Raw genomic sequence first — 109,287 nt, 5'->3', positions numbered from 1 at the left:
TAATTTTTATTTCGTGAGTAATTGTTTAGTCTAAAGCAACCCAAGGTGAGACCTTGTTGTTTTCTTCTTTCCGACCAGCAGTCAAAAATCATCCATTAAAGGATAAATTACATCACCTGACCTCTCTGTCGTGGCCTCACCTCACGCGTCAATCATCCACGAAACTGATTTTCCCACAGTTCCTCTGTGCTGGAGCTCTCCAGTGACAATAGAGGGAACAATAGAAGGGTTCAGCCGTAATGGCCGACTCCTCTTGTGCTTTCTGCTTTGTAAACACTGGTTTTATGACGGTTCATGGTTTGAACACATGATAATCCACATTGTTATTGTCTTCAGTTTTTGTTGTTAAAATATAACTTTTACGGTAACTGTATCCAAAAAAAAAGGCTTTCCATCCACAGGAGACAGGTGGAGAAGAGAGCAGAGGGTTGCAAACAGATAAAGAAACATGGTCTTGAATAGGGTGATAACAAAAAGAAAAGAAAAAGGGTGGAGGTCAGGAAAGACAGTCAGTGGGCGAGGAGAACAAATGCCAAGCTTCAGTTTCAGTGAGGGCTGTGTGTGGATGGGATTGAGATCTTTTGGAGCTACAGTAATATAATATAAGATATGAAACATAATCATAAAATGAAATGTGATAAAACTGTTTTTTTTAGACTGAAATTAGTTTTAAGAGTTGCTTTCAACAGTATCACCTATGTAGCAATTAGAATACTTTAATGGAGGCTTTTGAGTTGTATCACTAGTTTAGTAACCGCCTCTGGCCCCATCATGGAGGTCCAGTGGAGAGTTGTGCAAATGATGAGTTAGTACACCTAATAATCAATGAAAAGGGCGTGCCCATAATGTGTCCATACTTAACAGTTGATAGATTAAATACTTGATATTTATTTAATCTTGCACCTTTAATCTTTGTCCCCACACAAGTCTGTGTACACAAGAAATCCATGCTGATATTATCTACGTTCGTAGTGTGATCCATTAATGTTGGTGGTCAAGTGGTGAAATCAGTTTCCAATTAACTTCAAACAAAAGTTAACTATGCTTATTGGATTCATTTGAAGACACACATTTAGAAACACAATTAGCTGTTGTTGCCAAAAGAACTGAGGATCTCCAATATGGCAGCCCGAGGGGGGAACCCCTGTAATATGTGTACATAAGGAAGATGGTAAAAATATTCCGGGAGCCCTCTCGTTTAAAATTAGCCAGGAAACTACATTAACACCAGTGACCTTTTTATAACCTTCATGGCGTGTGAATGTTTTCTGAGATAAAAAGACAGGAGGAGTGTACATGTGAAGAAGAGAGAGATTTAATGAAATACGGTACAATAAGTGTCTTGTGAAGGCTGTATTTGAAATTTATAAAATTCCTAATAAGTATTAAAACCCATTTTCCCACAATTCATCATGTATGAAGTGAGTATTTTAAAAGGTGACACATTTTTACCCAGTTTGTACAGCACACTTAAGCACACATTTTACTCCAGCAAAGTTTATTTTCTTAGTTTGAGGATTGTGAGCCTGGCTATTAGACTCCACTTATGGTGTTTTCTTTAAAAATATTGTCTCTGATGTGTATCTAAACTGAAAGAAAATGACAGAGCGACAGGAAGATGGTATGCATGAAACAAAGAGACAGCTGGTAGGGTAAAAAGAGTAACAGAATTAGTAGATTTATCTTGAAAATAACCCTCCTCAAAAGTTTCTTTTCTCATAAGATTGTCACTTAATTTGATATTTTATCTTGTCATGTTTTTTGTGGAAACAGTTTGTCTGGTCTGCTCTGATTTATGAAGATGATAAAGTAATATTTTTTTGTTGTGGTGGTATCATTCTGCTTCTGTAAGCCCACATCATGAACCTGAATTACTGTCATCAGAAAATTAAGAACTGTGTTTAAGATATAACATTTGTAACTATGATTGTAAACTTACAGTGTGTAAAAATGTCTAAAAGTTTCCATTTTACAGCAACTGTCAAAATGGAACCGACAAAATAAATGCTGACACTTGTTTTGCTGGATAATGATTACATTAGTAAATTTTAGTTACTGGGGAAAAATGTGGCATTACTGATTAAATGTCAGTTATATTTGCATGTTCACACATTGTAAAGCCTTGAAATGCAGTGTAGTTGTTGTACAGTTGTACAAAGTGTGTTGTGGTATTGCATCTCACATTTTTATTTTTACCTTACTCTTAAGCTAGTTCAGTGCAGTTTGTCAAAACTTTTTAAATTTTATCAAAAACGTTGAATTTGCAGCACTTAACCTGCCTTAATGTCCAACTGTAGTGTTTTACAGTATTTAGTAAAACACTTGGATTTATCATTTGACAAACACTCATCAATGTGATCAGATATATTGTGTTAACTTTTGTAAAACTGGAGCAGCGTTTCGCTCCAGTCAAACTCCACCAGGTGATTTCACTGATCAGTTGCTCCTCCTGCACTGATTATTACTGAATGTCTGCACCTGCTCTGACCTCCACAGCTCCTCTAAATCAAGCAGACGAGGAAGCAAACGCGAGGTTCAGTCAGCTGCAGACTGTGAGCGTAGAGATGCTGCAGTAAAAACATTCATCAAAGCTATCTACTCAGGACTATGACATCCATGACATTGAATGGTCTGCAGTCCAACAAACACATTGTAGCCATCATGAACTTGAATAGTTCAACAAGCATGGTTTCCCTGCAAAAAACACTTCCAACTGAATATACAAGCAACAACAATCTCAGTGTAGAAGTTAGGCTAAAAATTGCAAGGATTAAAATTGAACATTATTTTGGTGACCTGTCCCTTTATTGTACTGTAAAGTTGTGCTGGTTGTGGGGTCTCTGACAGCCTAATTTAAATGCATATTTATGTTTTATTTAAGTGTCTTCCTACCATGCATGCTATGTACTTGTATGCTATTTAACAGCATTAAAGGTTGATTTTCTAACATAAAGGAGGTGATCCCTGACTGGCTGTTTTAAAGAATTTGACTTAAAGCCGTTTCTCACCACTACAATGCAAAAATGTGGTGCGGGAAAACGGACAATGCACTTGAACATTTTCCACATGACAACTATGCACACTGATTCTGGTGGCTGGCTAGCCCCATTCCATGACCAACACACATTAGCAAGGGCCTATCAGCTACATTACCATCTTCATCGTATCCCAGCTGCTGGGCGATCTCAGCCATATATTGGCCTTTTTTAGGGTTGTTGAAGTAGTTTTGTTTGTCGTACATTATTGAGTGTTGAGAAGAGGACAGCCCATTGTCATTCCGAAACACCAATAGTCTGAAAAATGTCCCATTGGACCAAAAAAAAAAGATTTTTCCGACCATTACCCCAAAAACAAACGCCCATTGCTGCGAAAATACACACTCCGTGCAACAAAAACAAAGCACATGGATAATAATTATACAGAATGACAGCAATCGGTTGAAACAAAGGATTTCTTTGGTCAAACATATATTTTAGCAAGCGGAAATCTGCTGAAATCGAAGTCCATCCAAATATTTTTCCCCCCACACGAATATTCCACAGGGGCGTGCAAACATTCATAAGAACCCACAAAATCAGTTTCTATAAATTTCCGTGCACATTCTTCTGACGAAAATCCATGCTTGGGGTGAAATAGCTTTCAAAGTTTGTGGGGTAAGGGGAGTACATTTAGTGTTTTGGTAGGTCAGGACTAATGGCGCCAGTGACATAAACAGAGACAAACAGCAGTGCCCCGAAATGAGTCACTTTTATCAACTATAGCTTTTACTGCACTGAAACCAAAATATGCTCTATTTAATACTGAATCAACAATACACAGACTGCACACCTGCTACATGGCTGTTTGGCATTTAATGTCAGGGATAAATAGTCTGGCTGCATTTCCCATGTCTGCTTTCATTTATTATTTCTATGTGTGTGTGTGTGTGTGTGTGTGTGTGTTTCTTTCTATACATATGAGGGCCAAAACCCAAGACTTGGGTTAGGATTGCTACTTACTTTCTGTGTGCACTCTCCAAAGTGTCATTAGTCAGGAGGACCCATGTGTGCGTGATTGCAGATTTCCAGACCCAGAGTTGGCCCATTACGTTACCCAGTGACTGGGTCTGGCCATGCATGTGATTGGAGAGTAATTGGGCAGTAAACATCTGTGGAAATGTGCAGCAACAATGGCCGCTTGTCGCTTCAGCAAACAGACCATCTCATAAAACCCAAACCTGCAACTGAACGACCCACTAAACGACTTCACACCCTGACAATTACCGCAGCCACATAAACACACAACTGCAGGATGAACGTACGCACATGGTTTGCACACACAGAAGTCAAGACGTGTGTGCATAACGACCCACAAACGCACATAGGTTCACACACACTGCCCTGTTTTAAAGGTCTGAATGCCAATTCAGTCTCCATTGTATAAAAAGAGTTAAAAGAGGCCCCAGTGTTTATGTTGTCCACAGTATGGGTCAAGCCTAAAGAAACAAATTATAACTTTAAAGTTATATTCTAAAATAAGAATTTATGGGTCACAGTCTACTTTTCCCACTGTTTCACAACTGTTAAGTTATATAGGAAATAGTCTCACAAAGCAAGGCCTATCTCCACCGCACTGTGTCAAAAGGTCTGGCTGGTTATCATTCTGCTATAGGGGGAAAAACACTCTGGCTTGTTTGTATTTCTTAAACCAATCACAATCAAGCACAGGATGCAGCAACAGTGCCCTGGCAAAATACGCAGATAGCGGAAGGGGAAGAGAATGCTGTGTGAAATACACGGCCAATGGCGGCTTATACCCAGTCTGCATCCGGTGAGTCAGACTACATTGGAAATGAATGAAATTCTTACACTGGAAAAAGTAATCTCTTTTAAAATCCGGGTAAAGCAAAAATAAATGTGTTCTGAGTTTGTCACACCACAGAAAAATTTGATTTTAACCTCCAAGCCAAATTTAAATGATTAAAAACATAGCCAGGTATATGCAATTTTTAAAAATGTCAAAATCTTGAAAAAATAAGCAGAATTCGCTGCTCTGAAATGCTGGGGGCGTGTCCGCTGAAGGCCCTGAAGCCACATCTTATTCTAGACTTTCAAAATGTTATCGGACTGAATCGATTCCTATAGTGAAACGAGTCATTTTGTGGGGGTTGTGACGCTTAAAACTATTTATTCACAGTTTAACGGTCTAACTCCACAACTTAGTACTACATACTGTAGTTCAGTCTTTTCACATGTTCAGCACTTATTTTCTAACATGTAAAATGGGTTTAGAAATAAATCTCAGATTTTATTTATTTTTTATTTTTTTCAGATTTATTGAAGCTACTGATAAATCAATAAAAGCACACAAAGTAAAACAGACACAAACCAATGGGAGGAGAAACATGCTGAGTGCTTCATGAGGTCTATTACTATGGACACTGGCTTCCAGCCAGTGGAGACAGACAGGTGTTGGAGGTTTGGTTGATTGGACTGCACACCTTCAAACTATCCAGCTCACACAGGTGTGTTGTGTTTCACTTATGAGACTCCTCTTGTGCAAACTGTTTGCCTGCTATGGTGGATCAGTGGTTAGTGTTGAGGCCTTGTTTCATCCCAACCACAGCCAACTGTCTTTTTGGTTGATAAAAATGCTCCTGCTATCATCCCGGCAAGTGAAGTTAGAAACATCTGAAATGTATTTAATGGCCATCTTTCAGTTCAGACTCTTTTCCTCCATATGCCACCGCGTTATTACCGCGTTGCCACTACATTATTACCGCGTTGCCACTACGTTATTACCGCGTTGCCAGCACGCGCTATAACCGCTTTGCCACCACGTCGGGGGTGGGTGTCCAGTTGGTCTGGGGAGTGATCATCGGGTGGTATGGGGACCTGGGATGGAGCATGGGGGTGGGTGGAGCGAGTGGGAGCGAGAGAGGCCAAGGTGCTGTTTTTGATTGTGCGTAGGAAGCGTTTTGAATATCCTCTCTGCCCAAGGCTATTGAAAAGTGTGGTGGTGGATTGTGGAAGTCTGAGGGTTTGGATGAAATGCGATGGAACCGGATTATTTGCGATTTGATGATGCCTTTGAATGTATGTTTGGGGTGGTAACTGGATTTATGGAGTATAGTGCGTGGGTGTCTGTGGCTTTGAAGTAAACTGTGTTGAATTGTGTGGCTGAAAAAAGACTGTTGTATCCAGAAAGTTGACCTGTTGTGTGTCTATGGTGTACTTAACTTTGATAGATGGATGGTGGTTGTTGAGGGTGTTGATGAAACCTGGGAAGAGTGCTGGGGCTTGTGTCCAAATGCCAAATATGTCGTCAAGATAACAGAGGTATGTTAAGGGTTTGTGGGTGCACTTGGCCAGGGCTTCTCGCTCCCACTCGCTCATGTATATGTTTGCATATGAAGGAGCGAATCGCTGACCCATTGGTGGAGGATATTGTAAATTTTATGACAAATGTTCATTTTTGGAAACTTCCTTGTATTTTTAGTGACCTCTTGACCTTTAGGAGCAGCAATAAGCACTTTTATTCTGTAAGATATTTACCAATACACTACAGGTAATACAGAAGTGCAGGTCATATTTCAAGACTGGAATCGTTTCATGTTATATTATCCAGTGTTTTATTTGCCACCTCATTTTTGATACCACATCACTAAACCCCATCAGAACACTGAACATACTGTGTTCAGACTCATTCTTTACATCAATACAGAGAGACACATCACATGCATTAGTACCAACTGTATAGACGCATATATCTTCAGTGTTTATGAGGAGCACTTAAACAACCACAGCTAACACAGCCTCCAGCTGGCAGGCAGAGAATACAGAGCTATCCCACAATCCTCCACTCTGTGAAATGTTTTATATACACACACAAACGCATGTGTACAACCACAGACACATACAAAAAAAAAACGTGTGCACAGAATTACTTCTAACCAATTTATAGACAAACACACCCTACAGTTAAGTTGCTTTTCCTTGTGCACTCAGTACAAACTTTACGTTTAAGAATCTGGATGATAAAACACTTATTCATAAAGCCCAAGACTACAGATCTGTGTAAATAATTTAAATAATAATGTAACGCACCTTTGATGGATTACATTGAAGCTGCTTCAGAGATTGATTGGAGCCCAGTTTGGGTTAAGAGGGGGTTTCCTTTCTGCAATACTGAGGTTCCCTCTAAGGATATTTCACTTTTTAAAAAGAAATATTCATCACAACTCTAATTGTCTGCGGAAAAAAAACATGAATTCCCTCAAGTAGAGTTTTCTCTTAATGCTGGACTGTCTTGTTTGAAATATGAGCATTTGACCCCTGAAATATCAGCAAAAGCTGCTGACAATTTATCACCGCTGCGCTTTGATAAGAGGTTTGATAAAGTGTTGCTGGTGTAATATTAATATATATGAGAAATTGCTCAATATACTTTGCAACACAGCACACAGTTGAGTTGATTACTCAATGCGTATCAGAGATATTTCAGTCTTCCTTGGCTTATTACAGCTGGACAGCAAACCCATTATTTCTACATAGAAGAATGTGACATGTGATATGAAACAAAACCACAACAGCATTATGGTTATAAATATACGTTTGAGATGTTGGTTTGGGACTAGAAAGATTGGATCCTCTGCTTCTTACAGATTGTGGTCTTCCACATAATATATCATAACACAGTGATTTATGGATAATATGTTACAGGCTAAATTATTTATTGCTGCACTTTGATGTACTTCTTTTGGGATTTCACCTCTTGGGGAACATTTAGTTTTCAGAAGGTTAAAGAGGTTAATAAAACTACATTAGCCTACAAAGAGTAACGACACACTGGAATCACAGTTCCCTTTGATTTTATTAGAAACATTTGAACCGACTATAAGTCTTCCTCGGGCTGGTCAAGGCTATTAAATGACGCCTGGGACATGCTCTTTGACCCCATGGGAGCTATGGGGGATGACACATGCACAGAGTAACTAGAGCTGTGATGTTGGAGAAAATGCCCTAGAAATGAATTGTGGTGTCCACTCAGGTGCTTTTTGGGTACGCTCGGCCTGACAAAACTTTTTCGGGTACGCTCAAATGGATGGCGGCCGATATACACCAGAACATTTTCAAATAGAAAGCATTTGTTTATGGTTTTTTATTAAAGATCTTTTCAATAATTGTAATTCTCACCCATAAAGCAGGCTACTACGCCTATTTCAGACGGAATTCTCCTCCCCTTCCGCTATCTATTTTGCAAGGGCACCGTCGCTGCATCCTGGGCTTAGTGCCGCCCAAGATGATTGTTAATCCAGAGCGTTTTTTTCCCCCTTAGTGTGGAATTATGATAGGTTCAGCAAGACCTTTCTCCAGCGTTGGTACAGCACTAAAATAAAGTGTGGAGATAGGTCTGGCTATGTGAGACTATCCTCAGGCAAATGAAGCAAACGTGCGTACGTCCCATTCTTGCAAACGTTATATATCAGGAACCCCTTTGGCACAAACATCCACTTAGGCTCAAGGATGAACTGATTAGATTTTGGAGGTCAAAGGTCACTTTGACCTCACTAAACAGGTTTTGGGCTACAGCCTAACTCACAAATTCATATGCCAACTATTGCTGACAATTTCACACTAATGTCTAAGTGAGGACATTTTGGACAGACATGCATCAAAGCTGCAACTTCACTGGTTGGCGGAGGCATACAACCGCCAGGTGGTAATTCTAGTTTTGTGCATGTGCACATGTTTACTCTAATTTATGTTCAGATTTAACAGAATACAGCTTGTCTCCAGACTGAATCCAGAATACTAAACAAACTTGGCTGACTGATCTACTTGTTTGGACTTTAAAGGAAAGACCAAGCCCTACTAAGGCTATATATCCAGGTCTTATTTGAAACCTTAATGCACTTTCCTCTTGTGGCTGTTTAAACTGGAAGAAACCATAAGGAAACACACTTGAACTGTTTACAGTCGCATGTAAACACAGCCAAAATAAGTCTCATTTATGGGTTTAATGGTATTAAATGAGTCTTAAATACATACATTAAAGACACAAATTAGATACATAATGGCCTGAACTGAATGGACTTAAATTACTTTAATGATGCCCGATTCATTGTTTAGCAGTGAGTGGGACTTTTGCCAAAAAAAAGCCTGATAAGAGAAAAGAGAAATTGTTTATAGAATAATACTTGACAGCAATAGTAAAACCATATAATGGTGTTTAATATCCACTGAAAAAACAGTTGCTGAAAGCTGGATTTTCCCAGGATAATAAACCCCTTTTGAACGTTGTAAAAGTGACAAAACATGCAATTCCAAGTGTTGCATGTATATATTAACTCAGCAGTGGTTCACCCTGCTTCTTTTCGCCTCCGCCGTCTCCTCTGCTTAGACCAAAAATATGTTGCGTTCCTGTCTCTGTTGCGTTCCCAAGACACATGAGGCCCCAGTCCGATGTCCAAGTGTCAGTTTAAATGCATTCAAATACGTTTTACATTCAAAGTTGTGGGACAAAGCAGCTTTATAACCTCTGATTTTGCTTTATTATAGCACCTCACAGCAGTGTTATTGCCTTTTCCCAGTCGGCCCGTTGACCTCCGATGGTCTACTTTATTTCTGGTCGACTACAAACAAGTTTCCTCTTGTGCAGCTTTTTTTTTTTTTTGTTCTGGTTGTGATCGTATACCCACTGGAGCAGTCTGTTGAACTCATTGATCCTGATTGGAGGCATGAGGTTTTCCTTTTATGCCTGTGTGCTGGAAAGAATCAGTCTCACATTGACTGACTGCAGACCATGCCTTGTCTTGTAGAGTTAGGATTTCCACAACATGTGTTTTAATTTTTTCACATGGATTGTATTTTAGCTGCTCAGTTTTTGGCATGTGATATGACAATTGTCAGTTTTGTTTCACCTCTTAGCTTTGTCTCTAAAATCTGGCAATCTACACACCTTCTGATGTGTTTTAAGTCAAATTCTGTCAAAGATTGGGACAGAAAATGGATACTTACACACAGGATTCAATTCAAAACCTCCCTGGACATTTTGTCTTCTTGTTTACTGGGAATTATTGTTAGTTGTAATGTTCAACATTTCCATATTAACTAATGTACTGCTGCTCTCAGTGCAGTGATTGATGCTTCAGGAAATCTTTAACATTTGCTGTTTTAAATATTCCACCATGCACATTGACGGACATGATTTAACTGATCCTTTCTTCATTTTCTTTGTTGTGGATTGCCACTTCCTCAAACTATCAATGAAACAATTTTGAATTGATCTAATAGATCAGGGAAAGACTGTGGGGAACATGATGTACAGTTAAATTAAAGAGCAATGTTTCTACATGAAGTGTTCTCATGTCAAACACTGATGTAATAACAATGTGTCTGAGAAGTTTGATATCTGAAAATCACATGTAAGGCTGAACTGGATGACATTATTTCATTCTGTCTTTACCCTGAATCATATTTTCCCCTGCGATTGCCTAAATGTCTGTGTGTTGGTAGGAACCGGGGATTTCCAAGGCATCCATCAACGGTCTCAGAAGCTTTTTGTTTCATTTTTGCTTGCTGATCTTCAGTTCATTCTGTAATTCATATATCTCTTTTTTTTCATTTTGATTAGACCTTATTAAGAGTCATGAGTTTTTCTTGATACAACTTGAAACAAACTACGCAAAATACAAGCAGATTGAATTAAATTTTCTGAAAGTTTCCAAACAGACTTCCACATAGCACAGATGAGACTTTTGGTGCTCTGTCTACAAAAGCATGGTGACACGTTATACTTACAAAATGTCATATGGGTTGGGCTGCACACAATGTTACTTTACAGTAACCTCCCAAAGAGAAAAATGTTTTCACTTTACATACAAAGAGAAAGAATAAAGGGTAATGAATAATAAAAGTGCAGCATATAGCATATATATTTCATCACTAAATCATCACTATTTACTGTAAATTGATAACCAAGAACATTTGAAGCCTACCATCATCTAAACTCTTTAAAATCTGCAAAAAAAACAAATTACAGCACAAACAAAAACATACTCTGCCGCTTTTTCAACACGAACGCAACTAAAAGTGTCAGAGTTTATTAGTGGACATGTAAAGAGTGTTAAACAGATGGAAAAATGATCCCCAAGTTGTTTACCATCGAATTATACCAAAGCAAAAATGTTTGCCTCCACATGCAAACATTGTTTTTCATTTAGGGGTTTGTAGCAGATGTGGTCCAGATATTCTAAGCACTAAAAAACCCACTATGGTTAAGATGACTAATAGCATCTATATGTGTTTATGGTAATTATACCAAGGCATATGTATTTTCACAATAATAAATTGATGCTTAAAAATGCTATATATACTGTAGCACCAGTGTGAGAAACAAATGAGGACAAGCACAGGGAGGGAGGAGCAAGAAAAGAGGATAAAAATACTGAAGTGGTGGATGATGGTAAAGTGAGAGGTAAGCATTGGTACAGGAGGTAAATAAAGGAGAAGGAGATGAAGGGGGAGAAAGAAAGGAGGAGTAATGGGAGATAAAAACCTTTAATAGAGATGTAGACGGAACGTGGTGATAAACGGAGAGAAAAGGGAAGTTGAAGGGAAATGAAGCTTGAGATGCAGGGACGCCTCATGGGGGAGAGAAGGAGAGTTAGGTCATTAATCTCTCTGTTCGGTCCAACTCATCCTCTGGGAGAACAAAATGAACAATTTCTCGGTGTGTCACAACCTGTTAAGGCATGTATTCCAGTCTCAATAATACAACTCATTACTCATTAGACAGATAGTGTCATTACACCACGATCTCACAGGACCCACAGTCACATGCTCAAGCTCAAACATTATACGACCCACTTTAAGAAAGACTTTATTATATTATTTATCTTTCAGTATTCAGACCGGCGTCATTCATCACTCGCTGACCCCTTGATGTTCCACAACAGCCACAGAAACCTCACTCTCCTTCATGTTGAAGGTCTGAATGTGCTTCGTCTTCCAGGCCTCTTTCACACAAACCACAGAAGAATTCCTCGCTGCAGCTTGAAACGAGGCTTAATTCAAATTGTGTGGATTTTTTTTTTTAAATCCATCATGATTTATCCAATTTTTTCATACTCTTCAGAGGAGACAAACTATCTGTTGATGTGTTTACAAGAGAGTACCATAAAAATAAAGGATTACAAGATTTTCTAAGAGTTCATTCCAGAAAAATAGTCTAGCTTTGTTCCAAAGTCACTAAAACATGTCCTACATGAACGAGAAATGTTAACAAAAAGGTGGAAAGAAATACTTGGTTCCTGAAAAACACACTATTGAATGATTTTCTACTTGGTAATTAATGTACTTCAGTAAAATTGTCAACTTAATCCCAAGTGATGGTGCAGAAAATGGGAAAACACTCTAAATTTTACATGAAAAACAATATATTGATATCAACTTCCCTCATCTAATAAGATTAATCTGTCAACAGTTGTTCCCAAATGTTAACTTCTATTAGAACTGATGAATAACAAACATAAATTGCCTCTCAATCTATCCTTACAGCAACATACTTTCGATCGAATGCTTCCCCTCAATTCAAAAACATTTCCATTAATGGAAGTAGACTGATAAACTTTTAATGAAAGAAAAACGCATCTTAGCAGGCAAAATGTTTCCTGTTTTGACAGACTTTTGTATCTCTAAAGTTGCAACAGCTTCACAGTGACAACAAAATCTCCATTATGATACATGATTTGTACATAAAATCCAACCACAAAGCCAGGCACTCAACTGTTTTGCATTGTTGAGCTCTCTTGAGGCTTCTTATTTACGACCACAAGAAATGATCTTAGTCATAATATATAGAGACAGCGTTCCATAGTAATCAGACTTGGTATGCACTTTTCTAGTACTTTAAATATTAATATAGACTTCTCAATATATAAATATGCCGTTACAATAATACCTAATTTACATAAATGAAATGATTTCATTAAGTATGAACATTCATATCTACATTTGCATTCTAAAAAGTTAGCCATTACAGTATATGCATAGGCCTTTAATGTACCACAATACTTTGTATGTTGTATACTATTATATCGTAGTAGAAACATGCAGACATCTGTGGTAATAGAAGTGCAACAGTTGATCTCAACCTTGTTTAATAGAGCAAATACAAAAGTGGCACTTCCATTTTAACATGTATTTACCATTCTGATCATGACCTGTCACAAGACTAAGAAGTCAAGTCTGATTTACTTTTTGTTGGCTTACATTCATGGTGAACTTACTCAGAAATGGGAAAGGGAAGAAAGTTTTTTTTTCTCCATAAATCCTTTTGTTGTTTTCTTTCTTTAATCTGGTGACGCAAAAACCTCAATGAACCTCTCTTGACTGTAAATCATCAAACTGAAAGAACGGACTCCAGGTCTTAAATCTTTTCCCAAACCCTTTGGGCTGACTCAAAGTGAAACTTCTTTTAGGATATAGTCACACATTTCCTTGAAAATCCTTCTTTTCTTTCACAGTTGTTCATGATTGCAGGTTGTCGATGATTGCAGGTGTTTAGTAAATGTAGTGGAGCAACCATGTAGCTTTGAAATGCAGTGGATGAACACCGTTAACACCCCTCAGATGGAAAGAAGCCCAGGTAAACTTCTTGAAAAATCAGAGCCATTTTTGCTTTTACAACTTCATTGTAAGACATTACTGTATACACATAGTATATACAGTACCAGTTTCATTCCAAGTCCACTCCACAATATCAGAAGAACATTCAGGGACAGGTTGCTAAAATTAAAGAACAAGCTTTAGATTAAACAGAAAGGTCTGGAGGTCATTGATAGGTTTGCGGTCGGGTTAATGACATACAAGATCATATCATCAGCATAAATAATACTTATTGCCCAATTTAGCACTGTAGTGCCCATTTTTATGTAATGGCAGGGGCCTAATACTGACCCTTTAGGGACACCTTTATAAAGCATTTGGGGACTTGACTGGAAACATTTGGCAATAATAGTTTGAACGTTACCAGAGAGATAAGATTTGAACCAGCTGTAAGCAGAATCATCCAAACTCACTGAAAGCAACTTATTTAACAAAATGTTGTTGTCAACAGTATCAAAAGCCTTGGAAAGATCTACAAAGAGTGCAACACAGTGTTGCTTTTTATCAACACTGTGATCCACAACAGCAGTTATTGTACTATGGCCAGGTTTAAAGGCTGACTGTGTTGAGGCTGAAGGACGTTATTATCCTCAAGGAAGCCACGTAGTTAAGTAGTTGTGCTGGAATGAGGACGCTGGCTGTCATATGCTGTACAGATTGTAAAGCCCCTTCCGACTGTGAAAAATTGACTTGACTTGACATATCAATATTATATATGTACCTATGTAACTGGTTCCTTTATAATGGAGAAAATAAGAAGCAAACATTAAGAGATCTGTGCTTGTCCCACTTAATTAAAGTTACTGTGAGGAACTTTTTATCGGCTGTGAAACTGTCTTAATGTAATACTGATACCTCTATATGACCTACCTCTAACGAGACCATCAGCGAGAATATTTGCGATTTCTATATAGTCTTAATGTTTGTCGTCAGTGCCACCGGGTCGCAAAATTAGACAAAATCATGTAGGATCACCAGAAACTCCTTCAGCTCAGACTCCAGTGGGGCCCTCCGGCAGCAACAAGCCCACTATGGCCAGACCCAGATCTGCCTTTGCTGCCGCCTTTGACTGCGGTCGGAGCTCTAGCGGAAGGTGGAGAGCTCCACAACCAGCAGCAGCGGCTCCTCCTCCAGCCAGGAGCAGAGTTTCTCCTCGCTGCTCTGCCGGTCCCCGCTGGGAGACAACACTGACACCACGCTGCTGGAGGCCCAGGCTGTATAGCAGGGCCCCCTGGAGGGAAAGGATTCACAGGAGAACCAGAACCGGGACTGCTCGGGTGTCAGACTGTCAGACCCTGCTGCAGTAAAATGAAAGGTTTTCAAAAACGACTCTGGTGCTCGGAAATACTACCGCTTTTGTCCACAGGGACCGCCAAAATCAACACAAAATTGAAGTTCCTGTAGTAGCTTTAATGGTTACCAACTTTAAACTTGATATGAACTTTCTCTCTAGTTGCTTTTGCTTGTAAAATCACATACACTAGAGGACATATTGAGGTTTGTAGGTTGATGCTTTAAAGCAATACAGATGGTTGTTGTTGACTATTATTTATATAGCGATGACTCACCACTGGCGTCAGCTCATTTGCACTTGCGTCTACCTCCAGACAATCCACTTGCTGTTGCTCTGTTGTCATCGTAATAGAACGCAGCCTGTCATCAGGAACCGCCACTGATGATGTTTTGGCCTGTAATTTCCTGGCATTAGCGAGATCCTTTTCAACAAATACAAGAGCATTATTTAAGCCGTACGCAGATGTTTGTTGCAAGGCAGAGGAGAACATGTGTTTTCATGCTGAAGGAGTCATCCTTTAGGTATTAGGAACTGATGGAGAGAGAGACAAAGAGGTGCTGTTTTTACCCACAGCGGAATAAACAACTGAGAGGAGGACAAAACACCTGGTTTAGAGGTGGATGTAAACCCTACACCAACGCACAATTACATGCTAAAAGTCGGGTAAATAACTTGCATACCACCGGTTGTTTATCATCACATACACTTATGGTTCACTTCCTTTTCCTGTTTAGGAGCAAGCTGGATTTGATCCTTTTCCAGATTGCCTTGATTATGTCAGAGGTAATGGCCTGTGTGTGTGTGTATGTATGTATGTGTGTGTGTGATCGCTGCAACAGCTGTACTGGGTAACAGAGCAGGCACCTCTGGAACAACCCACCTGAGACCAAACCTTTTCATACACTCTTGCCAATATAACTTATGTTGTAAAAATGTCTCCCTCTCATATACAATTCAATGAATCTTTAATGACATTTTAATCAACAACATGTTGCCAAAGCATATACATAAAATACGCAGAAAAAGACGAAACAAAACCAACTGAAATATGACTGAAATAAGAAGAAACAACAACTTGAGTTAATTGGGTATGTCTTTCACACAGTTTGTTTACCAAACTTCTGTCTTTCCTCTCATCTTTTTCCATCTTGTTGCCTCTTGTGCTGTTTCTATTACACACATATTGATTCAATCAACTTATTATTCTCCCCTCTCTGTCTTTCTCTCTGCAGCCACACACACAACACACAGCACACGCCACTGCATTGAAGAAGTATCTTTATATTCCAGTGAAGTGAATGATTAGTCCTACTGTGTGTTTATTAAAGATTAACCTTCACTTACTTTGTGTAAACAGGGTTAATTGATTCTCCAGGTAAGAGGGGAGAGATGTGTGTGTGCGTGTGTGTGTGTGTCACAGGAAGTATCCCGTGGTCACTCAGCTACTTCCTTCCTAAAGGTGTGGTCACACCTTGCAGGAAGTCAGGCTCACATGTGGTCTGGCTGAGGCATTGTCAACAGATGGCCCACCTTCCTACTATACATCTGTGTGTGTTGCTATTATTATTTGTTGACTTACGCAGCTCATTGTTACTTGAGCTTTTTTACATGAATTTGACTGAATATAATCTTTATTTTATATCCAGATCAAGAGCTGCAAGCTCTCCACAACTTTGTTTTACGACTTGTGAGATGCAAGTACGAGCATCGTATCTGTTTTATTGGCCTAATAAAGAAAAGGGTATAAAAACAGTTGAAGTTCTGGTACAGATTACTGTCCACTCGCTTTGTTGCTTCTGTTCCTGCTCGGTTTCATGTACAGTGTCTGTACTTCACACTGAGCAGTTTATGTATACATCCTGTGCATGTGTATGTGTATATTTAAGTCTGCAAATCATCCCGTCATTCGTTCAAAACATCTCTTGATTGCGGTAGGTTTTGTTAATTGATGTTCATAATCTTTTGCACTTTTTGGAATATTGGATTAAAATCAAATTATTTTGTTTTGCTTTTAGAGCCATGCTAGCTGCAACCATGACTATGATCTTTTCCCGAACCTTAACCAGATAGTTTTAGTTGCTTAACCATCCACTTAACCATAAGGGTGGCACAAAACACTCATATGAGTAATTTTTGGAACCGATTTGGGCAGCACTGACGAACACCCTATAGTATTTTGTCATTAGCTATGAGGTATGAACTTAACTTCTCTGTGTGAAGAGGTGATTAAATGAGGTGTGATTCAGGGACACAGCAGCCACTTCACTTGCACAGATGATTAAATAACCAGATTTTGCTCAGGAGACACTTCACTTTGGCAGAGACCATGTATATTACTAATCCACGTACCTTTTATTGAACAGAGCTCAATAACAGTCGGATATTCACGTCTCTACTTGCCGACACCTGACATAACAGAGACAGGGAGGCACTGCCAATTAATTACACTCTCTTTGTCTTTGAAGTACATCGCTATAGAAACTCTAATGAAATGACTTGGCTGGTGGTAATTGGAGATCTTTTAAGGTATGTTTATGTCTGAGTGGGATAAACTATCCCATACAGTTGACTAACTGTCTCAGCACTTCAGGTCAAATAAGCCCTTTAAACCCTTTTCTTAAAATACTTTTTTCATTAAAGATATCTGTCAAGTTTGTTCTGTTTTTCTTTACTTTACTGTTGTTTTTTTTTCTTTTCTTACTTGTTTCTATTTGTTCTCTAAAGAAACAATTTGCTGGGGGAGTGTTTGGGTTTTCAAGCTGCTGGGTTTCCATCACCGCAAATCAAGCTGTGGTCAAAAGTCTGAAGTGCGTGTGAATGTGTGTGTGTGTGTGTGCGTGTGTGTGTGTGTGTGTGTGTGTATGTGTGTGTATGACTAGTTAGTGGGAGCCCTGTCTCCTTTGTATCAACAGGCTTTCTGACTTGCTGAGGCTAATCACCGCGGTAATTACTGTTAATTAGGTTCATTAATCATTAGAGCTGTCAGTCTGTTTCACTGCCTGGTGGAGAGCTGGAGGGTGTGTATGTATGTGTTGTATTGGTGGGTAAAAGACGAGGTGATGGGGTTAATCTATAGTTAAAATACACTATTTTGTTTTAAAAGTGTAAAAAAGACTTCTAATTGAAGGCTGTCCCATGCATGGCTCAGCATTATATAATATTTCACCACCTCACTGTAACTAAGTCAGAAAATAAGACTACACACAAGTGTATTGGCAATGCAGATACACGTTTACATGCAGCACATCAGAATTTTGTGTCTGCATTCATATAGAAGCAGGGTGAGATATATTAAAACAATAGCCATACATGTCTTTGCAGTAACTACTCTGAGAATAACATAAAGTTTGCCCTTGAATCCAACATTTTCACATAAATGAGGCACATTAAGACAGATAAGAAGCAGGATTATGTATATTTCAAACCATCCAGTAATATCAAATTCATTAGCAAATAAGATGATGATGACATTTATTGATATATTTATATATCTTTTAGGTTCGGGTTCCGTCAGTACACAGAAATGCCCAATACGTGATGTTTATGTTATTGAAAGAGTCGGTTAAATCACTGTGTGTAGTTGTGTAACTGTACAGAGTCGCTTGAATGAAATAGTTTGGTTTGAAAGCAGCTTTAATGTGACTTTATTTCTCCGACATGTAACACAAGAAGTCGACTGGAGGAATATAATCCCTCCGTTTATTCAGAGATGATCTACATACGCTACATCTCAATGAGTTAAATCACTTTCATGGGAGCAGTTATGTATTCCAATGGTTCATTGAAACCGTTTTACATTCACCATATGACGTGTTTATTGTACGAGACAGTGATGCAATCACGGGGATACACATTCTCCTGTTTCTCATTAAAAACCCAACGTAAACAATCCGGCATGTAGTGGAAGAATAGTGTTTATTCATTCAGCAAATGCAGTTGAAGCCTCTGTGCAGCTTTGACTCTAAACACGCTCTCATGTTATATTGAACTAGTGGGTGATGAATGGTCACGATGTGAATTCAGAATCTCTGCTGGATATCATCGCTTCCTTTCTGCATCATTTACTGACGCTGTCATGCCATAACAATAATCTTATTTTGAAGTAAACTTTTATTGGAGGTTTTACTTAGAAAAGAGAAGAAGAACACAATATCATCATGTTGTAGCGGTCCAAAATAAATTGAGCTAAGATTTTTTTGTTGTTGTTGTATTTTCGTAAATACAGAAGGAATGTAAATCTAATTATGAACAATTATAATAAACTAAACCATGGTTTCTTTCCTGGTGGTGGAAGTGGCAGTCTTTAGATGTGTCCGTCAACAAGAGTTACTTTGTGAGAGCAGGTGTTTTAAATTAAGTTGATGAAATCTTGTCTCTAGAAGCCCCTCCCCTTCCCCTTTAAAACAGGAGTGAGTTGACTGTCCAGCTGTCATTCCCAAACTTCCCCCTCACCTTGAGCAGACACACGGCCACAGCTCTGAGATTAGCTCATCAGAAATTACTCTACAAGGTGGTGTGTCAGGCCCTTTGTGTCTAACTCACCTGTCTTGGGTGTGTTGTGGTCACTGCATACGCTCTGCAAGCATTTGTCATAGTGACCACGCGCTACCTGTGTGAGTTGTTGTTCGTTGTGTGTAATTATTTTTTCCCCTTCACCCAGTGAATTCTGGCCATTCCCCATACCTGCCCACATGCCACCTTATCATTTTCTACTTCAGTTTACTTGAGATTTTATTTGTTCATTTAAATAAGGGAGGCATTTGTTTGTTAAAGTTGAAGAGGCATTTGTTAATTAAGAGTTAAGAGGCATTTATTTATTAAAACTGAGGATCTTTTTTTCCATTAAGAAATGTTTCAATTACAAACGGATTGAGTTAATTTAATTTGTTTTGTGTGGTTGGAAAAAAAAGCCAATCTGTCACCCCTTCCTGGTTGGGGTCATAGCTCCAGTACCACCACATTGTAATATGTGTAGACTCTTTTGTGGCATTGTGATAATTTTCAAAAGCTTTGGTGTAGAGTTATAGAATTGTATTCCATGATAGTTGAGATGATGACCAAGCTATATCAAAGTTTTTAGAGGACTTATGGCTAATTCACCGCTTTCCAAAAGATTTTTTTTTTTTTTTTTAAAAGAGCAGAAAAAACATCTGTATCTTAAAGTGCGTGTTGTGCCAGCTGGATCTTACTACATCTAGAAAAAGTGTCATTTATAAAACTACAGTTTACTAAGTTGCCCACTCTAAAGGGGTTAAAGAGTTAAGATTTTTACTTGTAGCAGAGAAGCCTTTTATTTGTAAGTGTTCACTCTTTTAGTCAGTAAACTTTATTTAACATGAAAGACATAAAAAAAACTCACAAGAACACATATGTAATTCGGCGGGGGAAAAAACAAGAATACAAAAAAGAAGAACTTTCATGGCAAACCTAATTCTTTCAAGGTGGAAAGCACCATTTCAGATAATGCTGAATATTGTGGGTGCTTTAGATGTTTTCCAAAACCAGAGTAAAAATTGTCTTTATTTTTATAAGGCTCTATTAATTGTATGATGTGCCAGACATGTTCCAGGGTCTGAGTGCACAACAGTACCTACCACTTAAGAAAAAAAAATCTAAAATATTCAATCAGAAAACAAAGCTGTCTTTATGTTTTAGGTCAAAATGGCATCTTTATATTCTAAATTGTGTTATGAGCTCACTGAGGACTGTAGCAGTCGACCGGCTCCATATATGTCTGTGTTTAACATTGTATTGAATGGCATGGAAATGACTGGAATAAGCCTTCTCTATTCTCATTAACTGGTGCAACAAATTGAACGTAAACATGCTGGTGTATATAAAGGGCATTAGTGTGTGTGTGTGTGTGTGTGTGTGTGTATGCGTGTGTTGGGGTCTCAGTGATATCATGTTTCATACAGAGGCCACTGTGTGCCAAAGTTACATTCACCCTCTTATGATACATTCTACTATATATGGAAATATGTTCACTTTAGTGAGCCGGAGAGAGAGACACCTGCATCACACACACACACATACACACACAAATACGTACACACACATGCTTGTACTTGTATACTTGTAAGGACCATCACTCTTGTAAATGGCCCCGACTACAGGACTTTCAGAATACAGCAAATTAAACTGTTGTCATGCTATTAAAACAGTGTTATCAGTCGCTATAAGCACCATAGATGTGGGTAAAGAGGGGCCTGCTACGCCCAATAGCAGCTTTTCTCATCTATTCACATGGACTGTCAAGTTGATGTTCACAAATATACGCATTTCCCAATGTTTCCAAATGTGCTCCGACTGCAGGCATATTTCTTTTGGCCTAAGTCTATTCTAACTTTAATTCTAACGCCTTAAAAACATGTTTATTTGAAATGTCCTCATTTTTCATAAAAGTTCAGTCCTCACAAATATAGAAGTACAAGAACACACACACACACACACACACAGAATTGTGAAGTGGTACCCAGTAAAACCAGCATACGGAAATGAGACCTCAATTTGGACCCCACGGACCATTTGCAGACCCATTTTAACACACACACACACACACACACACACACACACACATTCACAGAAAACTGAGGGCCACTGAAAATACTGGGGGACAACATGTAATGGGTTGCCAGTTTGAATAATGTGGACCCAATTTAATTTTGTATTTACGACTGGTGACCACATGCTGCATTAACGTGTGTGTATGTGTGTGTGAGCGTCACTGAATGCTTAAACATATGTGAATGTTTTTCATGTGTAAAGGAATGCAAATGGTCTCACTCATGTATAAATGTGTGTGTGTGTGTGTGTGTGTGTGTGTGTGTGTGCGTGTGTCTGTGTTGTATGTTTCCCCAGCGCTGACAGGCAGGTCCTGATGATATTAGTATGAAGAATGTGGGTCGTAATGTCAGAGATGGAGACACTGATATACAGATGGAACAAGGAGAGGGAGAGAGAGAGAGATCACCTTGTACGGTGTGCTTTGGCAATACTGTGTTTCAACAAGGTCATGCCAATAAAGCCTCATTGAATTGAATTGAGAGAGAGAGAGAGATTTGGATTTGTTTTTCTTTCTTAAAACACGTGTTTCTAACATTCATGTAACAGTACCTCTGTAAGACTTTGTGCACTCTAGGAGGAGACAAGAGAAAATTCATATACCTCTGTTGTGCAGACTTACTATCGTCTTTCAAATGTTGGCCACACCAAATGAATGAGCGTTTACATTTGACATGATTGTGTGAATATCGCAGTAGTAATGAACGGAAACAAAAAGACACTGATTCAGTAAAAAATGAGACCTGGATGTGCAAAGACAATCAAATATACAAAATGAGATTAAAATGCTACACAAGTTAGTAGAACTCCTGTGTGTGTCTCAGAGAACATTTTTAATGTAATGACGCACTTACTAGAAAAATATTTTTGCTTTGTTTGTTAGTGTGTATTCTATGAATGTTTTGAACCTGTCTAGCTCACCCTATACGTACTGTACCACCTGGTGGGTTCCAGAGATGACGGAAGGTCAGTCGCTGGCCTCTGTAGTAGTCGGAGAGTAATCAGCATTTGTTGAGCTGTCTTGTTCAGCTTTAAGGAGCTTCCTGGGGTCTGGTTTTTGCTTCGGTTTTATTGAGATTAATAAACTCCACCTTTTGTGGATTAACTTCCTACAGTGGATATATACCATTGTGAAATGGAGAACATTCATTAAAAAAGTACTTCATTGAGATTTCTCATGTAATAAATAATACATAAGAAATCTCAATGAAGTACAGCAATGCTACGATGCCTTATATCGTAGCGTGACTGCCACCATGTGGGCAATACACAGATGACATCATTTAGAATCCAGATCTGGGACAAAGTACATTAAACATTTATTCAAACTAAACTAAATTGAGTTAAATCAGGATCTGAATGAATCAACCTCTGTTACATCATTCTGCTTATTGTTTCCCCAGTCATTCATTCATTCATTCATTCATGAAAAATCATGCTGGCATACATTAAAAACAGAATTGCAGCACATCCACACAATATGCTGGATTTTTTTTTCACAGGTCCCGTTCCCCTCTTATGCAATATTATAAAACAGATGAGGGATTTCATTTTTAAGTAACTGCATATTTTTATTGTGTTAATCAAAAACAATCTGACATGACATTTCACAAAGACCTCTGGGAGTATTACAGTGCACCACGTTAACTTTGGCCTTCGACCTTTGAACTTTCACCTACAAACCGCTCTACGCTCACACACACACCACTGTTCCTTTGCCATTATATACAGAGCTCTGCTTTCCCCCAAAACTTTCACACACACACACAAACCACAAGCACACATTCATCTCTCGCTCACACACACACACACACACACACACAAGCCTCTCGTTGCAAGCTATCGTACAGGGGTGCGTCACATGGCATGGGATACAACAGGAGTGTTGATTGGAGGGCTGTGTGAACAACAAAGACTCTAATTGGACACTGTTCGGGAGGAGTTTTTTTTTTTTATCCATTGGCTGTAATGTCCAAAAAAATGTTGAGGATGAGTCCTTTTCAGCAGAACATGAACAATACAGATGTAAATCTACATTTATAAGAAAAATAAAAATCCACCACAACATATCAGCTTATCTTTGCACATAAATACATAGGAATAATAATAATATTCAACATTGTGCTTCCTTTCTTTCTCTCGCTCTTTCTCGCCACCGCACCATTGTCAAACGCGTCAGCCACTAACATCGGTCATGCAATTTCAAAAGAGCACAAAACAACAGCTGGCTTAAAAAGAGAGACTCGAGCAAATTTGACATCACTACCAATGTGAATACTCTCTCATTAAGGAAAAAGAAGTACAATACTACTAATCTCCATTTAGTGAATTAGTAGTCTAAATTTAGTTCTGCAGTTTAAATGCAGACAGGTGGCATCTTCTTACATTTAAACTCGTTTTTTTAATGTGTTTAACATCCTGGATGTGGTGTCAAAATGCAGAGTGTCCCTTTTACAGGAGTCAGTCCGTTCAGTTCGGTTTAAAGAGTTAATTACATCTCTATAAAGAAGGTATATAAATAACAACGACAATGATTCCATACATCTAAAATCCACTCGCAGACCTAGTTTGTGCTGCCTCCTGTTATCGCGGCCTTTCTGTGTGAATTCATGAACACACCAAAAGCCAAATCTAGCCAATTTCCGTACACTGAAAATCTTGAAAGCAATGATACTAATGCAAAATGTGTGACAGCAACACAAATTAGACCATAATTTCATCATAAAAATGCATGATCGCAAAACATAAAAGCAGGTTTTATGTTACATGGCCATTTGCTTTCTTTCATGTGGATAGACTATGATATAATACAGTATGGTACCACAGGAAGGCTCCTCATCCGAGCCCGTACACACAATGGACACTACGGGGGGGCAGGCTAAACACACCATGTTAGCACAGACGACCAACAAACTTTACAGATAATACACACACAGAGAGAGAGAGACACAGAGAAGGAAGACCTTATCGTACTAATTGTCCATTAGGAAGAGATGACATCATTAAGCAGCAAAAGTCAATGATATTAATGACTATAACACGACGTTGAGAAGTGATTCCAACAGTGTGTGAAGTCATATGGAAGTTTTTTTTTTCTTCGCAGACAGTGAAATGCATTGTGGGTAGCGCAAAAGAGCAGCTTTCTGTGCATTTTGCCGTGTTGAGCGAGGAGTCGGCGACTCGCTCGTCTTTGCATATATGTATTTATCACAAACAACATATGCAAGAACAGTGTAAAAGAGCAAGGAGTAGAAGTACCGCTAAGAATACAAAAAACAAAATCATAGTTTCACTCATAAATATCATGCTAATATATATATATATGTATATATATATATATATATGTATATATATATATATATATATGTATATGTATATATATATATATATATATATATATATATATATACTGTACTGTAGCCCAGAAACATGGGTTGTCATACTAGAGTCCCTCTTCCTCTTCACCCACACCACATGATTTCTCCTTTATGTTAATGCACAAAACATTAAACACAGCCAAAAGTAAAACCAATAAATAGCAAATTTTAGAGTGAGGTTTTGGATCATCTTCTCCTATATGCACTAAAACTTGTCTTGATGTAATCCAGATCTTATTTGGGCTTTTATTAGCTTTAACAAATTGACTTCTTTGTGCTCCAGCTTTGTCTGTTTACTGTAAACATCTCATCTTTCTCCCACATCATGGAATGCCAGTAGTTTTTCCACCCCTCGTTCTCTAGTGGTTTGGACCAGTAAAGCAATATAATCATATCTTGCCAGATACAACTGCTCTCCAACCAGGACTGCATTGTGTTGTGTGATTTATTTTTGCTGCAACATGCCTCAATGTGCCTAAGGAAACCACTAAAAAAAAACCTACTATATAATATAACCAGTTTGCAACATGCTGATGTGTTCCACAGGCTGCCCCACGCTGCTGGCATCTCCACCTCTTCTGACTGACTGCATTATGGTATATGTGCAACAAAAGCACTACAGGAAGTTGATCAATGTACCTGTAGAAATAATGCTTTAGAAAGTGTTTGTCTGCATGCTTGTGCAATTGCACATAAATAGTTAAATGTGTTTCCAGTTAGAGACCGTTACTTTCCAGTATATTCCAGTTTCTCCATTCCTTCCCCGTTATGCGCAGCACCCAAGTCCACCCTTTTGTCCACATTGGTATGAAATCTTCAGGTAAGAAAAGCCGCGAGGAGAGGTCATCCAAAACTTTGGGGGCTGATTGTGTTCGGAGTGGTGCAGTCCAGAGAGCAGGTGTTCATACTGTGAGCAAGTATCCACATATAACATGTAGTAGGCAAGCTTTAATTACCCAACAAAAGATGTGGTAATCCTGTGTTGTGAACCCCAATCCATATACAGTCAGTGGCAAAGGGAATGACAGGTGAGTTTGAGTTTATAAAGGTGGGTTCACTCCCACGTACCTGCTTATACTAAGCTAGTGGAACAGTGTAAAGGGATCGTGCAGAATCAGTTTGGGCAGTAAGGCAGCACATGCAGGGGCTGGCCAGTGGGACGAGGACTCAGGGAGTGGGGTACCATATAGTGGGAGCATCCATAGATAAAATATACACAATAGAGGAGGTGTGTGTGTGTGTGTGTGTGTGTGTGTCTGCGTGTGTTTTCATGTGGTGTGTCTGTACGTGTGAACACCTCCAGGAGTTCTTGGTCTCTCAGTCTATTATTCGCCTCTTTTCTTTCTTGTATCAGTCATTCTTTTCTCCCTCCATGTCTTTCTCTACGCTGTTACTCCCCTGCGCTGCGAGGCGCCCGAGGGTTCGGTTTCCCGTCGTGGGTCCGGCGGTTTCTCCCCTTCCTTATCTCCTGAAGATGCTTCCACTTCTTGTTAGCTGGGCGGACGGCGGGGCCCAGAGGCGGGACCTCCTTCCCCGGAGCAGGAAAGGTCTTTTCCCCTTGGTCGCCGCCTCCGCCGCCGGCATTCTTTCGCGCCCAAACTTGCTCACAAATCTGGTCGACGGTGCTCAGGTTGGGGTGGTCCACCAGCTGCATGAAATCCCGGTACCAAAGCTTTTGGTTGGTTGGGGGCGCGCCTCCGCTGCGGGGGTCTAATCGGACAGGGGCGTCCGAGGGCAGGTTGGAGACTGAGGTGGATGATGAAGGTACGACTTCCAGGGTGATGCCTAGTAAGGTTTGGGTGAAGCCGTGCTCCATGGCGTGGCACTGGTAGACGCCGACGTCTCTCTTCAGGACTCGGCGAATCAGAAGGCCTCTGTCTGTCTGGAGGATGCGGTCATCTAGACGCACCTGGAAAACAGAAATAATTTCATTGAAATGTTGGAGCTGAACTATGTGCCGTATGCTGCCATTTTGTCCTATTGTACAAGTGCGTGTCTTGGCACCAATGTCATCCAGGAAAGTCCCATGTACATGTGTAAAGACATGGGTGAATTATGAGACAATGGGCCTCTGGGCACAGACATGCAAAAGGCCCCACCACTTCTCCTACATAGGACCAAGACACACAGTGTGTCTCTTTGTAGTCTTTTCGTGGTTTTGTGTCTCTTTGTGGTTGTTTTGTCTTGTTTTGGTCGTCTTTAATCTCTTTGTAGCTGTTTTGTCTGAGTGATCTTGCTTAACAACGATGTCATGTGGGGGAAATTATGAAATCTGGATAAAGAATTTTTTTTCCAGAATCATAATAAATGTTTACACTACTTGCACATTGTGAAATAATAGCTTTCTGATTTCATTATATGCACACTCTTGTAAAACCTTTTTGTGACTTTTGATCTTGTCAGATCTCTTAGTTATAACTCACCTCTTCCCGTGGGTTCTGTGGATGTTTCTGGTAGGTCCAGGTGACTCTGGCCTGAAGGGATTTGGGGATACACTCCAAGAAAGTGCTGCTTCCCTCCACTCCATAGAGCTTCCTCTCTGCAACACGGTGCTTATGATGGTCTGCAGGGGGCAGCAGAGACAAGGACATTATGAGGGTCTACTGTAACCAAAGACTAAGGACTCACTACCATACTAATAACAATCCAGGATGAGATGGGCAGGACAGGACAATGCAAGAAAGGTCAGGAGAGAGAAGGACTAATAAATTGGACAAGGAAGGCAGGGAAGGAAAGACCTGGCCAAAACCAGAACAGACAGGACAGACTCAGGAAAGACTGGATGATATGGGACAGAAACAAATTGAGCTGATAATGCTGATAGGAAACCAAAGCTGACTTTGAAACAGACCTATAAAGACTCAATTATAAAACCAAAGCTGACTTTGAAACAGACCTATAAAGACTCAATTATAATAATAGTCACTGGGTCTTTTTCAGTCTTGTGACTAAATATATTAATACATTGGCATCACAAGAAAAAATATGTAAGCCACATTAGTTCTTAGCACAATAGAGGCGTTATTACAATAGAGTCTTAGTCAACGCTGATTAATGAAAGCCTCTGTTGGCTGCTGATGGGAAAGTCATGCATGTTGTCACTATGAGTGATGAGGTTTAATGATGACAAAGGATCCATTAACCTTAGCCATAAGTGGGAGTACATGTGCTCAACTTTCTACAAGAAAGATTTACAAAAATATATCCAACATGCAAGAACGTGATTGGGTCAGCATAAGATTGTTTCTAGTCACCAGCACAAATGATTGGGGAAACAATGGTGTGTAAACTGACCGCTGATCAGCTCTTTGGGGCAATGCCACTCTCATCAGAGACAATTACTCTGACCTTCATTAGTTTTACACAACACGGCTTGCATGCCACATGATGTAATCGTATTACCCAGGAGCTGCTAAAGTTTGGGCGATTAGCGTGATTCAGTTATGTGGCAGAGAGACAGATAGCGGCAGAATGCTGGTATTGTGGTCTGGGAGGACAGAGGTCACGAGGGGTTGAAGGGTGGAAGGATTTGGGATTTTTTGGCACAGGGACAGTGAGGTGTCAGATGCCAAGAGTCTCTGTGAGTCAGAGCAGGATCAGTGTAAAGCTTTGTTCTTATTTATTGAATATAACCTTGTAGCAGTCAACCTAAAGAACGGGTCACAGCTACAAGAGCTTTCATGTTTTCATATTAACAACCAGACAAAACAATAGTTTTTTAATATTACCTCCAGAGCACAGGGTGTTGGGGTCTCCGTTCCTGACATCCTGGCGACGGAAACGTCTGTAAAATAAGTTTATTACAATTTACTATAAGATTAGGGGAGTATTGATTATACTTCCAAATACAATCATTTTCATTGTGATATCCTGCTCAATGTAATGAATGGTCATCTGGTGTGTGTCGTTAGTATTTGTGTCACAGACCTCTTGGTATTTGGCAGGTAGCGAGTGCATGAGGTTCCATCCCAGGCACAGTACGGGTCTCTGGCCAGGCAGCACTCAGCGCAGGCCTTCCCATACACACTGCAGCGGTGGAGGGGGACCTGGGCTATGCCTGTGTCTGAGCCCAGATACAGCTGTTGCTGTGAGGACACAAATTGGAGGGACAAATTTTAAAAGACAGTTCCAGGACCTAAAAGGAATCAGTTCGTACTTGTATGTGTCTCAAACCGGACCATCCAGCTTTCTGTGTCCGTGACAACTTTTGCAATTTATGATGCCTCCTTGTGACATTGCATTGTTACAAATCTACTGGGTCCCATCACAGGTGATAACCATTCTCTAGCCCTGACCTAACTGACCTTTAAGCTGCCTTTGACTTCTGCTCTTACCAATCAAGCAGCAGATACCCGGCCCCACTGGCTTGACCTCGACCCAGTGCACCTTTTAAAGTGTCTTTGAATCCTATCGTCACGCGAGCAAAAAGCAGAAACTACAGCGGCTGTCCGAACTGGTTCGATAGGCAACTTTATCTGAATTCCATAACTGTGACATGTTGGGTCCTCGCCTATCCATATACTAAGATTTTGGGGAAGATGGAAGCACATTATAAATTGCCCTGCACTTCTCTCCAGCTGAGTTTCTTTTCCCCAACTCATCCATTCACTCTGCTTTGCCTGAGATACTGCTCTTGCACATCTAGCAGCCTTTTCTTGCCTCTGAATCTCCTCTACAATCATCTTCCTCCTGCCAACATCTGCTGCTTTGCCTCGTGTAGGCTGTTTTACTGAATGCTTAGCCTAAATGCTGTACCTGCCCTACAGCATCCCTATCTGTAAGTGCTGCCTGAGCCTGTAATATTGTCTTATATCATAAAGTATAAAACAAACAAACCCGTTTTGAAGAGATCTGCATGTCGATGATAGATGAGGCATCCTGAAGAGCAGAGGACATACAGAAAATGAATCACCATGCTACATATCAAATAAATTTGCATTATTAAAGACAGACTTTTTCAGATGAATTGCCATGAATTGTCACTCAAAATACATTCAGTACTGCTTTTGTCTACAAGAAATGAGCTTTAGCATAGCTTTCTTACTTTGAAGACCTCCAGCTCCTCCAGTAGGAGCTCCTCCATGTTGTTCCAGCTCTCCTTGGGGATGTTGATCACCTTTAGCACTGTCCCTTTGTCTGAAATAAGAGATGCAGTCCATCAAGTCACACATCATAACACTTTCATTATTTCCATGAGTTAGAGCTGGAAACAAGTCATTCACCTGTGCCAATGAACATGACATCATACTGTCCGTCGGCGGCGCTGACTCTGTCCACAGCGATCTGTGTGAAGCTGTAGTCCACGTTGGTCCTGACGAAGACGGGCCGTCGGCTCATAGGGTAGACGGGGTTATACATCAGAGGGTGGTGACGCGCAAACTGGATCACATCGTCTGGGAAACCCTTTGTGGACTCGAAGCTGCCGAATGTCTTGCTGGGACACTAATGGAGGGTAACAAAGGAAAGTTTAACTCATATTCCAGCAGTCAAGCAAACTTGCAGACAATCACAAATGGGATGCAGCACAAAAGTAAGTGTTCCAAATGGCAAATTTACAATTAAAGTCCAATTGCAGTTAGTTTGCAGGTGCATTTTTGTGGTAAACACTTTACTGAACTTCAATGGGGATGCAAAATGGTGCAAGTAAATTGAAACATTAAAAAAACAAACTAAATACTGGAAAAATCATCAAAACTGAAACCATTTCAATAGCAAATATTGTCCTGGGAATGTATGAACATGCATTTTTCCTATTTATAAAAGGATTTAGCCACCACCCAGCCATTCAAAGCACTTTAATAATCCAGCCAATCCACTCCTACTGTGAGGGATTTGTTATAGCTCTGCAGAGCAGGACTGACTCTGTGTACTCTTTGCCATGTTTGGACTCAAACGTTCCACAATGACTCATACTATATTTGATGAGCGAATTTGTTTCGTGTTTACTCTGCATGTAAACTGTTAGAAAATGTCTGAGTTGACAGAGCCGTGGTCCAGCAGGCCACAGTGAGGTGATTATGGTGTGATGGGTCACAGGGATGTGAGAGATTTTCTCCAGGTCAGAGTCCAGCCTCCCTCTCTAATTAACATTCCAGTCTTAGACTTTCATTCCAGATACTGAAACTTTACCAACTTATGCTGTAGCATCATGCAGTTTTCATACTTTTTTTATGGTGTGTAGAGGCGATACAGTTTGCCCATAAAGTCAAAAACCTTTGATCTGGTTCATGCATTTAAAACTGCTTTCTATGCAGTTTTGCATAATTCTCTTGAAAGCGCGATCGGTTTCTTCTAATTTGATTCGTTCCGCTAATTTTACAACCCAGTGAGGTGATAATGGCGTGAGAGAGGGTTTACTGTAGGCCCATTACAATTACTATTCTGCAGTCATACAATGGGGATTGTTCTGCTGTGGCAGTTAACAGCTGAAGCTCCGCATAACAAATCCTGCTGACGCTACGCTTGTGTGCTTAGCAGAATGTAAGAGTCCTAATAAAGCACTTATTGATTGGAAGGACTTTTGGATGAAATTAGGTCTAATGCTGCAAGTGTATGAAGAGCCTTTAAGACTTATATCACAAGGATATTACATGAGATTAATGTATTCATATTAATATGAATTTGTATTTTTAAAGTTCAGTGCACCTGTGGCGATAATATAATGTTAAAGTACTCCATTACGACTAAAGTTCTTGCTTTAATAATTTGATTTAAGTAAATATTATGCATTCAAGAGTTTACTTAAGTAAAAGAAAATGATCTTAAGGATCAGTAGAAGTACAAGTACCTCAGAATTGTATACAGTTCTTCTATTAATGCACTTTTCACCGGGGTTAGAGACTCTTGACACTACTCTATGGATGGGTCTTGACCATAGATATAAGAAGTGTATACGTAGTCAACGTGACATCAGCCATTGGTTTGTGGACTACGGTTTTGAAAGCCTCGACTTCAGCATTTTGGCCATCGCCATCTTGGCTTTTTGCAACCAGAAGGGACACAAGAAGGTGGAGCTAAGTACAACTGAACGCTGAATAAGACATTTTTAGGCGACCAAAATCTTAAAATTAACTTTCATGAACTGAAAACACACTGTGAAAGGGTTAAAGTTATACGACAAAAACACGGACAACTCCCAGACCGGACAACGCCGTGGTAGCGACCTGTCAATCACAAGGTAGCCACGCCCTAAAGCCTCCCCTGCTTTATGGTCTATTTGACTCTAAATGGGACCATAATTTACTAAATGAACATCATGCTGTATTGAAGAAGACTTGAAACTAGTGATTGAGACCATAAACTCATGTTTACAATGTTTACTGAGGTAATAAATCAAGTGAGAAGTAGGCTCATTTTCTCATAGACTTCTATACAATCAGACTTCTTTTTGCAACCAGAGGAGTCACCCCCTACTGGCTGTTAGAAAGAATGCAAGTTTAAAGCACTTAAGTATTGGCTTCACTTTTCAGAACCGGAGGTTTCCCACTGGTGTTGACAGTTATTGACATACCATTCCTGGGCGTGGATAGGGGACTTTTCCCTGGAAGGGGACCCACTGGTAGTTGGGCCCCTCTTTGTGGGCAAAAGGTCCCAGGAAGGCCCTCCGGATGTCATTCATGGAGTAGAGACACACTGCTGAGCCTTTAAATACACTGCTGCTGGGGGACAGGGGGAGCTGGGTTAGAGACATCAAAACACACACACTTGCCTTTCTCTCCTTTCTCTCTCTTTTGCACACACACACTGACACACGCACACACACACACACACACTCACACACACAATATGAATGAACTCTGACCTGGAAGTAGAGAAGACAGTGTAGACCAGAGGGTTCTTTCTGTCCCTCGTCTGCAGCAGGAACACGTCGCCTGAGGACGGACACACACACACACACTTAGGTCAGGTGGTAGTCCAGAGGTCAAAGGTTAAGAGAAAGATAAGCAAAGCCCCATGGCCATGTCTACTTTAAAGAGATGTTTCAGTAACAACTCATTCATGACAAGGAACAAAATCCACTGCAGCTTCGAGCAGTGGTTTTTAAAATCATTTTATTTAGATTGTTGATTGCTGATTAAAACACTCTCTTACACTTGACAGGTTTGTGTGTGCCACAGACAAGATGCATTTCGGAGTCTTGCACCATAATAAATAGAATTCTGCTCCAACTAGTATTAAACTATTAAAAGTAATGTGGTGTAGGTATTTCAGTAGAATAATGTCAACGGGTTCAGATATTTCTACAGGGAGGTCCTTTCTAAAGATTTGGCCTCAGGTGTGGTCAAAAAGCTCTTGGTCGAGAGATAAGGGACTCATTGTTCATATGAGGGAATGTGATGGACAGGTTTTGCCTAAGGTAGGGTTAGGATTTGGACAAATTCTTCCACTTAGTTCACCTTTCACTGCGTCACGAGATAAGCACAAAGAGGGATCATGTTATGGCCCACAGATATGGACAGAGAGATCAATCAAAAACATCTTGAGAGAGAGAGAAACCGCTGCAGCTGCTGTGCAAACCTCATGGCCGGAGGTTTGGTGCTTCTCTTTGTGAGATGTGGTGTTGTCAAGTGTTGTTTGCTTTATCTTTTTTTTATTTGTATTTTTTTGGCCCCTTTTTGCCTTTATGATAGCACAGCTGCAGACAGGACATAGGGAGAGAGAAGGGATGGCATGCAGCAAAGAGCCTCAGGTTGGATTCGAACCCGGGCCGCGAGGGTTGTTTGCTTTAGTCAGAAATTGTGCATTATTTTCATGATTCAATGATTCCTCTAAGCAATGGCATTTGAAGGAAGATGTATTTAAGTCTAATGGGCTTTTATTCGACTTGAATTTGATTTGAAACACATGAACATGCCTCCCAACTCCTAATAATTGCGACAAGCCGCACTTCGTTGAGTATTGCTCTTATGAAACGCGAAATATGGACAAATCCAGAGCTTGATGGGCCTGCCCCGCCTATAACAGTTGCCAAGCTATGTTTGGACAATTGCTTGGAGGAGGGGTTTAGCGAAGGGACAACTGTTGCAGAGAAACAAACATGACTTACATTTTACTTGTCCATTCCTCTTAGACTTATCCACATTATTTTACTGTATGAAGACATATTTTACAAAAGCATACATAATGGTTAAAGCCGTTTTATCTCCTACAGTAGTTGTGGTTATTAATGAGCACAGTGCTCGGGTAAACTGGCACCAGGCGTCTGTGGAGCAATCCGAGTGAGTTTTAGAGTGAAATTATGTCTTCTTTATCATAAAATATTCCCTCTGCCCACAACCCATGCTTTAGAAATGGAGCCCCACTTCTGGATCCTGTCTAATGAAAACACATTATCGCCTTTTTGTCATACGAAGACTCACCAGAGACGAGCCTGCAACTTACTCTGAACTCACAGCGAAAACACTGGCTTTGGATCAGGCCAGAATCTATTACCAATGAATCTCGTACGCATGCTTTCTCCGAGTCTGCAGGAATGTGGGGCTGAATGGTAATCTACAATTGAGGTCAGAAATCCTGGTTAATTTATTATGCTTTCTTCGACTTTCTCTCCCTTTGCACCCACAGAATGTGCCTCTGGGTAAAACGGATACAGCAAGGTTGGAAAATTTCAACACTTTGTTTTGCTTTTTCTAACTTCTGAAAAATAGGATTACTTTATCATACTGCAAAATGTTTAGGATGGATAATTTCAAAACTGGGGACAGAAAATGGAAACCTAGACCGGCTTAGCTGCTTTGTTATTGGAGTTGATTGGAGTTCACTCAACATGAGGACATCTGTTGTGGTCAGAGGTCTGTTGACTCACCTCAACAGAGATCCATTGAAGTCAAGAGTGTGCTTTCACAACATATTCTCATACAACAGTTTGTATGATATCTTATGAAAACATTGTTCCTCCTTTTTGGTTTGTTTTCCTACGAATGTCCAGCAACTCCTGTCAATTTCCGCTCATTAAATCCACACAGACTTTTCAAATAGCTTCCATCTTCGCAGGTAACAACTTCCTTAAGTTTAAGCAAGAAAACTACTTAGTTAGGTTTAAGAAAATCTTGTGGTTTGGCTTAAAATAACTCCGGAAGTGGCTATCCTTAAGCACGTAACTTAAGTGACAAATAAATCAACGTTGACTTCTGGTTTCACACGCCACATGAACGCTGGGTGAAAGTCTGGTGTTTTTTGACCTACCTATACGAATTACAGTGCATTACTTTTTGTAGGTATAGCTACGGACGGTGTATGAGAACAGCCTGGCTTTCATCAAGCTCAAAAAGACACACAGATTACCTTGACATCATGCTTAACATCATTTTAGTCATAAATGAGTTGATGCAGTAAAGAATCTGTGTGCACAGTGAACTTACGCAGCTCATCAAAGTAGGTGTCGCTGCCGTCGGCTCCCGGCACCGAGCAGATCAGACGGGTCTTGAGGAATGTCGTCCACTTGTTCACCAGACTTCGCTGACCGCCCATGTCATTCTGATTCAAGACAAAACAGTCATTTAACAGAAGTGTGACAGACGAGAGTAAGAGCAGTGTTATAAACTGGGCACCAACCACTTTCACCACTTTACCAAATTTAATTCTTTAAACAGAACATGACCTCATTTTGTTATACAATCTGTCAGATAGCCAGGTTGAGTGGGCCTGATCCAGATGGTGATTTCTTTTTTTTTTTTCTTTTTTTATTACACACAATTTAATTAAAACACTAGACTTGAGTGATGAAACCATCTCTCACCCTGCAGAGCTGTCCGATGCGGGAGTAGGTGGACTTCCCCAGCCCCTGGGCCTCAACCGCCGTCTCGCGGAAGAAGAAAAACACCTTGTCATCATCAGGGTTTTCACTCTCCGGGACCCAAAAGGAACCAACAAACTTTGGCTCTAGTAGACACAAACACAGATGAACAACGTCAGTTTCTCAAACAAGTTGTGAGTTTTGTTGTAAACACAACCAGATTGAGGTTAGATGTGATATAAAGTGAGCTAAACTGAAACATAATTGATGCCTAAACTGACATATAAACACAAACACAGACCATTGAGCCAACGTGAGTCGTGCTGTTCGGTGCGGATGGAGGGCCGTTTCCCCAGGCTTCTAAAGATGGTGAAGTCCCGTCCCATTAAGTCTGTGGCCACGCCGGCATATAGCTCATCCCCTAGGAGACAGAATCAATCAACAATTCACTGATTGGTCATGACGTAAGTATGGCATGAAAATTTTCAAAAATGAACACAATATTATAGATAACCAGCTCATATTAACGTGCGTGGGTTTACTTACCGACGAGTACAGATGCAGCATTGTGGCGAGGATCATACGGACTCTTCCCTTTCCCGTCCTCCACCTTAGAGGGGTCAATCCTGAAGATGTGGTCCTGATGGAGAGAGAGGAAATGGATTTAAAGTGTGATCACACATACACTTTGTTTTCTTTTGTCAGTCATTTTTGGGTTGCGATTTCAGGTTTGACATTTTGGCAACGTGAGGGACTCAAAACAAATTTGAAACTGAGAACTTGAGCTAAACATGATAGATTTGTCTGCACTTTGCCATTATTCACCTTTTCTACGGCATCAGTCCAGACTGCAGCTTGTTTGAGTCAATTTTGCTACGCTAAGCTTTCCAGGCAGGAGCAACTGCTGGATATCGGGTGTCAACATTCATCTCTTTATACACATAAATTTGGTGTTTTGAGGTCTTTTCCTGCAGTTTGTTCGGATTATATTCTCTTATGATGAACAGGTTGGCAGAGGACTGAGGCTCGCTGTGTGTGTGTGTGTCTGAGTTTGAATCATTGTTGTAGGTGAGAAAAAGTTTGAAGTAGTGATTTAAATATTCATGATGTAGTATATATAAAAATAAAGAATGGAATACTGCAGTTCGACAGTTTGCATGTTGGTTTAGTTTTGTGTGTTCCTCACCTCCATCCTGTGTCCCACCTCCACGAAGGCACAGGTAGGGTGGAAGGCCCCGGTTCCACAGGCGTACAGGTGGGTGCGGTTATAGTGGTGCACAATCTTCACATAGTTCACACAGTCGGACTGAAAGACAAACAGGAAAACAGTTTATTGAGGGGTAAAAAAACTTGATTTGGATCTTTCTTTCTTTTTCCCTACGTGTATGATGTAAATAAAGTTTCAGAGCAGCACATGTGGGAATAACATTCTGGTGAGGAATTACTGAATCTTACTACTTACATTTATTGGTCTAATATGGTCACATCCAAATATAGTCTAAAAGATATTGGTGGGATTTTGCCTTTATATAAACCTACTTGTACAATGTCACTCCAGGTCACTAAAACCCAAGAAATTCCCAGAAAAAATGCCATGGACATGACCTCAGTGAGCGGCATCTCAGTTTAAAAGTGTAAAAACATGTTAAGCTTACAACACAAGAAGAAAAAAAAACATTGTAAATGCGAGACCATTGACAAACCTTGGACTCTCTCTCTCTGTTTTGTTTTAGTGATGTACATTCCTCACATAACTCCTCACAGCCTGTCTGCCTGTGACAACACTGTGGAGTCCCCAACTCCGCCTCCAACACACTGTTGTGACAGCCTTTGTGTCCTGGCTGCACACACACACATGCCTACAATATGTGTGTCTAATAACGGTCAAATTATCATACGTTTGAAGCTCCATGTGAATTATATAACACATGGACATTTTTCTGCATCGCGGTGGGTGTGAAACACTGAGCAGGAGATTGTCTCAGTTATATCCTCTTAGTGGCTAATGAACCAAACATCATACAAGGTAAACATATCCATCAAAATTTTGATAACAGTTATAATTTTGAATGTGTTTATCAGTGGATAGTTTATGACCGTATCACCTCAGTATTTCATTAAATGAATCTTGATAAGTTGGTTAATAGTCAACAAGTCAAACATAAAATGGGTGCTGTGGGAGTAAAGTTTTTCAGTTCAGTTTAGAAGAAAATGTTTATTTTCCACCCCTGAGTTGTGTATCTTTCTTAACATTTGTTTGACACATTAGTTGGCCCGTTTTATGCCGGCTTAGTTAAAACATTTACACCAGTAACTCTCAGTTTACATCAACTGAACCACACAGAGCAAAAGGCAAAAATAACTCTGAAGAACTTCCTTTTAAAGGAGTAGTTTGCAAAAAAAATGGGTATCTGCCAAAATGTCAGAGTTAGACAATAAAGTGGATACAATATGAGCTAATATAAGCAAGAAGCTACAGCCAGCAACCAGTTAGTTTGGCTTGGAAATAGTCCGGCACATAACCCCAATATGTCATTTTTGTTGTTACGCTGTTTACGTATGTTTATGTTACGTATTATACTTAGTTTATGTACTTATTTGAAGCCCAACAATGGTGTTTTTCCTAAACCTAACTAAATGGTTTTGTTGCCTAAACATAATCGTGACCATTTCACAACGATAAGCCCGTGGCGTATAAATGACACGCAAAAAGCACGAGATCGGGTTGAGTGATGAGATGGATCTTCACATCTAACTATGACAAGAGAGCAAACAAGTGTATTTCCCAAAAAATGTAAAACTATTTATTAATAACAATATACTTGCTTGATGTTTGTCTTATACTAATTGCTTCTATGAGCAAGCTGACGTCAACCAAGAGAAGAGGAGTATAACGAAAAAGAGATCTTGTGCTTTATTATTTCACTTTTTACAGCAGACCAATTTCCATACCATTTGTATTTCCCTCCTTCCTTTCTCCTGCTTCACATCATCATTTATCAGTATCCTTATCCCTTTCTGTCTGTTCCCTCCTCTTATCTAGACAGCAGGTTATTGACCCGCAGTCACATCTGTCCATCTCAGAGTCAGGTTACAGTAAACTGGATCTCAGGAGACAGCTGGAGAGAAAGATTTACTGTACACTATAACGGACTGGATGGTACACATTCCTTTTCTGGACAGAGCACTCATCTTTACACCAGGCTTTGAGAAAATGGGCCTGTTTTTCAACTACCCCTTAAGAGAACATGAATAACATGATAATCATGATTACCATCATGATTATCAGTGGTGTTCAGCCCTATGACTGTAATATATGATGAGCTAATATGATGCTTTCAAATGTCTGTGTTGTCATTACAAAACTAGTCGATTTCCCCCAACACTGAATAAGACCTTGCTGTAAACACACACACTGGCCCCCACATCTAAACCCCCCCCCCTTTCTCTCCTGTCTACATTTCCCAAGACAGGCCGCTGTAACATCTGTCTGTCGATCAAGTTACAGACACTCTTGGACCCCGGGGGCCACTGGAGAAGAGGTTTATAGAGATATGAATCTGACCGTCAATGAACAATCGCCCATGTGTACAAAGTCTGCAGATCCTTCCTAATTTAATTTGTTAATCTTCTTGACTTCATTCCAAGTACATCTGTGCCTAAATGACCTTGTGCAGGACGTTATTTGGCTTCCGATTTTGTCCAAGACGTTAGAACTGTTTTGGCTTCTCTCTCTTAAAATGTGCTTGACAATTGAATGGAAAACACGGCATTGGTGTATTACTGTGATCTGTGTGTTTAATGCCGATCAAATTTCCTTCAAGATAAAGATTTATTTATGAAGGGCTGAATGGAGGTCTATAGTATATTTCTTATTTTTTTCTGTTTCTCCATCTCTCTGTTATCTACACGTTTATTCTTTTATTTAATCAAAACGTCTTTCTCCATCTGTGTATTCTGTCTTTCATCGTCACCCGAGGGTGACAGACAGACAGGCCAGGTTATGAAAGCAGCGACAAGCGGAATTGTGGCTCATTAGGCCTGAAACAAACACACACACACACACACACACACACACAGACACACACACACAGCCTATAGTGCCAACTTCTGAACAAACTACGCTGTACCCAAATCTATTCGCTCCAAACCAACTTCTTTTTTTGTGACATTTCAAAAGTTTGCTTAACATTTGCTAGACAATTGAATGGAAACACGGCAATTGGTGTGTTTCCATGATCTGTGTGTTTAATGCCTACCAAATTTCCAATAAGATAAAGATTTATTTATGAAAGGATGAATGCAGGTCTATAGTATATTTCTTATTTTTTTCTGTTTCTCCATCTCTCTGTTATCTACACGTTTACTCTCTTCTATAATCAAAATGTCTTTCCTTGTCTGTCTGTTCTGTCTTTCAGCGTCACCCGAGGGTGACAGACAGACAGGCCAGGTTATGAAAGCAACGACAAGCGGAATTGTGGCTCATTAGGCCTGAAACACACTTACACACACACACACACACACACCCACACACACACTACCCTCAGTGGTTTAGAACAAAGCTCTGCTTTTCAGCCTTTGAAAACCACTAGGAGGTTAAAGTTGGAGTTGTTGGTGTATGATTGCCTACATGCTTCCGTCTGTGTGTGTATGTGCACATGTGAAGGTGTTCAACCAATCGACAGGCCGATTAAGCTGTTGACAAACACAGGAGACCTCTGTTTCCTATGAAAGAAAGAGGCACACACACTCCAGTTTTACCTCCACCCTCAGGCTGACACACACATTTATACAATGAATGAACAAACAAACACCTCACCAGCTTCCAAACACCAGGTTCCTCCGATAAAATGCACTCGTGCCAAGTTTCAATCAATCCTTTTTCCCAATATTCCCAGTGTGTGTATCTGAAGCAAGACCTCCTCCTACTCAATCTAACTCCCATTGTGTTTTAAGCCTTTAGTGTGTGTGTGTGTCAGAGGGCAGAGGAAGGTGAAGGAGTCAGCAGACCGGTAGTTTGACAAAGTCAATTCTTTGATGTGACAAAAGAGAGAAAGAGCAGGAGGTAAAAGAAAAGGTACGAAGAGAGAAGACACTTGAAAGAGCTTGAAAAGATCAGAAAGGAAGGAGGAGGTGAGTTATGCCAGCCATCACGTTTCCTCAGAGTGGGTGTGTCTGTGTTAAAGGGTTCACCGGCTAACCTTTGACCTTCCACTGACTCATTAGTTGAAACAGTGAGCAAAACGCAGGCTGTGACCTCATTGCGGCCTGAGCTTTAGATGTCTTATAAAGCGGTATTGTTCCTCAGTGGATGTCTTTCTTTCCTTCTCTCACTTCATCGTTTCCATTCTAGAAATAATTAACCCGATCTATCTATTTATTATTTCAGCCATTATCTGCTACTTCTCTCCACCTGTCTGTCTCATACTAACTAGGTTCATTCAAGCAGTATGTATGGAGTTATAAAGTCCGAAGGAGAAGTACAATTTACTCAATATTGCAATGATTTTTCATGATCCTAAAAGTAAAAACAAACTGGACGTCAATGGCATTTTTTTCCACTATATCATAAGTGCTTCTTTAATATAATAGCATCTAGTCATTGGTTATATTGCCAGGTGTATAATCTTTAGACAGCTAATTTGAACAAGAACAACCTCCAAAATGTATCCCATTTATCTGACATCTTTCCAACCTGTCTAAACGCACATTTTCAGCTATTTTGTTGCATTATTATGAAAGTTTAGATAGAAACTGAGCTACTTTTTCCATTTTCCTTCCCTGATTGTGTCTGAGAGCAAAGAGTCTCTGTGGTCCAGCAAACTTTAATAAAGTTAATGGCTGAGAGCCTTTGACTGAACACACACAGTAGACAGCCATTAGATACACAACACAGCACAGTGTAATATCCCAGGAATGCTTTTCATTGCTTCTGCTGAACAGGACAATGTAGCAGCGTTGACATTTGTCTGACATATTTCTCCTTAGGCAGAATGATTTCTGGACTCTGAGCTTCTATTGTACAACTATAATAATATCATTTAGGAACCCATCGAGGCAGAGCAGAATTTCTTTTTTTCAATTACTTGGCTGGAAATTGTTTCAGTAACTGTGTTCACCTTGAATTTACAAATGTAGTACTTTTAAACCAAGCCGTGATGTTTTTTTCCTAAACCTAACTAAGTGGTTTTGTTGCCTCAACCTAAGCAAGTGTTTTTGTTTGAATTCACAACGTTAACCACATCTTTACCACGACCGTAGTGGAATGTAACAGTTTGACACGCTGGGCTACCCAGTACGTTAGAAAGTGACGCCAAGGGGTCCTGACAAAGCGTCAGTATGTCACAAGTTGGGACGAGAATGTGTTGCATATATTCAGGGGCCTTCTGTTGTCAAGAAAAGACTATTTTGTATGACAAAAAAAACTTAAGCATTAGTTAAGTAAAGCCATTCAATGACCAATGCTGGTGTTTTCGCTGTGAGGGCAGTTTCAGGCTTTGAACATTCACAGTCACTCAACCTCAACCTCTTTTTCCACTTATTTCCCAGTGTGTTAAAGGATTTTAACTGGCGATCTTCTTTTAACTGGTGCTAACATGACAGCGTAAACACAATCCATCACTTCTGTAGGTTTAAAAGTGGCTCCAGCTCTCCAGTCAGAGTGCTGAGTCAGACTGAGTGTCTGTCAACTGTTTACTGCTACTGTCTGACTGTGTTTATGTGCATGTGTCTGTGTTTGTGTTGGTGTGTCTGTGTGCATGTTAGGTGGCTTTTCTGTGGTCTATGGGTGTGTGTGTGAGTAAGTGTTTATTACATGTCTTTATGTGGGCAACTTCTTAAGCCCAACAGATACCTTGTGTGTATTTGTTGAGCTACTGTGATACTGCGTACATGCTGGAGAACTTGTTTTTTAACTAGAATTGCAGTTGATTTATTTGTCTCTGTCCACTCATAATTAACAAAAATTAACAAGTTATATTTTGCTTGATTAATCCATGGAAAAACCGAAGTGTAAAAATGGCAAGCTGTAGTTTTATGGGGTCATGCCACGCCGGCATGAGGAAGTTAGCCACACATAAAAATGGACGTTATTCTGACCATCCCTTGGATGTATAGAGAGAACTGGATACAGCGTTGGAGGCGGGGCCCCGTTCATTCGTATGAGAGTTGCTCAGTGGTGCATGAAGCCAAAATGGCTCGACTGCCGAGTGATAAAGTACCCGAATCATCCGGCGATCCTTACGTATTCATTGGGCCCATAGAGTAGGCGCAGTAGTGTTTCCTTTAACCCCGCCTCCCAGCCCTATGTAAGTCTATGAGAAAAGTCTTTTTGGGCCTTATGGCATCACGTGACGGACACGGAAGTTGTAGTACCACCGTTTGGCCACTGCAAAAATTTGCTTTAAAGCCTGGCGCTCTTCCTGGGGGCTTGGACCATCCTGCTACATTGATTTGAGCAGCATATGTGCTAACTAGCAGCATATCTTACAGTGTAAAAGGTGCAAAAAAACACCAATCGAACAGTGAAAAGGTTAATATGAGTGTAACTACGTGAGAAGAAAGAGAAAAGATTCCCAGGAACGAGTACACAGACACGATGGGAGGACTGAGGGGGTCGTAAACATCATGATAAACCTCTGGTTCTCAGAGAACAACCAAATGAGATACAGAAAGAGAGCATGGGAAGAGAGGATGCCAGAAAGAGAGAGAGAGAGAGTGTGAGAGAAGTAAGAGAGATCAGTGGGGGAGAGAGATGTGTTGGCTTCTTCCTATAGAGTAACACAGTTCTCTGTAATTAGGGTCAACGGTGTGAGGTCAGCTCAGCTCTCAGTGTGTGGGTGAATGTTCACAAAGACACTAAAAGTCCAAAGGAATACGAGGGGAGTGAGTGTTTAACAAAGGATAAAAAATAACAATTCAAAGAGCAGAAAGGCAGGAATAACAACTGACCAGGGAAAACTCCTTTCAATGCAACATTTGTCTTTAAAATTCCCCCCAACTTTTTCTCTTTTATTTTCTTATCTCTTTCTCCCTCCTCCTCCCCTTCCCTTCGTTCTTTGGAGCAATTTTACTAATTCACACACATACACATACACACAGAAACCTGATCAGACACACACACAGTCAGACAGACTCCTGGTCAGGTGAAACTGGAGCCTGGGGTTTTCAATGAATGGAGCTCGTTGTCTGTCTGCTACAGCTGTGTAATCACACTGATGAAGGGTTTGTTTTACACACACACAAAGACAGACTCACACACACATTGGATACTTAAACATACATGAACAAACGTATACACACACACACACACTGTTAAACACATGAATAGGTACAGTATATAAAGGCAGATTTGTGGCATGTCAGGACACATTGATGGGAAGTTACTGTTTTACACACTTACGCACACACACGTATATATATATGAGTGAGCTAATTGTGTGTGATGTAATCCTGGGTGGTCTATAGGCTCTTGGTGGCCTCTACGTGTCGGTCAGCGAAGGCGAGCCTGCTCTGCCCAGACTCCATCCACATACATCACATTTAGACACATAATCATCACATCCAGTATTTACTCGACATATTCTGGGAAACTAAAATGTTTCTCTTCTGTAGATCAAAATAGAAAATCTTGATGTTTAAACTTTTTTTTTGAAGTAGCAGGGTGGCCTTTGTTTTAGGAAACTGTCCTGAGAGCATTACAGTACAGTAGGTCATGAGTTCAATCCTGGCAACATGTAGCAGCCGTGCATGTTGTCAATCAGGTCCCATCCTGCACACTCACTGCATTTACAAGCACACGGGAAACCATGTGCCTTTTTAATTATGATTTCATAATTAGCAAGATTCTTATCTTGTGATATTTTGTATGATTCCTTTAATGTAGTTATTCCATCAGTCCGGAAAAAGGACAGTTTTAACCTCAATCATGCCTTCCTTGTTAAAGGTTAAACATACACTGCAACCTACTGTAATGCAATCGTGTTTACATGCAGTATAGTTAATAAACAGATTTGTCCCTCCAGCCTTATTTTGGAACCATGGCTTAATTACTGTACTTTAAGTGTATTAGTGCTACAAGATGCTCCTATGTGGAACTGTTAAGCTGTGAAACTGACTTACAGGAGACATACCGTCAACCTCTAGAAGCTACTTAGTGCTAATTTCAGTTAAAGTCAGAATATTTAGTAAATTCTTCACGAAAGCACCACTTCTTTCCTCATATCCCTTTGCATTGCTGTCACAGCAATGCCAACTGCTTCTCATCCCAACTTGTCACATACCGCCGCTTTGTCACACCCCTTAGCCCAAGTCACTTTATTTTTGGCATAAAAAACACTATAGTTACCCTTGGCGTCACTTTAGGATTAGGCAACAAAACCACTATAGTTAAGTTTAGGAAAGAACTACATGGTTGGGCTTTAAATTACTACGTTTGAACAGAGAAAATGACACTGAACGTTGTGAACACGGGACACAAATGAACGGCTGAATGTACCGTAAAAGTGAAACTTAAAACATGGGACACAAACAGCTGTCTCCTGGATGAAAGCCTTGTGTTTTTTGGACCCATACATCTTCCCTCCCATCCGGTGTGTGTCTTTGCGTTCTTTAGACTATGGCACCACACTCCCGGCACACTTTCTTGGAGCGTTTACTCTTGCCGTGGATGGGTTTACATTGCAGTTAATGGAACATCCAAAATTGACGCCCTGGGAATGAGAATGGGTTGGCAATATTTACCCAGTGTGATGCACATGCTCTCTCTTGTAAAACCTCTAATTTAACTCTGTAATATGTATACATGGCTAAGAAATCCTGTTTCTCAGTAATCTGGCTGTGCTGACAGGGAAAAATGGAGGTGACCGTGACAAAAATTGGTTAAAGAATATAGATAAACCCTGTGTCCCCACTCCTCCTGTGTAAATTCCTGGTCCCTGGTTTGCCTCTCTGTGGGCATGTGTGTGTGTGTCTCGTTACCATCATGCTGCTCACCTGGGTCTACCAGCACACCTGTGTGCAATCTTCTCATCAGCTCTCCTGCATATCAACCCTGGCTCTTCTCCTACTCTTCACTAGATTGTTGTCTCAACTGTGGTAGCTAAGCTCAAGCCTTTAGCTTAGGAATCTTTGTGAATAGCTTTCCTCCTGTTCTGGTAACCTGAATTAATGCTTGTTTCCTGTGCTCCTGGATTCCTGTTGGCCTGTCTGCCAGTTTGCCTGCTTGCCAGCCTATACTTTCCCTTGCTACCTCTGCCTACCACGCTCTCCAACCCATCTCTGTCTACAGTAACATCACAATAAACCTGTTAAACTTCATCTACTTCTATGTCAGTGTTCTGCGAGTGGGTCCTCCTGACTACATCCCAACAAATTTAAGTTTCATACAGAACATGATGTTTAATAAATTTGTTTACTGCATAAAACGAACACTCAGTGCTGAGTGTAAACTGCAGTGGAAAAACACAGATGTCTTTTGAGATGCTAAGCCAGCCAGAGGGTTTAAAACAAACAGATTTTGAGGATGTGATAGGAGTGTTGCACCTATTATATGTCATCCGTTTAGACGTGGTGTTTCTTGTGATAACTCCCATGACTCTAGTAGATTAAAAGGTAGCATTATGTTGTGCTGGGTAGGAACGGACAGTCCTCCACGAGGAGCTCCTCAGCCCTATAATTTAACTCTGTAATGTATGTCTGGGGGCTGATGAGTGATCTTTCTTAAAAGGATGTTTTTTAACGGATTATGGTTCATACACAGTCACTTTGTTTCATAGATAACTCTACACTTTGGATAATAAGTGTGATCTTTATATTTCCTGTTAGAGAATATTTAATACACAGCCGAGGTTTGATTGAAGATGAAGAGGTGTGAAGAGACTTACAGTGATGTCCTTGCCAGCCCAGTTACACTCTTCCCTCCAGTCGACGGGAGCCGGCCAGTAGATCTGAAACACAGAAGCCAAAAGTCAGACGATCCTGTCGCCGAAATCTGAATTCATTATCTGAATTAATTTAATAATTCATAGTCTGCTTGACATACGTTTTGAGAAATTATATAAAACTTTAAATCTTTTAAATACTAAAATCACAAGAGTTTATTCCGTCTAAATTAATAATACGCCCTTGAGCATGGCACAGCTCAAATAAGACACCTAGAGGTTTGGATAAATAAATACATTTATATTATCTTGAGCAAAAACTGGAATATTTTGTGCATGTAAACATAATCATTGTAAAGGAGGATGACCCTACTACATTGAAAAACTGCTTCAGCTGTGGTGAATCTGCACATCCAGGTCATAAATCAAACTCGCCCATAAAACCCAAAACCAACAAAGGCTTCACATCCAACGCACCAAACATGTCATTTTCTCCAAACAGCTGTGAACAGATGTTTGTAGTGGGTTGTATTTATATCTTTTTCTATGCGTTTAAGTGCAGTGCATTTCGTGTTTTTGCCAGTGTGTAGATTTATGTATAAATGTATTATCCGCTCCAATACCGGTATCCCAGTCTGTGCTATTGCGCCTTGGCTTGACTATGACTATTGCTCTCCAAAGGCAAAGGTTTCAATCAAAGCATGCCATTTAGATATGAATCACAATGTTCTTTTGGACAAATGCTCTCTTTTCATCTCCGTCCACCTCTTTTGATTTTCTACCTTTCTCTATTAATCCCACATTTCTCTTTCTTTTCTTCTTACATGTGAGGCTGCTCACTTGAGTGGTCTCATATGTGCAAGAATATGATTCAGTTATTTTCAAAGGAGCATGTTGGTAAAACGTGTCCACACTTTTGAACGTTTCTCTTTCTTCCATGCCTTTAGGTCCAATTGAAAACAAATAAAGTGTGTGTGGCCTGACAACAGTGAATCAGACAATATGGCAATGGTTGTAAATACAAAAAAAACAAACACTTCCTGATTTCCATCCCGTGCCAGTATAATCTCTTTGATCTAGTTTGTGATTAACGCAAACTAAAGTAATAAAGTAATTTAATGATAAGAGACCCATAAGGTCTTTGATCAGAGCACATTTCAGGTAAATACATCTTGATTAGGTTATATGGTGTATTGCCATGAAATACACAGTACTTTGCTTTAGAGACAAAACGCCCTGAGCTCATTAGAATTTCAAACATATCACTGTGCATTAAAACAATGTTGAATAAAACACTCTGTAGACAGTGTTGAAACAGCAAAGTAATGGAGTCATTAGTTGTCAACAAACCTTCCATACCCCCACATATTTTATGGTTTTATTCTGCTGTGGGCCACTAAATAAATATCTATATATTACATGTTGTCTGCCCAACAAAAATAGTTCCTGATTTATTGCGGTTCCTTGCTGATTTTGGTTCTGACCAACCTTGTGTTCCTGCTTGGCGATGTTGTCTAATGATAGCGACAGCAGGAAGTTCTTGGCTCCAACGAAGAGGCGTCCTCTTTCTTCGTCCAACAGCAAAGCGCTGAAGCAGCAGGAACGCTCCAGCTCGAACCGCCGCACTCCATGGAACTGCTGCAACTCTGAAATCACACAGATATACAGGATTATAGAGGGTGGCAACTCTTATCTGTCCTCTGTTACATGTGATGATGTACTGATGGCATCCCATAGTTTTACAACACACAACCAAATCCAGTTAATTCCCACGGTTAATGATTCTCTGCAACTTCCATATACAGAAATAGGCCAGAAACCTTCAAATAAAAGAGAGATACCTTTGGTTTTATGAACATTATGAAGATTTTATGAACCATGATTAGGCTGTTTGTCAATGTTTGACCTTTCATTGTGAATTAACAACAAAATGTATGTTGTAATGTCGGGACAAAAGAGCCGAACATGCCCTCCTCCTGTTGCATGCCACGTGCAAACTCACAAGTTGTTTCAACTCACATGGCATTGTCAACAGTTAGGCAAAATAGATATAATTACATTAGTTATGGCCATTATCCATATGCTGATTCTTTTGTGAGTAAGTCTTCAATAAAGTAAGAAGTAATAGTTATGACCTAAGAAAGATTTTGATCAAAGGTTCAATGCCAAAACAACCTCAAGTCATCGGAGTCTTCAGATCCAGTTGGTCGGCCACGAGGCAGCAACAAGTCATATGGTTGATAGAGAAGATTACCACCTAATTTTAATATTTAAATAACATTTATGTGTTTGTATCCTCAGGCCAGCGACATGTGAACAGAACAGGACAAACTCCTCTGACAGTATAATGACACTATATTGGTTTCAATGGAAAAATTGAGTGTCCTTGCTGTTTCCAACCTGGCAAGAACAAATTCTGGGGGAACAGTGCCCAGGAAAATTCAGCTTGTATTTGTAAACTTAAGCTATAATAGTTATCCCAAACCCGTGGAAAGAAAAAGAAAGTGTTCTTGGCCCAAGAAGCTGAAGAAATAAAGGGACTACATCCTCACCCTGCTGGCCTGCACTTCAACTAGGAGCTCAAGAAAACATTGCTTAGACTTTAAAACGGCTTTATTAGTCTGCCATTGTTCTAATGAGAATTTATAGCTTTTATTAAGACTCCACCCAACAGCCGCCTGCATGACATCAGGGACTGTAGGTCTACTGCTCTTGTTTCATATTAATGTGCCGTTTTCAGCAAATGTGTTATTATTCAGTTGCACCATGCTGTGGTGCCTAAAGAAGACACCTACTATACTAAAAATTACACTTGTTTAAGGCACCGGTTATTATTACATTAACAGGCTTACGTTCAGTAGGCTATGCAACAGACAATGTTCTTATGTTAGTTTGAAATGCTAACAGTTGCATGTCATCATGTTGACAACACATACAGATGGACAACTGATCAACTTCCATTGTCATCCCTTGAGCTGCATTGCTAAAAGAGTTCCTCTGGGACTTGAATTACCACATGAAAGAGTTATTTTAAAGGGGACCTATTATGTTTTTGTGTTTTTCCCTTTCCTTCAGTGCATTATATAGTTTTTTGTGCATGTAAAAGGTCTGCAAAGTTACAAAGCCCAAAGACCACGCCAAAGGGAGTTACTCTCCCCCACAGAAACACTGCTCCTGAACTGCCTGAAACGCCTCACTTGAAGTCCTGCCTTTTTTTCTGTAACATGGTGATGTCACCAAGCAGGCTGGTCTCATACACCATTCGTAGCTATACCTACGGAAAAGTAATGTACTGTAATTTGTGTATATCCCACGAAATCTATTAGTATGTAATCCATGTAATTGTGAACTAGGAACTATAAAGAGCTGTGAAGAGAGGAGGTTTTGGTGGATGAATGGGTTAAAAATACCGAATTTTCACTAAGGAGACCGCTGTTTGTGTCCCGTGTGAAACCAGAAGTCAGTGTTGATTAATTGTTTTAATGTACTTAAGTAATGCCATTTCTGGTGTTATTTTAACCCAAACTACAATCTTTTCCTAACCAAGAAGTATAATTGCCTAAACCTAAGGAAGTTGTTTCCTAAGAAGACAGAAGTTTATTTTGAAAAGACTGTATGCATGTAATGAGCGGAAATTGACACCTGTTGCCTGACATTCGAAAATGAATGAAAAAGGAGGAATAACTTTTCACAAGATATCATACGAACCATTGTATGAGAATACCTTGCAGCAAGTAACACACTTTGCTTTGCGGCTAGTTTGGCAAGTCATAAAACAAAGTTTGTTAGAGCGGACCTGAAGCGGAGTCTGAAGAGTTTGGTTCAGTTGACCAATCATAACAGACTGTGATTTTTTGGGAGAAGGGTGCAGGAGCTCAAACAGAGCATTTCAGACAGGGTGAAAAGAGGTGCTGCAGTACAGCCGGTATGAGAACAGGAAAGCGTTTTTTGAACATTAAAGCATGCATGTTCAAGTAGAAACCTAAAATACAAGTATGAACCTGAAAATAAGCATAATAGGTCCTCTTTAATGACTAACTACTTGCACATTATCCTACTTATTACTTGGCTCATTACAAAAGGCCTTACAGCAAACCTGTGACTGAATACTGGATAAATAAACAGACTGCTGCTGTTGGCTGTGTTATGCTTACCTGCAGGCTAAATTAAATCAAAAGTAATTTCACTGACACAGGAGGTCAATGGGATCTATTTTAGTCCTTCATGTGTCAACTCAAACTAAAATATTCTGCTGTCTTTCCATCCCCTGCGCTACACGTTACCTTCGGCCTAAAATTAAAGGGAGCACATATCTCAGCTGGGCAGACGGCCTTCGGCGAGCCTCACGTCCTTGGTGAGTTAGTTCAGGCTGTAATTGCCAGCTCTCGATGATGGAACACATCCCTGGTTTATGTGGTTGTGTTGGGCACCGAGCGGCCTTCTTCTAACTCACAATGCTCCAGATGAAACACGAAACCCTGCCACTGTGTGTTTAAGCGGTGCGTGTGTGTGTGTGTGTGCATCTGTTTGTGTGCGGCTGTGAATCACAGCAGCCACAAATTACAGCTGGCTGCTGTTCAGGGCAGTTTACTTTGAAAAGGATGGCGGCATCTCACATGAACCATGAGAAAGTGTGTGTCCACGTACTGTACACAGAATAAAGTATAAATCATGTGCAGTGGAAGAGACCAAAACGCCACTGCAAGACTTCAACTTTCCTCCTCGAAGCTTTGGCTCTTACCTTTATAGGAGAGCTTCATGCGTGGTGACGAGGAGGTGGAGGAGGAGGAGGAGGAAGATGAAGATGCAGAGGAAGCGCGGGTCACGGTGGCGGAGGATGCGTGGGCGGCGGCCAGACCCAGCAGGATCAGAGAGCTGCAGGTGACCATCATGGCCGCCATCATCATCATCATGGTCATCATCTTGGCACGCTTGCAACAAACTCTTTCCTTCCAAAAGAGAGTTTGAGCGCGTGAAGTGACTTTATTGTGGTTATCAGCTGGATTTCGGTCCGGAGTCTGGTTCTGATTTAGAGCAAAAAATCCTTTTTTCTTTGTTTGTATATTAGATGCAGTCCACCTGCCTTTGGACTGGTGTGGGCTTAGTCCTGTTTGGCGAGGATCAGATTCTCCCTCTTGCTGTGTTGCTTTAGCAGACCTTCAGCCTCTCCCGGGCTTCCTTTCAAGCACTTGATAATCAGTGCAATCTTTAGAGCGCCCTCCTTGATTCCAAAGAGTTTCTCTTGACAGATTCACCGCTCCTCTCGTGAAGGACGACCGAGTTCACCTCTCACATCCAAGACGGGACAAAAACGTCACACATGGGCATGGACACCTAAAAATAGAGACAGAAAAGGGAGAGGATTTAGAAATGGACACTACTAGCATATGTTTGCATGTGCACAGGGATGCCCCAGCACACACGCACACACACACACACACACACAAGCACTGGCGTCTGAGGTATATATAGTCAGAGTCAGATTGATGCCCCTGCCAGGCTGTGTTAATGCCAGCCTCCATTATGGCAACAGCACTATAATCTCTTCACATTACACAAAGACTCAGGGACAGTATCCAAAACACGCACACACTGACCGTGCTGATGAAGACTGTGTGTGTGTGTGTGATAGAGATATGCCATGTCCACTGCCAAGCCAAGCACAATCTCTCCATGTCTGTGACACTGCCAACTCAAAGTGGCTTCCCCCTCTTTCTCTCTCTCTTTCTCTCTCTCTCTCTCTCTCGCTGCCTCCGCACTGGCAGACGGTGTCACCAGATGAGATCTCTTCATTGCTGAGGACATAATGAGCCGACAGTGACGTGGATGGATGGATGGATGGATGGATGGATGAGAGCATCGGTGCTCAACAGAAAGTCACTTGTGAGCGAGTCCAGCAACACAAAGCAAATAAAAAAAAAACTGTTTGCTTTTATAATAAGATTTGGTGTCAATATTGAATTAGACATTAGTAGATAAATGACATTACAAGTTATCCAAAGCTTCAAAATGTTGGTTTTTATAATCTTGTTTACTCACGGCTTCTCGGTTTCAGAGTGGATGGGGACTTGGTCGGGGGAAACAAAGAAGAAATAAAGAATCTCTATAAAGTAATTTGAGAACTGGAGTAAAACCTAAAATGACAGATTTCTTATTGTTTCGGAAAAATCCCCAATAACTTTGTGCCTCGGTTGAGAGTGTGTTGTTGTAAAACCACAACTCTGCCACAGCAGCAGCAGGAATGAGGTCACTGGTTTGTGAAGCCTACATGTATATGAATGTTGTGCAGTGTGCACGGGACAGACATACGCACACTCACACACACACACACCTCTCTCTTTCAGTACTTTGGACTCTGCGGTCGGCCGTAACAATAAAGCCTTTCAGTAGAAACAGTCTCCTTTATTATATTACACCTCACAGTTGGCACTCAGTCAGTAACAGGCAGACAGTCTGCTTTTCACTTTCAATCTTTGCTCCCTCTCCTCCTCCTAATAACTGGATCTGATTGTCAATGACTGGGGCACTATCAGGCATAGAATAACAGTTATTATCTTTCTTTATAGGGCTTATGGTTTATATATAATAATAATAAAATGCTTAAAGAAGCCCATGTAGACAAAATTGGCCCAACAGCACCCCGAGGACTTATCCAAATCTTGCAGCCATATAAGGGCTAGACCCAAGCAGCATTTCAGCTTCTGGTGAAAGAACACAGCCGAGTGCGCCAACACACCGCTGCTATTATCCCGACTCAGCTGGCGATGTGGTGGGCCTCTAGGATACTCTCATGTAAGGTAACACCTATCTTACGAGAATAAGTGGGTTCTTTAAGATGCCACAGATTTGCTTTGGTCATCACAATAAAAACTATGTTACAGCCAGCCGGTCATTGTTGTTGCTTTCACAACAATGACCCACTAGCTGTACATTATCCTGCTTATTACACAGCAACTTACTTAAAAAATCAATAATTTGACACAAAAGCGGTCCTCCAGAGTCCGACATCAGAACTGCGCCCATAGCAACGGTCTGTTATACATAGCAACTACTCTTGTTTCTAGATCTTGGTACAAAAATGATCGATTGCAGGTATTGTTTTACTGGAGAAGTATCGATACTACTTGGTACTGGGTTATTTCAGCCGTTGGGCTACCTTAAAGGTATCGTGTACTGATACCCAGGCCTAACAGTGGAGGAACTGGAGGATTTCTTGACTTAAATTGATGATTGCGGACCAGAGTTGAAGTTTCGTGGACTCCAGTTCTGCTGTCAGTGAGGATTCCTGGGTGAAGAGCCTGGCTCACTGTCATCATCTCAACCGTCTTTAAAGTACGCAGAAGTCTCAAATAAACCCCCCAAAAAATTCACCTCATTCGTTTTAAGTTGGGAAATCTTTACATACATTTCTAAATTTCTGGCGCAGCTACTGCTGAAGCGGCGGTGATCACTTTTAAGAACACATATGCATACCGAAATACACAAGGATGAGAATGTATACACAAACTCTACACACGCACACACACACAGACCCGTTGAGGCTGTTGGCACAGACTTTTATGAATAATGGAGCTATTGAGGCGTGGAGACAGGAGAGCTCTCATAAGCTCACGGCTCCCAGGCCACAACACAACAGGACAGAGCTGAGCAGGAACATAAACTCCCACATACCCTGCAGTATGTATACACACACACACACACACACACACACCAGAATGGACAAAAAGCGCACACACAAGCTTTGAACAGCACGCAACCTGCCACCTTCTGCCACAACTCACTGTTTCAGAAGTGCACAAAGAGGCGTTGTGAGGTGTGAATTGTCTGGGAGACTTTTATAGCTCTGGGCTGCTGAATTCAGGTGTGAAGCAGAAAACTTCTAATTTCTCCCAGCCAATGTCAAGGAAGTGCATTATTATGTAAAACTCATTAATAAATTGTGTGTGTGTGTGAATGAAAGACAGTGAGACTGTGTGTGTGTGTGTGCTCAAGGTTCTGCGCTGAGCTGCAAAGACGCTGCAGTATTTCAAGGAGAGGGACGTCAGCGCTTTCGTCAGCTGCAGCTCCGTGACACACACACATACAGAAACACACACCAATTCACGTCACAGTCCCTGGGAGTGACGGGTGCAGCGGTGAAGCCCGTACACTCCTGTCGGCTGCTATAAAAGGAACGGCCGGTCCCATTGTTCCTCTGAGTCTCCCCGAGCAGTGTGTGTGTGTGTGTGTGTGTGTGTGTGTCTCTGCCATCATGAGTTGAAGAGAGCATTATTGTTCCTCGCACATTCTCGTCTCATCTCAGAGCCCTGAGCGGACACACACACACACATTTAAGTGCGGTAGCATACAGTATGTACTCATCTACAAACTCCTGCTTCTCAGCACTTTAGATCTGCAAACACACACACACACACACACTCACAAACACACAAACTCCTCGCATGCTCCATAATGCATCTTAATAAAAAAGCTATTGGGCCCGCTGACACTTGCATTCAGTTCAGCTTCAATAGACATGGAGCAGCGGCATGCCAAGAGGGAGTGGATTAAAAATAAAGAGAAAGACAGAGAGAGGGATGGAGGGGGGGGGGCAAGCCGTCCTGTCAAAAAACAGCCTAAATAGTCACAGGCAGACAAAGCAGCCCGCCTGCAGGGTGAGACGGGCTTTACAGAGCGAGGTTAGAGTGCAACCCTACAGTACCGCGCACAATAATGAATGAATGGATATCAGCAGTTTAACCTGTAGCCCTCCGCCAGCACAGGTTAGAAGAGAGGAGATGATGGAGACAGTGAAGGTCTAATAGAGAGGAACCGACAGAGGAGATACAGAAGGAGACAAGGAGAGAAAGGATGGGGTTGAGAAAACTATAAAGAATACAGCTATTAGGAAGAGAGGGAGATAGAGAGGAGGCATTATTGGAGGGCGAGGAGGTATATGAAGGGCACTTGGGAGGAAAAAGGAGAAAGCAAGAAAGGTAAAAATGGTGAGAGAGAGAAGAGGCGGGAATAAGGGTGGAGAAGGAGAAGGCAAAGAAATAACGAGGCACAGGAGAGAAAAAGGTGGGAAGGAGGAAGAAAGATGGAGAAGGAAGATTGTGAGATGTGGAAAAAGTTGGACTGTGGGTGAAGCAGTAAGAGAAGGTGAGTGGAGGAGGGGAGAGAGGGATTATTAGGAATCTGAAAAGGAAGTACTGTAGGGGAGGAGAGAAGGATAGAGGGAGAGTAAGAGAGGCTGAAACAATAAGGAGAAGGGACAGAGCAATATACAGTTGTTACACCACTTCAGCCCTGTCCCACGGAAGAAGAGAATAGGATGGAGGGAGGGAGGGAGGGAGGGATGGAGGAGAAAATGAGCGAAGAAGAGAGGTGGCGGAGAGAAAGGAGCCGATTGTTTTTGCCTGCAGGGAGAAAAGAGTTCCCCTGGCCTGTGACCAACACGTCTAAGCCTCCCTGCGACGGAGAAATGAAAGGAAGGAGGGATGGATGGAGGGAGAGAAGAGGAGGGAGGGCTCTCAGCTGTATGGAACAAAATGAGTGAAACAGCAGGTTACTCGTGGCTTTTACACCAGTTTGAGAGAAGGTGGAAGATTAAGCAAATTATGGAGAATTTGAAATGCAAGAAGCACAAAAATCCAATTGCCCCGTTGATCTGATTCTTAGTGGTATCTGAGATGTGTTTGTGTGAAACAATGAGACAAAAGACATCAATCCATGTGAAACAACCCAGTCGCCAGAATGCAAACCGCGGGAAACATTGAATGTCGACGTTTCTTAACCAAAAATATGTTTCATATCGGCCTTGTATCACGCTTGCAGAAATGCAAAATTCCACGTGGTTAACGTTGTGAAACGATTGGTTAGGTTTAGGTAACAAAACTATTTGTTTGGAAAGAATATCATGGCTTGTGTTGAAATAAAAACATTAAGTAAGGAAGTCCGCTAAGGGTGGTTGTTGTGTATTTACACAACTTAGTTAGCCTTCGCTTCCCTCCCGCCTTCCCTTTGTGGACTTTCTTGCTTGTTATACTCGTTAATATACCACGTAACTTTCAATAACGGGCGCTCCATATACTACTTGACTTGCTCTGCCTGAATGCAAAAAATGTCCACATTCAAAAATACAAAAAAAAAGTCCACATTCAACGTATCCGTGGTTTACAGAAATGTGCACCACTATTTTTTTTCCTGCCAACTGGGTTGTGTGAAAAGATGAAAACAGTACACGTAGTGCCTGTGCTTTTTATTATACTCTTTTAGTCAGTTATTAATTCAAATTGAGTTGTGAATAATTGATATAACAGATGACCTCTATCTCTATAGGTTATTCATTATCATATTATACTGTCTTCCTCAATGGAGTAGTTAGCCCTGCTAATAAAGGAGCTTTTAAAACAGAATAGGAAGGGGAAGTGATGAAGAGGAGAGGGGGAAACAGGAGGGAAGAGGAAGGATTGGTGAGTCATAGGGGAGCTGGTCGGTTGGGTTTAATCAACTACAGCACTGAAAGCGATAACATTTCTCAGAAGTGGTGAAAAGTGTTTGTTTTTTGACATAACAAAGAGTTAAATTATGACTCCATAAAAAAAATTGTGTCATTTTAATGCTAATAAAACACATCTGAAATGCATTGGATTTGCATGTGTTTCATGCCACGTTTTCATTCCGGCATTTTACTGCTATTTGAATCACACATTTGCCATAAATCTGCTCATGATATACAGCATATCAGGGGAGTGATGGTGTGCGTGCGTGCATGCTATGTATTCATCACGTTGTCAAGACAAACGTCCCATCTGGGGACAATTTTAGATTTGAACCACAGGAGGTTCACCATTTATCCTAGTGTTAAGACTTGGTTTTAAGGGTTGAGGTTGGTTGGTGTTGAGCATTGTGTGATGGTTAAGGTTGGGGAAAGCGTCCAGGGACTGAATGTGTCTTCACAAGTCCCGTATAGAAGTACAAGTGCAGCAAGCATGTGAAAAGTTGGACCTCCAAACTCATTCTCTACATTCCCACCTTGGCTGTTAAAGAATAATCCCTGTGGTGTTTTGATTCAGCTCAGATAAAAAATCTGCTTGGCTTGCAGGTCTGATTGCTTCACTCCCAGAGAAAACAAAAACACATGAATGTGCGAAGAGAAGCAAAAGAGGAAGAGCAGGTGATGCAGAGCGACGTGGCTGCACATCAACACCCTGCAGACTTTCACTAACCAGAGGGAGCAGAAGCAGAATGTAAGAAAATATGACTTTTACAATGACTACAGCTGTAACAATGTTATTGGCTTGGGATCATTTTGCTTTTGCCGAACAGAGAAGCTGAGCTGTGCCTCATTTCCCTTGAAAACTGAGAAAAGAAACAAAGGTTGATAAAGACAGACCAGTACAGGATACTACAGTTCTGTGTCATCGTACAGGCTGTTCACCCCGTTCATAGCTGTATCTACGAAAAGTAATGCACTGTAATTCGTATAAATCCCACAAAATCAGTTTGTATAATCGACATAATCGTGAACCAGGAAGTATAAAGAGTGACCAACACCGCTTAAGGAGGAGGTCGTGGTGAATGGGTGGGTCACGTAACCTCCATATTTAAGTAATGCCACCTCCATAGTTATTTTAACCCAAACCACGATCTTTTCCTAAACCTAACAAAAGTAGTTTCCTGTGAAGACGGAAGTGTATTTTGAAAAACTGTATGCATGTAACAAGTGGAAATTGACACGTGTCGCTGGACATTCGTAGAAGAACGCCCAAAAAAATGAGGGAATAACTTTTCGTAAGATCATACGAACCGTTGTATGAAGAACCGCTGGATTGTGATACACAGTAAGTGATCCATATATATTATTATTACACGGCTGTGTTGAATACTTGATTCTGATTCTGACATAATATTGACAGTCAGAGCCAAGAGTGAAGCTGAAAGTTTGGTTGAAAACGAGTCTTTACAGTGATTTGCAAGTAAAAAGCTCAGTCACATGTCAGAAAAAGTCTACTGTGGCTTATGTGTTGTTTTCAGTGAAGGGTCTTGGGACAAAGTTAGTTAATACAGGAGTAAATGGCAGTTTCTCACACACACACACAACCGTCAAGCAGCTATAAGCCAAAAGTGACTAGCAGTCTTTATGGGATTTAAACTGAAAAAACAAAGTGAAACAGAGAAAGCGAGACGATCCGGGGCTATGGAGCTTAGTCGTTCTAAAAGACACGGAGTGAATGAAGGAGCCGGTGAGGTTACAGCGCTCTGCTGGTCGCTGGTACCGAGCCATCTGGCCCGGCATCAGTAATGGAAAGTTTCCCATGCAGCCTGCGAACCCGTGGCTAGTATTAGTTCAATTTGGCTAAATGGGGAAAGTGGAGTCAACTAAACCTGCTTGGCTGGTGCACCCTCATGATTATTGATATATTTTAAGTATTTAGATTTAGCCTTATACATTACTAGGAAGAAATATATGCAGTTGGAGCACTGCCTCGCTATGGTCACAAGAAAGGCTTAAAGCTCTCGTCTGGTGTAACAAGCTCTGAAAAAAGGCAGAGACAATGAAGGAGCCGCTGAGGCGAGGGCAGCCTGCTGGTAGCTGGTCGCCGGCCATTTGGCCGCGTTAAACCCAGGAGCAGCAGTAAGTCAGGACCTTACAGAGCTGCCTCTGGTCTCCTGACTGGAGCTGCTCCAAACAGCGATCTCTCTCTTTCTCTCTCTCTCTCTCTCTCTCTCTCTGAGGGAAGACAACTCACTCTACTCTCCTACATGAAGCAACGGAGCAGATTTCAACCCAGTGTTACACCAAAATCTGTGACCGCAGTGAGCCAGCGACACATGAGGTCACCATGTCTGTCATCAGAAAATGTGACCCCACTGTACCTGTATGATAAATTACGCAAATATGTGACAGAAAACACACAAAACTAAATAGTTTATAAAACATAAATGTATTTTAATATTGTTAATGTAAAGATATATTCACAAATCTCTAAAAGAAAAGCAAAAGATAGGTACAGTGGGGTCACATTTTCTGACAACAGGCATCAGAAATGGTGACCTTATGTGTTGCTGGCTCACTGCGGTCACAGATTTTGGTGTCACACCGATTCTCTGAGGAAAAAGCCCTCTTGTCATCATGACTTGTAAAAAGATATTTGGGTTTGTAATGACTCAGGATCAGCACTGCTGCACAAGATCAGGTCACAAGAAGCAGACTAAGTAGAACATGAACAGTAGTCATTGATTGTTTTTGAAATACACATTGCCACAAGTATGTAATTTAAGTGCATGCAACACAAATTATTATAGTATAATATTGTCAGAAAACCCCAAATCCTTTTTGTGCCACATCATTAACTTAATTGTATCTTGAAATAATGATGAGAAAATGAGAGCGGTGACCCTAAACGCTCCTGACTGGATTACAGTCATAATGAACTCACCTGTCCATCCGTTTCCAGGGGAACCAAATTCCAAAAGAGTTCAGAACATTCCGAATCGGGATCAGCATCCACCTGAGCCAAACATGCCTCTGGCAGCACTGACCGTCTCCATAGTTACTGTGCTGCTTTTTCCTGTTTGACCTCTCATAGTCTTTCCATTGCAATAAAAAAAAATAAAACAAACGAGCCCATGTGAGACAAACCCTCTTGATTATACACTCACAGTATAGAGAGTGCTGTATACACACACCTACACACACTCACTGAGCTCTTATGTGCTTGCAAAGCACTCTCTGGCTTGAGCATGTCTGAATTCAGTGAGGATGCACAAAAAAGTGGAGGTCAATCTTAAAATCTGAGTCCGTTAATTGGATAAAAAGTGTGAGGCAGGTAAAAAGTCTATAAAATTCTATTCTGAAATAATCAAAAAATGCATTAAAATTGTTTTCAGAAAGCAGTGAAACAAACTTGAGTAATTCCAGTGATGGGAATGGTTCCCAGAGGACAGAAAGAGAGCAGCGGCAGAGTCCCACTTTGGTGCAAAAAAGTCCAGTGAGTCTTTAAAAAAAAAAGTCCAAAAAGCAGCCGGTGTGTGAGTTAAGAAGCGGAGCAGTGAGATGTGAGTATTCCCCTGTCTGCAGTCAGCTCCACTGATGAACGGCTGCACTCCAGCTCCACTTAGAAAAACACACAACCCCTGTGCACACACACATAAAACTCTTCTTAACACACACACGCGAGGAGTTCACACACACACACACACACACACACAGTTTTCACAGGAGCTGAGCAGAGCAGAAGTGCTCAGAGGGAGAGCAGGCAGGAATAATGGACTTAATTCAAGAGGGGAGAGAGAAAGAGAGGGAGGGAGGGAGGGAGGGAGGGAGAGAGGGAGGGGTTGGAGAGAGGAGGGGAAGGTGGGAGGTGAGAGGAGTGGAGGGGAGTGGAAATGGGCAGGGACATCCACTGTGTTCTCAGTATGCGTGTGTGTGCTACTGTATGTTTGCATTAGTACCTGTATAAAACGTTTTCTTCTCCATCAGTGTGATCAGGGATTTTGATTAAAGTCTAGTGAGAAGATAAATCCTCAATATACAGCAGCAGAGACTCCGTCTTGTGATTTGGACTCTGGTCAGTCTCTATTCATTGTGGGACTTTGGGCTGTCCCAGTTGAAAGTTGACAATCTTGAGAGAAACATGGAGTAACTTTTGGCTGTCAATCCAAAACACTGGTCCTAGATCACATTTTGAGAGTCTGTTAGCCGATTTACAGCTTTAAAGACAGCCTGCTATACATGTTTTTAATTTTCACAAAATTAAAATAAAACATAAAAATTGAAAAGAAAGTTTAAATTTTGCAAAATAAAGTTTTTTATGCTTGCCTGAAATCACTAAAATGTGCAATCAAGTGAAACATGCGATAAATTGCAATAGAAACTGAAATAAATCATGACGTACATGAAACATTTGACTTAATCGTCCACTGAAGAGATGGAAAATGGCGGCAGATGAAAACGTCAGATCTGTGTGGAGTGATGAAGAGATTTCGAAGTTAAGCGTTAACGCAGATTCGTTTTAACGCCCCTAATTTCTTTAACTCGTTAATATAATTTGCGATTTTTAGGTTGTAGCGGGATCAGTTTTAAAGCTAGAGTGAAGATACTGGTATCATGTGAAACTAAAAAAATGAAAACTAATAGATTCATCAGTACCAACCATGTCATACAAGGTAAGATAACACTCCAAACGTATGCTAAATTTTGGTGAGGAAAAACTGGTATGGCCTGTCCCTTGACCTCTGACCTCAAGATATGTGATTGAAAATGGTTTCTCTGGGTACCCACGAGTCTCCCCTTTACAGACATTCGTACTTTATGATGCAGTTTTGGGACAAGTCATAGTCAAGTCAGCACACTGACACGCTGACAGCTGTTGTCTGTTGGGCTTGAGTTGGCCACGTTATGATTTGAGCATTTTTTATGCTAAATGCAGTACCTGTGAGGGTTTCTGGACAATAATTGTCATTGTTTTGTGTTGTTAATTGATTTACAATAATAAATATATACATACATTTGCATAAAGCAAGCATATTTGCCCACTCCCATGTTGATAAGAGTATGAAATACTTGAAAATCATGAACAAACAAATAATCATGCTATTAATCGCAATTAAATATTTTAATCAATTGACAGCCCTAAGTGTAACCTTTAGCGCTGTCCTCGACCAACGAAATCTTTGGTCGACTAACACTCATACGGTTTTGTCGACTAATCGATTAGTTGATTTAATCTACAGATCTGTAAAACTGAGTTTCTGCACAAAGAATCACACAAAAGCACCACTTTACATTTTGTGTTTACCAGAGATGTGCCCAGAAATTCCTTCGAAGTAAGTCATTCAGTATGAAAAAGCATAAAAAAAGACTAATTGATTCAAGAAATCCTGGTCGACTGAGACCAAAACTACAGATTAGTCGACTAAGAGGGAGACGCCCTAGTAACCTTTCTCATATCAACAACAACAAACAACAAATGCCATATTTCCATCATGTTTTCTGCATTGTTTTCCACCGTGACTGACTGATGCTCGTTTTATTAATTCATCTCGTGGTGCCCTCTTCTTCTGCAATGGTTTAATGGCACCGGACTGGAAAATACCAACAACCTTCATATTTTGGGCCAATTTTCTGGAAATGATGTTCAGTCACCCGGCATTACTTGAACAATCTGACACACCTCCAAATTGATATTGCACAGTCTGACACAAAACAAGATTTTATTGGACTCTTGATCAGCGTGACTTGGGGTGAACCGAGATCACTGTTGTTGCGCAGCGTGTGTTGAGGCCTCAAGTCACAAAAACGAGACTTAAGACTTGGGTGTAACTGCTGTGAGACGGGACTTTACTTGAGGCTTGGCTTGAACCTTACTCTGACAGACACATGACTCGCCGCAAAAGACTTCAAAACAGCTTTGGCTATTTCGATAACAGAGCAGTTTGGATAAAGATCACTGCAAACACAAACAGAGAGAGAGGAAGATATCCAGACAGTGGAGAATGACAGCATGCTGGTGTGGACAGCATGTAGGCTGATAGATAAGATACTGTAAATACAGTAAGATTACCCTCTTAATTGGCACACATTTATAACATATGAGGGTTTACATCATCCTCTGCACATATCAGAGTTGAAGTATGGGTCAGCTATTCATGACAGCCAGCCTCTGAGCTCATGAATGTATGTAAAGCACAGAAAGGATCGAAAAAGGTTCAGTGATGTGAAGTTTTAAAAGTGTCTCTTCTCACGTGTAATACCAGAGATTAAGCCATTTAAGTGTCATTGGGTGCCTCTAATGCTGTGATCACACCAGACTTTAAGCGAATTTTTCCCTTGAGTTACTAACATGAGTTTGAGTGTTCATTTACCAACGTTTCTTCAGCCATGGCCGAAGCAGCCACTATTGCTGCTTTGTACCTGTCGTGGAAAACCAAACTCTGTCCTGTCTGGGTTCATAACATCACCTGGCGGCGGAGCTTTGTGAATTTTTTAAAATGCTTGTTTTCTGAATGGAGTTTGGAACGATCAGTGCTAGGCTATGCTGACATTATAGCGGCTCCATCAACACTCAAAATAACGTCATCTAATTATGGCAGAGACGTTATTGTTTGTACCATAGACTGCCTATGGTTTATACACATACATTTATACACATAGTTTCCATCCAGTCTCTGTACAAATAGGAGGTAGGCCTGCTATCGTAGAGCTCTGACGGCTACAATATTTTTTTTCCTCCATTCCTGATTCAACGTCACTAACATCAGTGACGACAGAAGGAGAATCTAAACACTGAGAGGCTTTTGCAACACAGCGTCACGCAAATAAAGTTGAAATATTTCAACTCTTGTGAATATTTTTGCATCTATTCACGTCTTTGCATTGACTTTGTATGTAATCGCATTTGGTGTGAACACACCATAAGAATTCACGTCGTTGGACTTAATACAATAAGTGGCTCTGAAAGTTTTTTTTTCCTTTTTCTGTTTTTTACAGAGAACATTTGCTATGGTTATCTTCAACAGCTACAATGTGTTCCTTTGATGACAAGTTTTCACGAGGGGGAAAGAAATATCAAAGAATCCATTCAACTTGTCAGACAACTCCTGCGGCATAATCCTCTCCTCTACTGTCCACTGATATGATCAGTATTTTCTTAACACTATAAGGCTGGGTGGAGTATTGCAATAAAAGATATGAGTTTATAGACACAATGACCTATGTAGCTGTACTGTAGCCCAACTTTACACTGGGATGATCACGCAAGTCTCAATTGGTGCAGGCTACAGTGCTTTTCCCACTGTTACACTGTGTGTCCATCTTGTCCCCACTTGCTCCACTACTTCATTCCAATGGCAGGTGCCGTGTTGTGCCTGGCAACCCTGACACACACACACACACCTACAAACTCACACACACCATGCAGGGTATAGGGTTCCCATACAGAGAGGTCATGGGTCTCACAATAGGGGGTTCACTGCAGTATGTGTTGTTGTTGTCTCCGTATCTGCCAGCATTTCTACACACAATGCAAACTTGCCTTCAGTGTTTAAACACTTGAGCATGTGCACAATTAAAGCGATTGGTGTATGTGAATGTGTGTGTTTGTGTGAGTGTGAATGTGTTTGTGCGGCATGTTTTCGGCCCACTGGTCGTCCCCTGCTGACCTGTCTGTCATAAACCAGTCTGATGTCTCTACAGACTGCAGAGTGAGCGCTGTGATCCTGACAAAGGCTTTTGTCTCAGCTAAAGCCTCTGTGCTTTAGAAACAGATGAGGGCTCAGTTTCCTAATAGCGTCTTAGTGAATCTTTGTTTTATTGCAAGTCAATGAACCGAAATGATCTTTAGATTGCAGGCTGGCGTCTCCCACGTTGGAGTCTCCCCCTATGTGGTCTTATTCAATTAAGGTATTCCAAAAATGTGTATACATATAGAGAGAGAGAGAGAGATCAGAAAACAAATGATAAAATTAATCTGATATTCATCTTATTAGATTTCCAACATAAGATAGCTTCACGTTGTAGCCTACAGCAGGCCTAAAATGAACAAGTAATTTAACTATGTTGAACAGGTGATTAGCTCCACATCAAGTGTATATTCATGAAAATTACTAGGTTTTGCATAATATCAATGAAGAGGGGAGTGTCAGTGTGTAACAAGAAGGTTTTGAATTTGGCTTGATCCTGCAGATTAGCTTGAGACATGCATAACATTTTTTTATATTTACCTCATATCATAAAATTTAGTAATGTGTAATATTATCTCATACAGAATACCTAACCCTAATTGTTCAATAGCACGGGGTTGGGTTGATTCCCAGCTCACTGCTTTCATGAAGTGATTATTTTTTGTGTTTTACGTTGTGTAATCAGACGAGCAGGAATGCTCACATGACAACACTAATTACTGTACTTATTAAAGGTATACTATTTATGTACTTGAGTACTTCCAGAATATGTGATGAAGTCATTTAGTTTCTCTTGAGAAGATTTTATTTTTATGCCTGAACTGGTTCATAAAGGGAGTTTATTCTATTTTCTTTTCTTTTTTTTCAGAAAAACACTAAAACTAATAACTTTAGATTTCCCACCCTAGACCCTTGATTAAAAAATTGCTGAAATAATAAGTAGGGAACATCATCAATGCTTTTTTTTCTACATATGACGTAAATAGAACCAAAGACTATTAGTCTCGTAAGACGATTAACTTTAATCACGTGTGTTATGTAATGTTCAGTATGTATAATGCACAACGTCATACACCAGCACCATCAAAGGCACATGCTGGATTACATCAGTCCTGCAGAAACACAACTGATTATTTCATTACATAAACATGCTTCTATAGAGGACATACAGCAAAATGTACTGAGCAGCTACAGTAACACTAACCTGAGCGTAGCTGCACAATGGCAGCCGTCAAGAAGCTCAGCTACCTTCTAGTTATGGTGTGAAGGTCCAGACCCAGAATAGGTCTATCAGGTATTTAGAATTAGGTATTCCAACTTTATACTAATATTAATGTAGCAATGAATCATTTGAAGGCAACCTTGAACAAAACGCCCAGAATAAAAGGAAAATACAAGCGCTTCAGTGTTAGGACGTCATGCTTCATTGAACTTAATGACACCTTATTGACTTTAAAAACTGCACCTATTAGCAGTTCTGTGGAAGCAGAGTGTTATTGTTGGAAGAGACTCTCTGAGCAAAATATTGGCTTCAAATAGTCATTTCAAACATCTCAAGATGTGTTCTGGTATGTGTCTGTGGAGCTCACCAGCCTCCAGCATGTGTTCTCTACTCTCTGGCGTGGGAGTGCACGTTCCAACTGTGTTCAGTTTTAGGGGACATCTCCTACAAGGGACCTGGCCAGCGAATGTGTTGCTGTTATTAGATGGAAGACAATACTTCACCATTGTTTCATCCCATGTTTAATGAAACCAGAAGTCAACAGTGATTTATTGGTCATGTAACTTCCGTACTTGAAGGTCCAGTGTGTAGGATCTGGCGGTATCTAGCGGTGAGGTGAGGAGATTGCAACCAATCGATGCGAAACCATGAATGGGAGTGTGTGTGTGTACGTGGGAAGTGAGTTGTGAGAGAGCGGCGGTGACGGGAGTGAGTGACATCATCGCCTCTGGCCCAAGCAGGAAAAGTTAACAGAGCTTGGTTTGTCAGTTCTGGGCTATTGTTGAAACATGGCGGACTCTGTGGATAGGACCCGCTCCATGTGTAAACGTCTCATTCTAAGGTAACGAAAACACAATTCTTATTGTCAGGTGATTATACGCTAAAGAAAACATACTTATTAATATTAAATTCCATTTCTGCCAATAGATCCCCCTAATTGTTACACACTATTTCTTTAATTAACGCCACTTCCATAATTATTTTAACCTAAACCACGATATTTTCCTAAACCTAACTAAGTAGTTTTGTTGCATAAACCAAACCAAGTTGTTTCCTGTGAAGATGGAAGTTTATTTTGAAAAGACTGTATGCATGTAACGAGAAGAAATTGACACGTGTTGCTGGACATTCGTAGGAAAACGCACAAAAAATGAAGAATAACTGTGATTAAGATATCATACGAACCGTTGTATGAGGATACGTTGTGATTACTTCAGTTAAATCTACTGTGTACATATGCTTCCCTCTCATCTCACATCTCTTTCCATGCTGAGATAAATCTACACAGGCACATGAACATTGTTGCTCCACCTCGACGAGGAATCCAGGACAGATGCAGAGATTCTTCAAAAGCAAGGGAGGAACAATGGATTCCAACGGCATGTATTGACAGCAGTCCAACCATAGCAGTAATATCAGTGTGATGTTGCGGTAGCTCGACACCTGCCAACATTACAAGTGTTGCGTTATTAACATTTGCTCAACAGATGCAGAAGGCCTATAGATGCCACGCCTGTAACATTAGCAGCATGAACTGAGACAACCAAGAACTTTTCCCTTTCTCTGTGTGATCTGAAGCCACTGTGGGTGTTACACTGTGGCTGTTACACATTGACCCAATATAAAACAAATACCAGTACAAAGTGGATCATTAGCATCATTGCATCATGCTGCCAGCTGTAACCACATGCTAATCTCATCCATGTTCACTTCACAGGAAAAAAGTTTCAGTGATATGAATATTTAAAAAGTTTTAAAAGTGAAATGAAGTGTCTCTTCTCACGTGTAATACCAAGTGCCACGGGGAAGATCTTAAAATTTAGCTTAGCTTTTTACCACTAAAGCTGTATTCACACCAAATGCAAAGCAAATTTTCACCTTGCATCAAATTTGACCGCAGGATCACAAAGTGTTCATTCACGTTATGTAAATGTGTCTATTAATAGCATCCACAGTTGTGGTTCAGGAGTTGAGTTTAGACGAGGTAGAACAAAAAGACATTTTGGTGTTATTTGGGGCTTCATGGTGAAGTAGTGTTTGGGTGTCTGCCGGCCAGAAATCAAACAAAAAAGAGAAAGAGGAAAAAGAAAGATGAAGGGTGGAGCAAAACAAAGACATACATCAAGGAAGGGAGGAAAAATAAAAAAGGCAGAAAGAAGGGGGGAAGAAAGACAAGATCTTCTTGCCTTGTCTAGTCTCTGTATTCACGCTCAGCTAGCTATCCATATCCTGCTGTACTATATGTGTCCTGACGGGTCTTCCATGACACGGTGCCCTGACCTCCTGACACCACGGGGATTATAGGGGCCCCGGTGGAGAGTGGCAGCAACGGAAAAGAGAGAGAGAGTGTTACAGTTAGAGAGACAGAGAGAGAGAGGGGTCTTGCTTGGGAACCCCAGAGGCACAGAAACCTGTAATCCTCCCTGTTTCACTTTGATGTGCTCACACCCAACTGAAAGGATGGAGGATGAAGGGTGGGGGTTTGGCGTGTCAGGAGGGCAGTATGTGTGTGTGGGTGGGTGGGGGGACTGATTGTGGTGCCAGGAGGCTCAGAGGTGGGACACACACTCTCACACACTCTCACGGACACGCAGTCACACACCATCTGGCTCCGAGGGTCACCGAGTGGATGAGACCACCTTCGAGCATAAGCTTAGGTGACACATTTTCACACACACACAGTACACACACCTCAGAGCAGGTTCTGAAGGTCACTGTGTGGATTACAGCACCTTGCATTACCCCGGCTTTGTTTCTTTCACACACACATATATACACTCGGTGGAATGCACATTGCTCCACTAGTTCCCACCACTATTACATCTAGCTGGCTGACCACTAGATAATGAAGGCCTCCATCTACTAGATGTGGTCTATGAAGTCTATAAATCAGGAAGGACTGTATCAACTAAATTCCCCATCTGACATTTATTTTATTTAAGAAATATAATGTTTTTAATACAATATTAATAAAGAAGTACACTGGCAAAGTCAGGTAGTAAATATGGACTACATGTAATGTGGAAAATGAGAGTTAGAGGATGCAAGCAGAATCTGGTTTTGAGCCAGAAGTACAGCGAGGACCCTGTAATTCTGAGCTTCACTTTAATCAAACCTGGGCTGGTACACTGCCGCTGTTTCTGACAGAATTCAGGACAGATCACAGTGAGGACAGATGAAAGACAAAAACCGGGGAAATCACCTACTAAAAGACAGAAGCTTTAAACTTCAGCCCGCACACAGGCAGCACAAATTTACAGTTTTTAAAAGCCCACACACGCATCAGTGCCTGCACGCCACGAAATCAGCCAAGTTCTTCTTTTTAATTTATGCAAAAGGTTTTATCATATTATTTATGAGTGAGAATTTATGGACGTATTTTATATTGTAGAACAAAACTTTCAAATCTCTTATGCTTGTGTTTACCACAGACCTTATTTCAGGCATGTAACTAAAAATCCATTAAAAAAAAACACTGACTTCTAGACGAGGGAACCGGAAGTGCTAAAATGCTAACTCATTTCCGGGTATTACCTTAATAAGACCATATCACCTGTATCATCTATTCTTGAGATCCAATCAGTGTCTAACATATTCTTCAATTATATTCATCTTTGCACTAATAAATAGTGGGACACAGATTTCTCTGGTAGAATAAGTGCTCATTCTAATGGGCTACTATGGCAAACAAAAGTCAGTGAACATTCATTTCAACTCTATTGTTGACATTTGGGTTATGTATGTCTATTTTCTGACTGAGAGTAATGCTCTACTGGATACAACGGGGAGAGTGGGTGCGGCAGTGGATTAAAAGATCTGAAATGTGTAATATAAACTGACAGATATTTTTCTTATTCTCATTTAAAAGACAAAATCTCAAAATCCAAACTGTCGTTAAAACGTTCGGATTTGGAAACATTTGGATTTGGAGGACATTTTTTTGCTGAAAAGCAGGCAGATAAGGCACAGGGTGTATGTAATGTAATGACACACACACACACACACGCACACACACACTGCAGTGCTGCTGTGCTGCCTCATTAAGGCCTGAGACGTGATAGCAGCGAGCAGACCCAACGAAATGATTCCTGATCCTGATGGGCACTGATCCAACCAGACAGGCTGCTCTCAGCACCATCGCGGATTAATAGCACACACACACTCACACACACACACACAGATGCACGTATAGAAGCACACACACACTTCCCAAGGAGCTGGTGAGACACTAGATTGTGCCGTTATTAGTGTGCAAGCGTGCACATGCACCCCCCAGGGGAAATCTGAGACTAGCTCAGCAATGAGCGGATTTCATGAGAACATTAGTGGTTCTGACACACACAGGTGATTCTACATGTCGCAATATGTAACATGCACACACACACACACACACATACTGACACTACCTGCTGTAGTGTAAGCACAGTGGGTTATGAATCACATTACAGTGGAAACCTCTTAAAATGATTACGTCTGTCCAGGTCAAAGGGATCACTATACATCCTTTTCTTTATTTCTCTTGCAGATAACCATCTGATTAACATCTGTATATTTATAAAGTAATGAAACGGACAGTTGTGCTATTTACTGAATTTATTGACTGTTTCAAAATATACCACAGCTGTTTCAAACGTGGCTTCAACCACAGATGCTTACACGATGGGCATTCATTTCCTGTCTCCATCTCTAGCAGCCGCTGCAGTTTCTCGTTGTTTGAGTTTCGCTGCCGTATCTCGTTGGCTCGTTTTTGACAATTTGTCATTTAAGCTTCAAGGAGAGAAAATGACTTCATTTTTTTTCATGATTTCAGCTTCGGGTAGCCAGCCGGAAGCAGACAGGTTACCACGAGGCAAAGTATCATGGTAGTAAAGTAGAAAACAATAGAATTACCTTAATTTAAATAATAAATTCCATATGTTATCATGTATGAAAAGCCCAAAAATGAAAACAGTAAGTGGACTACTTGATTAGTATAGGCAAATTATTATATTTAAAATTAGTTTCCACTGTTTATGAAAATATATATATTTAAAAATTTTAAACCCTCTATTGAAAAAAAATAATAAAAATCTACAATTTTCCATTTTTCTTTTTAGCTTTTCAACTAAAGTAAAAGTAAATCCTGCCATGCAAAGTGTAACTATTGTAGAAATGTGTGGATTCAGTGCACATCACAGGCTCCAAGCTCCTGTGGAGGCAGAAATAACCGAGAAGGAGTTGTTGAATGTAGCTAAATGAAGAAGACAAGGAGGAGCTACTATAATAAGCTATGTGCTTTCGCTTCCAACTGAACAAAATGCAGATCTATATCGCCATACTTTGAACACATGTTCCTTATTCTGCGCCAAACACATACTTTTGTGAAGCCGTGATATCCAATCAGTGTCAGAACTTAAAACCAAGTTGGGAGCAGAGACAGGTCAGATAACTTCTGTTTGAACCCGTCAAGGAGTGCGATTTTTCATGGACTTTCTTGCTTCGGTCTAAAAAGGTAAAAAAAAATAGCTTGTTATTCTAGCTGGCCAAGTTTAAAATAGAAACTATTGTCTAATAACTAATAAAATAAGCTAATGAGCTCTTTTTTGTCAGCCAGAACTGTGCTGCTTTTATTAAATTCTTCTATATTTTCAATCTTCAATCACGTCATCTAGCTGGTATTGTTAATATTAGGCATTAACAAATGGGAACAGGCTTGAAAAACAGACTTCTTTTGGTTTCACACTTCAATTTTAAGTTCTTCCACTTTCACAATATGTCAAAACAAAGCATCAGAGATTTATCACACTGGTGAGAGGAAATCACTACCTACTTTGGATTCCTTAAACACAACACGCCGTCAACAAAACCTATAAGTAAACATTCACAGACAATGTCAACCTTCATTTACAATCACTTTCCCAAAGTGAGGAATGCAAAAAATGCAGCTGCTCACTTCGCTCTGCCAGACACACACACACAGAGACACACACACACACACGCGCACATCCATCAAACACACAGCCTGTGATCATAACCGCTGCAGCAGATTACACAAGTGGTTGAAGTACTTTCAGCTTTGCCATAATTGTGATTTCACTTTTAAATTTAGGCTGTCAAAACAGCTGCTCGCACACAAACACACACATATATGCACATATCTCTGAGGTGTTCTGAGCACCGTCTGTGTCTGGCGGGCCAGAAATCCCCTCCATCAACTAGTAAAGGAAGACAGTTAAAGGGGGGGATAAAAAGGGTGATGAATGAAGGGGAGGTGAGATGCTTCTATGGATATGTAGCAGGTGTAAGACCACTAGAGACCCTGCCAAGTTAAACGTTTGATTTCCCCACTGAGGCACCTGATGACAAGTTATTTCTTATAAGTGGAGGCAAAGAACATGGAGGATGATAAAGGAGCGCAACAGGAAATCTCATAAACATAACGAATTAAAATGATTAGATGATGCGGAGAGGGCAGGAGAGAACAAGATATAAAGAAAACCACAGAGCCCACACACACTCCTCCTTCCACCATCTTTCATTAAACTTTTACTTTTACTTTTTTGCAGACCTTTGTCCCTGTGTTGTTACAATTTAAAATCTCCACATCCTTCTGGACTGCAGGTCTTGTCACTGCTAACTTTGCCGTTGTCCCGGGGGACATGTGCTACCTCCATGACACATGGACCATCATTCACCTTGACACTATCCATCTCAGATGCACCTACAACTGTGCCAGGCTGTTCTATACTTACGAATAGTAACCCAGTCGATTTTTTCCTAAACCGAACTAAGTCGTTTTATTTTGAAAAGACTGGACATTCGTGAGAAAATGCACAAAAAATGAGGAATAACTGTTCGTAAGAAATCATACAAACCGTTGTATGGGGATACATTGACTGTGCAGGTGCTCCAGCCAACCCGAAGGTGTCATAAATACAGTGACAAGAACATGATCCCTCACTGGCTTCCCACCCGCAAACTCAGACAATGGTGTTTGGTGGGCACAGACTTTACCTCTACCGCTTCTGGTGGTTTCAATTTCATTAGGTGATCTACTCATTTTCAGGTGGCCATGCAAATTACCGTTCAGTATCCTTCCTTTGTGCAGCATCTAAAATTCAAACTCAATTAAAGTCTTAGGCAGGTTTGCAAAGTTTTAGACTCTCCTTGCCTGTCAAAGCAGTTTAAGGAAACTGGTTAAATGAGCCTCGTTATTCTATTGTTTGTTTTAACGTATGTGCCCAAGTACCTTTAACCTTTTCCTGTTAAATTCTACTACAATATGTTCACTGCACAGGAAAAAAAGTGCAATGTCACATCTGATAATTTTCTATTGAACTGCATAGGGGCAAATACCTGCTTCTCACAGGAACAATGGACAATTACTGCAAGTAATGAAGCGAATTTGGCCCCCAAGTTCAACATGTTTAGGATTTTAATGCCTGTAAAGATCTTATACAAATCCAGATTGGAGAACAAAGGCGTTTTAACAGCAGCACTCAGCTGAATGCTGTTGAAGAACATTTGAACCCACATTCATTCCAGACACAAAGCAGGGCAAAAACGAGTCTTTCAGACACACACACACACACACACACACACACTTACAGTTTTGACACAGGGTGTGATTTGGGGTTGCCAGGGAAACATGGGAAATCACCTCGTTATCATAGAGGCAACAGCTGTCATTAACATAGCCCCCAAATCACAGAGAGCAAACACACGCAGATGCACAAAAAAATGTCCAAATGCATTAAAACAAAAATCTTGGATCTATATTTTATTGATGAAATATGCAACAGCTTTTATTTTCATCTGATGCCAGCCTCAGCTAAAGATAGAAAAACCTGTTCTGCTTCAGACCAGCACATCAACTCAAGATGTCCAGTCACAGCTGGCAGACAGGAGGCATTATTAAGGCGTTACACAGCAATCTGGAGCATCTCTAAAGATGGTGAAATATGTTTAAACATTGGCCTTGTTTTAACCTATAAATGCTGCTCTGTTGGCAGCTGTGTGTCACCTATTTTAAGACTAACATTTATGGAAATAGTGTGCCTATTTCAAGCAGAACCTGGTAGTTTATTCTATTTATGGTGCTAAATTGGGTCAAATAAACAAGTCCACAAATATAATGAAATAATTTCCACACCACAGCCTGTCTCCGGGCTCCCTCCATCCATCCTGTTTGAGGTTACAGGTAGTCGGCCAAGTGGAGGAAGATTAGAGTGTTCTAAGTAATAGGCTGTCCTGACCAAACAAACTGTCATTTCCCTCTGCTTTGGCTCAGCTCTTCTTCTCCTTCCACCCCTACTTTCCTTCCCTCCTTCCACTCCCCCCCTCTTCTTGGAGCCAACGTGTCAAGGGGAAAAAACAAACCTGTTTAAACTCTGCAGCAGCATGAAAAGCTGGAGGGAGGGAGGGAAGGAGGAAGAGAGGGAGGAAAGTACAGAGGGAAGGATGAGGGAGAGACAAAAGTTAGAGGAGGATGAGAAAGAGATGTTTAAATTGCAGCTTCACCATCTTTACATGAAAGATGTGTTTGAGCCAATTTGAACAGAAAAGAACAGCAATGACCACACTCATGTGAGCTGCAAAATCACATACTGACAATGAAAACTTCATGCAAAACAGTGCATCTTTAGCATAGACTGTATATAAGAAGTGGACGTAGTCACCGTGACGTCAACCATTGGTTTGGGGACTGCCGTTTTGAAGCCTTGAGTTCGGCATTTTAGCTGTTGCCATCTTGGGGTTTGGCCATCGCCATGTTGGTTATTTGCAACCAGAAGTGATACAAGAGGGTGGAGCTGAGTACAACCAAATGCTGAATAAAACATTTGTAGGCGACCAAAAAGGTTATAATTAACTTTCATGAACTGAAAACACACTGGGAAAGAGTTCAAGTTTCTAAGATGAAAACATGGACAACTCCCAGACCGGACAACGCCGTGGTAGCAACCTGTCAATCACAAGCCACGCCCTAAAGCATACCCTGCTTTATGGTCTATTTGACTCTAAATGGGACCATAATTTACTAAATGAACATCATGAAGTATTGAAAAAAGAGTTGAAACTAGCGATTGAGACCGTAAACTCATGTTTACAATGTTTACTGAGGTAATAAATCAAGTGAGAAGTAGGGTCATTTTCCCATAGACTTCTATACAATCAGACTTCTTTTTGCAACCAGAGGATTCGCCCCCTGCTGGATGTTAGAAAGAATGCAAGTTTAAGGCACTTCAGCATTGGCTTCACTTTTCAGACTTGGATGTAGCCCACTGATCATTAGTGGTGACATCATACTTCAAAAGTGTTTAATTTTGTGGATGCATTTTTCAGTCAAAACAACGCAGATATGTTGGGTTATAGTGGGACTTGCCATGCCCGCTCTATTCACTTTTAATAGAACTGGCACCAAAGTCCGGCAGGATGACGTAATGACCAATCCTTCTTTTAAAAATCCCTTGTTGCAGTGTATGTGAATAACATCAGCTGACAGGAAGTAAATATGGACCCAAGCTGTTGCCTAGCAATGCAATTCCGTTGAAACGGTCTATATAGAAAATGGTAGTGAAGCTTTAAAGAACTTTATTGCCTCATAACTTTCCACATGACACAACAGCAACAACTAATCCCGTCTAATCCACTGAATTATCTTGTTTTGAATATTTCCACTTCACTCTTAAGTCTCTCAGCAAGTGGGTCGGGTTATTATTTCACATGATGTATGCCACATAAAAACATCTCCCATTGCATCGTACTATATGAGCAGTAATCCAAATCACAAAGCAACATCTTGGACCTCAATGAAGAATGTATCTGACAAAGGAAACAGAAATGGTAATGAAAAAAAGTGGGATATGACAAACAGAAACACAGATGACACTGATTAAGATCAGAAGCCAGTGATGAACAAGTACAGTACATCCACATTGGGACGGGACACATGGAAGACAGTGCACACACACACACTCAGACAGTGCACACTCAGGCTGGATCAAGCTCTATAAACATCAGGCAAGCCACACACACAAACACACACTGTTCTCTCTTTGCTTTTAGCTCTTAAAATAGATTAATTAGACTAGTCTGTATTACTTAAAGTTTGTGCCTCAGTTTGCTCTCTGCGTTGTAAATATGTGGAACTTGTAGGCAACTGTTCTGCATTATCTGCACCGTCTCTTTGAACTACACAGAGGCTTCTCTTTATCCAGCAGCTGCAATAAAACTTACCAGAAAAAAATTAGATCTATCTTTTTGGGGTCAGAAGACAAAATCAAGGAAGTATCAAATACCAAACTTGAGTGAGAGTCTGTACTCTATTAGCTCACAGCATTGAATAATGACATGAAAACATCTCTTCCCAGAACCAGTGTCCCTTTTATTTTAGATAATACGCAGAACCGCTTGTCAACAGTTTTTACAGGAACAATTTCTTATGTAGAAAGAATGTAAATCCTTCAAACGGATGATTTCACTTTAAATCTAATTCCCCTTTTATCCAAATTTCCCCCTAATATGAGCAGTAATACGATGATGCATCAACCATCACTGCCTCAGATGGACACCTGGTTTCAACCACAGACTGTGATTAATCAAGAGGCCTTCCAGCAGCGCTAATATGCCTCATACGGCAGATAAACAGGCACGCGGTCCCTCTCCCTGTGTAAATGAAACCACAAGGCTATTGAGGCCAAGACGCTGCAGCCAGCTTGGCTAACGTGACTACTCCCGAACACATTAAATACGCAGCCTGCAGCCTCCCTCCTGCGACCGCAGCACACAAGCTCCTATTATAAAAAAAAAAAAGACAACAGTATAGTTCTTCTCCACATGTGTTATTACTTAAATATGAATTACCATGTTGGCTGAATCACATTATATATCTTCTACAAAACAAGGCAAACAATTTGACTGCGAGATAAAGAAGATAAGTGTGTGTGGGCACTTGTATTTCTATCTTTGTGAGGACCAGTATCAGTCTTTGTGGGGATATTTTTGGACAGGGTTTTTAGTTAAGGTTAGATTAAGTTAAGGTTACATATACTGGATTTTGTCAAAGAGGGACCTTGTAAGTATAAAAGTACATACGTGTGTGTGTACTTGATTAATCACGTTTTCCCCCTTCAGAGGACAAAAAAACGGTGTCCACAAAGTTAACAATTATTTAAAGGTCAAAACTTGTTTTTGGGATATTAAAGGGGATCTATTATGCTTTTGTGCTTTTTCCATTTCCTTTAGTGTGTCATCTAGTTTTTTATTTGTTTGTGCATGTAAAAGGTCTGCAAAGTTATACAGCCCAAAGTCCATGCCAAAGGGAGTTACTCTCCCCCACAGAAACATTGATTCAAGTCCCGCTTTTCTTCCGTAACGTGGTGATGTCACCAAGTAACAAGTAATACAGCGTTTCAGACAGAAGGGGGAAAGGGGTGCTGTAGCTCAGCCGGTATGAGGAAAATAAAGCATTCTTAGAACATTTAGAGCATGTAAACATGTTTTAGTAGAAACCCAAAATACAAGTATGAACCTGAAAATAAGCATAATAGGTCCCCTTTAATGACTGAATAAAGAGTAATGTTGGGAGACATACACTGCAGTTAATGGATTATGTTTTATTTAGATCAAGGAATTTAAGGTCTCGGTTAGGCCGTAGCCCATAATCTTGTGTTCACTTCCTATATGAATGCAAATGTAAAATTTATATGATGATATTGATGTATCCAGCTTATTTCTCAGTGTCCTTTGTGTTTCCAGTACTCTCCTGTCTGTCTCTCTCGGTCTGTTTCCGTGGGCGTGGCATCTCCACTCACTCCCTGCTCCCTGATTGCTGCCAAGCTGTTTCACCTGCTCCAAGCCACACACCTGCTATACATCAACTCGTCATCCCTGCAGTACCAACCCTGGCTTCCCTCCCAGTCCTCACAGATCATTTACTCAGCTACAGTGGTAGTTCACATCTTAGGCTGCTTCAGTTGTGCATTCAAGTTTATTTCAAATGTGTGTTTATTCTGATTCACTTCTAACCGGCTCCCCTCTACCCCTGCCTCCACCAGCCAGATTCTCCCCCTTCATCCATCCTCATTCTCTGCAGCCAGTCTATAAACCTTCCTACCAACTTCACCTATCTCTTGTTAGTGTACTGCATTTGGTCCGCCTTTCTACACCATAGCAATTGGTTCATGTGTTTATACTAAGATTTGTTCAATTTTGTTTTTAAACATTTAAATCATTTTTCTCAATGCCCAGTTAGTTACTGAAGTTTGAAAACATATTTAACTCTGCATTATTATGCTAATTCATTCACCACAAAGCAATTACACTCAGGGCACCCAGATGGCCAGCAGCAGCATCTTATCTTGCTGTTCCCAGGTCCAATTTTGTGATTACAGGCTTTTGCTGTTTGCGCTCCCAAACTCTGGAAGACACTTTCTGTAGAGATATGATCATTTACATCTGTATCCACTTTTAAAAACAAATTCAAAACACATTTCTCTAGGATGGCATTTTTATAAAGTGTATGTGCATGTTATTTGTATGCATGTATATATCTATGCACATCTATGTATATATTTGTTTTTATCAACTTGTTTAACCACTTTACTATATATAATCTGTTTATATAGCTACCTTTTTATTTGTACTTTTGCTCCATTTATCTGCCTTGAGAAGCATTTTGTAACATCTGTTTTGAAAAGTGCTATAAATACATTTATTAGTATTATTAGGTCATCTCTCTGGAGTTGTTAAAATGGAATTAACTGATTTTTTTGGTCTACTTAAGGACTACGTAATTTACAACATTGACATGCCGTCAGCTTTTAAGTTGATATGCTGTTAGCAAACAGTTGCCAATTTACACACCCAGACGATGTGCAACAACATAAGTATTCATGTGGAGTATTATTTCTGGTCAATATTCACACTCTTTTAGCTCTGTTTTTGGTCTCTACCAACTCCTGAGGCAAGTATCTGGCTCTTTAGCTGCTTAACGCTCCACTATGTTCACCAGCCAGTTGCTAACTTTGTCTGTCTGCCGTTTGGTGAAAGACAAATAGTGTGTGGTCAGTTTTTAGATTGTTTTAGTTCGAAAAAAAGTTACCTTCTGCACCTGAAAACAATGCTGATACAAAAACAGTAAAGTTGTGGGCCAGAAAACCAAAACAATAAGCTGAAAGAGGCGATCGCCCTCTGTAAAGCTGAAGGGAACTGAACAGTGATCATTATCTGAAGTGACACCTTTCACATACATGTAAAAGTTGTCATTTGATCCATTATTGATATAGAAATATTGATTATAGCAGCTTTAAGCAATGTATGTAAAGTGACTTGCTTGGTAATACTTTGTTTCTCATAATGGATACTTTCTACAGCTTTGACAACAGAAGAAGGAAACCAGTGCAGCAACTGATGCAAACAACATGCCTATATTTTAAAAACAACATCTGAAAACGCTTGGTTAAATCATTTTAAATCATTAAAATAATCTTGCATTGCATTTCAAAGCAGTTGTGACAACACACATGCTGCTTGACTGTCAATACTGTTCTCAGTATAAAACTGAACTGTGTGATGTCTCCTACATCTGTTGATCATTAGTGGGATTCTCCCTCTGAGACTTTCTCTCTCTCTCCTGCTTTCTGTCTCTCGCTGCTCACTGTTTGCTTCTCCGCTCTTTATCCTCACTTTCCCCTTTTGGCATCTATAGCTTTCTCATTTATCATATTTAAATCACTTTTAATAGGTGATGTCACATTTAAATATATTCTCTTCTCTTGAATGTTTTTTTCTCCATTTGCTGCTACTTCTTAATTTATGTCTCTACTCTGACCAAAACCTCAATCTGATGAATTTCAGGAAGGATTTGAACTTAAGTAATTATTAACTGCACCAAAGAAAATATTTTTATAATGCAAGTTTGTAAGACTTTTTGGCGGCATAACATCTCAAAGCTGCCTGACGTAGGTAGTCACACACACACAGAGGGAAATGTGATACAGAAGATGTGTTTTTAATTTCCGATTTTAGCTTTTTCACTTGATAAATAATTGGCGGAAACCCGGAGGTGGTAATTTCAATACTTCCATTCAGGCTTCTGGAGGATTTTCTGACACACAAGTCACAGCTCTGCTCTCGCAAATCTTATTCTACCATAAAATGAGCGTGTGTCTGTTAACAGCTCTCATTATCAAGTACACAACTAGATCTCAAGTTTCCAGTGACAAGCGGTGTGTGTGCATACTGTGTGTGTGTGTTACATACGACCTCATATAACCTTAGCATGGGCTGGACTGAGAGTGAATTAGGGTATTGAGAGAACATTGCCTGTGGTTTACCAAAGCTTGGCCAGAGCACTTTTTGACAATTGTGAATTTTTAACACATAAATAACGAGCCGACACGCTGTAGATGTTCTTCCTTTCACCGCAAACTTTTCATGTAATGCGAAGTTGTGCTGCGTGCTTATTTTTTCATGTTCAGGTGTTTGTTTTTCTTAATTTGTCATCAGGTTTGTTATTTGATTTGAATCTTTATTTCCACTTTTATGATGCATGAGGGTTTACAATCGGTATGCCAGCAGAAACAAGTGGTTTGGCTGTTTGAGTGCCCTATAAACAGCACGAAAAAGCATGTTCGCGTGTTAATGTTTTTTTCCCATTCCTTCTTCCATCTCATGAGTGGATCTGTAGCAAAAAACAACACACAATGGATTGATTCCTAATGTAAGACAGATGCATGTCGAGGCACCACAGTGAACCCGACAGCACTTCGGTCAGCGGAGCCACACGGCAGCAAACTGCGAACTCTCCCTTGTGTTTGAGGAAGGATTGTAAAATAGGTGGTGCCTTTCAACATTGTAAATATGTGGTCGGGACTTCACCGAGCCCTGGTTAGAGGAAAGAATGAGGAAAGTGGTGAATAAGTTGTTCTCTGGTCAGGGAAGTCACACACACACACACACACACACAGATGCAGAGTTTGGCAGCAGTCCACAACCACAGGAGCATGATGCCATTTGGAGGAGCTCTCTGAAAGGGATTGCCTCCCTTCTTCTTCCTGCTCCTTTCTCTTGTTTTCCTATTAAATCCCCTCTTCTTCGTGAATTATCCCGTTCCTTTCCTCCATGTCTCTCATTTTTTCCTTTCCTCTTCGTCTTCCTTCCTCCATAATTGTCCTCTGCCCTGATTAATCAACTTTCCATCCTTCATGACCTTTATCTCCTGCTTCTCATTTCTTTTCCACTAAAACAGATAATAAAATAATAGGAAATAAAATATGCTTAAATTAAACTAACTGCGAAGGCAGCCCGTACCCATTGCGGTCAATTATTTTTGTCTTTCCCCTCATGCCAGCACATCCATTCGATCCCTCGGATGGGAAACACATCAGACACCATAAGATCTGCTCACAGCCGGTAGTATCGGCGCTCCGTCTAAAGCTGGATAAACACTCCGCACCTGCAACAGAGATCTGTCTGGGAAATCAACACGCGACGGAAAGATCTCACAGTAATTCAGCTCAAATAAGTCTCTGATTTAGAGACTTCCTCACTGGTTTCACTTTCACTGCAATGTGTTTTAAAGGCAATAAGTAAATCAGATCATATTAAGATAATAAGACACATGGAGAATGGAGCATATGCTGAGCTGCTTGTGCTTTATACAGTATGTGAAGGCTAAACTGAATCTAAATGGTTGGATATTCAGGTCAGAGAACAAACAAGAGCTTCCTTTTAACTCAGCCGAGACACACACATTCACATTACACAACAACTGAGATTTGGACAGTTATCAATACTGTAGGTCTATTCATCAGTGGAAAAATAACAGAACATCTTTTCTTTTTGGTAGACCCTAAAAACAGTCTAAAGGCCTTAATACACCGGGGGAGTGACAAATAAATGACACAACATTGCGAAATACTTGCATGCAAATATTACACAGCTATTCATACCGGCAGCGATGCAAATTTGCAACAGTTGCAACACTTTTCAATAAAAGGTTTGAATTGATTCCCGCAGGCAGAGGCCAAAACTGGGATCCCAAATTGTTGTTTAGTCTAAACTACTGTAAGCTGTTTTAATTTCCTTTTAGTGAAATGCTCCTAAGCTTTTATTGTGGAAGGTAAGAACAGACGAATGATGAGAAGTTCATGTCAATGAGCCCCAGACCGAGGCTGGACCGAAGGCTGGGAGGTGGAGTTAGAGGAAAAGCTAGCACGCCTGTTCTATGGGCCCAATGGATGCGGAAGGTCGCCGGAAGATCTGGATATTGTATCACTCGGAAGTTGAGCCATTTTGGCTTCATGTGCCACTGAGCAACTTTCATAGGAATGAACGGGGCCTCCGGCGCTGTATTCGATTTTCTTTATACATCCACGGTCTGCACTGCCTTTGTCAAGGTCGAAAGGAGTAACAAAGTTTGCTGTCTTGGTCTGAACTAAATGCCCAGGGTGTGTAAAGGCCGTTAGGGTTAGAAATGTTTGTCATTTTGCTGTAATTTGTCACGCCATGTTGCCACTATATAGGTTATAACTTAAGTCATGACAATGGCACACATTATTTGATTCCCCTACCTCACATGGGAGGTCCACACGGCATATAAAATATAAGTAATGTTATCTTATATGAAGAGACAGCTTTTTTCACTCCTACTAGGACTCCTTAGCCTTTTTTTTTTTACTATCTTTATAATTGGGACTCTAGGTCCTATTGGTGAGGTTATTTATACACTTCAACAATGAATTTTCCACATCTGTTTAGCTCTCTAACCCACTTTTTCGTGACAGAAGAAGTCATTGTACGGATGCGCCAATTTAGGGATCAATTCAGAAACAGGAAATTATGTTTTTCTGGACCAACATCAACGCTGAAAATTAGGACAGTGTATTCTGTCGCCGTCTAATGCATTCACACACACTGACACCTGCACCTGGCCACTGCTGGTATCTAGGTTTACACAGTCTATACAGAGACCAGCCACCTATATAGAGACAGTACAGGTGGCTGTCATGATGCATTATGTACCTGTGTTTTTTGGACTAGTATTTCTTTGAGGGAACAGGGTCTTCCTGCTAGTGTCTTTTTTTCTTTTGCCCACTACATCTAGCTTCTACTAGTATACGGCAGCTAGCTGACTTTACTGCTATTGGTGTCTAATCTCACACAGGCAGACATCTGTTTTATCAGAGATGTATGGAAAAAAATAATAAAACTTTTGGGATTCAACAGATTTTTGGAAATCCTCTAGCAGCCTTACTGTTTTCGATTATATGATCTCTTGCTTAAGCGGGGAAAGGGTTGACTTTACTGGTTTAAAGTAGGCTAAAAAGACAGCCAAGTTTCATCCTTCTCTAAAAAATTGTTCTGCTGGAATTTCCTCAGACCTGAGAGTTTGATGAGCTCTGGCTGTTATTGGTCGAGAGTTTTCATAGCTAGCTATCTGAGGTCTTCATTTATGTGTCAAACTATTATGTACATGAAAATCTTTGTGTACCAGGATTGTGGTTAAAATGATAGCTGCCACAAGAACAAGGTTAAGCACCGATAAATCTCAAACAGCTTGTAAGTGCTCTGTAATTATTTGTGAATCGGTGCAATCAATCATTTCCAAACAGTGAGCGTCACTTCTTTCAGTTGTAGGCTGCCGTGTGCTATAATTATTTCCTGTAGTACTGATCATTGCTTTTCTCTGTAATTTGATTACTCATGCCTGTTTTGTAGTGGCTGATGGGTGATGATGATATAATGGAACTACTATGAATACACACTGGAGAGTGTGTTTCAACAAGAATCTGAGCTGTAAGCCAGACGCAGTTAATGAGGTTAGTCAAACAACACGCGCACAGTAGACAGCGAGGGGACGTGGAAGACGAGACGGAGAGGATAATAAAACCAGGAGAGAAAGAAGTGAAGAAGGAGGAGAGAGAGAAGTGGAACCCAGAGGAATGACTGAGGAAAGAATAATACTGGCTGCTCATAAATCATTTTCTTCTTTTTCTTCCCTTCCTCACGGCACTTCTCACTCCTCTGCCAGCCTGCTGCCAAACGCCAGAGTCCCACTTGGAACGCCACATAATTACATCAGTTACAGTAACGATCTGTGACATTTTACTGTATATTGTAAAAGTCTGGATTCCTACTTTCTTTCAACAGCTAGTATGAACGGTATAACAGTGACTGAATCCAGTTCATGACAGCTTTTACCCGTCTAGTCTCGTGTTTTATCTGTGAGACTCACAGTTTATTGTCTTTACTGGCGAGTGAAAAGCTCACACATTGTCACACTATCAAAGAAAACATATCTTTTTATCATTCACACCAACATACTTTGTGTGCATCGGTGCCTTAAATCTGACTAGTGTCATGTTCCAGTTTCTTTTTTGTTCGTGGATGACCGTAATACCGGTGGAGTATTTATCCTAAACACTCAGTGCCAAGCACAGAGAGGAGAAACCCCAACATGACCTGGTATGGATGAACTGCTCTGGTGACCACCTCGTCTTTAAACTTAATGAACTTAGGACAACACACACACATATTTCTCTCAGGTCTCCACATGAGTAGTTCACAAAGAGACTCACAAACTAGAAACCTGCACATGACTGTCTGATGATGATGGTAATAAAACATATTTTCTATACTGAATATAAAGAAAATACTTATTTAATGCCACTGTTGTCAACTAACTTTCAGTTCCATTTACAGAAGAAGCAGATCATGGAGCATCGGTTGAAAGTTGAAAAGTAAGACTCACTGCTCAAAGAAAAATATATTTTATAATACACCCTGTACACTGTATATACTTGTGTGTCCACAAATCTAACCCCTAAATTTTGCAAGTTTAGAGCGAAGAAATAAATGTATAACGTGGTGCACGATAAAGTTAGAATTGTGGAGAGTCTTTGGCGATTAGACCCCATTGTGACGTAGTCATATTTCAACTCGGTACCACCAGAGGATAGCGTGACAGTGTAACATTTACCTCACCGAGCAATGAATATTACATGTGTGTATGAAGGTATAGTACCAACAAAACCACTCACTTAGGTTCAGGAAAAACATCATGGTTGGCCTTAAAATAAGTACGTAAACAAAGAAAAAAACAACGTAACATAAGTACGGAAAACACGACACTAAAAAAACCCGACACTAATGTAACTTACAAAAAAAAAACTGGTCTCAAACATCGGTCTCCTGGTTGAAAGTCCTGTGTTTGTTGGACCAATCCACCTCCCGCCCACCATAAGTGGTCTTTCTCCCTTCTTATTCCACCTCACTAGCTCTGAGCGTAGCATAATTACATGGATGCATTTACACTGTAGTCAGTACAGACTTCATGGTATACAAATGACACGCGACAAGCAAGAACGGCGTTCTCATTGCACGCTTTTGCCTTGTGCATTATTGTATCATTCATACGCCTTTCCATGCGACCGCGTTGGGTGAAGAGTTAAAGAGAGTTGGTTAAGAGACTAGAGGTGAATGGGGTGGAGGAGGGTGGCATCCTTCATCTGGTTGGTTTAATTTAGAGTGAACGCCCATAGTCGGCTGATGGAGTATAGCAGCAGTAGAGTGAGACACAAAGTAAAGAGTGTAAAAAGAGACAGTCTCCCTGACTGAACTTCCTCTATAAGCTTCATAAGAACACAGAGACCTCAGTATGTGATTCTCATGAGGCAGACAATCAGACAGAGCAGTGGGAGTGGTTCACCATTCACCCTGCCTAATTAATTAACACACTTAACGAGTTCATACTTAACGAGTTCAGCCCGAACACTGCCACTAATTGGCCATGTCAAATGCATGTGTCCCATGCTAATTGGCTCTTTGATTGGGGCTTCGTAGAGTTAATTAGCCAATTAAGCACTTCAGTCTGCCAGTTCGGTCTCACTGTGGCTCCTGTCCCTGATTTTAGGAGGATCAGACACTGGTGAGGAAAGATTAGACAATATACTGCTGTTTGTCTGCCAAAGTAAAGCTATAAAGAAAAGATTCATTAGAGGTTAAACAAAACCTTAAACACCGGGAACAGAGAAACGGCTAAGTGTTCTCTGATTTTCATTTGCTTTCTGAAAAACATGGTGTGGTAAATGAGAGAGTAATTTGAAGGTAAAGGAGGTTAAAAAAAGGTTAAAGAAGCGATCTTTATGGTCAGTAGTTTAAATCCTCACACCAGCAGCAAACTTCTGTGAGGGAAACATAAAAAAATGTTTCTCTTTGTTCTCACATTTCCTCTAAACATTATCAGGATTCCTCACTGAAACCAAATGGGACAGCTAGAGGCTAACGTAGCCCAACTGTCCCTTTGGTCCCCATGAGGAATGCAAACAATGAGGGCAAGCCTTTGTAGGCAAACTGAAGGTCAACTGTATGATACTTGTGGCCACAATGTAGAAACACATTGTGAAATGTGTGTGTGATCCCTTCAACGCCGAACACACCCCTCTGAGAATTCCCCTGATGTTTCCGCTCCAAGTGTCTTTCATACCTCTGTGGTCTATTTTTCAGCAAAATGAATTCAAATGTAAAATCTGTGCACAAACGGTGACAACATACCGTACAAAATGACAATATGAACATGTATAGTACAATGAAATAGCAAATACAGGTTGGTATTTTAGGGTGCCCACAATAACACAATATGAGGTTTTGAAGATGTTCTCAATTATAAAAACATCAAACCAACCCTCGCCAACAATTTCACTTTGATAATTGTAACTAAGCTTTTCACTAAATGTGGAAAAATGGAGCGTCCTCGTCATTGTACTACGAAATAATCCTACCATAATCCATAATCCTTTCATAATTAAGTAAGGTCGTCTCTGCGCTGTCTGCATTCATTCAGTCAGTCAATATTTCAGCGTCTGTGCAGCTTTCAAGACATTTAATGACAGTGTATTTGTTAATAAATAATTCCTTTTGGGGACAAAGCCAAACGTGCAGTAGGGATGCATTAAAGGGTACTATAGAAACAATATCAACAACAAAATCATATGGTCCTACGTTCACCACAGCATAAAAATGTAATTGCTTTAGTGAGGATCGACAGATTTGGATTTGAAGGTGCGTAAGAAGATATCCGCTGGGATTGAATACAAATCCAAGGCAGCTTTGGCTCCCTTCATTCCCTTAAGTGACAACATATTTGACGTATTGTCGTCTTCAGAGAAGTTGCGCCATGTGAGATCTGACCCGGGAGTTTGATGAATTAAGAGCAAATACTCGACTGTGTGTGCTTAAAGTGAACTCATTTTCCAGGGAGTAAAGGAACACTGCGACTTGAGTATTTATTTGATTAAACTTCATATTGTGTTCGTTAGATGGTGCAGCTAACAATGCTAGCCATGGGAAATCTGTATGCATTTATTCTACATATTGCCCTACAGTTTCCCCATGAGCAGCTGCTAATCAGTAATACATTGCAACAAAACTCTGTTGAAGTTTCTCCAAACTATTCCTTTTGGAGCCACCAGATGTAAAGTGAAACCTGCACCTGTAAACGGCTTCAGCCCCGCTGCAGCTCATCACCATCCTCTCAGAGGCACTAGCATATAATCCAGCAGCGCAAACCAGGATTTGAGACCACTTAGGAAGATGACAGATGGGATTGGTAACAAATCCCCTTATCCTCAGCTCAATTCATTTCCATAAGTGTCAACACGCCCGGAGTCTCGTAGTGAGACGAGAAGTTACAGCCAGGAGAGGTTTGACGCAGGAGTTTTGTGAATTACACAAAAACATGGAACCCTCCATACCTCAGAGATGATCAGTCAGTGTTGTATGCTGGAATATTCATACTGCAATGAATGTTGCAACGCAGACGTTTTGGGAATATGGGGGGGGGGAGTAGTGAGCATGTGCTTTAAAGATAAAGTCACCTTAGTCATTTACTGTGAAGGGATCTGAAATCCCCTGCTAGGTCTTCTACACACACACACACACACACACACTAAAGAAAGATGCATATAAGCAAACAGTCACTGAGGAATGCACCGAGAGAGGTAAGCAGTAAGAAGGTAATAAGCTTCACCGTGTGTGGCACTGTCATAGGGAGAGGATTCTCACACACACACACACACATGGGAGAACGGATTAGAGGATATTGGGTATCACGTCGTCTACTCTCTCACTCTGTAAATAAGAGTAAAGAACTAGAGACTAAAACCAGCTAAATAGAGAGAGTGTGAGACAGAGAGCCAGATCATGAGACAGACTGACAGTTTAATTGGCCGAGAGAAGAGAAGAGTGTGAACGTGTGAATGAGAGAAAGCGGGGGAACCGTGCAGAGAGAGAGAGGGGACACTGTACGGGAGTTTTTCACGGGAGAAAGAATGCAGTCAGGAATTCTTTTAATTGTCCGAACTCCGCCTCGATGCTCAGCCTACTCAGCCGTCCTAGGACACACACACACACACACACACACACACACACACTGTAGATACATACCAGTCATTCTGTCTGCACAGTGCTTCATTGCCAACCTCCATAGGACTTTTTAATAATAATAGTTTATAGCCAACCTGCACTCTCCGCTCAGGACACTAACAAAAATGACTTCATGAAATATATTTCCGTGTCCCCGTCCAAGTCTAGTCCGACTGATTTATGTAACTCTGCTAATACAGCAAACTCATCAAATGGCGCAGGGAAGATGACAGATAGTATGTGTCTTCATTTTTTTTTCTGCCTTTACATAAAACAGTTGTTTTGCTGTTTTTGCGTGCATTAAAGTCTAACTAAAGTGTTAGAGGAAAGATATTTTTCTTCTTTACAAAATATTTGCAAGACCAATTTTTGCATCGTTCATATCTCTCTTTACATCGGCTAGCAGTCTTCTTTCCCACCGTTTGCTGGCTATGTTTCTTGCTGTTTCGCCGCCATCAACTGTCGATCAATTGTTCGATGGAAGAACGAGGCCCTGATCAGACAGAGCGTGTTTTGCAGGTGGAAAACGCGAGGCGCACTGCACTGCCTTTTTGTTCCCCGATCTGACAGAGCGTTTTATACAGTTTGCTTCGTCTTTATTTTATTTTTTTTGCGTGCTATCGTTACCTTAACACAAACCATGAACTGTACACAACCTAATAGTTGATGGTACAGTTTAAATTTATAAAAACTGCTTACCTGAAATCTCAATTACTGCACGATCTGGCCTCCAGGCTTGCTGTTTTGTGTTCAGATCATGGTTACTACAATTGGTAAAGTCATATAGCTCCGGGTATCCAGCAAAGGTCAACACAATGAGAAAAAAAACACTAATGATCCCAATTTCAATCCGATTTTTTCAATTCAAGGCGTTCAGGGCGCATGGAAAAATGCGGGGTGCTAGCAATGCAAAAGCAGTCTCTCAGCACTCTCATTGAAAACAACTACAAAAAGCCGCCCCAGGATGCTAAAACGCACTCTGTCTGCAATGTAAATCATGTCACCTACATGCACATGCATGTGAGTCCTTGTGTTTGAGCACAAGATACAAACAAAACAGGGACCTGTTCATCACATATCAAACATTCCTCCACCGTGCCCCAAGTGGTCAAAAGCTCCACAGGGTGCCTTTAGGTGGTTTTAGTGGAGTGCAGTAAAATATTATTGTGCCATAAATCAGTACAGCAGATTTATTACAAAATGTGACCCAGTGGCACAAAAGTAAAATGTGAAGTGGCTGTCAGTAGTGTTTTTTTATGATAATGTCTCAAAGGTCACAAAATAAGGATTCACTAATATAAAAAAAAGTGTCAGCATCTTTAATCAACAGATGTATTCCTGCTCCAACCAGCAGTCAGCTGGCTCTGATCAGCCGTCACACAGTAGCGCTGCCGTGTGATGGCTGCTGAGTTCCTCTATAACATTTAGCTCTTCCTGTTTAACTTGGCCTCCTTCTCTGCTCACAGCTGTCCTCCTCAAAGCTGCCCTTGGGGTAGGATTCACTGTGCCCAGGTGTGTGCCTCCCAGTGTCTGTGTGTGGGTGTGTGTGTGTGCGTGCTATGTATAGAGTTACCGAGGGGCCACTGAGTACAGCCGTCTCACATTTGGGGGAATCAATGAAACGCAACACTGGCAGATTGCTGACACTTTCTGTTGACACACTGTCATTATACACTCAGTTTAATGCTGAGCTTTAAAACATTAAGTGTTTTTAAGATGTACTTTGAATATAGATTTTAAAAATGAAGTGAAAATCTAGTGAAAGCATTCACAGATTCATGCGCCTGTGAGTCATACATTAAAAAAGTCCGTTATACAAATGCGCACACACACACACACACACACACACACACACAATACAGACAGAGAGGCGACAGTCGCAGAAACCTGACATCAGATGTCACCTTGTGATGTCTTTCTCTCCTTTGTGTCTGTCTCTTTCCCATTTTCTGCCATACCCCCCCCCCTCCTCTATCTCCCTCGCTTTGTTGCAGGAGTTCGAGTTTCAAAGAGGGAAATTACCTTATTCACACACAAGACACACAATACCAACAAACCATCAGTCGTGCCCTACAGCGCTGCTTTACCCTCCCCGCCTCCAAACCTCCGCTCCCACTGTAATGAGAAGAGCTCTGCTGCTTGGCACTGCTCAGCGACAGCAGCCGAGAGGAGGGATGAAGATTTTTTTTTTTTTTTTATGAGAAAACCTAAACAAAGGAAGGACATCCAGAGGAGAAAGTGATGTTTAGAGTTTCAGAGTTGAACAAATTGCACTTTTCTCTTCATCACTTTTTTCCCAGGGTTTCCACTTTCTCCTCCTCTTCCTCTGCACCTCTCTCTTCTATTCTTGCCTCTCCTCGTCTCTTCTTCGTGTACTTCTGTCTTGTCTTTTCCTCTCCTCTTGCTTGTTCGCGGTGCTTTTATTATTTAGCACCTGTCGACCGAAGAACAGAAAACCTTGTCATGCGAACCGTCTGACGTACACACACACACACACACAGAAGCGGCAGTCCTGACAGAACCACACACTTCCAAATGCTGACGCACGCAGACCCGCATGCACAGGGTTCCAGATACAGTATACATGAACACACCACGCACACACACACACTCCTGACTTTTCTGATGCACATTAGCTAATGTGGAAAGACAGCTGGGCTGAATTACCACTACACCTAATGACTATTTCATGTCCGGATGAGAGGAGGAGCAGAGAGGAGGACGAGAGGCCAGAAACTGAACAGGGTTGGATTCAGCAGGTCTGACTTTCCCTGCTGCCTTTCCTCTTCAACCTTCTTTCTTTGTCTCTTGTCATAACAAATTGATCTCACAGTCTATGGATGGAGTTACATTTTTGACTGACAACCCGGTATCATGCCAAAGCATGTAATAGACCCGTCTGTCCACCAGAGGATAGCGTGTCAGTGTCACGTTTTGCCTCACCAAGGCGTGAATATAGCATGCGTGTTTGAAGCTGCTGCACACATGCATCAAAACTACTCGCTGACTGATACTTAACTAGCAGTCCACTTCTATGTTTTGGTACACTTGGGCACGCATCGACAAACCGGGCCCCGGTCCCTGATGTGAAAGCTCCGTATATATTCATGACATGTTGGTCTACAGGACCCGATCTCTCTGTGAAATCTTGCAATTTATCATGCAGGTTAAAAGACATTTTTTCCAACTTCATAAAATCAATTGTGTCATTAATCCACTCTTTGCTGGTCGATGTATTGGAGTCAAGCCAGTTGTTTATTAGAATCACTTTTTTACTACACAGATTTTAGTTATTCGAGATATTCATGCAGATCCCCAAGAATGTATTTTGCTGTAAGACAATGATTTGAAATTCCCAGTCATAGTTCTTGTTTTGCATTCCCACAAAAGGCGGGATAGAGTATGGAGGATGGAACCTGCCAAAATCAAAAACAAATAAATAAATAAATCTAAAAATGAATAAATACTTAAATAAATAAAAAATAACACATTCAAAATAATATAAAAAGGGAAAATTATACAGAAGAGTAGATAAATAAGGGAATTAATACAAGAAATATCAATGAATTATTCAAATAAATTATTCATGTCACATTTTATCAATTAATGGCTACATTTACTTTTAATTATTTTGCGACATTTAATGACATATTTATTTATTTATCGAGTCATTTATTTATTTATTTTTTGATTTTGTCAGGTTCTGTCCTCCACAGTATGCATCATTACACCAGTTGCTATTCTCGCTCACCTCCACATATTTCTGCACCATTAGATTATGTATTAATCCCTTGGTTCAAATTGTAATTATAACCATCAAACACACTGATAATTTAGCTGATTGTCGATGAACAGTTGAAGTCAAAGGGTACATCAGTCATTATGCATTTATTCACACAGTTTGGCCTCAAAAAAGTTTTGCCTCAAAAAAGTTTTGTACCAAAGAGTTTGGCGACAAAATTATGTTTAAATCACTGCTGTGTAATTTCAAGCCCGATGTATCTCGGTGATAGTGTTGCAGAGATGATCTGACAACTTTACAGAGTCTTTACAGAGTCTCTGGGTTCATATGGAGGCTGGATGACAGGACCTCACATAAAGCGCACAGAGAGATCATAACACACAGCATGGGATGGAAGTGGTTTCACTTTTACACCCTACGGTTCATTGGCTTTCAGAGAGGTCTCGCTTACTCCGCTAATAGTTGAGCTTGACATGTTTTTTTTCTCTGTTCAGGAAGCGAACATCAGCGTGTCAGTGTGTAGCTTTACCCTGCTGTTAAACCTCCACTGCTGCACAGCAGCCCTGCAGGACTGAAGGACTGATGACAGGGTTTGACAACAGTGTGAGTGTGCGTATCTGTGTGTGGGGACAGAACTGTTAATCTGTCTCACTGTGACGGTCTTTGCACACCAAGTCCGTATTTTTATATGCATTTTTTTATCCGTCATCCGCTAAAAACCATTACGCACAGAAACCTTGCAAACCGAGTCCGATGCGTTTTATTATTGTACTTTTTGCGAAAATTTGCAATACAGACAAAACTGAATTAATAACGTGGGTAGAATGGATAGCACTAGTCCCAAACGGGGATAATGAATGAATGACATTAGCAAGAAGCTGTCGTTTAGCTGCCTTGAGCGCCATCACTACTGTCTAATCTTTCCTACATCTTTTATTTTGCAACAACCTGCCACAATCTATCTTTAAATTCTGCATCTCTGTATTCTTTTATTTCTTCATCTTAGAGTGCTTTGTGCTGGGAGACGATGTGAACTTTCATCAGATTCCATTTTGGATGATGACGTTGTATATACGGTGGCTCTGAGGCGTCAAACACTCTCACTCATTTTGTGTCCATTTTTAGCCGTCACAAATTACAATGTCATGATTCAACAATCATCTGACTGATAAACAAGCTGTTGTTTGATGCCGATTTTAAATTATTAAATATTACTAAAAAGAGTTTCCAAACTTAGTTTTGAACAAAATCTCAAATGAACAATGAAAACTTTGATAAAAATAAAAAGCACACACATACTGAGCTTACATGTTCAGCGTGATGTGTTTAAACTTGTTGATGTTTTTATACTCACAAACGTGGATTCACGAGAGTTTACTGAAAGTATAAGCACTGCCAGGTATACGTATAGATAATTTCTGTGTGTTGAGTGAAGGTGCGTCCAGGTATTTAGGTGAAAACAACTGTTGTTCAGCATGTCACAGCCTGCTATTTTCTTATATTTGCAGACTAAACTCCCTGCAGAATGCTGGTCACTCATTATGTCTCTGCCTTTCATCTGTCACCATTACTGTCACAAGACAGACAGAGAGCCTTACATGCACACAAAAGAATACACACTCAAACACACACGATGGATACACCAAATGCAGGTCCTTTTCATCAGATAAGAAAATCTTTTTTTTCTCTGCTGACATTGTGCTTGTTTAAGGATTTACACCAATAACACCATAATAACACAATGTATGTTTCCATTGTCCACATCTTGAACTGCATCTAGATGTCAAATGCACAGTGCTAGCACAAAGGACCGATCCATGACCACAAACTGAACTCAATAAACTGCATATATGTGCAAAAACGTAAGGGAAAAGGCAAAGATAAAGCAGAGAGAAGAGTTATAAATTAGGGACATGAGTGTGTTTCTGTTGCCCTCAGGTAGATACCATCATTAGCTACTGACCTCTGACTCAGCATACCTGCCTCATTACCTCCCCTTTCCATCTTCTGTTGCCCCCAACCATTCCATCCATCTTTCATTATGACCATAGACTGTAGCCTATATAAGAAGTTGACGCAGTCACCGTGACGTAACCCACTGGTTTGTGGACTGCTGTTTTGAAGCGTTGAGTTCGGCATTTTGGCTGTTGCCATCTTGTTTATTTGCAACCAGTAGTGACACGACAGGGTGGAGCTAAGTACAACCGAATGCTGAATAAGACATTTTTAGGCGACCAAAATGTTATAATTAACTTTATTAACTTTCATTACCTGAAAACACACTGTGAAAGGGTTAAAGTTGTAAGATGAAAACACGGACAACTCTCAGACCGGACAACACCGTGGTAGCGACCTGTCGATCACAAGGTAGCCACGCCCTAAAGCATCCCCTGCTTTATGGTCTATCTGACTCTAAATGGGACCATAATTTACTAAATGAACATAAGAAGACCTAAAACTAGCGATTGAGACCATAAACTCATGTTTACCATGTTTACTGAGGTAATAAATCCAGTGAGAAGTAGACTCATTTTCTCATAGACTTCTATACAATCAGACTTCTTTTAGCAACCAGAGGAGTCGCCCCCTGCTGGCTGTTAGAAAGAATGCAAGTTTAAGGCACTTCTGCATCGGCTTCACTTTTCAGACCCGGAGGTTGCCCACTGGTTATGAGAAAAAAAGGTTGCAAATGGAATAATAAATGGAGGAGTGAAAGTGGGAGATAAGAAGAAGTAAAAGAGAAGAAGTAGAGGGTGGGAGCTATTTACTGGGAAGAAGGGAAGAACTGAAATAGAGGCTGAGAAGAAAGTTCTTAAACAGCGAGTGAAGTGACCTGTTGCCTCCCTTTTTCTTATCAGCAGCTCTAATTACATTCACCTGTCTAAACAGCTAGAAATGTGTAACAACCTGCTGCAGCACATTTCACATTAATCAGTCGCCGTCTTCAAAAACTATTCCACCTCCCTCATTCTCTTCTACCACCTCCGAGTTTCTCTCTCTCTTCTCTTCTTCCTTCTGCTCTTTGTACAGCTGTCACGGGCGACATGTGAGTAATCAGTCAAATGTTTTGTCCCACATCACAAACACCTGCATTAAAATGCACACAGTTATATATATGCACAATTAAATGTATATTTGCAGGAACAGACTCTCCTTCTTTAATCAACATGAGAATTCACATTCTTGGTGGTCATTAAAAGACACACACACACAAAACCCGTGGCCACTAATGAGGGATGCAGTGAGCGGTATATAAGCATATGGGGTCTGAAGCATGAAACACGTTGCTGTTTGAAGCCCCCTCACCCACACAGAAGACACCAGCCAATTCTCTTCATAGTTCATCATCAGTGGTCACATCAAACACTGTCAGCTCGCTCTGTATTTGAGGAGTAACTTTTCATTCCTGCCAATAATAACAGGTTTGGATTTATATCTGATGTCAATGTATTTTTGGTTCATTGTCGCTCATTTGAGATATTTAATGGCATTTCTGGCCTTTATGGCAACAGAAGGTGTGAGAGGGAGAGACAATGCTTGTGACAAATGTCTCAGATTATATACATAAATAAGCTTTTGTTCTGGTAAACTTCCAACAGTGTCTCAGCTCATCATGTTGTTGTAAACTTAAATTTAAAGGAAGATGGTGTCAATAAAAGCATTACATAATGCTTTCTGAAAACAATATTGAAATTGTACCTTATGGTGTTGTCAGTGGGGCAGTACCCTACGTGCATCATGGTACACTTTTGAGCGAATCCATTTTTATCTTTCTTAGTCAATTATAAACCACTTATCTGGGTCTGAGTCACTGCAGTAGATGATGAAGCAGAATTGACTCCCTAGTCTCTACTTCCAGCTCCTCCAGGTCTCCTAAAAATTATGTTCTCAGACGATGAAACTGTATTGTCAATTATGTTTCGAGGCAAACATATTTTCTCCCCAATTACTCCTGTTTTTGCTGTATCACAAATACATTTCTAACCAAAGTACGTAGAAGTCTGCATATAGGGAAGAGGTCGGGGTGGATGGATGGATGAAACAAACACAGGACTTTCAACCAGGACACCACTGTTCATGTCCTGTGTGAAACAAAAGTCAACGTTGACTTATTTTAACAGTAAACGTTTAACGTTATGCAAGCAACGTCAGTTACATAAAAAAAGGAACTTACTTTAAGCCAAACCATGATCTTTTACTAAACCTAACCGAGTCATTTTGTTGCATTTTTGTTGTTTTGTTTCAATTCACAACCACGTGTTTAAAGCTTTGACCGTAATCTGAGAGAAAATATGTTTCCCTCAAAACACATGATTGTATGGGAATGTATTTTAGAAGACAGAAGGACTAAGTGTTGACAGACCAACCAGCAAAAGTGGTTGTGCTAAAACAAGGACGTGATCCCTCACTGGCTTCCCACCCATGGGCAGTACCAATTAGTTACATTAAAAGTACCGCTTCTAGAAATGACCCTGGGTCTCTGCGGTGGTGGTCGAGTGCAAATTTCCCAGTACCCCCTGATGGTGCATTCAGAAACCTCTCAAGCCGAGCTGGTATGAATTTTTGTTCTTTAAATGACCAAAAACTACTTTTGTACCATTATGGTGGATCAAAAGGTGAAACCATCTGGGGCTTATTATGTTTCTGTTGTGGTACATCTGTGAAAACTTTCATGCAAAAATGTTCCTCTCCTGTACATCTGTTTGAGTCTAGGGAAAAACAATCTACATACAATCTATCAGTCCGAGCCGGTCTCACTTGTTATTTAAAAACAGGGATGTGTTTTCCACTCCTCAACAAATAGGAAAAGCAGACCTGAAAACTTTCCACACACTGTACTCTAGGTAACAGCCCTCTACGTGTCAAATGTCTTTTCCACAAGACCAGCCGACCCTGAGCCTCCAGCTAAAATACCTTATCTGTCCATCTGAAAAGACCATTTTACTAACGGCCGCAGCTACTGCTACATACCAAACATGCTTCCTGCACTGAATCTGTCAGGATGCCCGACTCGTGCTGTGCTACTGTGTGTATACTCACAGTGTGTTAGTGTGTGTGTGTTTCGTTTAATTTCAGCGCACTGTATCGTGAAACTCCTCCTTGGGTCAATGCTCTTGAGGTTTACTCCACCTCTCTTTTGCAGAGATATTAATACACAACACCTTAATGCTTTTCTTAAGTATTACTGCAGTCTTTCAGTGGCACAGAAAACAACACACAAACTCAGACCCCTTTAAAAATGGCCATGCCCGTTTTTCTTCACCGAAATTTAGCGCAAGTTTGGAGCGTTATTTCCTTCGCAACAAGCTTGTGTGACATGGTTGGTACCATTGGATTTCTTAGGTTTTCTAGTTTGATATGATACCAGTCTTCACTCTAGCTTTAAAACTGAGCCCACTAAGAAGAGCGCATTTGCTTTAATGCGTTATTGTAATGATAACTTTGACAGCCCTAATACTGTAAATAGGAGTGCAGTATGAACACCATACACACCTTCATAGGTTCACAAAAATCTATATATTTTTTATGTTGTTTGGTGTACACAAGTGCGAGATCTCAAATTCCCAACCTGGGCACGTTGGAGACTTTTTAGATCATGTCTTCTGAATCAGAAATGTGATACAATCGATAACAAAATGTCTTTGTTCTTCGTCTGTCTGCTTGTTAGCGGGATGAGGCTCGGTTTTATAGACACACACTCAAACACACACACACACACACACTCATTGAGACACGCCCATCGTAGTCCCCAGGTGCGGCTTGTGGAGATGGAGGCTCTCTGAAGGTGAACCCCATGGTGAGAAAAGGCGAGGTGCTGTGCTCTGAGAGTGTCTGTGTATTTTGTCCTTTCATGTACTCAGTTGTCTGTTATGTCTGTATCTGGGGCTGAAGAAAGATAAAGAAAGGTAGAAAGAAAGATGTATGACAGATGCATTAAAAAAATAGACTAAAAAAAGTTGGTTTTTTTACCTGAAAATGTATGTTACTCAGTCTGAACTGTCAAAAAAAAAAATCTGAAAATATAAAAGGGGGGATAGACTGAATAGAGACCGAGAGGTTGAAGTGAGGGGGGTTGAAGGATGGAGGGATGTAGCTTTTATCTGGAGGAGGGGAAGCCAAATTAGAAATGTGGCATGATCCCCCCCTCCTGGGACTGAGTCAATTAGCCTGACTGGAGGAGCTGCCAAGAGGCTATAAGGCTGGGGGATGGTGTCGGTAAAGAGGGTGGAGGTGGTGGTGGGGGTGACTGGTTGAGACAGGAGAGGCCTAGGGCGTAGGCAAGAGGGTTTTCATGGGAGGGTGGGTTTATGTGAAGGGGAAACTGGCTAATATAAGACAGGGGTTTGCTGGGCATGTGCAAGATAATACATCCAGTATGAACATAATGGAAAAGGTGAAGGTTGATTCATTTCCATATGTGGTTAATACCTGCAGCAACCATCAACCATCTTTTCATTCAATGTCTTAATCACAGGCTGGGCACCATGTAGCCTTCTATAGACATGGACAGAGGGAACTTGAACTTTTGACCTGGTCTCTCAGTCCATCACGAATCAGATGCAGCACCGTGTCCTGGCCATCATCAAAAACGCAATGTTGCAGCTATTAGCGTATTTTTTTTTTTATTAGAAATGAGACAGAAATTAATCACAAATCATGAATAAATTATGGAAAATGTTTGTACCTATGGCTCATCAGGTCGTCCGCTAATCAGAAGGTTGGCGGTTCAATCCCCTGTCCCTCCTGCCCACATGTCAAAGTGTCCTTGAGCAAGTTACTGAACTGAATAGCTATATGGTCAGCACCTATACTGCCATCAATGTGTGAGAGTTTTGCATAAAAATGCTATATAAATGGAGCCCATATAGCATTTGCTGCAAGCTTATCGAATGTTGAGAAGTTTTATATCATTGTAAATTGACCTCTTATAGTATGAGATAAAACAAGCAGTTAGAAGACATCACCTTTGACATTTGATTTGATATAATAACAAATATTCTTTTTACTTTTTTTAAACATCATAACCTTGCTCTGCTGGGGTAGAGTCGTGGACTAACTGGAAGATACAAGAAAGCGAGGATGAAAAACAATGGACTGAAGGGCTGTTGGTGTAGGTGCGGCTGACAGCAGCTGTACTGCAGAATTTAACAGGAGTGGATGGCGAGAGGATGGTGAGAGGCTGGAAGTGTTGGCAAAATGCCATTCTCTCACCAAGCAGCTGCACCCATGGGACCGGATCAATCATTACTGCACCAAATCACTACTGGCAATACGTGCTAGCCTCGGCCCCAAAAAATTGGCTTCAAACTAAGACTTTTAATAATGAAAGACAATTCGAGGAAACAGCAGCAGTCGCTGAAAAACAAGACTCTTGCAATGAATGCTTTCTATAACTCTGTGTGATCCGGAGCAGCTGCAGAACAGCGGTAAACAGGATTACAGGTGGTGAGAAGAGATGAAGATCAGGAGGAGGGGAGGGTAAAGAGGGAGGGAAAGGAGGGGGGAGGTACATGAAGGAGGTGAGGAAAGGGAGGGTGAATACAGAGTTGGGGGTTGTTAGGGAAGGTGGAGGGACGAGGTGAAGGAAATAAAAAAGGAGTAAGGGAAGGAGAGAGTAAAAATGGAGAAAACACTAACAAAGGAATAACTGTATGTTTATGAGTTCCCAAATGAGATACGAGACAGTCCCTATGTGGTATCATCACCGGTGCTAGCAGAGGGTGGCAGGTGACTTGACTGACAGGTTAAAGAGGAAACGAGAAGGAGACGAGGCTGCACTGCACGCGCTCAGTAGCGTGTCACCAGGCAGGCCTGCGTCTCCTTCCTTATCTGACAGGCACACTGCAGAACAGCAAAATCCCCTGCATAAGCCCCTCGAGCACTCCTCTGGGACGCGTGTGTGTGGTTGCGTGGTTGTGTGTGTGTGTGAGTGTAGACATAGACAGTTTCTTAAACTATAAGGGTGCTTGTACGTGTGTGATAATGTGAGTGTGTTTATGTGTGTGTGTGACAGGGATGGTGAGAATCTCGTTATTTTCCTATCTTCCTGTGTAAAGCCTCCTAATTCCACCTCACCTTCAACACTGCATGACCGCTCAAGGTGACAGGACAGGACGGGCCCGGAGTCCAAACTCAAACACACACACACACACGCACACACACACACACATATCTATACAAATCGAAAGTGCAATTACAGGTCAGTCTGGCAAAGGAGAGGAGGCTGTTCTGCAACAGCGCTGGGCAGACCTGAGCATTCGAGGAAGAAAGACGGAATTAGGACGGACAGGAAGGGTTTGTGCATGTGTGCATGTGTGTGTGTGTGTGTGTGTGTGTGAGAAGGGGGAGTGGAGAAGGAAGATAGAAGGAAAGGAAAGGTAAGAAGGGGAGCACAAAGACAGTGTTGGAGAAATCTTTAGAGAGCAGCTTTTAGCCACCTTTTATGCAAAAAAATATTCCCATATTTACTTTGTAGTATATTTAACGTGCTGTTTGGGTTGGTGGTGTTTGACAGATGTGGCTTTTTGAATGCTGATACCACATAATACTCATTCATACGCCATTTAGTGTGACTGGACTGTTATGACACGGTAATCTCAAGTCATTTTTTGTGCAATAAGAACGCCGTTCTTGCTTTTTGCGTGTCATACACTGTAGTCTGTACTGACTGCAATGTAAACACATCTGCGTAAATATGCTATACACTCAGAGTTACTGATGTAGAATGAAAAGTGAGAAAGCCTACTTATGGTGGACTTGTTCTACAAACACAGGACTGTCAGAGAGCCCGTGTTTGAGAGACTGGTGTTTGTGTCCCAAAGTGTTGTACAGTTATTTTGAAGTAGCGTTGGAGACGTGTTTTTTAAGTGACGTTTGTGAGTTGTTTTTCATAATTATTTTACGTTGTTTCCATATGAGAATAAAGGGGAGGATACCTTCAAATATTGGCAACACTGATTCTATTCTCAGCTGCCAAGTTTGAATTAAGTTTTCAAAACAGATTCAAAAGGTTTGCTGATCTTTGTCAAAGTTACTCTGGCTAAACATAACCTTTAGCTACCTTTGAAACACTTGGAAATGATGGTCAACTGTAGCATAAACTCCAGAACAAAGCTTGATATTGATCATGAGTTTGTGCTCCTTTTGTCAATTTTTAATTTGAGGTCAACTGTAATTTTTAGAATAAAAGTGAACAACAACATGTTAACCCAGTGGTCTAACATGACTGATCCATCCATCCACTGTGAACAGCCCACTGATTGTGAACTGAGATCGACCGCCCTCTCTTCAGCCTTTGGGCCAAAAGTATGGTTAAGCGATCTGCTTTTATCTGATGACATGGAGTCACATTACCATTAACCATATCGTATCTGCGACATCTGTGCTGATACGTAATCCTAATTAACCTCATTCCCATGTTTTGGGTCTCTGGTTTAATCTGATGACATCTTGCTACTGATCCATCACTTATGCTAAATTCACTCCGTCTACTAGTCCGACATCATCAATTAGCTTTTCACTGATGTGGAGCCTTGGGGCGATCTGATACTGGGAGGATTTTTTTTATTTTTCTGTGGACAGATATTTCATCCTGTTAACTTGTTCTTGGATCAGATATTTCCTAATTTAAATCACAATTTCGTTAATTTTCAAGTCCTCAACTGAGTTCATATTTTTATCAATATTTTTGGGGTTAATACTGATGACATCTACTGCTGCTCTTAAACATTTAACATCTGGGTTAAATATAAATATATCTTCTACTCTCCTAATGCTTCTTTCATGAGAATAGAAATTCGGTCGTTCCCTGTGTCTAGCACATGAGGACGCATTTTTTTCTTTGTCTTTTTTACCAAGTGAGGTAGACGTATTCTAAATAAGCGCGAATTTGCAATAGCTGCGACCACGTACGCACATGCATCTATACATGCATGCATGGTCCGTGAGTTATGAAAGAGGGCGTGGCTTAAGTATAAGGGGCAAGACTAACCCACACCAATGAAAAAGGAGCTCTGCTGAGCCCAATGATGCCTCCGACAAGAGTCTATGACAAACGGTTCATGAGTTATGAAAGGGGCGGAGCTATAGTGTAGGGGGCGGGGCAAACCGTCAATAATGATAAAGGAAATCTGCTGAGTGCGTCACGGTCTTGGGTTTTGGTTATAGTTTGTTTCCTGTTTTATTTTGAAAGTCCCTCTCTTCTTGTGTCATGTTTGGTTTTACTTCCTGTCTCTGTGTGGTTTTCCCGCCTTTTTGATTGTCCGCCCCGCCCTGATCAGTTCCACCTGTCCCTAATTAGTTCTGCACTCATCTCACCTGTTCTCACTTCCCCAGTTAGTCAGTCACTATTTATACCAGCCCAGTTCTTTGGTTTCTTTTGGTTTGTCTTTCATCATTTTTGTACAAATAGTTCCTTGAGTTTGTCACTCTTGCCGCCATATTCCCTTTTTGCTGATTGGCATGAACACAAACACACACCTTCACACACCCACACATTTGACCTCCGTACTAAATTTCAGCCTCATATAGCGTGAAAACTGTTGCCGCCAAACAGTGGGGAAACATACTGACAGAGCTGCTGGTCACAGCTAAAAGATACTATTACAACAAAATACCATTTCTCTTCACTTCTCTAGTCTGCATGTATGCTTAGAAACTGTAACTATTCCATAAAATGTATTTTCTTGCTTCATTCAATGACAATGATTCCTTTGTCTGAGCTCCGAAAGATACAGTATCTTTACCAAAACCTTGTAAAGAAAAGTTCTACCTTTTACATTATTTCATGTTAAATTTTGGCTTCATTTTTCTTTCTAAGAAATCTGCCATCCGAATTAATTTCTGCTTCCTCTTCTTCCTAAGAACCCTTCACCTTAAAAGGTTGATCTTGAACATCAGTTAAGGTGTTATCTACACATTTATCTACGCTACATCCTTTACCTACCTCTTTTAACTCAGTGATGAATTAGCGCAACTATCTTGACTGACCTCAGGTTCAACTCTTTTGTTATTCATCCATCCATCCGTGTGTTGAGAAGGTTATCTGCACATATCCAATGACACCTTCAAAACAAGAGATCTATCTTCCACCATATCCTATAACTCCTCCTGCATCGTGGACATTCTTGCCCATGGGTCATGCTAACTAACTGCAGCACAAATCTTTCTTTAAAGGTTTAATGACACGCATGCATGCATATATATATATATATATATACTAAGGCACTTATATGACTTAAAATAGTCAAAAAAAGTCATCAATTTATAATTTGCAGCATTATGTTCCATTATTTACTGTAGTTTAATCATTTATTTATTTATTTATTTATTTATTTATTGTTATAAATTGTTTTTGCTTCACTTTCTATAAATGAAAGAATATTCTGAGCTGACCTCGCCACTAGAGGACCCAATTTACTGTAAACAGCAGATGAAGAGTGTCTTAATGTAGCAGGAAATAGCTACTTTTGGATGTGTGTGAACGTCGTATCAGAGTGAAAAAAAATCTAACTACAAATCAGACTACAACTACACTTACCCTCACTCGGTATGGAATGTGAGATTGCGCATTTTGAGCAAATGTAGTACAGAAATAATGCAGTACATAGACCCAAAACTGCCAACACATATGCACACACATTTACAGACATTACATGGTACTGTAACACACATGGAAACTCTACAGTTTTCTCTCTCACACACACACACACATATGCACACACAACACTAATTGTACCCTTCATTAGCCACAATTTTCAAATCAAGGGCAAGGATCATGTTTTTTTTTTTTAATCAGAAGGATTGAAAAAGAAAACAATAAATAAATAACTAATAGAAACTGATGAAAGTTTGATGCTAACAGCCTTTTGCTCTTTATTTGAATGAGGGAACAACCTCCGCTACCGTCTGTCCCCTCTGGCTATATGGGAAAAAGTCAATATTTCAAGAGAGCAGAGACATCATTAAATATTTCAAACAAAGGAAAACTGACATCGCTGCCCAATCTCTCTCTCGCTCTCTCTCTCTCTCTCTCTAGCTATAACTAGCCTCATCAGTTCTCTGTGGCTTATCTTTCTACTTTCTTCAGACAAATAGGCAACCAATACAGAGCCACACTGACAGTCCAAGAGAATTAATCCTGTAGTCTATACAGTACATATTAGATACCATACTCTCCTGAATCTCACCATTTGTACTTATATATTTTCTGCTGACTTGGTAGATATCTCAAGCTGAGGAAAGGGTTAAGAGGAAGGTTAATGGGTTTTCCCGCTGAGGAAGGGTTGAGATGAGGGTTAATGGGTTTTAAGGTGTGCCAGAGGATCAGTGTATAGCCACTTTAACCATAAAGTTACCTCGGTGGTCAATTCATCACCGGGCAATCAGCAGACCCACCTTGAGCCCACAGGAGCTGTTAGGTTAAATAAATGTCCACTTTGCTGCTCTCCGATGTCAAATGATTGAACACACTTGAAGAGCGAATACAACCTGTGACCAGGTGGTGAAAGATATTATACACATGCTGCTCTAAACACTGTCTGTCTGTCCTGGGACAAATCTTCTGACACACAGGAAGTGATGTGTTTTCAATTTGCATCAGCATCAGTTTGGTTGGAGAAGAAGAGCTGGGTAATTATGAGCAGCAGTAGCCACTGTGGCTAAACAGACAATGCAAAGAGTGACATCCACAGAAGCTCAACAACATGCCGATGAAAGACAGAGTACCGACCCATATCGACACATTGCTTTCTATTAATTTGGTGCCCATAACACAGTGCAGCACTGTACCAAGGAAGGGGCTTACACAATGTCCACTTTCGAAGTGTAGCGCAAACAAAGACGCACATTCAATTTTTAAATATTTAAACATTTCTCGGAGGCAGAACTTCTTTGAAGGAGGAAATAATGTCACTGGTTGTGATAAAGAGCTTGTTTTCTGGTTGATCAGACATCAGACTAAAGCTCAGTGAAAAAAGAGGAAACCTTGTGCTCCTGCTAATAACTGAAGAAGTTCATCAAACCATAAAAGCTCGGTCCCGGTCGCACTAAATGGCGTGTGAATGACACGATAATTCGCAAGTCATTTTGCGTGCAATAAGAACACAGTTCTTGTTTTTGGTGTGTCATTTGTACGTCATGTAGTCTGTACTGACTACAGTTCAAATATGCTACTCTCAGAGTTAGTGACGTAGAACAAAAAGTATAGGAAAGCCTGCTTATGGTGGGCGGGAGGGGAGGTAGATGGGTCCAACAAACACAGGACTTTTGACCAGGAGACCGGTGTTCATGTAAGTGTTGAGTTATTTTGAAGTGACCCTTGTGACGTGTTTTTTAGTGACGTTGGTGATGTGTTTTCCGTACATGTAATGTTGTTTCCGTACATATTTTACTTAGTTTATGTACTTATTATGAGTCCAACCATGACGTTTTTCCTAAACCTAACTAAGAGGTTTTGTTGCCTAAACTTAACTGCAGCTGTTACCATAGTTGTGTTGTGTGGCGTAAAAACGACATGCGAAAAGATTAAAATGCGTTCTCATGACACATGTTGAAAAAGTAATGTATTAACTTTTCATGTCTTTTGTTTTGTAAGCTGCTGGCCTCTTCAAAATCATGATGCCATTATCGTATTTTTGATTACATTTGTAATTTGTTGTCATTCAAGTTTGCTACTTCACTAATTTGCAGTTTAAAAAACACATTTAGCCTACTTCTTAACTGCAATGTACAATCCATCATGGATCTTAATTAGATCTGATAGTGAAAAAAGGATCTTACTTTGTTTTAAGTGTCTCCTTCTATCTATGTTCAGCATTTCTTGAAGATTTTGTTGGATGTGAGCACTTGTTTTATCCTACATCAAGAGTAGCCCTCAAAAAATAATGTCACAAACAGTCTTAAAAGAGTTCTCCACTGATTTAACATCATCAGACTGACACAATGGAGAGTTTTTTTTTTTAAAAAAAGGATCAGAATCAATGCAGCATATAATCTTTTTTTATTCCATGCATTGTTTGTCCTTTGTCTGCCTACATTACCCACAATTGTGTTGTTGTTGTTGTTGTTGTATTGTGCTGTAGCTACTGTGTTGTACTGTAGTACTTGCTGAAGCATTGTATTGATAATATTTCTAATTTGTAATAACCTGCCCAGTGACGAAATGTTGATTAATGTGCACTGTCCCTGGCAAATAAATAAATAAAACCTCACCACCAACAGTTTGGTCGCAGATTGGGGTGTGGTGTGCAAGTAGCGGCTATAGTAGCCTCAAGCAGAGTTGAGGAGCGGGCTTACAGAGGTTTAGTGAACTCACTCCTCTCTAACGCCACACAAAGAATATTTTTCATTTTTAATTTGAGACCAACTGACGCTGACTCAAGTGACATCATTTAAGGACATTTATCAGACTTTACACAGCTTCTTCTGAAGCCACAAAAGGCTTTATACAACTCCCTTTTTTTACCTGGATACAGACTTTTGTGTGTAAAGTGGCTCTCTGTCCTAAAAATACACTGTAATGTGTTCAAGAAAAATGCCCTCATTTATGCTTAAAATCACTGTGAAGTGGTGGTTTCTATTAAAACCACGAAGACATGCAAGTAAGCTGTAACTAAACATCTCAGTAGCGACCGAGATGAAAGACCTTTGTGTTTGACCACATTACAATTAACACAAGATAACTATCATGTAACACCTTGTTGGAGCATCCACTGCACCCGCCTCACTACAAAGGTAAAGGGGTTAATGTGTGCTTCGATGGTATGGTAATGGAAGGGTTACTGTGCAGGTTAAAGTGGGTTTGGTGTGGAGGGGTTATAAAGAGCAGTGAGACCTGGCTGGGATTACAGGACTTGAATAGGTGAGATGACAGACAAACTGCACACCTGTGAGTTTGAAAACACATATCCACCCACTCACACACACACAAATCATGCCGGTGATAGCTAAAAAAAGCAGATGCTGATACTACAAATAGCATAAAAGAGAACAGATATTTAAAGCTTTATAAAAGGCAGATGGACTGTCACAAAGAGGATGAGGAATAGAAAAGAGTTGGGGCGGGAGAGAGGATGAGAGCGAGGCAGAGTGGCATGGGATAAGCCTCTGTCATTAGTTGTGGGATTTCAGCGAAAACCTGCAGAAAAGACAGAAGTAAATGAGATTAGAGAACAAAAGTGGCAGAGTGTGGCAGGGAGGAGTGGAGGGGATGAAGCACACAATAACCGCAGGTGTAAAAGCACCACAAGAATCTCCTCTATGTCCACTGGTTTTCTTTATTCACCACTGATTTATAGTCTGTTAAAACTCCCATAATGCTCTATTGTGCTTCTGAGCCTTGCACAAAAGCTTTTAAAAAAGCAAAAACTGGTCCCATTTCAAAGCTTTAACATAGACCTTAATATGTTCTCAAGCTGAAAACTTCAGCGTGACCAACTGAAAAAGACAGATTCTCTGCAAAAGCGATGATAATTCCCTCTAAATCCCCCCCTACTTCCACTGGTGCACCATCAGGAAATAAAACATCCAAGACACACATTCCCCCACAAACTCTTTTAACATTTTCTCCTCTCCTGATTTATGCTCAGACGTCTCTCTGTCCAGCCGCGCTATTATGTTACTCAAAGGAAAATCACTCTAATGATCAACACAGATATGAAACCAAATACAGCACAGAGTTGACACACATTCAGAGCTCAGTAATTCCAACACAAACACCTACACAGGGTATTCCCCGGCTTCAGTGTTGCTTCAAGAAATCATCCCACTTTCTTTGGCCCAGTTATTAAAAACCACTGAATAAATAACAGAAAACACAGCATGGACATTTCACTCAGGCAAACTACTTCCTACATCAGTTACTTGTTAAATCAAAATAATAAATATCTGCACTAGATCCTGGTAGAAAAGACAAAGACAGATACTGGAGCTAAAATTAAACCCTCACCTTCATCAGCAGCTTCCTGTGCCTGCGTCCCGGTTCAGTCCTCCTCAGCCCCTCCTAGTCACTGTCCCCCTTGGCAGGTGCCATCATGGTCAAATAGTCCACAGGAAAGGGCTGGAAAGATTCTCTAATGATCTGTCTCTCTCTCTCTCTTTCTTGTACTCCCTCCCTTGAGTTGAGATTTGTATCACCACAATAAAAGCAGCATGTGTGTCTCAATGTGTGTGTGTGCACAACTCCAAAGGTCCTGGAATTCCTGAGTCCTGCGCTAAAGAGCGAGCGTGGTTGAGCTCCCTCTCTTCTATCTCTGCACTCCTTCTCTTTTTTCCTCTCTCGCTGCCGGCCGGGCAGAGAGGAGGGGAAGACAGTCAGGGGGTGGGACGTAAGACAGAAGCTGCTTTCAACCAACTCTCTCTGTCCTTCTCCCTGCGTCTCTCTGTCTTTTTTCGCCCTAACTTTTACTTGTTCTCTGTGACAGATACTCTTTCTCTGCTCAGCAAAGCGTGAAAGCAAAGCTCTCTCTGTCACACACACACACACACACACACACTCACACCCTCCTCTTTCTTTACAACGCCACTCCCTCCACCACAGTCCAGAGGTAAAGTCACTCCCTCGCTGTGTCACCCAGCCGCAGTGTCTTTCTCCTGCTATTATGATTCAACACGCTTTATCACCAAAGGTTCAGTACTGTGTGTCTGTGTGTTTCTTAGTGATCCAGCAAATCTTTTGGCGGATCTAGTCGTGATAGGGATCAGGGTGAGACTGATGGGGATAACACTTGGATTTAATTCCAGTTTGAAGTTCCATCACAAAGTTCACACATTCTTTGAAATGTCAACTCGTCCATGAGTTCATTGTTCAACGGAGAATTTTGTTGAGTTGGAAAAATATAAATTGATTCAAGTGGTTGAGTTCCAGGTTCAGAGCGAAATAATCAAACCCTCAACCCTGATGTCCTTGACCTTTTCACTTCTGCTTTGTAACTTAACGAAAAAAGATTTGGTGGACGCGTGTGTAACGTGTGTTTCTCTTGTCTCAATGAAGAGGAAAATAAATTAGCTTTGAGCATGAAAAAGGTGCTTCTCTGAATCCTGGAAAAACCTGGGTGTGTATGATGGTGCAGCCCATTTCTTCCCTTCAGCCATAAATGTCTCCCAATTCACAAGTTTGCTCTAGAAAGTGGCGGTAAAATAACCACACTTGGCACTGGGGGCTAACACTTTGCAAAAAGCTTTTAAAAGCTGCTGTTAAACAACACAAGAAAAGAAAAAGACATCCATCTAAATCCTCTGTGTCATGTTTTCTG

General features: G+C 40.7%; 2 protein-coding genes across 5 annotated transcripts in view; one reads left to right on the top strand and one right to left on the bottom strand.

The window, feature by feature from the left end:
• Window positions 1–2,953, top strand: part of sema3bl (sema domain, immunoglobulin domain (Ig), short basic domain, secreted, (semaphorin) 3bl) — a 73,112-nt gene extending 70,159 nt beyond the window's left edge. For both annotated transcript variants that reach the window (XM_037772465.1, XM_037772464.1), the window contains exon 16: window positions 1–2,953. This exon is cut by the window's left edge and continues 2,642 nt beyond it. The gene's annotated coding sequence lies outside the window, so the exon portion shown is untranslated.
• Window positions 2,954–24,886: 21,933 nt separating this feature from the next.
• sema3b (sema domain, immunoglobulin domain (Ig), short basic domain, secreted, (semaphorin) 3B) lies at window positions 24,887–108,476 on the bottom strand. Of its 3 annotated transcripts, none has more exons than XM_037773147.1 (18): window positions 107,982–108,476; window positions 51,241–51,833; window positions 47,988–48,145; window positions 46,503–46,565; window positions 36,806–36,925; window positions 36,166–36,259; window positions 35,921–36,040; window positions 35,623–35,765; window positions 35,246–35,360; window positions 32,686–32,755; window positions 32,395–32,539; window positions 30,107–30,326; window positions 29,929–30,020; window positions 29,721–29,762; window positions 28,812–28,969; window positions 28,613–28,668; window positions 27,308–27,447; window positions 26,275–26,793 (listed from the first exon to the last, which is right to left on the bottom strand). In XM_037773147.1, exons 2-18 carry the CDS (start codon window positions 51,419–51,421, stop codon window positions 26,275–26,277), a joined length of 2,436 nt encoding a protein of 811 aa, XP_037629075.1. In that variant the 5' UTR covers window positions 51,422–51,833; window positions 107,982–108,476. The 3 variants fall into 3 exon arrangements, with proteins under 3 accessions (XP_037629078.1, XP_037629075.1, XP_037629076.1); XM_037773148.1 differs by lacking the exon at window positions 107,982–108,476 and adding an exon at window positions 59,924–60,732; XM_037773150.1 differs by lacking the exon at window positions 107,982–108,476 and having other exon boundaries at window positions 24,887–26,793; window positions 51,241–51,421.
• Window positions 108,477–109,287: the final 811 nt, after the last annotated feature.

Source organism: Sebastes umbrosus, chromosome 6 (genome assembly GCF_015220745.1).
Source record: "Sebastes umbrosus isolate fSebUmb1 chromosome 6, fSebUmb1.pri, whole genome shotgun sequence".
NCBI classification, from domain to species: domain Eukaryota; kingdom Metazoa; phylum Chordata; class Actinopteri; order Perciformes; family Sebastidae; genus Sebastes; species Sebastes umbrosus.
The sequence above is the reverse complement of the archived record's forward strand: the minus strand, read 5'-3'. Positions and strand labels throughout refer to the sequence as shown.

Excerpts from the sequence above, each read along its gene's own strand:
- sema3b (XM_037773147.1), bottom strand. The coding sequence starts at position 51,421 with ATGATGACCATGATGATGATGATGGCGGCCATGATGGTCACCTGCAGC. Across the intron at positions 32,756-35,245 it reads CACCTACTTTGATGAGCTGC|GCGACGTGTTCCTGCTGCAG; the intron begins GTAAGTTCACTG and ends GTCCGTCCTCAG. Across the intron at positions 28,970-29,720 it reads TGCAGATCTCTTCAAAACGG|CAACAGCTGTATCTGGGCTC; the intron begins GTTTGTTTGTTT and ends GTGTCCTCACAG.